Source organism: Eulemur rufifrons, chromosome 1, assembly GCF_041146395.1.
Source record: "Eulemur rufifrons isolate Redbay chromosome 1, OSU_ERuf_1, whole genome shotgun sequence".
Taxonomy (NCBI): Eukaryota; Metazoa; Chordata; class Mammalia; order Primates; family Lemuridae; genus Eulemur; species Eulemur rufifrons.
Window position 1 is genome coordinate 20,635,418 of NC_090983.1, and position 144,179 is coordinate 20,779,596.

Here is a 144,179-nt window from a genome sequence, read left to right on the forward strand (position 1 = left end):
TCAGCTCAAATAATCCTTATGCCAAAGGAGCATATTTTGGGGTGGTATATTCTGGGTACTACAATTTAAAGATTATAACTGCAGTTCAAATTATCTTAATTTATAGTTATTTTTTCCTACGTATACATACAGCAAATTTAAGGTCAAACCTAACAAATTGACTAATAATTTTTACTAAACTGCCATTAACAAAAGCAATTAAAATAGAGATTCTTGTTTATTTATTGAGAAATCACCAGCCATACTTAGACAATGGATACACAATTATTTTTTTCTGCTTTATTTTTTATAGTTAAAATTTTGAGATGAACAATTGACTTGCTAGGCACTAGGCATATTTTCCCAGAATTTGTTATTATGACCTAAGAATAGCATAACAAGATTTCCAGGAGTAAAATCATAACATGACTTCTCAAAGATTATATTTCTGTTATATAATTATCCAGGCATTTACAGGATGGTTGGTAAAACAGACCATTCTGGATTATTTAGAGATCAGAGTGGTCTTTCTTTTGAGTTTTCATAATCAAATTCCTGGATTTACAAAAGATTGTTTAGAGAAGCAAAATACAAAATATATACAAATACATAATACAAAACTAGCCACTTATAAAATTAGTCATCAATCAAATAACAGAATCCTCTCTGCCTAACATTAACCTCTACACTTCTCATTGCTTAAAACATCAGTATCTGGACAATGTGATATAAAATACAATGCAAATCAAATTAAAGTGAAAATGCAATTATTGCACAAGATAAAAACTTTCTTGAAGATATTGAAAGTGATAATGGAGAACTGTAAGAACCACACACAAATGAGAATTAAACGCCTCAACAACTGAAGAGAAAAGCAAGAGGCATGATGATTAGGTAGGAACTTCTAAAGAGAATAATTTAAATATGAAAGGATTAAAAGATGCCCTTGGGAAAATGTGGATTGAGAATGTCTTGTCTTACTATCGAAAACATTCTTTGTTAATGGAAAAAAAAGCCAAACCCTGTGAAATAATTTTAAAGAGATTTATTTAAGCCAAATTTGAGGACCATGACCCGGAGCCATGCCCAACAAGCCTTGAGCAAGTGGACTTGCTGTGGCTGGTTTACAGTTTGGTTTTATACGTTCCAGGGAGACAGGGGTTACAGGTAAAGTCATAAATCAATACGTGGGAATCATACATTGGTTTGGCCCAAAAAGGTGGGCCATCTCGAAGTTGGGGGGCTTACAGGTTGTAGGTGGGTTTAAAGATTCTTTGGCTTGTAATTGGCTAATGATATGAAGCTTTGTCTAAAGGCTTGAAATGTTTTAAGGCAAGGAGCTGGTAATCAGAGATAACCCACTGGATATATACTTGTTGTATAAATTGAGGACCTGCAGGTTTGTCTTACATATCCTTAGGCCTGTTGATGGATTACAAAGGATGTCTCCAAGAAGTGAGGGGCATAATGAGGCATGTCTGACCTCCCTCCTTGTGGCAGGCAATTTAGTTTTGGGATATCCCTTTGACCAAGAGGGGGTGCATTTCATTCAGTCAGCGTGTCGGGTGGGAGAGCCTGGAGATTTTATTTCAGTTCACATCTTGCAGTGTTATACTCCCAGACTCAGGGATTTTTCAACTTATTTTTCGTTCTTCTAAAAATCAACACATAATTGCAGTTGTAACCCAAATGTTATTAAATATAATTTATTAATATTTTCACAATTTTTATTTTCTTTTTCAAGCTAAAGATCCATCAAATATTTTCAATCTTCCTCTTCATCTTTTTTCCCCTCCTCTTCATTTTCCTTTTTCCATTCTCCCTCCTCAGTATTTATTATGAAATTTTGGCCTGAAGGTTAGGAAGATCCACCTTAAATGGGCTTTTCCCAGTACCACATAGTGTCAAATTATGAGGACCTTTTGTGCAAAAACAGAAAAAGGAATGAGCCTGTGCCATCTCAAATCTCAATATTCTGAAAACGACGAAAGAGCAGGCACCTCTGGGACAGAGGTAATAACAGCTGCCCTGTCATGCCATCATCTTTTTGGATGGGAATGTCTAACTTTTGTGGCCTTTTCTCCGTTCTCATCCCCTCAGCTCTCCTACCACTGGAGGAGGCCTTTCTTACTGTATTATCATTCTGCAGTGTGTGAAAAAAAAAATCTCTTTCATTCTGGATTTGAAGATAGATCTCTTCCCTAGTCAATGTATTTTTTTAAAATTCTAAGCATCAGAGAACCCCATTGCCTGAATACATTTTCAGTCCCTTCCTGGCTTGAGTAAATGGAAACGGGGATATGACTGAACAGCCTTGTTCATTATGATTCAGCCAAGGCCGTCCATACAAGTGAGGGATACGAAATATTGGTACATACCTTCCCAGTACATTCTGATGAACTAATAGGTAATTAGTATTCGATCTAGTATAGATGAATCGTAGAAGTGAGAATTGGGCATACATTTTAGGTTGAGTTGGAATCTTAAAGTGCCATATATATTTGCAAATTATATTCTTCAAACCTTACAGTTGATATTAACAGGCTATTTTAAAGAAAATTTCACCAGTGACATATCTTCAAATATAAAATGTGAAATGATTATTCTTTACAAAAACATGCTTTATAAAGGATTTTTTTACACTTCACTTAAACAGTTATAAGGTAAAATAGGTTTTGATTGTGATTAAAAGCTTTTCTAAAATATCTCATGATATTCTTCAATTATGCAGAATGAGTAATATATTATAGAAAGGAGCTGTTATCCTCTCTAATGTCATGTTGGAAAGAGATAAACAAAAGATTTATTGTTTTAAAAACAAATTCACAATTTTAAAGTTATTTTTCTTGTACTTTATCTCTGTGAGTTCAAATGTTGATTTTCACATTTTTAACTTTCATGATATTAAAAAACATACCAAACCTTGTAAAATAATGAGTACTATCTTTTCATTCAAAATTTCTTCTAGGCATTTTAATAAATAAACCATTTGTCCTAAGTAGTACATGAGGAAGAATATAACCTGTGGAGCTATTTTAAAATATAAAGGCTGTAGTGCAATTACTTGGAGTATGATTATACTTCCCTTTTGTCCCAAAAATCTTGGTGCCAGTTTTCACCTTAAGTTTTTCCCTTAAGAAGTGCATTGTCTGAAATTCTCAGTGCTCTCTTAGCAAGGTTGGGTTCTTTGTTGTCTTGACAGGATATGAAGGTCTTGATTCATGTTTACATGGAAGTGCACTACCACAGTTTATCATACCACTACTGAAACTATTTTACTGGCTTTCTGTCACATTACAAATTGGTTTTAAAATATGTTTGCCTTATATAAAGTCAAAAACTGCATTACTTGTGTTTAAATACTGCATAAACCAAATTTAGTGATCTATTTATTCTTTATGCTTGCATGGACCATGTTGTGTGCATTTCAGAATGTTCAATTATCTGATAATTTATGGCAGAGAAAAACCCTTTCCTATATTTCTCAAATCTGTGACTCTTTAACCTTATGAATTTAAGAATAATGAGTCAGTTTAATCTTATATCCTACAATAATATATTTGTATATATGTCCTATTATATTTATATACATGTGATCTTAGTTGTAATATATAGTGGTTTTGTTCTATGCTTACTTAGTTATAAATTTCAGTAAAGCACAAGAGAGATATACATACACATACTGATTTATTGACAAAAACTGCAAACATATTTCAGCTTGTAGGAAAAAAGATGACACATTTATCTATTTTATTGTCTTGTGAGGTCTGTATTGGTATTCTTTATTTTCAAAAGTTAATGGCAACTTTACTTAGAAGATCAATGAATCAAATACCCTTTAAAACTTGCATTACACCTATTTCAAAACTGGTATGTTTGTCAACAAGTAAAACTTGAAATACAAAATATAGTCATTTCAAGTAATACTTAACTTTTCAATAATTATAAGACACTTGACAGAACCAAGCTTGTTAAGATTGCTTGATCTGTGAACATGTTAGTGCTATAATTTAAAGAAACAGTATATAAATGAGACTAAATGGGAACATAGATCTATGATTCTGTTTGATTCAACATTAAATTTATCCTATGAGTGGGCAGATAAAATGGCTATTTTAATTCAATATCTTAAGAAATTATCCTTAGGTATGGATTTTTTACTATCTTGTGCTGATGTTGTATAATAAAAAATTACCTGAAGTCTGAGGATCTCTATTTAAATTACAAGGCTTTTTTGTCTATGGTTCACCTACTGGGACAGAATGAGTAAGATTTTGTGATTCTCGCCCAATGCTTCAACCATTTATTCTGGCACCCTATAATTCAAGAAAGGAAATTTAATTCCTACTTGGAAATGAAATATAGAGGAGAAATTTCAAAGCAAGCCACATTATCTATTGATCACAATGGGAGTCGCACAAAACCTTGGTAGGTTTTTTAAAGAAGGTATTTTTTTTCCCTACAGAGACAATTGTGTACTGATAATTGAAGTTAATAATTTTGTTTTAATTTTAACAAATGTGGGGTTGGCTGAGAACCTCTTATTTTGAGTTTGGAGAAAGAGAAGTATAATAATAATCTCTCACACGTATTGGTTACAAACTGCTTTTACCTAAGGTATTCTCATTTAATCCTCACAGCAACGCTATGAGAAGGCAGTTATTATTTTCCCCATTTTAGAGTAAAAAAAAAAGGATGTAAACTCTATGAGAAGAGGGTCAGGTCAGTCTTAGTAGTTCCTGTACTTCCAGTACGTAACATAGCAACTAGCAGACCATAAGCTCTCAGGAACCATTTGATGCATGAGATTGATTGGAAAGATTTAGCATTAAATGGCTTAACTTTTAATGCTAAAACTCCCCCCCATCAAGGTTGCTCTACCTAATAAAACTTGTAATTGCAAAAAAAAAAAAAAAATATAGCCAAATGAGAGGGCCAGAGCTTGAACATACATCTTATAACTCCAAGAACATTTCTGTCCTAGTTTTTTGGGTTTTTGGCTGTTCATTAGAGTTATCCCATCCCTGCTATTTTCCCTTTTGCCCCTGCCACAGATACTTATGAATTCTTTTAAAAATCTGTATACGTTTTAAAATGCATTTTTCCTTTTAGTTTTAAATACTTCTAACCATTAAAAAATAGTTGGAAAACAAAGTGTATTTTTCCTTTTTATGTTCTTTCTTGGTTTTGATAATTACTGCTATCACAGCATCCGTGTTCAACTAAAGCAATAAGACAGAAAGATGTGAAAATCTTTGACATCAAGTCACTGAGTGTGAAAATAGAACTCTATTGAGAAGATAATATGATCAAAAAAAAAATTCAGGTTATATGCTTTACCCATAAGGACTGTTATTTTTGCCTCTGGAAGATCAAGCCTGTATTTCATGGGCTGGTTGGACAGTTTTGGGAATGAGACAATAGAAACCTGCAACATCTAGCACTATAGCCTTTGTCCATCTTGTTCTGGTAGCAAAATGTTTCCCCTTGGGGGCAGGAAGAATTGTTTCTTTGATATAAAAAAATAGCAAAAAACAGAAGCCTTTCTTACCCAACCATACAGAGATAAAACAAAAGACTGGATTTCAAACCAAACTCTCCCAAATCTGAGCTTTTAGTAGGTACCATCTTTGCTGACAATTTCACTTTACTAATTATTCCCAGGTTTTGGATTGCTGAGCCCTCCCTCACACCTTTCTTCCTTTCTTTTGTCATATCATGATGATCTATAAATAATGTGTGCAGCTACTACACTTACACAAAAGGGTCCTGTTGGGACCTGAAACATCTTCATCTTTCTACTCAATTACATAGCTAACATGGCATTTTCCAGGGAGCCAGGACTTATAAATCCATAGTTTCAGATTTGTTTCCATAGCAATCCTATATTCTGCTAAAAATATTCTATGATGAAAGACTCTTGTTTTTTAAGTTTGCAGTCACCCAAATCCTGGGACTTTTCACTGGCTGCTTTTTCTTGATATAAGTCCAATCTTATGACATGCTAAATCCTCTCTCTGTCCCTTCTCCCTCTCTCCTCTCTTCCCCCTTCACAGGCCCCAAACATAATTTCTCTTTGTCTCATGGAAAGTAGTTAAGACATTGCCTGTTGCTACTTTGGGTTTTGCTAATACCCCTCTTAGCCAAGCATCTTATCAAGAATTTTCCTGAACCATCCCACAAAAAAAATCTGGTCTGAAATATTAAAATGCATTTTTAAAAGTTTTTTACACACTCCTAGGTTTTATTTTCCTTCAGACAGTGAGATTAAAATTGTTCCAGTTTACAACTTTATGTACAGTGGAGGGACAGTGTGAGGAGAAGTAGACTGAATCTGTTGGAGTACTGAAAACCATAACCCAAATATGGTGCTTTCGCAAGCTGAGTGCTTTGAATTAAAGAAGACTGCAAGGCAGGCTGGGTACAGTGGCTCATGCCTGTAAACTCAGCACTTTGGAAGACTGAGGCTGGAGGATGGCTTGATACCAGGATTTCAAGATCAGCCTGGTAAAGTCTCAAGGTTGGTAAAAAAAAAAAATAATAATAAAAATACATAAAAAAGACCAGCCTGGGCAACATAGCTAGACCCCATATCCCCAAAAAACAAAGACAAACCTGCAGGGCTTCAGAAATAGACTTCAGAACCAAGGTTTCTCTCTGAACCTTTTTCTTTCTCAAAGCACCAGAAGAGACTCTCTAAAATTTCCTTATCTGATGAGGGAAGCTTCTTTACAAAAGAAATGCAATTGTCTTAAGATCCCCTCTGCTCCCTAGGAATCTCCTCAAATAACCAGAAAGGATCAACCACTGGAGAAAAGACTTCGAGTTTTCATGCCCAGACAGACTTTTCATCTATTCTCTGAGGGAGAGCTTGGAGATGTTACCTGGGAGATTATCTGCAGAATAAGATAACCTTTGTTCAAAGGAAATCTCACCACTCATCTTCCTGCCACCTCCTCCAGAGCTCAGAGAAACTTGTCTCATTGTTCTTTGGGCTCATTCATTTCCCCTGAAAATCGTTTACTACCCTTCACAATCAACTGCACTCTACATTTCCTTCTCCCTTTTGAAGAGGGTATTTAAAGTGTCAACCATTTGGCCCTTCTTCCAGTCTCATGTTTTACATGGCTCCTAAGTTTATGCAAATCAAATAAATCTGTATGCCTTTTTCTCCTATTAATCTATTGTCAGTTATTTCTGTGACTCTTCAGTGGGCAGGGAGGAAGCTTTCCCTTCACTCTCACAAAACCAAGCAGCTTCCTCCAAGGAGCCAGAAGAATTTATAGTCATATTAGAGAACTTGTAGGGCACAACCGATCTAGGAATCTCTAGGGAGAAAAATTTACCCTATGTTAAAAAAAAAAAAAAAAAAACAGGGAGCAATTTTGGTCCAGAAATAACGCCCTAGCATCAAAGGACCAAGTTGATTTTGACTACATCATGGTGTCTTCACTTTGTTTTCACTCATTCATTCCGGTGAGTACATATTATGTCCCCAGTGCTGTTCTGGGTGTGTGCATGAATTCTATAACAGAATATAGATAATAAATTAGATAAATGAGTTAAATAAATATTGTGTTAGCTAGCCATATGTGCTAGAAACACATAAAGAAAGAAAAGTGGGGTAGGAAATATTTCTTCAAACCAGCCCCAGGTGGACTTGTGACATTGATGCTGAATGCAGGTTCGGCTGCCTGACACCTGAGAACCAAACACAAGAGGTGAGTGTTGGTGAAGGAAAGGTGATTTATTCAAGTTCCAGCAGCTTGAGGAGATGGCAGGCTATTGTCTCAAAGACCATTTCATCTCCTCTGCTCACTGAGCAACTTACAAAGGGAAGGAGTAAGGGAGGTTGGTGGCAGAAAGCAAGCTTTGTGCAAGTCATCGTGACTTGCTGGTTGGTTAACAGCAAATTATAGGTCACTAGGTCATCTAGTGGGTCTTGTCCTCAGCAGTCTGCAGTTGGCCTGTTCTATTCTTGATCTGTTTTTCCTCAAGGTCATTTTCTAATCTTGTGCCCAGCAGCTGTGTAAACCAGCAGCAGGTTAATTCTAAACTTTTAAGACAGAAGGAGCCAAAAGCATTCTGCAAACAAAATGGCTTCCCTTTAGCTAGCCTAGTGTTATAGTCTGAATGATCCTTGGGGTGCACTTACAATATGAATGTAAAAAAGCACAAAAAACCCAAAAAAGCCAATTTCACACAACACTTCTGAGAGATAATGAAGGCACAGGCAAGACTAAATTAGTGTAGAGTAGGCGCAAAATTAGGGAAAAGACATACTCCTTCTTTTCATAGAGCAGTGTGGCCATGGAGTACACTGCGAAGGAGCAGCTAGAGACAGTTTTGGAATAGAGGAGTTGTGGGGCCTGAAGGAGTGAGGAGCTCATGGCCTCAGAATATGCCAAGCTTCTGGGCCTAAGCAGCAAACATCACTGTGGGGCTCAGAGACAGAGCCTGAGAGGAGGGAAGATCTGGATGCATGTTGTGCTGATAGCACTGTGTCTGGGAGTAAATGTGAAACACAACGTGAGACTCTCACAGTGTGGTAGGTAGGGGAGACATGAGAGCTGACATAAGGGGTAGATGCACTGATGTGCTGCTAAATGTTGAACAAGTAGCTTTCTGAGTGTAATTCCAACATATGTGTTGGTTGACATTTGTGTTAAATTAATGAATAAGCTAGAAGAAGACATTGTTCAGCAGTGATATGAGTGATTTGTTTGCTGAGTTGAATACTGCAAAAATATATCATCCATTTTTGTGCCTATTCACAATACAACAGCTACAGCTATGATATATTTTAAGTGACATCTGCATTGACATTTTCATCATCTAAATCTAGAATAAACGATCAACAGAACAACATATCAGATCCTAATCCTTAGCATTGGTCAACATCCATGGTGGAAATGTTCTCACCATGGCTGACGTCAAGCTACCAAGGTGATGTCACTGAACATGGAGTCGGGAAGAGATGTGCATTATCTTATACTGTAATATTTCCACCATAGAGATAAAAAAAATGTAAATAACATCAAGAGCATAGATAACAAGAAAATGTAGCAAAATATTTAGAAAGTAAATTTTGAATATTTATTACTTTTGCTTTAAAAATCATCTAATAATTCTCAGTTCACATAATATAATTTTAAATAATGGCAATGTTTAACAAACAGCTGGTAAAATTCCTGAAAATTTAAGAAATGGCTGTTGTGAGCTCATACATGCCAGCTACCACTTACCACTGGTGAATGCCAAAGCTACATAAATGTGAGTTATTGATACTGTGATTTAATGTTTATCACATTAAATCGAATTGCCCTGAAAAGGGAGTTTTAAAAGATATATTTCAGTTCTTTAATTTTACTCTATTTGCTTTGATTGGAATGGGGTTTTTCTTTGAATATCTAAGCACTATATTTCCAAATCTCTCTTTGGGTGACATAAATGAGCAGATAATAATCTCAGCCATTATTTGTTGATTCCTGCTAGCTTCCTTCTCAGAAGGTGACTTTTCACTGATTCCTCCCCAAATTCTAGAAGTTCCTTACTGCATTTAGCTAACTAAAATCACTGCTATCTAATAGGTATTAGGTTAAGCCAGATGAAATTGCTGTTTTCTGACCATTTTTGACCCTCAAAAACAATAATTTTATATGCTTCAACCTGACATCTTTGTTCTAGTCAAACTGGCAGTGATGTTCCGCTGTCATTTGTCTGTGTTGTTATGATTTTGCCCATCTGAAATAATCTTCCTCTTCCCTTTTACTACTTCAAACTCCTTTATCTTCCAAGACTTAACTCCCACTTTTACCTCTCCCACAAAGCTATCCATGATTGCCAATCTTCATTAAGCAATTTTAAGTATTCTCTCCCTTGACCTTTTGTGATGCTTATATGTGGACTACAGAATTGAACACTTAATTATAATGTCTCATATTATTAGTATTGCTTCTTGTATAGTCTTGTCTGTAACTAGGCAGTAAATTCTCTGACAGACTAGAACTTCTTCTGTAACTTACAATGTATAATTGTGCTGAAAATTTGTATGCACTCTGGTATTTCAACTGATTTAGCTTTAAACGACATCCTTTGAAGTGGAACTTAATTAAAACTAGGTTATGTTGGTACTTAAATGCTTGGGCTTTGGAGGCAGGCAGACCTGGATCTACTTCCTTGCTCTGCTATTTGTAAGCTATGTATTTTTGAGAAAGTCACTAAAAAACTTTGAGCCCTTTTTCCTCTTTTATCAAGTAGGGTGGTAATGGTGTCTATACTATTGGGTGATTGTTAGGATTATATGATGAATCTGGATTATATAAACTCTTTTCTAGACACTTAAACCAATGGAATATATTTTTTCTCAATGTTTTAAGTAATTCAGGGAAGGAAAGATTGCCATTGTTTTTGTCTGGTTTAAGAATAAAGAGAAAACTGTTATTATAGTTATTTTTAAGATGATATTTTTTGGCTTGACTCAACTTCCCAATCTCCCAGATTAATACCTAAAAAATGGTGTGTATATATATGTTATACATATATAAATAGATATATACATACACACACATGTTTTGGGTGGAGGCACAGATATTTTTAAAAGTTGAAATATACTGGATTCTTGTTACTTGAGCATCCATGAGGATACTGTGGTTCTTATTACCTACCTAAAAATAAATTCTTATCATTTTATTATTCTTTTTTTTTTTTTTTTTTTTTTTTTTGAGACAGAGTCTCACTCTGTTGCCCAGGCTAGAGTGAGTGCCGTGGCGTTAGCCTAGCTCACAGCAACCTCAAATTCCTGAGCTCAAGCGATCCTCCTGTCTCAGCCTCCCGAGTAGCTGGGACTACAGGCATGCACCACCATGCCCGGCTAATTTTTTCTATATATATTTTTAGCTGTCCATATAATTTCTTTCTATTTTTAGTAGAGATGGGGTCTCACTCTTGCTCAGGCTGGTCTCGAACTCCTGAGCTCAAACGATCCGCCCACCTCGGCCTCCCAGAGTGCTAGGATTACAGGCGTGAGCCACCGCGCCCGGCCGCATTTTATTATTCTTGAACCTAGAGTTTTTTTGCACAGTAGTAGGTGCTAGCATTTATTAAGAACTTAGTATGCTCCAAGCACTTTTCTAAGTGTTAGCTTAGTTTATCCATACAACAATGAGGTATTTTCTATCATCCCTACTTCACAGATGAAAAAATATGTAAACTATCTTTTGAGTTACTGAGAAAAGTAAATAAATAAAGGCATGTGCAAAAATACTGAGAAATATTTTTAAACTATCTCTCACAGAAAGTGACTTTATAATTGTAACTAAATTTTAATATAGCCTTCTAAACTCCAAAATATATTGCTGAAGGGCAACTAAGAGTTATTATCAATACTAGTAAAATGAGTCCAATATGAACAAGGAATAATTTCCAAAACAGTATATATAAATAAAAAAATTACAGCTGAAATGCACTTTGTAGTTGATCATTGCTTTTATGGATAGTGGTATGCAGTCATTCATTTATTCCCATATTTATTGAAAACATATTGTGTATGAGGCATATTTAAATACATTAGTTACTTCTCACTTGTCCTTTGAAAGAAATTTAAATTATTGCATGAATTTTGATTAAACTGATTACAGAATTTTGAAACACAATGGAACCCCAACTAGGGCCAATGCTCATTTCCTAAATGAACATTTTATGTGCAAACAAACAGCTGTTAGAATCCAACAGAATTTAAAACAAGCTGTTTGTAAATTTTACTGACAGCTGTTTTTGGTGATTTTTGTCAACAGAATTTTCTTGCGTTTCATCACAGCATTCTTTTATTACAGTGTCCTCTCAAAGAATAACTTGCTTGCTTTAATCACGTTTACAGAGATTTATGACTTGATGCTTATTCAGTGGTAGAGCTTCTCAACACAAAATGTCAGTGAGCCTGTTATAAATTGCTTCTGGCATTCCTACTCTATCTTTTATTTGGCTGGGAGTATTTCCACCTGAAAGTGATAAATTCCTGTTATAACTGCTTTATGTGCCTCAGTAATTACACTGTACAGAAAAAGGGGGTTTCTACTGAGGTGTCTCCTTAAAAATAGCAAGCAATAAAAGGCAGTGGAATGGGCTGAACTCTCAAGCCTATTGAACAAAAAACAATGACCAGTGAAATATCTGTGTCAGACTGAATTTGATAAATGATCAGGAAGTACAAAAGATACCAAAACCTTTAAAACAATTGCTGTGGGGACATACTAATGTAAATATCCTTAGACTTTTGATCCTGTGACAGAAATTTGGCAGGTGACCACAAGAATGGAGTTAACATCCTTTCAAAAACCATTTCAAATATCTAGATGCTTCTAGAGAATTGAGTAATTTTTCACTAAATGCCAAGGTCTGCATGACATTGAGACTGAGTCTATATATGTTAGTCAAAGAGACTGTGGCCTGTCAAAACAGTTTAGTACAATCCATTGCAGCCAATAACTTGATCAATACATATAGGCACAACTGAACTGATCAAGAGGAGATTCACATTGATCATTACGATATCCATGGGTGGTGGGTACTGATTAGTTTTGGGCCTATTGGTTTCTTTGCTCCACATAAGTTGTCCATAGTACACGTGACAAAATGACGGTTTTTAATTGCTGAGGCTTTTTTGCTCTTAAAGGAGAAAAGAAAGGATGTAAATAAAAGATCAAGTTCATTAAACAAAAATTATAAAGATTTTCATTATCAGGTCCTAATATATGCCAAGGATGGTGTCAGGAATCTAGTGGACACTTTGAGATGATAGTAAAAGAGATTATGATCATTAAATAGGATTTATGCTTCCTTTCAAGGTTATTGCATCATATTTGCAAAGGAATTGCTACAGCAAGTATCTCTGTTCCAATAGTCACAGAATGAGTGGCTCCATCTTGCTTAGATTATGTGCTCTTTCATAACAGACTTTTAAAGCAAGTGTAGCTGGCTTAGTGCAACTTCCCAATGCTAAGACCAGACCTAAAAATGGGAAAATATATTGTGTACTTATTGTGAGTTAAGCTTTAAGATGTGTATTGAAGTTTAGGACAGTCCATTGTGAAGGGATTTCCATTGGTTGTGCTGCTCTGCTGGTTTAGGACAGTTTCATAAGCTGTAATTCCTTTCTCACAACAACGCTGTGAGTATGAGACTGGTATACATTAATCTTAAATTTACAAAAATGACACCAAGTTCCAAGATAGGTTACACAACGAGTCCATGGATACAATCCTGGGAAATGTGAGGGCTAGGTTTATAACCCAGTTCTGCTTGCCTCCAGATCTCTGTGTGCTTATTCATTATTCCACATTGGACTCCACAAAAAATAGCACAAAGCATATGACTTTAACGTAATAGCATTTTCACATATAAAGGCAAGCTCAGCCAAATGTGCAGAGCAGATACCACAGTCCTAGATGCTGAGGTGGTTTGTTCCATTCCTTCACTTACCATGTTTGGTTCTTCCTTATCAATTGTTTTCAAACTGCATTTTTTGAGGGGGAGACTCTAGATTTCATAGAGGTCCTTGCAAAGAAAATGTATATCTGACAAAGAGAATGTGCTCAAGAGTCAAAGTGATCAATCCCACTGCATAATACCATAATTAAAAGCCAGAGAAGAATAAGTGTAAAGGCCAGAATTTGTGAGCTGTATTCACACTCCATGGAGGGGAGAGTCTGAGTGTTATGGATATTCCATTTTGTTTGTTATATATGTTTATCCAAGTGTATATGAGGAAGATTTACTACTTTGTAAAACACTTCATCATACAACAGAAGAAAAAACATCAGCATTTAGATTTTTCAACAAACCAATATACTGACCTGAAGATCAGAAAAGAGATCCAGGCTGGTGATGCCTTTGTAGCACAGCACTGCAGAGAGTAATTGAAACGATGCGGGGGTGAGGGGTGGGAGGGCATATGGAGAGAGAAGGATGGGTAAATAGGCTAAAGCGAGCTAATCTGTATGCCTCAGAGTCCCCCTAGGACCAGAGTGTTACACTGCGGGAGGATGAATAATTTTGAAAGAATCTAAGGTACTTGGGAATACTGCTTAGTTGGAAGAGAACAGACTAGGAGTGAAATAGAGCAACAACTAAAGCCTAAACTTTTATGTACACAGGAGGTCCTTGAAGGGAAACTCTGAAAGGGAATAAGATACCATTTAGCCCTTCTGGAAGTGAGAAGAGGATATTGTTAATGCCCTAAACTAAGGCTTTACTAACCCTATGGATGGACTGACTTCCTCGCAGAACTTTTTCTCTGAAAGAATTACAGGATTTTACACATTGGTGGTGTACCTCATCCTGGAAAGGTTGCCCATCTTTTACTCACACACACACACACGAACATGAGAAAAGGAATTGGCTCTTTTTTTTTTTTTTTTGAGACAGAGTCTCACTCTGTTGCCTGGGCTAGAGTGAGTGCCGTGGCGTCAGCCTAGCTCACAGCAACCTCAGACTCCTGGGCTCAAGCGATCCTCCTGTCTCAGCCTCCCGAGTAGCTGGGACTACAGGCAAGCGCCACCATGCCCGGCTAATTTTTTGTATATATATATTTTAGTTGTCCATATAATTTCTTTCTATTTTTAGTAGAGACGGGAGTCTCACTCTTGCTCAGGCTAGTCTCGAACTCCTGACCTTGAGCGATCCACCCGCCTCGGCCTCCCAGAGTGCTAGGATTACAGGCGTGAGCCACCACGCCCGGCCGGAATTGGCTCTTGAAATTCAGGACCCAGGGTTGAGGGAGGGAGTTAATTCAAACACACACATCCTATCTCCACCAAAAACAAAGTGCCAGCAACTTGAGCTGTAGTAGAGCAAGGCTGGAAGGAAGGAAATGGAATGGGAAGTTGAAGATGGGGAAGTCACCTTGCTTATTCTTTACGAGTTTACTATGGCCACCATTAAACAGCTGCCAAGGACATCATGAGTCTTGGGGAGAGGGAATGGGGAAATGGCAGAGGAAAGGAAAAGAGGAAACTAACAGCAGAAAGAACTCATTGCACCTGCAACATAATTCATTTAATAACACTGTATAAATAGGCCAATTACAATTGTGTGGTCCCCAAAGCATTTTACTAAAATGTGAAATTTCCATTAACTCTGATCACAGTTAAATTGTGCCCTAATTAAAAAAGCACCTGATAAAAATGTTCGGTGTTATTACTTGGTAAATAAAGCATCAACAGTACTGGATATATATAAGCGTCTTCAATTTGTTGCCATTTTTTTGAGTACTTATGATGTAGGTGATTTTACATTTAATCTCACTTAATAATCCCAAATGTCTGTATGATAAATATTATCCCTATTTTGCAGAAAAAGGAAACTAATGCTCAGAGAGCTTAAGACTTGACTTAAATCGCACAATTATTTAGTGGAAGTGGGATTAGAAGTGGGACTGACTCTTGAAATCCTCAATTCACTCCATTAACACCATAGTGTCTCTCTAAGTTTTAACATTTTGTTTTCTAGAGTTTGATTTCTCTGAGGCTCAGCAAAGAGTAAGCTATGGTTTAACAGGGTTAATAATCAAGGACTAACTTCTTGAGTGCCTCTGAGTTTTTTAAAAAATTGTTAGTTTATGTGCTATCATATGTCTAGTTAAAACACCTGTTAAGACCTTATTTAATTGTACTCATTCTGCTTCTCTAACCAAGTATTTGATTTTGGCCAAGTCACTTAAACTCCTTGAGCCTTCATAATTTACTGGAGCCATTAAGAATTAAAAAGATCTGGGTTAAAACTCTGCTTCTCTCATTATCTGTGCCTCCACCCTGGGAAAGTAACTTAAGTTCTCTGAGCCACACCTGCCTCCTCTTTTAAAGAACACTCTCTTAGCTGCTATAATACAAAATACTATAGCCTGGGTGGCTTAAACAACAGAAATTTATTTCTCACAGTTCTGGAGGCTGGAAGTCCTGAAATAAGGCTGCCAGCATGGGTGGGTCCTGGTGAGGGCTCTCTTCTCCTGCCTTCTTGCTGTGTCTTTGCATGGCAGAGAAAGAGGGAACTCTTCCTCTGCTTATAAGGACAATAATCCCATCGTGGGGGATGGAACCCTCATAACCTCATTGAAACCTAATTACCTCCCAAAGGCTCCACCTCTAAATACCATTATGTTGGGGGTTAGGGCTTTAACAGGAACTTGGGGGTGACACAGACATTCAGTCCATAACAGATACTAATACCCATTTCATAGGGTTCCTATGAGGATTTAGGCAGGTAATAATATAGGGAAACGCTTACAACAGGGCCTGGCTTGGCTTGCAGGTAGTCCAATGATTCAACAAATGCGGAGCACCTGCTGGAGCCAAGCACTATATGTGCGACATGGCGCTACATTGGGGAATATGTCAGATGCAGCCAGTCTCTGGTTTTTTGGAGGTTTTGGACTAGATGGGGAAACACTAACATATATGTATATATATACAAACTGGTGATATGAAGTACCTGAAAGAATCTAGTCCAGGGACCAGGAAAACCTTCGAAAGAGTGATATTGAGCTGAGACCCCAGTGAGGAATGGGGAAGAGGACAATTTCAGGTTCCAAAGGGAATCTCTGTGCAAATGCCCTGAGGCAGCAAGGTGTAGGTGCTTTTAAAGACCTGATGTAAAGCCCTATTGGGGTGGGACAGCGATGGCTGGGGAATATTTTGACAAGAGGCTAAGAGGCTGATGTAGGCCTGGTTAGTCAAAGAGCAGTGCAGTGAAATACCTTTAAAGAGTTTTAAGAAATGGGTGGGCAAAGCTTTTTCAAGTTCAACAGTAATCTAAACAGCAGTCCTTATAGCTAACGTTCCATTAATAGTTTTTCGGTTTGTGGCTTTTCCAGCGGCTAAATTCGCCTGAGGGTCCCTAGAACCTAAACTCCGGGAAGCGGTGACTTTCCGTTAGTCCTAGGCGTAATGCCTTCAGGCGGCCCTGCCCTTCTCCCGCCAACCAGCGCGCTACTGTGGCCCCGCCCCTGGGGCCCGCGCGCCGCGGCTTCGGTAAGTTTCAGCTCCAAGCCCCGTCCCAGGCCCCGCCCCTCCGTCCCTAGCACCTAGACTTTGGCGAGTTCCAGCCGCCCCGCCCCGCCCCGCCCTCAGGCCCCGCTCCTGGGTCCCGCGCGCCGGGACTTTGGGCCAGTTTCAGCCGCCCGGCCCCGCCTGGTCCCGCGCGCCCCGCCTCCCGGCCCTCCCTCCAGAGACGCGGGAACCGCTGGGTAGGGGTCGGCTTGCTGGCCTGCGGCGTCTTCGTGGCTGTCCGAGTTCTCCCGGCCTCCCGCTCTTCGAGAAGTCTTTCCCGCGAAGGCGGGGCGATGCCGGGGAACCGGCAGCCGAGGGTCCGCTCCGGGAACGAGCCTCGTCCCGCGCCCGCCATGGAGCCCGCGGGCCGCGGGGCCTGGGCCCACAGCCGCGCCGCGCTCGGCCGCCTGGAGAAGCTGCTGCGCTGCTCGCGTTGGTAAAGATGGAGCGTCGAGGGGTTGCCGCGAGGGCAGTGCCCTGGGGCGGGGGTCGCCCCGGTCTCGGGGGGACCGGGGGATCTTTTCTAACCTCCCGTTTCCTCCTCTCACTGCCGCCCGGCAGTCGGGTCGGCGAGCAGAGTTGGTACCTGCTCAGGGATCCCATCCTTGGCCCCCATTCGCATTCTTTCTGGGCTGCTTCCCAGCCCCCCCTTGCACCGAGTCCAATTAAAACGGCAGTTTTTGAACTTGAGCGGGCTGAAGAACCGTCTGGGGGTGTGGCTAAAATGCGCACGCTGGCCCCGCCTCCGGAGTTTGAATCGTAGGGCGCCGGTGGGTCAAAGGCCTCCGCGCTTCCTACCCGGCCCCGGATCCTCGCGCTAGGGGCTGCGGGGTCGCCCCAGAGGCCCTCTAAGTTAGAAGCAGCTGTCCCTCTTTGCTGAGCTGGCTTTTTTGACATCTTCCCCGTAGCAGCTTTTTGGGGTGGGATGGAGTGTTGGGGACTCTTGTGAAGGGTAGATTGAAGATGGCGGTGTGGTGGACGCCGCCAGTTCTATTTCTCATTTTCTTGGTTTGGTCAAAAGACTGGCTAGGGGTCCCGGCTTTTCGAGATTCTGTTTATTATTATTTTTACCTATTTTCCTTCATGCCGTTACACTGTGGGAGTCCTCTTGAGGTTTTCATTTCATCCAAAGACATTTTCATGAGTGGTACTTCTTGCTCCTTTTCTTGTAGCTCTTTCTAGTATAGAAACCAAGGAAGTTTATAAAACCCAAGAAGGGCTTGTCTCACTTTTCATTTCTTCTAAAAGTATTTATTGCTGTGTGGGCAGCTCAGTATTTCTGCGTCAGGATCACTCTGTCGGGCTTTCTGTTTGTATCTGTCACAACCATATTTCTTTTTCTTTCTTTCTTTTCTTTTTTTTTTTTTTGTGACAGAGTCTCACTCTGTTGCCCAGGCTAGAGTGCCGTGGCGTCAGTCTAGCTCACAGCAACCTCAAACTCCTGGGCTCAAGCAATCCATTCCTGCCTGAGCCTCCCGAGTAGCTAGGACTACAGGCATGCACCACCATGCCCGGCTAATTTTTCTATATATATTTTTAGCTGTCCATATAATTTCTTTCTATTTTTAGTAGAGACAGGGTCTCGCTCTTGCTTAGGCAGGTCTCGAACTCCTGATCTCCAGCGATCCTCCGCCTCCCAGAGTGCTAGGATTACAGGCATGAGCCACCACGCCCAGCCTCAAGCATACTTCTTTTTGGACTTTGTTTTTTTCGCTCGGATTTCCTACTTGCAGAACTTAGTTACTCCTATGTTGCTTATACACAAAGTGTAAGTAACATAGCCACTTTTTCTTTAAAAATGAAAAAGCTTAACTGTCATAGTTTTGTACTTACATTTTGTTTTACAGAAACTTTTAACGTCCATGACAAAAATGACATCATTGCATTCTTTAGACAAGTGACACTTTTGCTAGAATGAGCACATGAAGACATTTTGAGTTGTGTGTGTATGTTTTCCCATGGCACATGGGTCATCTGAGAATAAGATTTAAGACTGGCTCTCCTGTAGTAACAGAAGCAATTAAGTTCATAGCTTAATAGTTCAACAAAAGTTAGACATTCACTTGGCACATTTATCCTGAGTTCAGGTTCCAGCTTTGATACTATCTAGTGGGCCAAGTCATTCAACTTCACTGTGCCTCATTTTCCCCATATGAGTAATAATGATTAGCTCTTTCTCCTGTAAGGATTTAATAATAAATTTATTGAGCACTTCCAAAGTACTGGACACTGCTCCAGGTATTGGGTATTTGTTAGTGAATAAAGCAGACAAAAATTCTTAAGGAACTTATACAGGAGGGAAGAAACTAAATGAAATTATACAGTGTTAAATGTGGTGGTTGTCATAGAATAAATGATAAATAATAGATATAAAAATACAAAAGAATGTGGTCTCTGCTTGCTAAGTGATTTAGAAAAGACAAAATAGGTATTCTGTATGAATAATCTATAGACTGTCCTGAAATCCAACAGAGCCAGTTTCAATTTTACCCCCCATCAAATATTTTTCCAGTTTCTTTCTTTTTCTCTTTTTTTTTTTATTTATTCCTTTGTGCTCTTTTTTTTTTTTTTTTTTGAGACAGTCTCACTCTGTTGCCTGGGCTAGAGTACCGTGGCGTCAGCCTAGCTCACAGCAACCTCAGACTCCCAGGCTCAAGCAATCCTACTGCCTCAGCCTCCCGAGTAGCTGGGACTAGAGGCATGCGCCACCATGCCCGGCTAATTTTTTCTATATATTTTTAGTTGTCCAGCCAATTTCTTTCTATTTTCAATAGAGATGGGGTCTCACCCTTGCTCAGGCTGGTCTTGAACTCCTGAGCTCAAACGATCCACCCACCTTGGCCACCAGGCCTGGCCTAGGCCCAGATTTTTTTTTTTTTTTTTTTTTTTGAGACAGAGTCTCACTTTGTTGCCCAGGCTAGAGTGAGTGCCGTGGCGTCAGCCTAGCTCACAGCAACCTCAAACTCCTGAGCTCAAGGGATCCTCCTGTCTCAGCCTCCCGAGTAGTTGGGACTACAGGCATGCACCACCATGCCCGGCTAATTTTTTTGATATATATATTTTTAGCTGTCCATATGATTTCTTTCTATTTTTTAGTAGAGATGGGGTCTCGCTCTTGCTCAGGCTGGTCTCGAACTCCTGAGCTCAAAGGATCCGCCCACCTCGGCCTCCCAGAGTGCTAAGATTACAGGCGTGAGCCACCGCGCCCGGCCATAGGCCCAGATTTTTAATATGGCTCATCCATTTGACCAGATGATATTGAATGCCATTGATAATTTTTTAAGTTAATAATTAGCATATGAACAACTGATGGATGAACTCAATCTTAACTCTTTCTTAGAATGCAGATTTTTCACATTGGGCTGTGTGTGTTTTTTTCTATCCGGGGTCAGATCGTAAATATTTTAGGCTTTGCTGGCCACAAACAGTTTCTGTGAATTTTGTTTTTTTACCTCCCTTAAAAATGGTCCACAGGCAATTGTTTGCCAAACTCTGTTTTAAAAGGTAAAATGTCTTAAGTTTAAAAATCCTTTTTTGCATAAAATTTTATATCGTGGGTTCTAAGATTTAGAAATGCTTTCCTTTCTTAGTGCTCTGCATTGGCACTGTCTGTAGTGAATGAAGCCTGGCCACCTTCACCTTACCCAGGAGAAAACATTCTTTCCACCTCTGCCTTTGCCCTCCTAGCTGCCTGACATCACTACTGGAAAGGAGCAACTCAGGATGGTGTGCCTCTCACTTTTGCTACTCACCATTCAAAGCAGTGTCATGTTATTTGAAATCGTGTCAGTATATCCTTTTACAGTTTCAAAGTTCTACCCAGTGGGCTAGTGATTACCCCGATTACCCTCTCATTCAGCTGCAGCTGTCATCTATCTCGTGTTCCCAGCTGTCATCTGTCTTGTGTAGTACATTGGATATATTTTGTAGCAAGCCTTACTTGCTGTGAGGGGGGACTGGCTACATAACAGGGCTTCCCTTCTTGACCTTTAACATAAGTACAGCTTCAAGGTGAAGCTGATCAAAGTGTTCAAGAGGCCAGATGTGACATTTGTGTTAGGGCCAAGCCTCACAATTTAAAGATTTGGAAAAGGGGACAGGAAGACCATATCATTTGAGAGGCTGGCAGAAAGCGCAGTGATAATGTGTTCCTAAAGGAAGCAGGAAATGATAAGAGGAGCTGCAGTGTAAAAGCCCCAGGTGTCATATGACACACTTTTGTGAATTAAAATAATGAGGTGCCTATTTTGGGGGGTGAGGGTGGGGTTTGGCATCTACGACAGTTGTGACTTGGGTCTTTTTAATCAACTTTTAATAAAAAGTTAAAAAATAACCCTGTAACTTTTAGGATGAGTGATTTTTTTTTCCCTTGAATTATCTCTTATCATTTAAAAGGTGATTAAGATTAATTTAGTATTCTTTCATATTTTGAGGAATGTAGCTTCTATAGCTTAGTGGTTAAGAGCATGGATTCTGGAGTCAGACTCTGGCTTCACATCCCAGTTCAATGGTTTTGGTCAAGTTATTTCATCTTTGTATGCTTCCTTTTCTTTATCTGCAAAATGAGTTAGTAGTAGTTTCTGCCTTACAAGGGGGATTAAATGAGTTGATATTTATAAGGTACTTAGAGCAGTGCCTGTTATGTACGAGGTATGTATGGATGTTTGTGAAATAAAGTACAGATTTCCTGACTCCAGCTTTCAGCTTTTGCCTTTCTTCATGAGTTTTGCGTCTTCCGAGGCATCCTTAAATGGGGTGATTGTTCCTTTCAGTTTGTCCTGATGCTGGTTAGTCATTAGAACAATAAGAAAGTACTGAGGCATTGCATTAGCAGAGGAGGGGATGCATTTTCTACTCTTAAGGAGCATATGCTTAATTTCAAGGGATAGAAGGTATATTTCAGGGTAAATTACAATGCGGGCCACCTTGGCCAAGGGGATGGTGATAAGAGTTCTTGGGTGGGGCCCACGACAGCTTCATGGACTTTTGAACTGGGCCTCAAGATATGGATAGATTTTTAGAAATGGAGCCAGGTAGGGGAATATTAGCAAATAACAGTATACTAAAAAGAATTGTTGAGTAAATGGGGAGTGGGCCCGGTATTAAGACAGGGTCACATCAGACAGTAATATTCATTTGGTTCACATAGTTAACTTTGTAAGGAGAGCAACTCGTGTAGCTTTCCTGGGACTCTGGTGTCCTCATCTGTAAAGTGAAGAAGATGGACTAGTTGATTTTTTTCTAAGGTTCCCTCCAGTTTGCAGATTTCATAATTATTAGTGTCCACTGGATGTAAAATATTGTTTAAAACTTTTATTGAAGTATACATACAGACAGAAAAAGGTGCAGATTGTTGGTATTCTGCTTGAATCATAACCTACCAATTAGAATCTATTTATTGTGGGATTTATTTACTTATGTGGTATTTTGATGGATTGATATCTGTCTCCTTCAGTTATACTACACATTTAGTAAAGAAACAGGTTCACTTTGTAGCCACAATGCCAGACACATAGTTTCTTAGTGTTAAAGGTTAAATTAATGTATGAAAGAATTTAGGTTAAGGTAAGATCACATTTGAAGGGCCTTTGCAAGTGGTAATACCAGAAGGACCTAGTTAATTTACCTGAATTGCCAAGCATCCACCATAGGTTTCTGAGGTTAATTGCCTGTAGTGAACAGTTACTGAGGCCTCAGGGCAGATGTAGAAGGTCCAGGTCTTTCCTCTGGGATTTAGAGCTAGAACTACAACATGCACAGTCCCAATACAGGCATACACACAGCTGGTGTTATGTAGGTCTTTGACTGCCAGAGTAACTTACTGGACATATTGAGCTCACTTTATACTGTCCCCCATAACAGAGGGGGTGGCTTTACAAGTGAAGTTGTTGGTATATACTTCTGGGCTCAGAAGGAAGTGTGGATGGGATGAGAGTGGAAATTTGAGAGTCACCTGCATATATATGGTAATTAAGGGCATACTTCTGGGGAATGCATAGGGGAGAAAGTGTAAAAAGAAATGCCTAGGTTTGAGCCTTGAGACTCAACATTTACATTTCAGGTGGAAGAGGAGGCTTTGAAGGACAGGAAGATCACCAGTTACTTACATATTGTTTTGCTTTGGAAGAAAGGAAATAGAAGACATAATAATCAACTCTGAGTTGTGTATACATGATATTCTCTGTGACTTATCTGTCTCTTATAGTAGGTTCTATTATAATTAGTAATTAATAGACAGTTCTGGCTGGGCGAGGTGGCTCACGCCTGTAATCCTAGCACTCTGGGAGGCCGAGGCAGGTGGATCCTTGAGCTCAGGAGTTTGAGACCAGCCTGAGCAAGAGCGAGACCCCGTCTCTACTAAAAATAGAAAGAAATTAGCTGGACAACTAAAAATATATAGAAAAAAATTAGCCGGGCATGGTGGCGCATGCCTGTATTCCCAGCTCCTGGGAAGGCTGAGGCAGAAGGATTGCTTGAGCCCAGGAGTTTGAGGTTGCTGTGAGCTAGGCTGACGCCACAGCACTCTAGTCCAGGCAACAAAGTGAAACTGTGTCTCAAAAGTAAAAAAATAAAAAAAAAGACAGTTCTATTGCCCATTTGACTTTTGGATTATTTGACTTATGCATTCAACATTTCTTGACACTAAACAGACATGATTTTTTATTTTTCCCATGTGATTTATTTGAATCTGGCATACAAAATAACTATACAAAATAAGATGCTTCCATGTCATCCATATACCGTATTTTTTAAACACTTATTTATTCTGAAGATAAACACAACAGGTTGTTTAACTGGCTTGGGAAGCCCATGCATTTTGATGTTAAACATGTTGGCCCACAACTTAAAAATGCTTTCTATTTTTAAGAGGTAAGAGCACTGTGGGAACTGTCCTTCCTAATATTGAATAGCAGTTGATATCTCATGGAAGCTTAGGAAAACCATTCAGTTAAGAAATAGATCTGCCTCAGTATTGTAATCTCAACTGAATTTGCTTTCCTTTTTTTCTTTGCAAAGAAAATTTTATATCAATGGGATTTTTTTTTTAAATTGTTTGTTCTCACTACATAGTTTTTCCCTAAGTTATGATTTTCTGACAGCACCAGTCTTTCCAAATCAACTACATGTCAGGTTAACAGAAGTATGACTACAGTCAGGGACAAAGTAGAGTAGCTGAATTTTCAAGGTACAGAAATCCTGTTACCATGCAAATGTCTTTTCTTATTCATCTGGATTTTTTTTCTTTCTAATATATATGTATAGCAAACAGAAAATAGGGTAAGGATAAAATGGAATTGTTAATGCAAATACATTTTTGTATATAGTCTTTCATTTGGTTCATTCATTGAGGATTTATTGAAATCCCATTGTTCATATAGCACCATGTTGGGTTAGTAATGGTAGGTTGGGGAGCTCAGAAAAAATGAAGGGCCAGATCTTTCATCTATAGAGTTATAGTCTATTTGGAAACAAGAAAAATAGAGAATCAGGCAGTTAAAATACAGACACTCCTCGACTTATGATGAAATTACATCGTGATAAACCCGTTGTAAGTTAAAAATATTATGTCAAAAATGCATTTAATACCCCTAACCTACTGACCATCATAGCATAGCCTAGCCTACCTTAAACGTGCTCAGAACATTACATTAACCTACAGTTGGGCCAAATCATCTAATACAAAGCCAATTTTATAATAAAGTGTTGAATATCTCATGATTTATTGAACACTGTACTGAAGGTGAAAAACAGGATGGCTTGCTGCTGTTGCCCAGCATCATACCGCATGTTTCGAGCCTGGGAAAAGATCAAAATTTGAAGTATGGTTTCTCTTGAATGTGTTAACATTTGTTGAAAAATTGTAAGTAGAACCATAGTAAGTTGAGGACCATCTGCACAAAATATAATATTTACCTTTCAACATTGAATTCTAGAGCCCCAAGTAGATGCCATCTCTCTTCTTTGGAACCTTAGACTATTTGGTATGTCTCTTGAGTCATATATTAATTTGGTTGATATAATTACTCTCCTAGATTATAAGCCCCTTAGGAAAGAGCAGAACGCAGTCAACTTTGTGTTCTTTTCATGTCTGGTGCAGAGTGTGGACTTGCATAAGTGATGGCATGGAGGCTAAAATCCAAGAATTCTTATGCTAATTTGTTTAGTATCATATTATACCACCTGGAACAGTATTTGGATAATATGCTGGGCTTGAGTAGTTGTTAGGGAAGGAGGAAGTATATTCCAGGCTGGGGAAAATAGTCTGAGCAAAGTCAATAGGGTCAGAGTTGGACATTGGCTTCTTGAGAATCTTTATGGGCACCAGCCTGACCAGAGCAGAGTTTTGTTGAGGAGCAATGAGACAAAAAGTTGCACGGCTTGGGGTTTACCAGATTGTAAAGAACTTTTTAATATTAAATTTTTAAAAACTGAAAGTAATACAGGCATACGTGAAAAGAATTAAAATATTAACATGGTATATGGTTATTAAATATTTGTTAAATGAACGACAGATAAGTCTGAATCCTCTTCCTGAAGAACTCATAATTATCAATTTCCTGTGTGTCCGTTAAGAGGTTCTCTATGTGGATGTAAGCGTTATGTACCTCAGATGAGAGGATACTATACATCATGTAAATATGTTATGATTTATTTAACCATTTCCTTATTGGTAGAGATTTAGGTTGTTTCCAGTCTTTTGCTGTAACAAGTAGTGCTGGAGTGAATATCCTTGTTAAATGTCTTCACATTTATTTACAATGGTTTTAAATTATTTAAAATAATTATATGTGAATATAGTTGACAAAATCAATAGGACAAAGACTATAATGAAAGCATTCTTTGCTTATCCCTCATCACCCCTGAGTTTTATGTTCTAGTTACAACCTCTTTCATCTTCTTTAGTTTTTCAAGCATTTACTTATATTTCCAAATAATATGTTTATATTGCCATTTCTTGATTTTTTTCCCATTCTAGAGATTATTTATTAACTTTCTTACTTCCTGCTCTTAAAAATGATTTTTCTTATTACCTATTACCTATTATCTATTAACTTTGAATTATGGAAGTTGAGTGGTTATAGAAATTCTACATACAAAATAATTTTCAGTTATTGAAGGCTTTGCTCAACAGTTCTGTAGCATCCCTTATTACCCTTGAGAAGTCTTATGCTGTTCTGATTGCTTTTTTAAAAATATATATGACATTTTAATTTTAGTCTCTGGAAGCTTTTAGAATCTTTGGTGTTTTGAAGTTTCATTTTCGCAAGTGTCTAGTGTATCTGAAGAATAAATTCCTGGCAGTGGAATAGTTGGATTAAAGTTGGGTCTCATTAAAAGTTTTTAGATATCTCTTAGTTATAATAAAAATTCTTTTTTTTAAACTATGGGGTCTTGCTGTGTTGCCCAGTCTGGAGCGTAGTGGCTATTTATAGTCTCAATCATAGTACACTGTGGCCTCAAACTCTTGGGCTCAAGTGATCCTACTGCCTCAGCCTCCCAAGTAGCTGGGACTGTAAGCACATGATACCACGCCCAGCTAAGAATTCTTTTGTTCCAGAGTATCTTTTCAGCTAAGCTCTGCCATTCGCAGAGAGTCTGGCTTTGGCACAGATCAGTGCCACCCTCTGTGCAATGTATTTGCCCTTTGAGCTCTTCCATTGAAATTTGAAGTTGGCACTACCCCCCCATCTTGGTTCACTTGCTCCCCTCCCTACACCCTCCCCCAGTACACACACATGCACATATTTCACATTTCTAGTGTCTTTTTTCACCTATGAATGACAACAAAAATATATTCTAGCTCATTCATTAGAATAATTAGTATAGCGGATCAATTATTCATAGATATTAAACTATTGCTAATTACATGATATTTAATAGCATCTTATTGCTAGGGTGAAAGTTAGGAACTATAGGTAGAGAGTGCAGAGCCATCTTAGAAAGGAAATTTAAAGTTTAGAAACTGAATCAAGGCATTGAGTCATGTATTGCCAGAGAAAGCCAGAAGGCTATGGGCTGCCTCCTGGAGGATACGCCTACACTGAAAGGTAGGAAAAGGAAAAACAGCTAAGGAGAGGCTGGAATAGGTAGATCCGTGTGCTATAAGAATATTACAACTCAGTGGAAAGAAAGGTTTTAGGAAAGAAGGTGAAGTCAGTGCTATTTCACAGAGCGGTCAGGGAAAATGAGAACCAAAAATGTTTTGGAGAGCAGTTTCAGCAGAGTGGTGGCAGTTAAAGCTGGGAAGGTAGGGAGATGGAGTTAACTGGTAGAGAGCACTTATTTAAGAACTTTTACCTGTTTAAGAAAGGCGAGAGACAGGGCAGAAGGTAGATTGGAAAGTAGGATCAAAAGAGTTTCTTTTAGGTTAAAGGCAAGATTACCTGTGCATGTATAGATGCAAATGGAAGAAGAAAGGCAAGAAAGGATGAGAATCGAGTACTTTAGGAGGCAGGGAAGATATGGGAGCTGGAGACAGAACAGCACATTCTTACGGAAGAATACTGAAGGAAATCTTTTCCTCTGAGACTGTAAGGAGGGGTAAGATTACAGGTGAAGAGGTAGGAATATATTTAGGTGATGAAAAGCTCATATCATTCAGCTCCAGTAAGGTAAATGAGATTTAGGAGCATGGAGATTGTTTTGAATAGCCATCTGTTCATTTGGTTGTTTGCTTAAGGAGCAACTAATGCATTACTTTGGTGGAGATATTAATACAAAGATGATGAAGCTACCAAATAAATTTAAGACACTAATTTGTACGTCTTTCTTGTTATAGTGGTGGTTCCCTGACCTGAGCAAGCAAGGGAGAAGTGGACCCTGGGGCCTGGATAGCATTATAGAGTGGCACCCATGAGTGTCTGAGAGGTCAGCTGAATTGGGGTGAAGATGGCTCTGAGGTACTTAACTCTGGCTGGATAGGGAATCCAAACAGAACTGAATGGGGCCCTCTCAAGGTGGAGAGCAACCTGAAGGAGGTTTGGCCAGGGGGATGCAATAAAAAAGAAAGAGGAAGGATACTGTGATGGGAGGAGGTGAGATAAGACCACTTTTGAGATCTTAGAGGCAGAGCTCGCAGTGAAGTAGAATTCAGTACACTTGATTGGGGAAGAGGAGGTTAGGTTTGGTAGGTCAAATAATGAACAAAAGTTATCAGACCAGCATGAATGTTAAGAGAGATCATCTTAATTGTCAGAATAAAAAGTTGTATTTTTATGAGTATGTTCTATGTAGTGTGATAGGAAAATCAAATGTGGTGAGTTTTTAGAAAGTAATGTGTTTTATAATGTCAGTGAGCACCATTTTCAGTATCTTGAGAATGACATTGTAGGTGTGTACTGTTTTTAGCACTCTTTCTGAAAAGCTCAATTTCACTTTAATGTTCATATCTATTAAAATGTGCAGTGTAATACTTTTGATCTTTCAAGAAATGTGGAGAACTGTTTTTATTGATATGTGGTATGTGTACAGAGGTAATTGGATAATAATGCTGTAAATTCCTAAAGGTCCTAGGGTTAGTGTAATAAACCAAGCACAAAAAATGTTCTTCCTTTATGAGACTTTACTTCTCTGCTTTCCTCTGGCTACATTATCCACTGAGTATGGTGACTTAATGTGTGCTTATGAGTAAGTACCATTATCTTCTTAGGACTATCAAATGTAGCAGGTATTTTGACGGACAACATTGGGCATATTTTGTTTATGTCTCTCTTCCTTCAGTGAATCTCATTCAGTCTGCAGACTGCCAGCTTGTTGATTTCTATTTGCAGTTGCTTAACGGACAAAACAGTCAACTTTCTGTGAACTGAAAGAATGGCTGTATTTTTGACAAAACATCTGTGGAAAATAGATGGCTACTTAACAATAGCAAGAAACATATGCTTTCTTATGGGAAACCATGGATTCTTATGGTCATGGTGACCATTTGTCCTCATTTGCCTGGGGTAGTGCTGGTTTACACCTGTGGTCCCAGTATCCCATTAAGCTATCACCCCCCTTCATTCTCCAAAGTGTTCTCAATTGGATAATACCTTATACGGTCATTCATCTTGTGGATCATATTTTGAGATATATGGTCTACACTTTGAATCATTGGGGTGGGGAACCTGCAACCTTGGAGCCACATGTGGCCTTCTGGATCCAAAAGTGTGACCTTTTGACTGAATTCAAATTTTGCAGAACAGATCCTTTTAATAAAGGGACTGAGTTGTTCCTTTTTCCAACTAACCAGCACCCAGCAAATACATTATAAAATGTGTTATAACTTGTACTGAGTTTGGTAGTTGCTATTTAAATTCAGCAGGTGTGTTATGATACAGTATTTAACCAAAGAGTAACAGCCTTTCAAATGAATACATCCTTGATATCTTCTGCTTTGAGAAAGAGAGAAATATGGTGTGTTGGGTCTTGGATTTGTGAAATGTTGGACATGAAATGTTTATCTAACAATGACCTAAGACTTTATTGTTTCCATTTTTTCAAACAGCACTAATATTCTGAGGGATCCTCTGTGCTTAGGAGGGTGTGAACACATCTTCTGTAGGTAAGTGGTTATGGATTGAGCTATACACACACACACACACACACACACACACACGCACACACATATAGTGCAGCTAAGTTTTTTACTTGATACCAACATATAATCATGTTGATAATAGTACTTCATATTTGTGTAACTTTCATAGTCTGCAAAGTAACTTACTGTACATTGTCTCATTTTTATTGTTATAACTGTCTTAATTTACAAATAAGAAAATCAAAACTTAAAGAGGATGACTTTTTCAGAGTTACAAAGCTTAGTAAGTAGCTTTGCTAAGTTTGGGGGGAAAGTTAATGTCTTTTATATATCAAATAATTCAAACATGTCTTTTTATTTTCCAGTTAAGTTTTGAATCTAGACTTTCAAAATTATGAAAATCTAGTTCTTACAGTTATCATACTAGTTTTCTAGGGCTGCCTTAGCAAAGAACTAAAAACTGGGTGGCTTGGAACAATGGAACTGTATTATCTCAAAGTTATGGAAACTAGAAGTCTGAGATCAAGAGGTTGGCAGGGTTGGTCCCTTCTGAGGGCTATGAGGCAGGATCTGCTCCATGTCTCCCTCCTAGCTTCTAGCGGGTTATTGCAATCTTTGCCCTCCTTGGCTTGTAGATGCATCTCTCTGATCTTTGCTTTCGTGTTCACATGGCATTCTCCTTTGTGGGCGTCTTTGTCTCTGTGTCCAAATTTCTCCATTTTATAATACCAGTTATACTGGTTTAGGCCTCACCCTAATGCTCTCATATTAACTCGATCATCTACAAAGACCCTGTTTCCAAATTAGGTCATATTCACAGGTACTGGGGGGTTAAGACTTCAACATCTTTTCAGGGGACACAGTTTAAGGTATTGTGAAATTATTTATTTATTTATTTATTTATTTTGAGACAACGTCTTGCTCTTTGGCGCTGGGTAGAGTGCAATGGTGTCGTTGTAGCTCACTGCAACCTCAAACTCCTGGGCTCAAGTGATCCTCTTGCCTCAGCCTCCTAAGTGTCTGGGACTACCGGCATGTGCCACCTAGCCTGGCTTATTTTTCTATTTTTTGTAGAGATGGGTCTTGGTCTTGCTCAGGCTGGTCTCAAACTCCTGAGCTCGAGCAATCCTCTCTCCTCAGCCTCGCAGAGTGCTAGGATTACAGGCATGAGCCACCATGCCCAGCAAGTTATTGTGAAATTAGATTCATGTGAAAGCCTTGTCTTACAGATTTGCATCTCATTCCATTTCTTGTTCAGGAGAAATCAATTGAGGGATTTGGTTTAATCGTCTATGAGACAGAGTTCATATAGCCTCCTTTGAATTGATCTTTTAATTATTTCAGGTTGTGAGTATGTGACTGACATGAGCAAACTGTGCTGAAATTTGAGCATATATGAAAATAATCTAGTGTATGACTTCAGAGGGCTGAGGAAGTGTGAGGCAGTTATGCTTGGGGTCCTAATTTTGTTTCTAGAAACATAGATCTGTTATAGGGGGCATATCCAGCAGAAGGATGGCATAGGAAGTTGTACTTGTTGCCTACCTGATATCCTTAGATGATGAAAAGGCATTTCATCATCACCATGATATGTTCAGAGCAGATCTCTTGATTATCCTCCTTTCAGCCTGTTCCTGCCTGGGTCATCTTCATCACAATGAATGGTACCACTGACTACTAAACTGCTTATCCCGCATCACTAAGTTCTGTCAGTTCCACCTCAGAATGTGCCCTGAATCATGAATTTTTCTCCTTTTTTTGTACTTGCTACTATTTATATTTTGGTCCAAGCCACCATTGTATTATTTGTCCTCAGATTCATAACTGGTTTCTCTTTTATGGCATTATCACCCCTTCCCCATTTTCTGCATTCTTAACGGTGTTCTTTTAAAAATATGAAGCATATCTGTATCATTACCCTGTTTAAAACCCTTCAGTGGCTTTCTGTTAGAATAAAATTCGTGTTCTGCACTCTGGTCCATAAGACTCTGTACAGGACCTAGATCCCTCTCGGTTGGGACCTCACTTCCTTCTGGCTCACACTGTTCAGCACCTTCTTATAGACCCCTAAACATACCAACTCACTCCTGCCCCAGGACTTTTGCACTTGCTAGTTCTTCCACGTAGAATGTTCTTTGCTAGATTTTTGTGAGGCTGATTTTTCATCAGTTCAATTTCAGCTGAGATGTCACTGCTTCCAAAATGCCTCCCATTCCCTTATGAAATGTTGCCCACTCCTCCACTCTGTAGCAAGCAGATGTGTTTCAGATGCATGATGGGTATGCTCATTGTATACAGTAGGTCATTGACAAAGCTGTTAGATCATAACCAACTCAATGAAATTGTGTACAGTTTGTGTGTTGGGGGGAATCCATACTTTTAATCAGATTCTAAAGGCCTCTGTGACTTAAAATGGCCAATAAAAGATTGAGAGGCGTGAGAACCTCTTGAAAGAGAAATCATCACGTTTATATGACATGAGGACAGGAGAGAATCCACTCAGTGCAGTTTTGATTCATTTTGATTATATGATGCCAAGAATTAGGGCAGTTTATATTTTAAAGTTTTATATAAATTAAAGTTTATATTCTTTGCTAGTTTTATATGAAACTGCTGAGCAATGAGGTTTTGAAAGTGATTTTGACATAGCTCAGTCCAATTGAAACGCAGAGGTGGGAGCAGGGTCGAGAGACACGGATTTTGACATCAGAGCCAGAGTTGTGGTGGTTTCCAGGTACTTTGATGCCAATCCCTGATAACAGTAGTCCATGTACTCTAATATATAATTTATTTAAGACATATGGCAGGGGTACTCAAATATTTTGATCTCAGACCACTTTAATCTCTTCAAAATTGAGCACCATAACACGTTTTTGTTTATGTGTATGTGTATATATTTACTATATAAAACTGAGACTTTTAAAAAATACTAATTCATTTAAAAATAATAAATCCATAGCCTACTAACATAAATAACACCTTTTTTAGGAAAATAACAATTTTACAAACCAAAGAAAAAATAGGAAGAGTGACACTGTTTTACATTTTTGCAAATCTCTTTAGTGTCTCACCAAATAGAAGACAACTAGTGTACTCCATCTGTTGTGATATGTTTTGATTGAAGTATGTGAAGAAAATCTGGCCTTATACATATTTGTAGTTGGAAAAAAAGAGTCTTTTAATAGCTTTTTTAGATAATTGTGGATATTCTTGATACTACACAAAAACTTGACAAGTGCTAGTTTCTTCAGTTCTTCACTGTGGAATCTGAAACTATATCAACACATTTTTATACTCTGTTGAATTCTATTGGTGTATCTATTAATAGCACTTTGGATTGATCTTTATTTCAGCATGATTTTATGACATCATGCATTGGTCATTTGGGAATACGGGCTCACTGAGTTATGCAGTTCTATTGAGAAATGACATATTTCTCCAGAATTCTGGATTAATGTGTATATAAAATATATATATTATATAAATTATATAAAATATACACATTACATAATGTGTACTTAGTTATAGAACTAACATTATAGAATGTATAAAATAGACTAATCTGAATACTAGTGGAGTGCTGGGCAAGTGACTTAACAAACTGGATCTCATTTTCTTCATCTGAAAATGAGGTGGTAGCTCTTGATAAGTAGATTTCAGATTGTATTTCACTAGTATTTCTCAAATAATTAAGTTTGCACAACAATTGGTGATTTAAATTGCCTGAGTAATCACTTTACCTACTTTTTGTGTGGGGGTTCCAAATTTGAGTTCCTTGGCTAAAGAAATTTGACATTTATTGAACTAGATGATCTCAAAGGTCTCTGCCAGCTGCAGTAGGGGTTACAGATTCATTTTACAACCCTTTTTGAGTTACTTTGTGTCAGGAATCATGCTAGGAGCCAAGGGTACAAAAGTTAGAAATGCCACAGGTTTTGTCTGAGGATGATTTATGTTGTAAGAATCCTCTGTGTCTATGAAGGAGTGGGTCACATGACAGAGAATGTAGTTCTTGAGGAAGATGTGGCTTTTATCGCTATTACGTTACCCAATCCTGCTAGAACCCATCTGGTGAGGCAAAGGAAGGAGTAGATTTATGGGATCCTTATTCTGAAATTCACAGATGAGATTCAGGGGGGATTGTGAACCCCTCTTTTTCATAGGAATATGTATATATTTTCATCAGATTTGCAAAGGGTTTGTAACCCTAAAAGTTAGGAAACCCTTTTTAAGTCCAAGACTTTAACACTTAGACAACCCAGGGTAATTGAGTCTACAGATTATAAAATTGTCCGAAAGAACCCAAGATTTTTTTCTCAAAAACTACTTTAAAACATTTAGACACTTGGCCAAAAGCTAAACAAAAGGTTTTTCTCAGTGTCTGTAGTAATTTTAGGTGAAGTGGAGTGTTAAGATTTAGGATAGAAAAGGTTGAGATGCGTGGCTGCTAAGCATTAGGTACTATCTCTGTTTATATCTCTCTGTACTCTGACCTCTTAGAAGCTATAGATTAATTTATTTGCAGGCAAAAATTTTGCACACTAATGTCAGACGAAGTAAAGTCTCTTCATAGCAAATTACATCAGCAACTTTAGATTTAGATTTTATATGTGTGTATCACACTCTGAATAAAACATACCATTTTAACAAGTATTTTATAATTGACCATTGTATGTTAAAACAACCTCTGCTCCATTTACTTCTGTTCAAACTCTTGTTTATTGTTCATTTTTTGGAATTCAGATTCTGCAGAATGGTTTGATATATATATTTTTTTATTTTTAAGTGATTGTGTAAGTGACTGCATTGGAACCAGATGTCCAGTGTGTCATACCCCAGCCTGGATACAAGACGTGAAGATAAATAGACAACTGGACAGCATGATCCAACTTTGTAGTAAGCTTCGAAATTTGCTACATGACAACAAACATTCAGGTGAGAAATACCACTGTCTCTCTTAGTTAAATAACTGATGAATTCATATTGATCACATAAAATATGTAAAAGATCTATCAGGAATTCTGAATAATGTATTTCAGATTTTAAGATCTGTAGTGTTTTGGGTTTTTTTTAAGAGATGAGGTCTTGCTATGTTGCCCGGGCTGGACTCAGACTCCTGGGCTCAAGGGATCTTCCTGCTTCAGCCTCGCGTGTGCCACCATGCCCAGCTGTTTTTTGGGGGGATCATTTTGAGAAATGACAGGAACTATAGAGATAATTAAATCAAAGCCCCTTATTTTATAGATAGGAAACTAATGTCCAGAGAGGGTAAGTGATCTTGCCTAGTCACACATGTAGTTAGTACCAGAAACTGGAAAAATAGACTCATTTCTTCTGATTGTAGATCCAGAGATTTTTTTTCACTACTTTACACTGTCTGCTTTTTACATTTATGATAATTTCTATAGAATATATAGGGAATAGTGATTTTGGCCTTAATAGTGCTTAACTCACTTAAATACACTTTCGCAAGATAGAAATACAGCGTTCTTCCATGGATCACTTTTCTAGACTGAATTAATTAGATGAGCACATTTTGAAAGAATGAAAATCTAGTATTCATTTTCTTTTCTATTCAAATGGGGTTAATGTTTCTCAAATTGTTCTTACACTCCATGTATTAACTATATATCTTCCCTTGTGCTTTCTGCTTAGAACTAATTAGCTGTGGAAAGAAAGTAAAGTGTTTTGAATCTTCATAATTGGATATTGGAATTGTCTTTTTATTGACCAGGTCATTTTAGTGTGTGTTTATAAGAGAGCCTTTTCTTGACTGGCAAGATGCCACGAATGATTGATAATGCTCACATGAAATTGTTGCATTTCTGTTTTTAAATCTTTTGTTCTTAGACTTCTGATGGGCTGTGTTACTGTCAGCTCTTAAAGATGAAGTTGATTGTACAAAATAAAGAAACTAGGCAAATACTTCGAGTCTTAATTGACCTTTTAAGAAGTAGAATTTAAACCATAATCTACCTGTTAAGTTTTCTTCATCTAGTTATCTGGATCATTGTATTAGACTTCATTCTTTTATGATAAAATGTGCTATAGTGCTAAAGTTTTACTTATTTTCTGATGTAATTATACACATTTTTTCCCCCAGCTTTTTTTTTTTTATTTCAGCTTATTATGGGGGTACAAAAGTTCAGATTATGTATATTGCCCATGCCCCCCCAGCCCCCCAAGTCAGAGCTTCAAGTGTGTCCATTCCCCAGACAGTGCTCATCGCACTCATTATGTAGGTATGCACCCATCCCCTCCCCCCACCCCCCACATCTGTCCGACACCCAATTGGTGTTATTCCCAAATGTGCACTTAGGTGATGATCGGGGAAACCAATTTGCTGGTGAGTGCATGTGGTGTTTATTTTTCCATTCTTGGAATACTTCACTTAATAGAATGGGTTCCAACTCTCTCCAGGAGAACAAAAGAGATTGTATATCACCGTTATTTCTTACAGCTGAGTAATACTCCATGGTATACATATGCCGCATTTTACTAATCCACTCATGTACACATTTTTAAAGGTGCTTACCTTTAAAAAATAATATTGTGGTTGTAAATCGCTTTAAGAAAAAAATGAGAAGTTTTGTCATTAGTGCATCTGAACTCTTCTTATTCAAAGGCAGCACTCACACTGTTTATTTTCTAGTTGGAAAGACTGATGTGTAAATACCGTGAATCCCATGTAGATACCATGAATTAATGCAGGGTTTCTTAATCAAGGGTCCATGTATCCTTGGCAGTGTTCAGAGTTGGAGTGAGGAAAGATCAGTGAGCCTCTGTGTATGAAAGTGCCTTTCCTTAGATTCTTAGAGGTGTGCTGGCTGCTAGGATTATTGGCCATGCATTGAAATTTGGGGTGCTGTTTGAAATTTGTGACTGTCATAGTATTTTTATTGAGTCCTCTCCAGTTGCTGTATAGTAATGTATTCATTTGGTAGAGCTGCTATAACAAAGTATCACAAATTGAGCGGTCCCCAACCTTTTTGGCACAAGGGATCGGTTTCATGGAAGATAGTTTTTCCAGGGACAGGGTATGGGGTGGGCTGGTGGGGGGAGGTGGGGCTCAGGTGGTGATGTGAGCAATGGAGAATGGCTGTAAATACAGATGGAGCTTCCCTTGCCCACACCACTCACCTCCTGCTGTGCTGCTTGGTTCCTAAGTGTCATGGAAGACAATTTTTCCACAAAGAGGATGGTGGGTGGGGGAGAGGCGGAGCCTGGTTCCTAACAGGCCGCAGACTGGTACCAGTTGGCAGCCTGGGGGTTGGGGACCACAGGCTTAAACAGCAGAATATAGTTTGACAGTTTGGAGAATAGAAGTCTGAGATCAAAGCGTGTGCAAGGTTAATTCCTTCTTGAGGTCTGTGAGAGAGTATTTGTTCCAGGCCTGTCTCCTTGGCTTGTAGATGGCCATCTTGATGTTCACATGGTGTTCTCCTTGTATTGTGTGTTTGTTTCAAATTTCTCCTTTTAAAAAAGGACACTAGTCATATTGCATTAGGGGCCCATATTATTCCAGTGTCACCTCATCTTAACAATTACATCTACAATGACCCTATTTCCAAATAAGGTCACATTCTGAGGGTACTGGGTGTTAGGACTTCAGCATATGAATTTGGGTGGGGGAGGGACACAATCTAACTCACAACAAGTAATGTGACATTTTTAATGGGGGTAAAAGGGGAACAGGGTAACTTGATGGGCTAACCAACCCTTGATGGGTTGACTGCCCTCAATTATGGCATACCATGGGGTTCAACAAAAGAAATATAAGATAAACTTCTCTTCCAGAAATTCTACTCTGATGTTTGAATTATTAGTATAGTTTTCATATTTTGGAGACCATGAAAATTTGAATTGCCTTCATATTTCATCATTAAAGAAGATATTTAGGAAAACTGAGTTTAGAACAAGTTTCTGGGTGGGACCTTAGGCCTTTTAGAATCCTATCTTTCTCGTAGAGTTGGAGATTGGAGAGAGAATTACGGCGATTCATTTTCCAAAGGCCATATTGCATTTGTTTTCCTTATTGCAATGAATAATAGTTATTAATACTTGTATCCTTCCCAGACTTAAGCAGTACTGCTTTCAACATGACTTATATTAAGATGAGTTGAAATTTCACTTTTAGATAACATATAATCAGAATTTTAGGAGCTAGAAGGTCATCTTTAATCCCCTTATTCTGTAAGTGAGGAAATTGAGGATCCAGGTTACATAGGACATCATGTTATAAGTTTCTTATTGTTTTTTTCATTTAGAACAATGTTTTCATTGGAACTGTAGGTATTCATTACATTTGTTGAATTGAGTTGGATAAAAATTGGCAGTGCTAAGACTAATTCACATCCTAGAAACTAAACTTAAAATAATTTTAAAACAAATTCTTAAAGTTTGGTTTAAATAATTTATTTTATAATGTTAACATCCTCCTTTGCTGCCTTGCTACAAAATGACAATAAATCTATATTGTAAATGTACTGAAATATAACTTCTACCCAGATCTATAATTTCCATGGTGCAAAGCTTTTTCTACTTTAAGTTATATTGTCACCAACTTTTTCTCCCGACTCCAAAACAAACTAGCCTTGAAGGGCACTTGGGAATTTTTCTTCTGGAGCTTTCCCTTTGTTTCTTTATAGTTTATTCAGTATATTTTATGCAATACTTTGTGTTAGTTTATTAACTAGTAAGTACTTCTAAAACTAAAATGGTATAAAGTGAACTATATAATAGGTAGAAGGAACCAATAGTTGGGTACAAATGATGGTTGATCCTCTTAATAATGAGGAGATTGGAAAATGATCTCATTATAAGATAAGGTCATTCAATTAAGTGATTCCCTAAAGTCAAGCTCCAAAATTGTATGATTCTGTTAAATGGTCATGTGTTGAAGATGATGAATTAAGTGGAATAGTTAAACATCGCCCACATTTTATCTATCTTTAAAAACTCTGTGGTTCACAATTTATCTTTCAAATGAACCTGTTACCTGCATTTACTATAAAATATATAATTACTGTAATTAAGGTGGGTAATTAGGAAGAACTTGTCAAATTGTGGACATGGTGTATGGTGTACTGGAGATAAAGAACCTGATTTATAGTAATACTTTCTAAAATGAGCTTCTAAATACTTGAACAGATTTTTCTCGGTTCAGTGTACTTTAAAGAGAAGAAATTTATCTGTCAAATTTTGCTGACAACCATTTATGGCTAATTTTACCTTATTCTTTATAACATAATCTTCTTTCTGCTAATAGAGTTAAATTTAAAAGTTTTTATGTTCTTTTAAACCCCATGATATTAAATCAGACCTTGCAGGTGCTGATCAGGTTCTGTGAAACATGCTGGTGTTGTTGACATTAAGAAAAATACTTTGATTACGTTTTTATAGGATCACAATTTCCCTTTCTGTTTTCTGGTTTAGAGAAAGATGCTGGTCTTTCTGTAATGATTACATAGTGTTTCATATAGGCTATGACTTTTTTATAATAGATGAAGATGAGTGTTTGAATAACTGTGTTGCTGTTCTTTTTTTAAATAGAACTAAATACTTCTTAATTTACAAAATAATCATTCTTCAGTGAAGGCGTTAATGTTGCACAGATGGTAGCAGAATACTTTCCTTTGATTTTTTAATAAGGGACTAGTTTGTCAAAGAGATTTCTCAACTTCTGTTGTGAAACCTATAATAGAGAATAATTTGAAAGGCACACAATGTACATCATTATAATCCTTTGATGTAGATTAATGATAGCTAAATCACATTTTCTAATTGTCTCTCTTTTCTATAGTTTATTATTAAATTTTGAGAAAAAACTTGGCTAAGCAGCTCCTTAGTAACATGTGCATCTCTGTTCCTTGATATTTTGTGGTATACTCTGAAATATTTAAATTCAGAGAATGGAATTTTTCTAAATGTTATCATTAAGAAATTTACTATGTAGAGGAAGGACCAATATTTTTCTTCATGAAATGAATATGATAATTTATCATGCTGAGAAGCATTCACCCATAAAATCTATTGTAGCTGTTAATAGTATGATTTATGTTCCAGCAGTAGAGTTGTTTTTCTTTTTACAGTTTTATCTTAGATATGCTGCATAAAATTCAGAATTTACAATCATGTTTGCTGTTGTGGTCCTTGCTTAGTTATGCCAAGATACATAATTAAAATTATCTTGAGTAAAGTTATTATTACTGGATGAATAGTAAAATTGTGTACATATCAATTATATGGGTATGCACTCTCTTCATTTACTTCTTTATAAGTTAGGAAAAAGGTACACCTGAGTATGAAATTTGTTGTCTTTTTAGATTTAGGTTTTTTAGTTGATTGAGTGTGTTGCTAATACATATAAGCCTTAATTTTCCTTTAAATGCCCAATTCTACATTTTTCAAGTTTTATAAACACGGGCAACTTCAGGATTTGACTTGATTTTAATTGAAAATGTCATCATCTGTGTTTAAAATAAATCTTTAAAAAATCAAATACAAGTTTTTACAGACTACTGGAGGATTAACCTTTAAATCTTTGTAATCCTGAGTCTTTCTTAAGAAGTAATCCTGGTAACATTTCATTTTGACCTTTCCTCTAGACTTGAGATTTTATCAAAAATGACTTAGTTTTGAAATCTACTTATCGCTGCAAAGAAAAGGCCTTGTTGAATTTAGATGTAAAGTTTCTGTGTGAGTGGATACCTCATTCTGATTGTTTTGATTTCTAAGATCCTGCCTTAATAGCACTTTGTGGACCAGGTGATATTCAGCTATGACATAAAAAGGGTATGTGTAGGCAGGTCTGCTCTTATTGCTGGGATTATCGGTACTGCCTTTTCAGTGTAATGGTTCTGTTTCACCAGGAGGAAGTGATACCTCTTTGGAGTACAGTATGGTTGGAATTCTTTTGCTAGGCAGGGATCATTTCTGAAATTTCTAAAGCTAAATACTAATTAATTATTTTTCAAAACCTACTATTTCCATTTCTTCTTACCTGTTTAAGGTGTTGTTTTTTTTTTTTTTTTTTACCTGGTAAACATGTTTATAAAGATAGGACTTTTGTACTCAAGAAATATGAGGTGAAAGAATAGGCAAAAATGATTATTAACTTTAGAGAATTGAGATCTTTGTTAACAATCTTTTGTTGTATTGATAATTCCATGTAAATTTTATACTTGTCTGTTTTTACAAAAAAGCCTATGGAATTTGCATTGGGATTTTGTTATATCTATAGATCGATCTGAGACAACTGAGATCTTTTTTTTTTAAGCTTCTTTGTAATATTCAACAGTCAAGTCATCTGTGAATAGATCCAATTTTATGTCTTCCTTTCTATACTTTTTATGTCTTTTTCTTACCTTGTTGTGCTGGCTAGCACAACATACTTCTAGTATGATATTGAATAGGAGAGGTGAGAGCAGACATTTTTGCCTTGTTCCTGATAAGAGGAACAAGATAATAGTTCCAGTTTTCCACCAGTAAGCGTGATACTAGCTGTATTAATTTTTGTAGATGCCCTTCATTGGGTTGAGAAAATTCCCTTCTCCTAATTTGTTGAGTCTTATTAAAAAAAAAAAAAAAGAATGGATGTTGGATTTTGTCAAATTTTTTTTCTGTATCTATTGAGAAGATTGCCTAGTTTTCATTTAGTTGGTTGATTATAGTGAATTATATTGATTTTAAAATGTCTTTTTTAAAATTAAATACAGTTAATGTCTACTGCTTATTAAATCCCACATCTGCCTTTTTCTTTTCTTTTTTTATTTTCTGAGTATTTTTTTTTTCACCATAGCTCTTATCGCCATTTGGCATACTGTATATTTTACTTGTTTATTTGCATATTTTGCCTACTCTCTGGAATATAAGTTCCGTATTTTGTTCTCGGCTGTATCTCCAGTCTCTAGAACAGTGTCTGGCACAAAGTAGTGTTTAGTAAACATTTGTTGAATGAGTCTCTGTCTGCTCTCAAAGAGTTCATACTGTATGTAGGAGCTGAGAAAGAGGTACACAAATAAAGGTGATACACTTTAGGAGAGCTATAAACAAAATTCTTTGGGAGCTTGAGATGGGAGAGATTAAGTTCATGTAACATTTCTTTTCCTTTTTTCTATCAGATTTGAAAGAAGATACATCTAGGAAAAGTTTATTTAATGATGCAGAAAATAAGAAGAATTCAATAAAAATGTGGTTCAGTCCTCGAAGTAAGAAGGTCAGATATGTTGTAAGTAAAGTTTCAGTGCAAACTCACCCTCAAGTGATGAAAGATGTAAATGCTCAGCAAGCCTCAATGTATGAATTTGTTTCCACAACTCCTCCTGTAGCTGTTTCTGAGAGGGCTAAAAAGACTTCTAAAAGATCTAAGAGAAAACAAAAAAAGAAAACTGCAGCTGAAATCAACCAAAAATGGAATTTAGAAGCAATAAAAGAAGATGGTGAACTTGACTCCAAAGAGGAGTTTAAGGAAAAGCTGGTATCCTGTCGCCCACTCTCCGTTATTGCTAGTCACCATCAGGTGAATGGTGAAATAGACTTACTAGCAAGTGGCTCTGTGATAGAGTCTCAATGTCTTGGAAATTTAACTGAAGTCTCTTTACCATTGGCTGAGCAAATAGAGTCTCCAGACACTGAGAGTAGGAATGAAGTAGGGACTCCTGAGGAGAAGGTCTGTGAAGATTATCTTACACCTAAGAAATCTTTGCCATTAGGTCCTAATGGAAAACGTGGGTGTCGCAACAGACTTTCCAGTCCCATTTCTAAGAGATGTAGAAGCCACGTTCCGAGCACCAGTCAAGATTTTGTTAAGCAAACAGTGCTCTTAGAAAACAAACCGTCAAGCAAACGTAAAGTTGGTGATACACTGAGGAGGAAAAACGGAACTATATTAGATGAGTCCGTCACTAGCCTTTCACCAGGTACCCCACCCTCTACATTGAATACTTCAAGTTACAGAAGAATGATGTCTAGTTCCTCAGCAATGAAGCTGTTGCCCAGTAGCCTCATGGCTGTGAAGAGAAATCATAGAGGAGAGACTTTGCTGCATATTGCTTCTATTAAGGTAAGATGCTTCCTCTGAAATGTAATCTTGGGATGAGGCCAACTGTAAAGCAATTTCTTTGGGGTTTGTGAAAAATGGCATAAGATGATTAGGATAATTAATCTACCGTAGATATTATACTTCCCCTGAACCAAAGAAGCCAAATTCACAGGGACTGTATCTCCATCTCAGTTACAGTAGTGGCCACTGAGTCTGGGAAGCATGATCTTGTGGGAGAAAACCAATATTTGAATCTTTCATCTCCTACTTTGCCAAGTGCTTTTGCTTTTGTCTATTTTGTTTCGTTTTCATCATTTTGCCTCCCCATTCTTCCCGTGCTTTATCAATGTAGAGAATTGGTAAGTTACTGCTGGCAACATATTTTTATCTAGCGAAAGAGCTAAGAAGCCTTTGAAGAGGGGACAGGCTTCTGGCTTGACTCTCCCAGTGGGCACTGCTAAAATTTGGAAGGTTGAAAGATGTGGTCTCTACATTTCTCCAATGACCTGGACATTTGACTTACCAGAAATGGCTCCTTTCGGTCACCACAAGGGAGCTGCTCTGGCCCCATAGTCAGCCATTCCTTGTACTGGCCTGTTCATTGAAGTTAGTCTCTTTAATTATTGCCTCAACACCTGGGATTGCCTCAACACCTGGGATGTGGCAGTGTTGTTTTGTGGAACCTGGTCCATTTTCTGAACACTTGCAGTGGTTAATCTTTGAAATTGACTCGAGTCCTACATATGAAACAAATCAGTAAGCACCATAACTTTATAGACTTTGTGATCTCATGCAAGTGTTGTGAAAATATGATACGGTAGACCTTAGTACTAAATTAAGATAGCTTTTGTGTTCCCTCAGTGACTTTACAAGGCAAATTCAACCAGGAAATCCTTGGGTCCTTTGGATGGATAGAAAACTTTGGGAAGTCTGGAAGGAACCCCTTGGAGGCCCCCAAACATGAGGCTGATGGGCAACATAAAATATCTGGGAAGATCATAGAGTAGACATTGAGGATGATCCAAGGATTCCTGTATTTTTGTGTGGCGAAAGGGAAAAGCACAAAACAAGCTTCTCCCAACTGTTAATGTTTTTTTTTTTTCCTTGCCTTTCTTCCAAGCTAATGTAGAATAGAGTTGGCCCTCTGTGTCCACAGGTTCTACATTTATGGATTCAATGAATAACAGATTGAAAATATTTAGGAAAAGTAATAAAAATAACAATACAACAAGAAAAAATAATGCAAATAAAAATACAGCATAACAACTATTTACCTAGCATTTATATTGCATTAGGTATTATATAGATGATTTAAAGTGTACAGGAGGATGTGTGTAGGTTATATGCAAATATGTCATTTTATATAGTGACTTGAGCATCTGTGGATTTTGGTATTTGCTGGGAACCAATTACCCGTGGATACCGAGGGAGAACTACTATATTTCTGATGCCATTAAGAGGGGAACCTGCAACATGACTACGTGCTAGGGATCACATATCTGTTTGACAACTCGAATTTTTGGAATTGATTCAGGTTACATTTTAGTTTGATTTCTGCAAAGCATGACTTTTAGAAAATCAGACTTTTTGTTTTGGTCATCTTTGTTATCTATGTATATATGCATATTATATATGCACATAAGATATTGTAGTCTTAATGTTACAATGTTATTAATGTTTCTTGGATATAAATAGCTAGTATAATTATTTTTTGTTCATTTTTCTGACTAATACTTAAGACTTTTTTACATTCTTCTAACCGTAAGAATAATTTATCTTTATTAATGAGGATCCCTAGGGCCTAGAGTCTAGGCCAGGGTTTGGGAAACTCTTTCTTAAAGGGGCAGTTAGAGTACATGTTTTCAAGCTTTGCAGGCCAGAGAGTCTTTATCACAGCTGTTCAGCTCTGTCCTGGTAGTGCAAAAGCAGCCACGGACAATATGTAAGCCAGTAAAACTTTACATAGGAAATTAAGTAGCTGGCCTGCAGGCCATAGTTTGCCTATTCTTGGTGTAGGCTTGGAGAAAACCTATAATAAAACATAAAGATGGGAAAATGTGGTGGCATGATGCTGTCTTGGTGAATCTTCTTCATTGACATGTTCAAGATTGCTTCATACAGGTCTTGTCACATTGCCAGTATACTTAGAGTCTTGCCAGAGTTAGAATTATTCATTTTGATTCCCTGGAACTTAATTATTAAATACTGTTATTGTCATCCATTGTCATATACTGTTATAGTATATTTAAGAAAAGTTAATTGATTTTTATCATTTTTCAAATCATGAATTAACGATAGTGTTCTTTTAAAAATTTATTATGAGTTGAATGGATGCCCCCCACCTCAGCTTGATTTTAATAGTCAGACAAATGCTTGGAAAAAAGTCAGTGGATTTCTCAGTATATTTATCCTTAAAAAATACTTTTCATCTCATTCCTATCTTAATTTTCTCATTTGCAGCCCAGGACGAGTAATCTATGTGTACTAGAAAACCACATATTGCAGTTCTGTTTATTTATATTTTGTACCCACCTACTCGAGAAAAGGATTTGAAGTGGCTGTAAACCTGAAGCTGCTATAAAACGGAGGAAGGAGCAGGGAAAGAGGAAAGAGTTACTGCTACTGAATAATGAATTTAGATTGGTGACCTTTAAGACAGCCAGAGCCAACAAGGGGAAGTACCAGGTTTTATGCTGTCAAAGATATGTTTTTTGGGGGTTGTTGCAGTTGTTATTTTCCCCTAAAAAAGCATGTTGGTAGACTTGCAGTTTCCACAGATGAAACTGTGAAACAATGACATTGTTTCTATCAGGTTTTAGGAACACATTGCCCTATGCACCCCTGATATATATGCACTAAGGGCAGAGAACCCAGTAGTATTAACAGTTTGTTCTCTTAGGCTACTTTTCCCCAGTGCAGGTAGAGCTTTATCTCTGAACTTGGGAATGTTATTAATAACATTTTTAACGTCTTGCCCATAACGTACCTGTGGGCATTGTCAAAGGCCATAACCTTTCCATAGCTACCACTCTAGTGGCAGCTACTTCTCTTTTCTTGCCCTCCCCACTTGCAGTTGTTTCCTGTTGCATCCTAAACAAATTACCACAAAGTTAGTGACTTAAAACAATGCAAATTAATTTTTTTACAGTTCTGTAGATCTAAAGTCTGGTATGGGCCTCATCAGACTAAAATCAGTTTGTTAACTTTGACTTTCTGGAGGTTCTAGGAGAGGATCCATTTCCTTGTTCATTTTGATTGTTGGCAGAAACTGCATTGTTCTTGTGCGAAGACTGAGATACAGTTTTCTTGTTGGCTTTCAGCTGAGGGCTGTTCCTAAGTTCTGGAGACTGTCCTATTGCTTAGTTCATGGCCCTCTTCCTCTGTCTTCAAATCCAGCGACAACAGATTGAGTCCTTCTCAAATCTCCTCTTTCTGACATAGCCCAGAAAAGTTCTCTGCTTTTAAGGACTCACATGATTAAATTGGGCCACCCGGGCAATGCAGAGTACTCCCCATTCGAGGTATTGACCCTTTTGCGGTGGAAGCTGACACATTCACAGGTCCTGGGGATTAGGTGCTGGATGTTTCTGGGGTTCATTATCCTTCTGACCACACCATTGAAGTAGCCTCCCGATTTTTTGCCCTGTTTTCCTTTGTATTTCCATTAGTTAGTTCTCTACGTGACAGCCAGAGTAATCTGATACAAGTCAAAACTTATTGCTCTGCTCCCTTATCAATAACTTTCTATATGCTTCTTCCTATTTAAATAGCTTTGTGATTCATGTTCCTATTTGAGTATCTGTGTCTCCTATGGTTAAAATGTTACTGAGAACATTGTGTTGTAAATGAAGTTTTATGAGAAAGCATTGTGCCTAAGTGAAAACTAAAACACGATTCTTCTGATTAAATAAAAAGCAAAATATTAAGGACATAGAGAAAATTTGCTGTTTTATAGTATGTCACCTTTGCTTTAGAATTTGTGGGTGCTGTAATAACCCTCTCCCCCTATTCCCTGGTTCTCTAGCACAGATTCTAAAAATGGCAGTGATTACTTATAATTTAGGCCACACAGACATAATAGATAATATTTTGGAGGCAATTTACAAGGCATGGTACACTTAGAACATAACAAGGGTGGTGAAGATCCCCTGGGTAGAGAAAATCCTTCCTGAGGAGTCTTGTTTCTGAGGGTTTGGTTTTGTAATTAATTCTACTTTAATGCAGTCATGTTATATTGGGTGTGAAGTCATGTTATTATTATGTGTCCTTCGTACTAGCTTCATGAGAAGGTGGCAGAGGACACCAAAGCAAACTGACATCTGTGATACTGTCAAGATTTTAATTTCTAGGACACTTCTGGGAGTCAGTATTTATTTTTCCCTCTGTCACCCACCACCTATGTACAAGTCTCCTTTTGTAATACTAGTAACTTTCTGTTCTGTTGACTGGGTTGTCAGAATCATCTGTCAAATTTCAGACATACCTCGTTTTATCGTGCTCCACTTTCTTGCACTTTGCAGAAATTAAGTTTTTTACAAATTAAAGGTTTGTGGCAACCGTGCATCAAGCAAGTTTATTGGCAACATTTTTCCAACAGCGTGCGTTCACTTATGTCTCTATTGTGTTATATTTTGGTAATTCTCACAATATTTCAAACTTTTTCATTATTATTATATCTCTTAGAGTGATCTGTGATTAATGAACTTTGGTGTTACTATTACAATTGTTTTGGGGTGCCGTGAACTGCACCCATATAAGACAGCGAACTTAATTGGTAAATGTATATGTTCTGACTGCTCCACTGTCTGGCCATTCCCTTGCCTCTCTCCCCTTCCTTGGGCCTCCCTATTCCCTGAGACACAACAATATTGAAATTAGGCTGATTAATAACCCTACAATGGCCTCTGAGTGTTCAAGTAAAAGGAAAAGTCACACAGGTCTCTCACTTTGAATCAAAAGCTAGAAATGACTAAACTTCATCAGGAGGGCATGTGGAAAGTTGAAGTGGGCTGAAAGCTAGGCCTCTTGTGATAAACAGCCCAGTTGTGAATGCAAAGGAAAAGTTCTAGAAGGAAATTAAAAGTGCTATTTCAGTGAATACACAGATGATAAGAGTGAAACAATCTTTACTGCTGATGTGGAGAAAGTTCAAGTAGTCTTAATAGAAGAACAGAACAGCCACAGCATTTCCTTAAGCCAAAACTTAATCCAGAGCAAGGTTCTAACTCTCTTTAATTCTTTGAAGGCTGAGAGAGGTGAGGAAGCTGCAGAAGAAAAGTTTGAAGGTAGCAGAGTTTGGTTCATGAGGTTTAAGGGAAGACGCCATCTCCCTGACACAAAAGGGCAAGGTGAAGCAGCAAGTTTTTCCCAAGATCTACCTAAGATAATTGATGAAGGTGGCACACCAAACAACAAATTTCAGTATAAGTAAAACAGCCTTTCATAGCTAGAGAGAAGTTGATGCCTGGCTTAAAACTTCAAAGAACAGGTTGACTCTCTTGTGAGGAGCTGATGTAGCCAGTGCCTTTAAGTGGAAGCCAGTGCTCATTTGCTATTCTAAAAACCCCAGGGCTCTTAAGAATTATGCTAAATCTACCCTGCTTGTGTTCTATAAATGAAACAGCAAAACCAGGATGACAGCATATCTGTTGGCAGCATGGTTTACTGAATATTTTAAGCCCATTGATTGAGACCTGCTGCTCCAGAAACAAGATCCCTTTCATAATACTATTGCTCACTAACAGTGCACCTAGAGACCGAAGAGCTTTGATGAAGATGCGCAAGGAAAATAATGGTGTTTCAGGCCTGCCAACTCAGTGTCTATTCTGCAGCCCATGGATCAAGGAGTAATTTTGACTTTCAAATTGTCTTTTTTTTTTTTTTTTAAAATGTCTTTTTTTAATTGTAAAACTAACATACTGTCCAGTTACATTTCTCCCAAAAAACCACAAACTGGGTAGTAACTAAATCTCTAGGCAATATATTCAAAGCTAAGAGAATTCAAAAATTAAAAAAACAAAACAAGTCCTCAGATCCAGTGGTGGAAGCCCTGCCACCTACAGGCTGGTCAGTACAGTGGTACTCCTGGACTCCAGGAGGCCGGAAGACATCTAATAACCCCACTCAGAACATTTACTTCAAGTAGCCTTTTTCCAGTTTCCATCTCATGAATTAAGGTAATATTTTGTTAACTCTACTTCAGAAAACTTTTTACAAGTTTTTTTATGACAACTTTTAAAAGGTCACTAAAGTTAACTGGGCAGTAAACTAGATAGAAACCGCTTTACAAAAAAGACGGAAAGCCCAAAATGCCTCTTTGTATGGAGAACCCACAGTTCAGTTTTATTTAGAGCAAAGAAAAAAGAAACTTTCAATCATACTAGAAGAAAGTCAGCCATAGCTTTGGAGTCTGTACTCAAACTATGTGTGCAATGAGGACCATATTCTGCTAATACAGTGGATTGATGCTGCATTTGTCTTACTGTTTGTCTAATATTAACAATTATAAACAGAGCAGTGCAACTATTAATAGTATTTGGAGCAATCCTTATAGTGTTACACAGTGTCAGGCACAACGTTTCACTTCTCTTCACACCTCTGATTCTCTCTGTGTATCCTGGGCTTCCTCCTCTTCTGTACAGTCATTTTTGCTATTGAAGGTCTTGAGAATCTCCTCAGGAGCTTTCCCCTTGATCATACTGGCAACAGTCTTGCATGTAACATCAAGCAAATCTTTGATGTCTGAGTACTTTGCAGCCAGTGTTCCTTGGTCAGCTTTCAAGAATTCTTGGCCCCAAACAGGGATATGGTCTGTTCACTTTTCTTCATTCTCATCATCCTCAGGAAGAGGAGGATCATCCTTGTGGCGGGTGCACCACTGAATGACCTTTTTCAATATTGCTGCATTAACATTTGGTAGAGGAACTGGGTCATCATCTTCTTCATCATCCATTCCCAGATCTTCCAACATGAGTCTTCATAGTCACAGCTGTTTGGCAGTTTCCACATGAACTTCAAATCTCTCTCCATCAGAACTCCGTAGCTTAACTGAAGGCCTGGTGTTCGGTCTCAGAGATGGCTGGCAGAAGGCTGATGGGAGCTGGGTGATGTCTGCACAAGAAGAGAAAGGTGGAGGACAATGTTAATCCAGGTCTTCTTATTTAAGAAATATGTTTTATAAGGCTATATCGCTGCCATAGATAGTGATTCCTCTGATGGATCTGGACAAAGTAAATTGAAAACCTCCGGAAAAGATTCACCATTCTGATGTCATTAACATCATTTGTGATTCACGGGAGGAGTTCAAAATAGCAACATTAACAGGAATTTAGAAGAAGTTGATTCCAGTTTTCATGGATGACTTGGAGGAGTTTAAGACTTAAGTGGAGGAAGTAACTGCAGGTGTGGTGAAAATGGCAAGAGAACTAGAATCAGAAGTGGAGCCTGAAGATGTGATTCGGTTGCTGTAAGCTCACGATAAAGCTTTGAACAGATGAGTTGTTTCTTATGGATGAACAGAGAAGTGGTTTCTTGAGATGGAATCTACTCCCGGTGAACTGTTGAAATGACAACTGAGGGTTTAGAATATTACGTAGACTTAAAGGCAGCAGCCTTTGAGTCCAGTCTTGAGAGAAATCCTACTCTCAAGATAGTACCAAACAGCGCCACATTCTACAGAGAAATCTTTTGTGAAAGGAAGAGTCAAAGGATACGGCAAACTTCAGGCAAACTTCATTGTTGTCTTTTTTTTTTTTAATTTCAAAATATTAAGGGGGTACAAATGTTTTAGGTTACACGCATTACTTTGGTAATGCTTGAGTCCTGGCTATAAGTGTGCCCATCACCGAAATAGTGTTCACTATACCCATCAGGTAGGTTTTTAATCCTTCGCCTCCTTCCCCGCCGCGTGTCCCCCCCCCCCCCCCCCCCCCGTTGATTTCCTCTGAGTTTTACTTACCTCTGTGTACATGTGTATTCGTCAATTAGTTCCAATTTAATAGTACATGTGGTGTTTATTTTTCCATTCTTGAGATACTTCAGTTAGGAGAATGGTCTCCAGTTCCGTCCAGATGTTGCAAAAGGTATTTTTTTTATTTTTATTTTTATTTATTTATTTATTTATTTTTGAGACAGAGTCTCACTCTGTTGCCCGGGCTAGAGTGAGTACCGTGGCTTCAGCCTAGCTCACAGCAACCTCAAACTCTTGGGCTCAAGCGATCCTCCTGCCTCAGCCTCCCGAGTAGCTGGGACTACAGGCATGCACCACCATGCCCGGCTAATTTTTTGTATATACATATTTTAGTTGTCCATATAATTTCTTTCTATTTTTAGTAGAGACGGGGTCTCACTCTTGCTCAGGCTGGTCTCGAACTCCTGACCTCGAGCGATCCACCCACCTCGGCCTCCCAGAGTGCTAGGATTACAGGCGTGAACCACCACGCCCGGCCTGCAAAAGGTATTAATTCATCTTTTGTTATGGTGGAGTACTATTATTTTAAGAAATAGCCACAGCCACTCAACATTCAGCAGCCACCTACCCTGATCAGTCAGCAGCCATCGACATTGAGGCAAGACCCTCCATCAGCAAAAAGATATGACTCGCTGAAGGTTCAGATGATTGTTAGCACTTTTTAGCAATAAAGTATTTTTTAATTAAGGTATATACATTTTTAGATGTAATGCTATTGCACACTTAATAGACTACAGTATAATGCTAACATAACTTGTATATGCACTGGAAAACAAAAAATTTGGTGAATATTGCGATATTTACTTTATTTCAGTGGTCTGGAACCAAACCTGCAATATCTCTGAGATGTACTTATATTTTATTCAGTAAATTCTAAGAAGCCAGAGAATGTTTAACATATTTTGAGCTTCATTCCAGATGGCTAATTATTTTTGTTTTAACAACATCTAATTGCTAAAAGGGAAGGTTGTAGGTACCTGGTCAATTCATTTATGTGGAAAATCTTAACCACGCTGGGTAAGTCATTTTTATTGTACTTAATTGTAACATCAGTTTTATTTTTATGAAGATGTTTATTATTAATGGTATTTTAAAAGACTAACCTTTATAATAAAGAAAAAGTTTTGTTTTTGTGAGTGTGTTTTTAGAAAGTTAATTTCTATTGCTGGAATATGCACATATCTGTAAAATGAACAAATGTTTGGAGAATATTTCCTTTGTTGAAAAGTTAACAATAAACCAATTCAGTGGAATGCATACACACACTCCCTTATTTTCAGCCTATAATGTATTAATTGAAAATTTCAAATCCATTTAACATTTCTTATAAACCTTGGTAAATACTGTGCTTAATTTTTCTTTTTTGCTGTGGTTTAAGAAAACTTTAGTATCCCTTTAAGTTGAAAGCCTAAAAGTGAGTACTTATTACCCAGAAAATACCATTAGAGAAGAAAGTAAAGAAATGAGAATCAGAAGCTAGTTTATTTCGTAGAAACTTCGCATCAGTTCAAGCTTATCCAGTTACTGTGGGTCCTATCTAATTATCATAATTTTATTTATGTGCATGACATTAAATTAACATAAAGTAGAAAGGTGAAAATATGACAAACTTTAGAGTACTAGGGAGGAGAAAGCAAGCAGTTTGCTAATCAGCAATATGTTTCAGAGTGTGGAATGTTAACAGAAGACACTTTGATCATTTGAAGAGGTGACATGAAAGAAAAATAGCAACTGTTTAGCAACCTAAAAAGAGATTCTGCTTTTTTTTCTCCAGATTGTCCCTCTATCTCTATTTGACTGTTCTCATGTGACTCTTCCATTCCACAATTGTCTTTATGTTATTTTATGAGCTTTTTTCGTTTAATGTATTTTTGTAATTACCATGTAGAATTAGAATGGGGGAATTTTTAGAAGGTTTTTATGTGGATACTTTGTTGCTGATGGCAGGGAAATGTGTGTGTTTCTGTTTGCCCACTTTTCAGGTGATTGTTTAAAAAAATTCACATTTGTATCTTGGTAGATGCTCCTGAGTTCATTTGGAACTGATTTTAATATAGAGCCAAAGTTGCCAAATGTATGTTAGCTTGCTCTAGAAATGTAATATTTGCACTGTTAGGAACCCTGGGAAAATGTTTTTTATTGGAATTGGGCAATTGATTTGCAACATTATAATGCTTGCTTTTAAGCCCATTGAACATTTAAAGTCATTTTTGTTAATTTAGGAACATAAAAATGTATGTTGCATGTGGATTTAATTTTTAAGAAAACTTTACGGTAAGTTATTGTATTTGTGAAATAGCCCAAAACATGGGAAAAGAAATATATAGAAATAAAACGCGAAAAAGAAATCTAGCATTATTATATTTAGGGGACTTAGTGATTTCTATATTGTCAAACCAATAGAGGAAAAAATTCATTTCAGAGAAGAATATTGGGGCTAGGGGTGGAAGGATAGAGATTTCTTTTTCCCTAAAGAAGCACGTCACAAAACTAATTGAACACAGCACTGTATATGTAACTTAGTTATTTTTGGTTTGTTTTCTCTTCATGAGCTTAGGTACTGTACCCCTGCTCTCTATTTCAGTGCCTAGTAATAGTGGTGTAATTTCAAGAGAATTTTACTTTCATCCCACTGCATTAATAGTATCCTTCGTAAAGCCTGACATTGTTTTACAAAGGAGTGATATCTTTTATTTTATAGCTAGAGATTTTACAAAAGACTTTAAGAGTTAACTGATACTTAAATGCAATATGTAATCAAATATGAAAGATGAATGTCAGATCTTTCCACACTAGATTAAGCTGAAGAGACTATAGCATTAAGTAGTTTGAGGATGATATTTCTCACCTTCTGGGAAAAGAAACAAAAAGAAGACTGAGGGATGGGACACTTGAGACCAGTTTCCCAGACCTAACTCCTTTGTCAGGGCTCACTTTCATTGGGAGCTGGCCACAGAGAAGCATACTTCCAAAGCTATTTTATTTCTTCCTTCAAAAGACAGCCTGTAAGGTCCACTCACCCATATTAGGATTTATTAGGTTATGATGCAGAAGACACAGAAAGTTCAAAATGGGAAGGGAATTTTAATTTTAATGTTATTTAATAATTGTGTCTTAATAGGAAAGTAAAATTAATATTGTCTGCCTTTAGTTTGTTTCCCTTGCCTTGTGCCCTATTTTAATTCACTTTTTCCCCCACATCTTCTTGTTCATCTTCAAAAACAGGTTGTAAAGTCTAAAATAAAGTTACAGTATTTCTTTCTTCTTTTTCCTCACGTTTCTTCTCCCTTCACTATAGCAGTGAGCCACAGTTATAAAATTATTGCATATATCTGCAGAGTGTTGAAATAAGGAAGACAGTGAAAGAGAAAGATTGAAAACCCTTTGTGATTTGTCAGGATATATCATTTTTAAATGGAAGCTCCATTTCCTATAGTTAAGTTGCTAATGAGTGGTGATTACAGTCTTGAACCAGGGCATAAGAATTAAATGCTGATTCTGTGGGTTGTTTTGAATAGGCTGCTACTGACCCCTTTTCTGCCATTTTAAACAGATTCCTTTGAGCAAATAAGGTGAATGTAAGCTAAATGTGTCAGGATAGAGTAACTGCCAATAAGATAACAGTTTTTGGCAGTTTACATGGTTTCACTGGGTAGTCTTTGGCTTTAAACAATTTTGTTTGTTTCAAACAATGCCCAAAAACCATTTTCATGTTTTCAAAAAGGGTTTTTTCACAAATGAAATGATTACTTTAAAAACTTTGTTATGATCAGGTGATCTTTAGCCAGTGTTCTTTATTTGATATCTTGAAGTGAATTTTGAATATGGGTTGCTAATAGAGCCTTTGTTGTCTGTATTCAAGAATGACCATATTTTTTGATAGCTCAGAACAATTCGTACATATGTAATTTATTAGCTCATGAGCAACAACTGCAAGGGAAAAAGATTTAAGTTTTACCTTATCTTGAAGACAGAATTTAAAACGTCTGTATCTTCCCTTCTTTCCTTGATGCTTTTTAATTTTTTCTTTTTTTCCCCATTGTTTTACTAGGGTGACATACCTTCTGTTGAATACCTTTTACAAAATGGAAGTGACCCAAATGTTAAAGACCATGCTGGATGGACACCATTGGTAGTTCTCTGTTTGTTTTCTATTCTCATTCTCTTTATGTTTATAGTTCTTGTAGTTTATAGTTTTGTAGTTGTTCATGTATCATCCTCTGCCATACATTTTTTAGTCAGAAGAATTTATGTTTTCACCAAGTATGAGAAAATGATTACTTCCCATCTAGCTTTTCATTTGTGACAGGCAAAAAATTGGCTACCTTTTGACTGACTACCTTTAGATTTAGGAATCCAGTGACTGCAGAGTTTAGCTAATGTGTGGAGGTAACTGCTACAACTGACATCAGGCTCCATTCTGCAGCATTGCATGTCAGATTTCTTGCAACAAAGAGAGATCCGAGGAACTGGCATAGAAGTGTGATCACAAGGCAGGGATTCCTACTGAGGGTCTGCCTTAGCCTCACTGATAACCTATCCAATTGCAAATATATAGAGGCAGTAGAATTCTTGGCTCACATTGAACATTTTTAAAAGGCTTATTATTACTAAAAATGCAGTGTGAAGAATACTCTGTATAAAAAATGGCACAAATACTTGGAAACAATTGCTATATGGGCTAATTACAGTAGGACAATAAACATGAGATTTGAATGCAGCCACAGAAGTGTAAACAAATGAGTGGATGCCTTTATCCTCTAAACTAGAAAAGCAGCACAGACATTAGGAGACTCTCAATAGGCCAGGTGCAAAAAAGGTTTAAACTTATGTATCATGACTTCTTGCCAAATTTTTAAGCTGTGAAGGTTTAGTTTGGATCAGAATCACTTGTTGTTTGGACTCTACAGGCTGGCTAACCTTTTCAAAGAAAGGGTAATATATAAACATAAATATATACATATATATATATTTTCAAAGAAAGGGGATTGATTGATTGATTGCCAGTATGGCAAATTATAGTAAACATTGGTGCATATTTTAGAGCAGTGGTCCCCAACCTTTTTGGCACCAGGGACTGGTTTCATGGAAGATAATTTTCCATGGACCGGGGTGGGGGTGGGTAGGTGGGCATGGTTTCAGGATGATTCAAGCACATTACATTTATTGTGCACTTTATTACTATTATTATTACATTGTAATATATGATGTAATAGTTATACAGTTCACCATAATACACAATCTAATGCCACTACTGATCTGACAGGAGGCGGAGCTCACGCAGTGGTGCAAGTGAAGGGAAGGGGCTGTAAATACAGAAGAACCTTGGCTTGTGCCCACTGCTCACTTCCTGCTGTGTGGCCCTGGGTTCCTGACAGGCCACGAACTGGTACCGGTCCGTGGCCTGGGGGTTGGGGGCCACAGATTTAAAGGGTGTGATGCTTACTTTGGATTCCTTTCTAGAAGTAGACCTACAGATGTTGAGTGTAGTATCCGTGATTATGAATTGAAATAGACATACTTAAAAAGTGCAGTATGTGAGAGATTTATTAGAATACAACACAGAAGCATTTTTAGCAGCAGTTCATAAGGACGTAAGGAAAGATTTGAACTTAAGGCATCTTTGAACATTTCATTGTTATCAATTTTGTCATTCATTCAATAAACTTTTTTAGAATTCCTACTCCATGTTATCTGTTATCAGTGACACTAGCCATTCAGTAATCTGTAGCTTCAGCAAATAGCTTGGCTTGTAAATACTTCTAGGATATTCACTTTGTTGAGTGGTTATGTGGATGTGCTGGTGCACCACAGGTATATGACTAAACACCTGATTTAGTGAATTCTCTGCAGCCTTGGAGAATTGATTTTATGCCTTGATCTGTTTGTTAAATACTAAGTCTTTTTTTTTCTTAATGTTTTAAAGTTATTGTAGGAAAATTTAGGAGCTATATAGGTGGTTTCAAGCTATATTTTCTTCTTTAAAAAAGAGCTCTTTGGCCTCTTTGACCCAAGGCTCAAATGAATAAACTTTTCTTTGTCCGTGAGTTGCACAGATCTTGATCACCATGTATTGTATCACAAAGATTATTTAATAGTGGCTTTTACTCTTTGAACAATTGGTCTGTATGAGTAAGAATAAATTTACTGACTGAGGTTCACATTTATTTTTCTATAGTATGATGTTGTTATAATATCATCCATTGTTCTTTCTCATCACTTCTCTCACTCTTTTTTGTTAAACAAATATAATTAGCATGAAGCCTGCAATCATGGGCACCTGAAGGTAGTGGAACTATTGCTCCAGCATAAAGCATTAGTAAACTCTACCGGGTATCAGAACGACTCACCGCTTCATGATGCAGCTAAGAATGGGCATGTGGATATAGTCAAACTGTTACTTTCCTATGGAGCCTCCAGAAATGCTGTGTAAGTAGTTCAATTTAAATTGACTCGAATTCCTGAATCAAGGCATGTGATGAAGCAGAGACTAATACTCAAAATTGATGGCTTTTTCTCTTTACATTCATAATGAAAATTAGATGTCATCATCAGGTTCTGTATTTAAAATCAGCATGCATGCCCTTTTCCCTCATGATACAATTGGTGCTCTGTATCTGTGGGTTCTGTATCCAAGTATTCAACCAGCCGTGGATCAAAAATACTCGGGGGGGGGGGGACCCAATAAAAAACAATAGAACAACTAAAAAACTACAAATAAAACAATACAATATGTCAAATATTTACACAGCATTTAGATTGTATTAAGTATTATAAGTAATCTAAAGATTAAGTATATGGAAGGATGTGTGTAGGTTATGTGCAAATACTACATCACTTTACATAGGAGACTTGAGCATCTGTAGATTTTGGTATCCACAAGGGTCCTGGAACCAATTCCCCATGGATATGGAGGGACAACTGTGCCTTTATATTTGACATATTTGAGGGAGATTTGCTGTCTTAATTCAGAAACAATTGTCAAATTAATTTTGGAAGCTTTCATTTTATGGACAAATTCTCTTGGTGTTTATATTCTGTAGTTTGATTCATACTTATTAATAAGAATGATTATTATCGAAGTAATTATTTCACATGCTTCCTAACACTTCAGAATTATTTTAAATATTCCATTCCTTTCATACATTTTCTGCGTACTTCATATAACAACAGTTAAAGTACATAAGAATTCTGATATTGGACAAGGGCAGTTGAATTATTTCTTAGACTTTTCATATCATTCAAATGAGGCTCTGGGTAAATTGTTTTTCAGTGTCAGGACACAGAGATGCATTAGTGAATGCCGGCAGCTGCATTTTAAAATTGCTATTCAAGAGTGTCAAGCAAATGCCATATGTAGATATTTTTATCTTTAATCTGTAACTTGGTTCATGTCTCCCTATATATTTTATTCTTTTCAGTTAATCAGATAGTTGAAATGAAAATGGAACAATTGCCTCTCTGTGTCCCAGTTGCTTCTATAGGTTTGAAAAGAGCACACAAAAGTCAGACTTACCCTAGTTACAGAGGAAAATAAGAATTACAAAATGCAGAACTGACAAGTTGTCATTTTTTCTTGGTAACCACTTAACATAATTGTAAAACAAATTAATAACACAGAAATGTACCATACTTTGGTGCTGTTAGTGTTAGTAAATGTGTCTAATTTCTTTTATTTCTCATCATAAGTTGTACCTGGGGCAAACTCAGGTGATGTATGTGTTCTTCTTTTTTATTTTTCTGTCTGTGTGTGTGTGTGTGTGTGTGTGTGTGTGTGTATATCTGTATACGTGTACTTAACAGAGATATCTATCACCTATACAAGGACCTAACAGATATGACCCTCCTATGGGTGTAGCAAGCCATTTGGTAAAGCAAGTCGTTGCTTGGGTCAGGTGAAACTGAATAGTTTCCATCCCAGGGTTCTTAAATCAGCCATGACTACTTTAATGAATGGAGCACTGGTCAGGGCGTTAGGGAATCCAGCTTTTATTTGTGACTCCATTATTGACTTTATAGCTTCAGGCAGGTTAATTTCTGTGCCTTGGTGTCCTCACCTATAAAACATGGGTGATGCCTGCTGCGTTTCTATTTCTTCAGAGCACAGTGAGGATTAATGAGCCAAAACACAGAACCTGTCTTGTGGTTTGTACACCATGATTCTTCACTGCTCTGTGAGAGCTTATTAATATACAAGGAGTGGGCAGGAGACAGTGAGTCTGCCTTCACAGGTGGCTTTGCTGTTGTTTTAGATAGGCTTACCTAGTGAAGTGGCTATCTCTAGCCCCACAATGTCCAGTAGACCTTTCTGTGGTGACAGGAATGTTTATGCTGCACATTCAGTAGCCACTAACCACCCGTAGCTATTGAACACTTGGAAATTGGCTAGTACTACTGAGGCACTAAATTTTAATATGCATTTAATAGGCACGTGTGTCAGTGACTACTGTGTTAGACAGCCATTCCATACAGTTAGGATTGCTGGGCAGGAGGGATTGCTGTTGGGTGAAGGACAGAAGGGCAGATGCAGGTGTAGGTTTAGTCCTAGGGTATAACGGTGTGGTGGCTGTTCCTAAGCATTACAGTTTCTTATCCAGACTATTGGTCATCATACTTAAGTATTTTCCTGTGTTTTTTGTTTTTTGTTTTATTTTGTAGTAAGTGTTGTTCGCCTGATTGGCTTTACACATTTCCTAAGTGATCTCCTTCTTTTCAGATTACCTTTCTTTAATTCATTTCCCGTACCACAGCCTGAGTGCTTTCAAAAAACGCAAGTCTGGCCAAATTGCTTATTTGCGTAAAACCCTTCAATGACTTTGTCTTAAAGCCTAATGTTTTTAAAATAAAGGGGGAACTCTATGTTCTCCCAGACCCTTCCAAGTGCCTAGCATAGTCTATGCTCACAATTGTTTGTAGAGTGAATTAGTAAGTGTTTGAATGAATGAAGATACTGGGTATTTTTTCCTCTCTTTTGATAAAAGGTGAGATGAGATGAAAATAGGAATTGCCTCTTTCTGCCCCCAACTTCACTAAGTGTGACAAGTTTTTGTGAGCTGCACCTTTTCTAGGGCTGTAGAATTGGTTCCTGGGAGCTGTTAAAATAAATTTTGTGTGCTTCCTGAACAGAATTCTTAGCCTTGTGCCCAACTGGCATCCCTAGCATGTTACTTTTTGTGGGATTTTGGCTACCCAGAGTAATTCCTATATACAGCCTTGACACTTTTTTTTTTTTTTTTTTTTTTTTGAGACAGAGTCTCACTCTGTTGCCCAGGCTAGAGTGAGTGCCGTGGTGTCAGCCTAGCTTACAGCAACCTCAAACTCCTGAGCTCAAGCAATCCTCCTGTCTCAGCCTCCCGAGTAGCTGGGACTACAGGCATGCGCCACCATGCCCGGCTAATTTTTTTTTTTTTCTATATATATTTTTAGCTGTCCATATAATTTCTTTCTATTTTTTAGTAGAGGTGGGGTCTCGCTCTTGCTCAGGCTGGTCTCGAACTCCTGAGCTCAAACGATCCGCCCACCTCGGCCTCCCAAAGTGCTAGGATTACAGGCGTGAGCCACCGCGCCCGGCCGCCTTGACACTTTTAAGGCCTCCCCGCACCACACACATCTACCACCCCCTCAATGTCCTAGATATGGTCCTTCTAGAATTAAGTAGTGACAGGTAATAGTAGATGAAGTTCATTCCTGTCCCTTCCTCCATTTCTTAAGGAGATTATGGGATGGGGATGGGGCATGGAGACTGTGGGGTTTTCATTGCTCTTCTTTTTTTGCCGGAAGCTCTTACTCCTTATAAGCCATTAATATCTTAGATTCTGGAATCTGAGCTGGCAAGCATATTTTCTTTTCCTTTCTCTGCTTATATTAATATCTCTTTAATTCTTAATGGAACTCTTTTCTCAATAACTAGGGATAGACTCTTCCCATACCTAGAGGAAGGGTAAGAACCAGAAAGGGCAAGAGCCATTCTTCTTTCCGTCTCTGGTTAGGGCTTGCTACTTTGACTAATTGAAGAAGCAGCTTCCTTTTGCTTATTCCAGATTTCTAAATGGCCTCCTTTCGCCTTGAACGGACATTTTGGCTGTCTCCTTCATTACCTCAAGACTGGTGTCTTCTCCTAGATGCCTTTCTCACTGGTTTTGTCACACTCCCTCCATCGCTCCTCACTTTATCGTCTCCCTGGTTCTGTCTGGCTGCTTATGTTCTAGTAGGAGTGAACAGATGGTTAAATCACTGATTATAGAACAGTGTGATGCATGTGTTTATAGCATAGTTTCCAAAATTCTGTGAAAATCTAGAGTAGGGGCTGCAAGTAAGACTAGAAGAAGTTATGAAAGGGTTTCTGGAGGAAGCAGCACTCCAACTGAGTTGTTGAAGAAGAAAAAGAATGGGGATATGGGCTTTTCAGGAAGGTAAGATGCCAGGTGCTAAGGTATTCTAAGGCTAGACTGTTTGTTCATTCATTCTAGGAACTTGGTAATGATATAAGCCAGGAAGGAAAGGGAGGAGGAGGAGGAGGAGGAGGAGGAGGAGGAGGAGGAGGAAGATGAGATAGATAAGAGGCCAGAAAAGGTGGGCAGGGACTGTGAAACACTGTGTGGTTAAGGGATTCCAATTTTAAATTAAAAACTTCTTCCTCCATGCTAGGCAGGGAGCTCAGTTAAGAGATGTGTCCAGGGATCCAGGGGAGGAGTTATGAGAGCCTGAATTAAAGTAGTGACAGTAGCAGTGGGAGGGGGAGGGAGGAGAAATCAGCTCCGTTAACGCATTCTTTTGGATTAAGTTTGATTTACTGTGTCAAGTTTTAAAAATACCACATTGATTGGTGTTGATTGAATGTTGATTGAAATTAGGAAGGTATATAGATTACAGTGGATTAATGAAGTTGGTTTCTCACTCAGGACCATGTTTCTCCATTTATTTAAGCATTCTGTTATTTATATCTTAAAGTCTTTAATATGTGTGTGAGTATACACATGCATGTAACTATTAATATTTATTGAGGTTATTCTAAGTACAGGTTGAGTATCCCTTATCCAAAATACTTGAGATTAGAAACGTTTCTGATTTTGGATTGTTTCAGATTTTGGAATATTTGCATATACACAATGAGATATTTTGGGGGTGGGGTCCAAGTTTAAACATAAAATTCATTTGTTTCATATACACCTCATACACATAGCCTGAAGGTAATTTTATACAATGTTTTAAAAATAATTTTGTGCATGAAAAAAAGTTTTTGTTAAGTACTTATATGTGGAATTTTGTACTTTCGGTATCATGTCAATGCTCAAGAAGTTTTGAATTTTGGAGCATTTTGAATTTCACATTTTTGGATTAGAGATGCTCAGCTTATATAGTATTTGAGTCTTCTGTTGCCCTAGTGAACTGAATGTTCTATTAATACAATTTGTTATTCCTGACATATAGAAAAGCTGTTGATTTTGGTACATTTCTATCCAGCCAACACCTAATTCTAAGGTTCTAATTATTATTTATTAACTTTCATCTATTCATTTGTCAAAGCTTCCAGGACAATATTATAAATAATGGTGGTAGTTGGCTTATTTCTTTAGTTCTGTAGCTTTACAGTCAATATTAATATCAGTGTTAAAAATAAAGGTTTCTGTCCTGTGGAAGCTTTCTTCTATGTATTTAAAAAATTTTTTTAACAAGACTATATTTTATTTTATTAAATTATTTTTAGCTTATACTTAGATGACCTTACACTTGTTACTGGTTGATGTCATTAGTATATTTTTAAATATTAAACCATTCTTCCTTTCCTGGGATAAACTTGACTTTGTGTTATTCTTTAAAGAAATATTTTACATCCGTTTTCTAGGGTTTTGTTTAGGAATTCTGGATTCATGTTTATAAGTTAGAATGATTCATGATTTTATCTTTCATTTTTTGCCCTCAGATTTTGACATCAAAGTTATATTCATAGCTTCAAGTAATCAGATTGCTTTCCACTTTTTCTGTTCTCTGGACTGTGAATAGGGTATCTTACAGAAATAAGCCCCGTCCCCCCTTGACACATGTTATCTATTTTGATAACTTACATATTATATAATTTTAAGAGATATCACCAATTTTATTTAGTTATCACTGTGAAATACTAATGTATTAATAGTAGAATACGGGCACTAAGGAGAAGATGGACTTTTTTTATCCCGTTAAGTTTATCCTTAACATATTAACTGCCATATGAGTTGTATTTAACAACGGGTTAAATAGTTTTGAGCCTGGGGCCTCATGAAGCATGTGTAACTCATGTCCGTCTATTCACCTTGGGAGCCGTGAGAACTGTTTTTTGAGTTGCATGTAACTCACAGAAAACAAGAAAAATAACAGTTTTTTTTTTTTTTCATTAAATTAGAAAGGATCATTTTGTTTCTGAAGTTTTTATTCTATTTTTTTAATAAAACACTGTGGCCCCAAGGGAAAATTTTTTTTCTAGTGTGGCAGTCAATGTGTTAAGTAGTGCCTGTGGACTCAAAAAAGTTTGCCTATTTTGCGGTTTTATCTGAGGCCATGATTTTTAGGAAGATTCCCGTGAAGACCATCTTACTGATGCTTAACATGGGCCACACCAGTGAGCCAGAGTCTGTGAGGAAATACTGTCCCTGCTGTGTTCCCCACGTGCCTATCAAACCTATAAACCCTGAAGTCTTCCTTTGTGTATTTGTTTAGTCAAGTGTTGTGGTAGTCTTTGCGTCCTGAATGCTAAACAGTACTCTCCTTGTTTTCACATACTTCAAGGCCCTGGGAGTTGAAGTAGGCCTGTAGACCAGCGTGTCCATCCGTGTTCATTGCACTCTAGACATGAGGAGGTGTGGTTAATGGAGTTATTGGAAACATGTTTGATAAAAGACCTGTGTCCTCAACCAAATGCAGATTCTTCTTACTCAGTATTTGGTATATTTTGATCGGCTTTATAACTTTCCTGCTACTATAAGAATTTTAGTTTGAATTATTTCAGTTGGGAGTGAAGCAAACTAAAAGAGAGGACCATAAAGAGTTTTGGAATATGGTCCTGGGGGAGAGAGAAAAACTAAGGTAAAATCCAGCCTCAGAGTTAGTCCTGGTTGTTTTCAGGAGAGAGAAAAGTTTGTATGAGACAGTTAAGGGATCCAGGTTGCATTCTGATACGTTCTGCTATAAGCTGTCATGAAGGGTACTAAGTCCACATGACCTTAAAGATTGGGAAGGCTCAAGAACTATCTTTTCAGTAATGATTTATAAAATGTAAAGATAATCAAGAACCTTTTTGTAGCCCAGGAAGTGCGGAGAGTAAACAACTCGGTCATATAATTAGGCATTAAATGTTTATTGAAGAATAGACACAGGAAAAAGAAAGAATGGAATATTATCTACTGCAAAGCCAAGTGAATTTAAAAGTATCTTATTGAATATTGGTGGAGGGAAACTTTAAAACCTTATAAGCCAAGGCATGATAGCTAGGAATCAATCATATACGGTACTAATTTGAAATATCACTGATACTCTTTATTTGCCATCTTCATTATTTCATTAAAAAATAAAGGGGCCATCCTGGGCAACATAGCAAGACCTCATCTACAAAAAATTAAAAAAAAATAAAAGTTAGCTGATGTGGTGGTGCGCATCTATAGTTGCAGCTCAGGAGGCTGAGGCAGGAGTTTGGTTTGAGCCTAAAAAGTTTGGAGCTGCAGTGAGCTATGATTGTACCACTGAACTCCAGCTTGGGCGACAAGCAAGACCCTGTTGCAAATAACAACAAAAAAGTAAATAAAGGGGCTTTCATAGTATACCAGTGAAATCTCCAAACCTATTTTTTCCCAAAGAAGATATGTTCTTCAACTATGAATTTTCCCACTGCAGAGTTTTTGGGCCCTAAATCTTTATGATTATGGAGGATTCAAATATACAATAGAAAGTCATACATCTACTTCAGACTTTGTCTTTTGATTTAGTTTTAATATTTTGGCAACTTACCATTTTTATTTATTTTTTATTTTATTGTTTATTTTTGTTGGTGGGTTTTTTTTTTTTCTTTGAGAGGGAGTCCTGGCTATTTTTGCCTTCAACTTGTGATCCTCCTCACAAGTAGTTGGCACTATAGGCATGTGCCATCGTACCTGGCTATTACTGTTTTTTAAAAGTCACATTGTAGTTAGATTACTTTATAATGTACATTGAGCTTTTGCTATGTAAACTTCTGCATTTTTAAATGTCTTATATTTAAATACAGTATTAATTCACCTAACTCTGAATAATTTTTTGTATAAAAATTTACCTCTTGTGAACTAAGAGTCTGTTATCTAAGAGGGAAAATTGGTTCTATTTTGGCCTCAGATAGTGAGAGAAAGGTTTATATCTTTTGTAATCCTTGTTGTCTGGGAAAAGTTATGTTGATAATTGTTCAGAAAGTCATTGGTTTATCCACCTTCCCCGCTGCCTTCTGTACATCCCAGTGTGAACCTAGGATCTAAAGCTGTTATGGGAGTGCGTGGAGAATAGCATGTGTTTTTTTATGGATATATAGGATTTAGAATTTGGTACTACGTCTGCCATTAACAGTTTTCCTTGGAAGGATGTTGAATTCTTAAGTAGAAGATATTATATGGACCACTGGACCTATTAATTGTCCCACTGCCCTAGGTTAATTTTTAAAAAATTAATTGCCTACAACAGAGATATTAGTAGTATACGTTTTATAGCTTTAAAAAACTCTCATGGTCTTTTGAATTACTGTGCTGCTTTTTCCTGCTTCACAGCAAGCAGAGTGACTTGAAAAATTAAATCTGTATGTTTGCAATTTTATAGTTCATAGAGGATTTCATTCATGGACTGTCTTGGTATCTTGTCATGCGTGATAGGTTAGCATTAGTAAAAATGCCTTTTTGCATATGTTTTTGCAGATTGGATGATATGTGTGTACAAGTTTAAATTTGCCCATCTCTTATCCCCTTTTACTAGTGGTGCAACTAATTCAGGGCATAGTTGTAGGCAAGTGTCTATCATATCATTTCTGAGGGGAAAAGGACTGTATTCTGAACTGTGCCTTTGGGACAAAGCTGAAACATTAAGCACCACAGTTTAACCCTTTGATAAGTAATTGCTTTTCGTCAGTCTTCACTATCAGAAGGAATCATAGTTAGGAAAATGATTTTTCAAAGTTATCTAGTTCATACTCGTTTTCTTTAGATTGTGCTATACAGGAAAATGAAAATCTCTTAATGTTAAGAGTGCATGCTTCTATACTTTCCCTTAGTAAACATCCAAATTGTCATTACAAAGCATACATATAGAGTGTATCATAAAATTGGGGAAAATGAAGATGAGAGATTAACATTCGGACATAACTTATTATGTTTCCTTATCTTCATTCTGTATCTTCCAAAAATACAAATCTAATACATTAATATTAATAGCAGTTATTAAGTTGTTACTATATACCAGGCACTGTTTTAAGAACTTTTGCTGTATTAATTCATTTCATCTTTGCGATAGTACTATAAAGTAGGTTGTGTTATTATCTACATTTTACAGATAAGGAAACAGAAGCACAAGTGGTTTAAGTAATTCCTCTAAAGTCACATGACTTTTGAGTGGCAGAACTGAAATTTAAATTCAGGCAATCTGATTCTGTAACCCTATCTCTTAACTACCGTGCTATACTGATGCCATCTCTCCTGCTTACAGCTGTTTAAGGATGTGTTCAAGGTTTCTGATTGACCAAGTCCAACTCTTTGATACCTCCCTTTCATTCTTATGTAATCTGACCACAGTTTACATACAGTTCCAGAACACTCCATACTCCTGTGGTGTACTCCCTATCCCTCTCCCTCCCTGGGACTCTCTCCCCACTTCTTTTTCTGTCTTTCTTTTCTTTCTTTTTTTCTTGGTGTTTCTGATTTGCCATGCTATCTCACCTAAAGTCCTTCAAACACTTTTCTCTCTGCTGGGGTATTCTTACTCTATTACTGTTTTCTCTCTCTCTCTTTTTTTTTTTTTTTTTTTTTACCCATTCAGGTCTAGGAAGCTTTACCAGACTTCAAAATCCTCTCTATGTATTTCTCTCTGCTTTCCCCCACTGAGTTCTGTGAGGACAGAAACTACCTTTTATCTCATTGGTTCCTTTGTGCCTAAAAGAGTTCTTGGTACATAAAAAGAAAAATAAACAAAATGTATTGAATGAAGGAATATTTTCCAAACTGATTATAAGCTGTGTTTGTAACTTCCCCCTACATGTGTATATATCACTCATTCCATGTGTGTTAAATAAATGATTATTGCTAGTTTTGATAAATATGTAAAGTAATACATGTATCCATTTCCATATAGAATCCACTGTCAGTGTATATAAGTAGCAGTGATCATTATCCTCCAGCATTTCTTAGTTTTTATATAGCAAAAAGCAATGACTTATGAACACTTAATCTTCTGTCAAGGTTTTAAAATTTAAAATCTTCAGTCATATCTTTAAGGATCTTATATGAAACATTTTTCAAATAATAATTTACAATCACAGGTTAAAGGAATAGGGCAGGAATACATTAGAGGAAAAGAACTGGTAAAATCTGCCAATGTGCTTACTGTATTATGAAGGAACAGAAAAAAAATTTAGGGAAAAAAGATATCCTCTTGGTCCAAGATTATGTAAAATGTTTCAATAACCCCCCTCCCCCAAATTATAATTTTTAGGATTTATTGTAGATAAAGTATATTATCTATATATAATCATTTGAAATTCACGTAATTGGAGAGTTTCTTTGAGAGGCACTAAAAATGGTACATATAAAAGGTATTAATATATTGTCATACAGTACATGTAAATTCAGCAGTTTAGATGTTAACTTTTCCTATATTCTGTAAATAGCTTTAATTACATAGGCGTCACATTAACCCATATAATTTAATTAGTAGACATGTGCCTTTCCATTTTCACAGCTACATACTTTCTTTGTCTCTCATGTCCATTGCTTTATACCTGATTATTTCATCAATTTTTCATTTTGTATTTGGCCTTACACATGAGCACACTGTGGGTAGATTCTTCAGCTTGCTAGAAGGCTTTCTTTCACCAGTTCCATACCTTTCAGCAATCATGTTACTTATTTTTTGCTTGGGCTCTTCACATTCAGCCAACATAATCCAGTTTCTAGTCCTGGGCTCAAGGCCATTTTGTTTGCCAGTGTGTATTCTTGACCTCCTTAGAAATCCATTTCATATATCACCTTATTACTTAAGATTTGGCTTACACTTTATCAGTTTGATACTTACTTGTTGAATGACTGCTTGTCCTCAGTAGGATTATAGGCAAGGACAGTGTTTTCTAAGTCTTACATATTCCCCCAAAATACCTAGTTTGAATTTTAAGGCTTGGGTTAAATTATGCTAGAAAACAGAGAACATACTACATTTAAGTATATTTAGACAAAATCGTTCTATAAGCTCTTTTGGTAACCTATTATAATAAAATAGCAAATTAAATTGATATCTATCTTGAGTCTATGATATTGCACTAAATCTAAAAAAAAAAATATCTTCCCTATATAGTGATGGAGAATAACTGATTTATCACTGTCTTCAGTTAGTAATCAGTCACACTAATAGTCCCTGTTACATGTGACAACATGTGACTTTTCCTCCATGTAGTACCTTTTATTTTAAATAAAGGGAATAAATCTATTTACGTGCATTTTGAATTGATTTTTCACAGTAAATCTCTAATCAAAGTGTCAGTCCATTCAAATATATCATTGCGGGAAGAAATCACACTTTTTTGTGCCCAAATAATAAAGAAGAAACCTTACCCCATCTTGTCTTGCTATGGTTTTTGAAGGTACCACATATAAACTTGTATCTAATTCTAAATATCAGTGGTTGGTTCATGACAAAGCAGAAACAGCATGACAGGATTTAATAGGCTCTGTCTCCCATGATGCAGGACTGATGTTTTACTGATTATCTTTCCATCTATAGCACTTACAATGTGCCGCTCAGTTCATTAGCAGTACAGGAGGGCTAAGAGTTTAGTGATTGTGTATAAGCTGAAGACATTCATAATCCAGGTGAAGAAACCACATGTTTTAAGACCATATAAGATAGTAAGCTTTGTGTAGTAAGGACCCTAAAGTAAATTGGGATCCTGCTAGTCATTTTATAAAGCAGTTCTTTAGAAGGCAAAATCATCTTGCTAATTCGGACCATTATTTAATTGGTTATTTTTGGTTTAAAGTCCTCACTAGCTGGTGGTGGTAGTTTGAGAACTATTTCACTTAGCATGTTTTCATGTTGTCATAGTGGACATTTATTTGTATTTGTGTAAAATAACTAGGCTATTGTCATCCAGTTACTATGCATTAGTAAACTGCACTTGGTTGGGCTCTATATTTTATATCTTTGGAGCGTAAAATCTACATTTGTCTTCGTTAAGAAGTCCTTGTGTGTGCAGTGATTTTTTGATAGTATATAGTATGACATATTTTTTGTTGTTCATTCATTTTTGTACTTCGTGGCTTAAGACCTAGAATACTGGTTTTTCAACTCAGATTTTCACTTTTGTATTTATAGCATATGTGTGTGGGGAGATTGTGTAGTTGGTATGGGAGCATAATAATTTAGAGAATGAAATTAGGAAGTATCAAGTATAGCAGATGAGAGCCTTTTGAAATACCCTGAGACTGTCTCCTCTAAATGTAAACAGTGACTTGTGTCACTTTGTTTTAAACCAGAAAGCCGAAGTACAATTGATTGCATTATACCTTGGCTGGAGAAAGATGTTGCCAGAGGAAGGTTACACAGTGTTAGACCTAGCCATGAAGGGGAGTCTGAGAATACAAACTTGTCAGTATTTATCCAGCACTGTGCAAAGAAGAAAGAGTGACGGAACCTGATAGTCACGAATGGCAGTCATTGGAGAAACATTTGCTGTGGTTCATTTCTTGTCCTAATCTGCTAGTTTTCCTTCTCCACTCTGCCAGCAGAACAGCTTTCACCAAGGTCATTAAGGACCTTGTGTCTGAACTCGGTACATGCTTATATCATCTGTGTGACCTCTGTGCAGCGTCAGACAGAGCTGATGCCTTCCTCCTTCTGTCCCCTTAATGTTTCACTCTGTTCCTTCCAGATCTTTTTCTATACATTCAATACAGTTTTCAAAATTGATATTATATACCGTGTTTATAATTTTATATTCTAACACACTGCATTTTCACATGAACTCTAGTGGCCATTATATGTATATACCTTAATCTTAAAAACAAAAGATTATAAAAGAAATGCTCATTTTGAAAACCTATTGCCATAGTATAGTATACTTAAATCATATTTTGGAACCATATGTAAGGAAGCAAAATAGTAGACAGAAGTCCTATAGTTTTAACAAGTTACTTGTAATTGAAAGACTAAGGATAGGCAATATTTAATTTTAGTGTAATTGAACAAGGGGAACATGACCTTAGTCAAAGTCATTGGAACCTGTTCCTCTCTCTTTGTTTTCTCGTCTATAAAATAATAGGATCATCCTGTGATCTCTAAAGTCTTTTCCAGTGTAACATTCTATGATTTGTAAATTAGTGCATGCTGAGAAATTTGTATGAAATTGTTCTTGGAACCATACTAGTTTGTTCTGTGATAGCTGTGATCATTATTTAGTATACATATATGTTAAAATTAATTTTTAAAATACCCTGTTCACTACTTTATTAAATTGTTTGTCATGTGGCTTAATTTTCCTTCTAGTAGATCTAAATGCCTGTCCTGTGAATTTATCTAATTTTGTACTTTGTTTATATAGACTATAGAGCCTATAATAGCCTTAGTAAATGATTTTTATTTGCATTTGAAAGCCTCTTACCCATAGTGATTCATGGTTATGAAGCCATATTTTAAAATATGAATACAGAAGAATACAGAGTTGTGAAAAAATTCGTATGTAAGTAACAGTATATTCAATGAAAAATAATCCTTATAATGATCTGGTATCAATGAAATTTTATCTCTTTGGTCCTTTGAATTCAGCAGTTTTTAATACTAGATCCTTATGCCTAATGTGAGTTCTGAGTCATTATTTTAGTTAAACTTGTATATTATTAAGGACGTTGAAGAAATTGTTCTGCCAGTGTATCTATTTAGTTAAGAATCAAGCCACATGTTTTATTTACTTAAACCCATCTGCACTTATTTTACCAGTAACATATTTGGTCTTCGGCCTGTGGATTATGCAGACAATGAAAATATGAAGTCCCTATTGCTGCTACCAGAGAAGAATGAATCATCCTCAACAAGCCGTTGCTTGGTGGTAAGCATGGATTTAGCTTTGGGACATTTATATGTTTTATTGAAATTGGTTATGAAGGGAACATAATGGAAAAATTTCCAGTTAGCAAATTACTTTCATTCACCAAACAATTATTGAGCACTTCCTGAGTATTAGCTACTGTGCATTCAAAGACATAATCAGAATAAGACCATCCAGAAATATTTACTGAGCCCCCTCTGTATTTTAGGTGGCATTCATGCAACAATGAGTATGACTGATGGGACTCTTATTCTCAAGGAGCTTACCATCTGGGGAGACATAGGAGAGAGACAGACTGTAAATACGTAAATTAATATAAATAAAATAGTTTCAGGCATTTAGAAATGAGTGCTTTGAAGAAGATGATGTAGTGTCACGAGATGGAGGTAGTGGGCTCCTGTGAGGGAGGGGGGTTGTCGAGGAGGGAGGGCCTTTTAGGCGTTGATTTGAATTGAAACCTGACTGCTGAGGTGGGGCTGAAGTTCATTATTGCTGGAGACTAGTGAGGGTCTAAATGGAACTTTCTGATGGGTTATATATGAGATGTGGGAAAAGAATGAAATTAGTATGATCATAGCAGTGGAGTAGACGGAGGTGCCATTTGCTGCCATGGGGAAGGAAATCAAGTTCTGTGTGCCGATTTTATGTTTATAATACATCAAATGGAGATGTTGAGTGATCATTGGATATGTAAATCTGGAGCTTGGGAGAGAGATACAAGCTAAAGTGGAAAGAATGCCTATTCCTTAGGAACGCATAGCTTAGTGGGGAATACAGCTGTAAAAAATTTTACTACAGATTATAATGAATTTATAGTAGAAGCCATTAAAATGTACAGTAGAATCAAATGGAAGAAGCTGCCTTCAGAAGGGATCAGGGAGAACGTCACAGAGAAGGTGCCTTAAGTTGTTAAAAGTTCTGCCTTCTTCAGTTTGGCGGCTTTGTCTTCACTAATCTCCCCTTAATGGTTATAGGAAGATTGCCACAATTCCAGATGAGACAGTGGCCAGCTGAAAAAGAGGCATTAAAGCCTTTACCAGAAGCCTTGCTGTGGACTTCCTCTTGTCTTACTGGTCAGAAGTAGTCAGAAATTGGTTTGACATACCCTGGGGCTAGAAACAGGGTCAGCCTTCAAAGGGTGGATACCTGAACAAAATTGGGCTTCTGTTAGTGGGGAGGAAGTGAGAAATGGATTTCGAGTGGACATTCAGCAATGCCCATTGCAATCAGGTATTCAGGGTGGGGATGATACTCCACATCTAAGGAATAGCTGCTCAGAGACAGCTTTCTAAAGAACCTTAGAAATTTGAGAAACTATGGAGTTAGTGTGAGAGGAACATAAAGTATGTTAAAGAGGAATTCAAGGTGAAAGGTCTTGAATGCCCTGATAAAGAGTTTAGACTTAATGGGCACTTTCAGTGTGTTTTTAACTGGAATGGGACTGTCTGCAGGACAGCTGGGAGTGGGAAGAGACTGAGGACTGATTGGGAGGCTGCGGAAGTAGAGTCCAGGTGCGAAATGCTGAGGACTGAGAGTATAGGTGGGGGTAGTGATGGTGTAGAGAGAAGAAGGGTTTGAGAGAGAGAGACATGGTGGTGGACTTAGCGTATAGTAACTGCTCAGATGGGGGAAGATAAGACAAAGTGGTGTGCTGAGGTCTAGGACCATTCTAGGACAGAGGAGCCTCTTGTCAAGTAAGGGCAGTGGAGTAGTAATTGATGCCATTGTTTAAGATAAGGGGGTAGCCTAGGGTCATAGGTGCTTTCCTGGGCTAGTTACCTTGATATCCCCCAAACCCTTTATCTCCTGCTTTAGACTTCAGCCTTATAAATATGCTCCAAATTATAGTTTTGGTAATGAACTGGAAGAGAACCTAGAAGTCAGCAGTTTAATTTCCTCATTTCACAAATGAGAAAACTGAGACCTAGAGAGGTTGTGATTTGCCCCAGGGTTAACCTGCCAGAAAGAAAGTTTGTTTTTTTAAGAGACCAGTTAGAATTCATTTCTTAAATCTTAGGTCAGTACTCAATTCAGTCTCATCGTACCTAACAGCTATAAGTTGGTACTTATTTTGTTCATTTGTACTGACAAGTCTCCTGGCAGAACATAGCATAACCAAGTTGTCATTTGCCAGTGTTCTTTTATGTAAAAGCTGGAGAAGGATTATTTTAAATGTGTCAAGAATAAAGATATCTTTATAGTATTCTTGGAGTCCGAGGATGGCTATGCCTTTCAGAAAAAAAGGGTTATTATTAAATGTCAGAAACCTGTACTTTCCGCATGTCATGTGGACGTGGTCTGGAAGTGGCATTATTTACTATCTTAGTGACAGATACTTTGCTAAGGAAAAGATAGTGAATGGTATCAAGTCCTTCTAAGTTGAAAGGGTAGTTTCTTCATGTGCAGTCCTTCAGGTGTAACCTCTGAGATCTGCCTCCCCCCAGCCACCACCGGTTCTTCACTCACTGTTTTTCAGCTCCATGGGCTGCCTTGATGATCTTGAGCCTACCAAATGGGCTCCCATTTCTGGTCCTCAGCATTAGCTGCTTTCTCTGCCAGGAAGCATTGTGGGAGCCAGATGTTGCCCTGGCCTGCTTGCTCATGCCCTTCTGCTCCGACTCCAGCGTGGGCTTAGCAGAGAGGCCTCTGTGTCACTGTATATTAAATAGCCGCCTCCCAGTGCTGCTCAACCCCCATCCCCTGCTTGGTTCTGTCATACCACTTACCTGATAATACATTTTTATTTTACTGTTTTTTTTGCTCTCAACTAGAATATAAACTCTGTGAGGGCAGCAACTGACTTTTGTCTACCATAGTAGCCCTGGCTTCCAGATGGTTTCTGGCAAATACTGAGCACTCAATAAGTATATGTTGAATGCACGAATGAGCACTGGAATGTCCTTTATGATACATGTTTGTCCCTGAAACAAGCACAAGTATTTGGTAGCTGAGTCTGGAATTCTTTCTTTCTTTATTTATTTATTTGGGACAGAGTCCCACTCTGTTGCCCAGGCTAGAGTGCCATGGCGTCAGCCTAGCTTACAGCAACCTCAAACTCCCGGGCTCAAGCAATCCTCCTGCCTCAGTCTCCCGAGTAGCTGGGACTACAGGCATGTGCCACTATGCCCGGCTAATTTTTTCTATATATATTTTTAGTTGTCCAGCTAATTTCTTTCTATTTTTAGTAGAGATGGGGTCTCGCTCTTGCTCAGGCTGGTCTCAAACTCCTGAGCTCGAGTGATCCTCCTAGAGTGCTAGGATTACAGGCGTGAGCCACCGCGCCCGGCCTGGAATCTTTTAAATCGGTGATTTCCAAGCTATTCTGAGGAGCTTCTCTAGGGAACATCATGTAGAAGGGAAAAGATTTGAATTCCTCTACTTCCCATTTAGAATTTTTTGTTTGTTTCAAGTAAAGATGAATGGCTTTCAGAAAACTGCTTTATTTATTAATTGATTGATTGATTGAGATGGAGTCTGGCTCTGTCACCTGTGCTAGAGTGCCGTGGCATCAGTCTAGCTCCCAGCAACCTCAAACTCCTGGGCCCAAGCCATTCTCCTGCCTCAGCCTCCTGAGTAGCTGGGACTACAGGCGCACTCCATGATGCCCAGCTAATTTTTCTATTTTTAGTAGAGACAGGGTCTTACTCTTACTCAGGCTGGTCTTGAACTCCTGAGCTCAAGTGATCCTCTCTCCTCAGCCTCCCAGAGTGCTAGGATTACAGGCCACGGTGAGCCACGGTGCCCAGCCTCAGAAAAGCGCTTTAAATTTGAGAAGCAACCATTAATCTTAAAGACTTGAAAAGCTGCTTGCCATGTTCATTTTGGGACTTCTCTGCCCATGATCCTTTTTGAACAGCATGGTTCTTCTTTTTACATTTTTTCTGATTTTTTTCAACTTTATCTTTTATAAACTCAATTAAGAATAATCATTTTATCTAAGAAAAAGTATCCTATCGAATTGTTCTTTAAGAGTTTATTTAATGCTAATGAACATAATGTCTAATTTCTATAAAATTCCAGTGTTGAATCCTTGGGATGTTTTTGAACCTCTTTTGAGCCTTGTGGTTCTGAGACCTCTGCTTATTCAAATCAAACCCCCAGCCCCCACCCCAGCCCCCACCCCAGCCCAAATCAGACATGTGGCTCTGGCAGCTGTTTGCTTTATGTTTTATTATAGCATTCCTTAACTATGAGAAATTAGTGCCAGTTTCTATTTTTTATGCAAATTAAAAAAACTATGATAGGAAAGTGCTTGACCCACTTTGGTGCTTTCCTTGGGTTGGTGGAAATAGTATCATGTGCTATATTTAGAAATGATATCTTTTCACTCTTGTATTTTGTGCAGCAAACTAATTTAGCTGAAGTGGAGTTATATAAATTGAGAAGTAATGTGTTCTATTTAGAGCTATTTTTATGGCTTTTATTTGTATAACTGACAAGAATTTTTGAAATACTATACTGTTTTTTAATATTATCATTATGTTGTAATTGAACAATCCATAAAGTACTCTAAACTATTTTCATGTTATGGAGTGTTTATACCATTTAGGTTAGACTTGGTTACATCATCTTACAATTTAGTGACTAGGAAAGATGCATACACAGAAATGTTGTAAATTTGTCTGTGGCTTATGTAGTGTGTACAGTAAAACCTTTGCTACTAGAACCTTAGAGGAATAGGTTATTCAGGTAGCTGAACTTTTAAGTGCTGAATTCTGTCATTTAAAAACACTTTTTATGGAAGTACTTTTAAGAAATGTCCTGTATGCTTGCTTAATACATAGTGGGCTCTCAACATATTTTGAATGAATGAATTATTGAGATCAATCTCTTCATGGGTGTAGCCAGCGATTTAAGTGTTGTAGAGCATCGGACTGATTAAATTATCACTACTCTGATAGGTGGAGTGAATATTTAAGTACCAACTCTCTCCCATCTGGTTAGTGAATTGAAGGTGGCCATCCCTTCAGCATTTCCCTCATGTTCTTCGGAGGTTTGGAAAGCTCAAATGTCTAGTGTACATTATGTACTCATACACATGTGAGAGCTCTATGTCTTGTGTTTAAAAATGACAGTATTATGGCCGGGCGCGGTGGCTCATGCCTGTAATCCTAGCACTCTGGGAGGCCGAGGCGGGAGGATCGTTTGAGCTCAGGAGTTCGAGACCAGCCTGAGCAAAAGCGAGACCTCTTCTCTTAAAAAAAAAAAAAAAAAAAAGACAGTATTGTGTTTGGTTTTTTATCCTTTAATACAAAAATACTGATTAACTTTTTCTTTCTTCTTTGCGGGATCCTTGCTTCAATTTTCTTAGGTAGCGTTCAGCTAGCTCTCATTCCAGTTCCATTTGTTAAATTTCTGTTGGCTGCTATTGGAGCCACTATCCCATTGTTTTCTTTGAATCTTTTACTTATAATCTTTAATACTATCCATTGTTGCCTTCTCTTTATTTTTATCTCCTGGAAATTCTAAGTCTGAATATTAAAGTGAAAATAGTTGTATTAGTCAAAGCACTTCTTTTGTTTTCATGAGCTCCATGGACTTCTTACTATTTGTGGACCTGATAATTTTCTTGTCTGTTTTCATCTTTTGTTGGTTTTGAGAGATTACTGTTTTGAAAATAAAATTTTTTTTTCTATCTTTGAGGTCAGTGCTGTTCTATTAATAGAAGCCTTGGTGTTTTCAGATAATCTCAGTTTAAACTAAACAGACCAAGTTGAGTTTAACACTATTGGGATAAGTTAGTGGTGGACATAAGGAATTGATCATTTTAAGTGGGTTTTTTGGGTTACTTGGGAGGAAAGGTGACAGAATGAAGTTGTAGAACCCCCGAGAGACCCAATTTAAAATCAAGGAAGCAAGATGCCTTGGGTACAGAGAGCTATCCCAACTAATGTTTTCTTGAAGGTAAAATTAGGAAATAGAAAAATATGTTTAAATGCATTGAGCATCAATGTTCTGAGAATAGATTCAGTGGAAATTATTAAGAATTATTAGAGTAAGCTAAGTAATGAAATTCAAGCTTACATCAAATGAAGGTCTGTTTAACATCTTTCTCTAGTCTTCAGATATTTTTAATGCTGATGTCTCCTTTTTTGTTAACAGAACACTGGGCAGCGTAGAGATCGACCTCTTGTGCTTATAGGCAGTGGGCTTTCTTCAGAACAACAGAACATGCTCAGTGAGCTTGCTGCAATTCTTAAGGCTAAAAAGTGTGCTGAGTTTGACAGTACAGGTGAGGATTTTGACATTTTTTTGGTAGGAAAAAATGTTTAAATAGATAATCCTTTTGAAGAACTACCTTTGATAGCTGATACATGTTTTAGCCACTGGGAGGTAACTGTATACATATACTTTGCATCTTGTAATAAATCTAAAATATTTTTATAGTAATAAACTACTTAAAACTTTTTTTTTTTTTTTTTTAAGAGAGATAGAGTCTTGCTCTGTCACCCAGGCTGGAGTGCAGTAGCACAATTATAGCTCACTGCAACACCAGACTCCTGGATGGAAGTGATTCTCCAGCCTCAGCCTCCAGAGTAGCTAGGACTGTAGGTGCACACCACTGTGCCTGGCTAATTTTTTTGTTTTTTGTAGAGACTGGGGTCTCGCTATGTTGCCCAGGCTACTTATAGTCTCAATGTAGTTAGGAAATGTAAAGGTTAAAGCTTTGTATATATTTTAGGACAGAACAGTACATTGGAAAAGCAAATTTATGACTTTGCTAATGACAAATAAATTGTAATACAATGCAATGCCGTAATTGCTTAGTTATAAGTTGAAAATAAAAGAAAAATTATTTGTCTGCTAATATGGCTTTAAGATTTTAATATGGTTTTCTAATTTGATTTTTTATGTTGATGGGCAGGTTAGAAAGTGATACTAAATATTAATAAAAGAAGTCTTATGCTTAAGTGTAAAAATTGTTGTCTTTGAAGAAAATTCAGATAGAAGTTTATAAAATATAGGCTGGGCGTGGTGGCTCACGCCTGTAATCCTAGCACTCTGGGAGGCCGAGGCGGGTGGATCGTTTGAGCTCAGGAGTTCCAGACCAGCCTGAGCAAGATCGAGACTCCATCTCTAATAAAAAAAATAGAAGGAAATTAGCTGGACAACTAAAAATATATAGAAAAAATTAGCCGGGGATGGTGGTGCATGCCTGTAGTCCCAGCTACTCGGGAGGCTGAGGCAGGAGGATTGCTTGAGCCCAGGAGTTTGAGGTTGCTGTGAGCTAGGCTGACGCCACGGCACTCTAGCCCAAGCAACAGAGTGAGACTCTGTTAAAAAAAAAAAAAAAAAAGTTTATAAAATATAGACTTAACTAGTTACAAAAAGTAGGCTGATTAAAGAATTATTTTGGTTTATATCTCTATTTCTCTTACTGCTTTTTTTGTATTCTAGTAACTCATGTTATTGTTCCTGGTGATGAAGTTCAAAGTACCCTGAAGTGTATGCTTGGGATTCTCAGTGGATGCTGGATTGTGAAATTTGAATGTAAGTATTGGATTTGGCGGAATTAAAAAATGAATTATCGGCTGGGCGCGGTGGCTCACGCCTGTAATCCTAGCACTCTGGGGGGCCGAGGTGGGTGGATCGTTTGAGCTCAGGAGTTCGAGACCAGCCTCAGCAAGAGCAAGACCCCGTCTCTACTAAACATAGAAAGAAATTATATGGACAGCTAAAAATATATATAGAAAAAATTAGCCGGGCATGGTGGTGCATGCCTGTAGTCCCAGCTACTCGGGAGGCTGAGGCAGGAGGATCCCTTGAGCTCAGGAGTTTGAGGTTGCTGTGAGCTAGGCTAACGCCACAGCACTCACTCTAGCCTGGGCAACAGAGTGAGACTCTGTCTCAAAAAAAAAAAAAAAAAAATGAATTATCAAGACTAGTTTCATTTTTCACAGTTATTACTGCCCATAATTATTTAAGGAACTTATGTTAACTTTGTTACCTCTGGTTAGTCACTGCATTTTGAAAAATCTTCTCATATTAATCGTATCATTTAGGTGGTGTTAGTAGACACTTACAAATATTTTCTGATTTTATAGTTCTTTTTTCCTACAATACCAGCTATTTTAATAAAGAGTAAATGGAGTACCTAGTGTACTTTTAAGCGTAAGCAATCCATATTAATGTTAAATGATATTTCATTTAATGAACACGTTTTAAATATACTATGTGACAGGTCTATGAAATGAAAGTAGTTTATTGCTTTCCCTTTATGATTTCTAAAATATTACCTGTATAACACCCTTTTGGTCTCTTAGTTAATCCAGTGTTTTTTGGAAGATGTTGGAAAATTTAGACTGCCTTGTGCTATCTGATTCCAGCTCTTTCAACCTCCACCGAAAATGTGTCCCTGCTGCCCTCTTCTTGCCAGTAGTCAAACCCCACCACCTTCAGTGCTGCCTTTTGCCTTCCCCACTGTCCCTTGTTTCTTTTCTTATCCTTGGATTCACTTAGGACTTGAGACAAACTAAAAAGAAAGCTTATACATGGTTATTTTCTACTCCTCAATAGCTAAAATATCTACTTTTGATAACATGGCTAAAATAGGACACTGGATTAACTTTTTTTGTTAACTAATTGTTGAGGAAAGATTAGTGGCTACAAAAGAGTGACAGGGAGTCTTGAAATGATTCAGTTGAGTAATTTTATCTTATTTCATTTCAGAGTATCATGGGGGTACAAATGTTTTGGTTACATAAATTGCTTTTGTACAGTTTGAGTCGAAGTTATAAGTGTACCCATCATCCAGATAGTGTGCATCGTACCTGTTAGATGTGAATTTACTCATTCTCTCCTCTCCTCTCCCATCTGTTTGATTTCTGATGAATTTTATTTCCATATGTGCACATAAGTGTTGATTGGTAAGTTCCAATTTAATGGTGAATATATATGGTGTTTGTTTTTCCATTCTTGTGACTTCACTTAGAAGAATGGTCTCCAGTTCCATCCATGTTAATACAAGAGGTATTAGTTCATCATTTTTTTTATGGCTGAGTAGTACTTCATGGTATACATATACCAGATTTTATTAATCCACTCATGTATTGATGGGCACTTGGGTTGTTTCCACATCCTTGCAATTGTGAATTGTGCTGCTGTAAACATTCGGGTACAGGTATCTTTTTTATAAAATATTCTTTTTTCCTTTGGGTCAATACCCAGTAGTGAGATTGATGGATCAAATGGTAGGTCTACTTTTAGTTCTTTGACGTATTTCCCCACTACTTTCCATAGAGGTGGTACCAGTGTGTAGTCCCGCCAACAGTGTATAAGTGTTCGTTTCTCTTCATATCTTCACCAGCATTTGTTGTTTTGGGATTTTTTGATAAAAGCCATTCTCACTGGAGTTAGGTTATAGTTCATTGTGGTTCTGATTCTCATTTCCCTCATGATTAGAGACATTGAGCATTTTTTCATATGTTTGTTGGCCATTAGTCTATCTTCTTTTGAAAAGTTTCTTTCATGTCTTTTGCCCACTTTTTAATGGGGTTGTTTGATTTTTTTTTTTTCTTGGTGATTTGCTTGAGTTCTTTGTAGATTCTGGTTACCAGTCCTTTATTGGATGTATAGCATGCAAATATTTTCTCTCATCCTGTAGGTTGTCTGTTCACTCTATTGATTATTTCTGTGGCTATACAGAGAGTATCCCGATCATAGTAGTGGTTACCTTACACTAGGCTACACATGCTAAAATTACGTAGATCTGCATGCACGCATGCACACACATATACACACAAGTGTGTGTGTAGTGAATTCCAAATAAGCTCTGTGGATTATATCAATGTCAGTTTGTTGGTATTTTTATAATTGTGTAAGATGTTAACATTGGACACTGGGGAAATGGTGTATGGGGCTTCTTTTTATATTTCCTTGCAACATCCTGTGACTATAATTAAGATAAAAAGTTAAAAAATAGTGGATATATTTAATGAAACTTTCTTTTTAAGAAGCAAATGATGGATTAAAATTAGTTTTAAATAATGGCTTTGTGCTTTGAAGGTTTTATGGTAAAATGTTTGATTTTTCAAGATCTTAATTATTAATTTAATCTGTAGTTGGACGTCGATTTAGTTTGTAAAACTGTTTCCTTTCAGCCATCGGTATCATGTCCTTTTTAAATACACTACCACTTCTTTTCTTGTGATGCTGGCCTCCGCTGGTGCAGTCTGATCCAGCTAAGTGGCCATGGCTAGTGGTGGCACTCCGTCTGTTCTCCTGTCCCTGTTAGTAGTCCTCCTGATTACAACCAGTTTGAGAAGTATGATAAGTAATCAGACTGATTGACCATTTACATAGGAAAAAAACAGTTTCTCTCTATATCTCACTGATTTTTGAACTTTCTTTTTCCTTTCAAATGTATGATAAGTCTTATTGAGCCTCCACGTTGAAAAAACTCATTTAAAATGGTTTCATGTTATGGATGCTTTTGTAAACCTGCGCCAGAAACCTTGCCAGTGGTGATAGGAAGAGGAAGATTTTCATAATAAGGTCTCAGTAATAAAGAAGCCATATGAAATTTTGAAAGTGCTAAGACTTGTACTTAACTTTGAGTCTAGTTCTTGGGAATATGCTAAACTGGAATTTGGTTACACGTACTGGCTATGTGATTCCTTTCCATAAAATCTGCCTTCTTTGGGAAATTCAAGTTTTGTCACTTTAGTGGCTTGGCCATGTCATTTTTATGTGATAGAATTACTGATGGACTCAAGCTAATTTAATAGTGTGCTAATTAGTGATTCTCACAGTGGTGAATAATATCTTCTAATATCAATGGTTCTTTTAGGATAAAGGATGGATGGAATCTCTTATTGAAGTTCATATCCTTGTATGTTCTAGTATAGGGTCCAAAGAGAAATATGTACAGAGTTTGAGGCAATCCCTTTAAATAGTTACTGGGTTTGTCAAAAGAAGGCAAGAACTTTCAAATACCTTCTTTCCTAATATATATTTCTCACAGTTTCTATATTGTTCTCAGTGTCGAGCATCTCAGGTTTTTTTTTGTTTGCTTTTATTTTTTAAAGAGATGGGGTTTCGCGAGGTTGCCGAGGCTGGACTTGAACTCCTGGGCTCAAGCCATCCTCCTACCTCAGCCTCCTGTGTAGCTGGGAATATAGGCATGTGCCACTGTGCTTGGCTCGGTTTGATTTTAAAAATCATTTCAGAGCCATTCAAAACTATTTGAAACCATTTATATTATAAAAAGATGAGGTAAACCAAAGCTTTCAAAATTATGTGTAAAGATTTATGACTTTATGTTTGAGTCTGTCCATGGGCTTGCTAGTAGACAAAATCTTTACTGGATTAACTATTAAGAAACTTTAAACTTTTTGTGAGAATTTTGATAAACCAAATAGATTCAAGAGGAATTTTATTCTAAATTTTCTCTGTAGATAATTGACTTATTTTACAAATTTAACAAAAAGAATTTGGATCCAGTGGAAGTTTTCTGTTCAAAAGCATTTTATCTTAATTGTTTGATATCTCTTATTTTCCTACACTGTATATGTAGAGTATCTTACAATGCCCCAATTAATGGACTTAGTATGAAGATTCTGAGAATAGGCCATGATTGTACAGACCAGCCACTCTGTCTCATCATATTTATTTTATAAATATTTTACAGAATGGTATTTGTCTTATATTTTATAGAAATAAGGGTTATAGATGGGAAAAGTTTCTTCTTCAAGATCAAATTTGTGGCTCAGACTCAGCTTTAGTCCTAGTTTTGGTGCTCATTCCACACAGGCAATTAATAACCACTCTCATTACAAGGGTAAATTTTGGTAATTAAAGAGGAGACTAGAATGAAAGAGTAGAAGATGTACAAATAAGTCATTTTATTAATGTCTTAGAGTATGAAAAAGATGAAACTGCATCTTAAAGATGCATACTAGCCTTCGATAAGAAAATATTTTTTACTGACCTGTTCTTTTAGTACACTGCTTTCAAAATATTTCCTACTCTAACTTCTTTATAAGAAAATTTAATTCTGTATCCTCATTTCTCACTTCATCGTGAAGGGGAGAGCAGATGGCTGTCATCTTTTCTTTAATAATCTCTCCCTCTTTCCTACTCTCATTTAAGTTTAAATAAAATTGCAGCTATAGAAGTTTTAGAAGTCCTCAGCTCCTAAGGGAATTGCTGGAGGATTGTGCCAAGATTTTACATTGAACTTGTGTCTGTGAAATGGGGAAGGGACAAATAGGGTGTTTTTTTGTCTTTTGTTTTCATTGAGGAGAGGTAGACCCTAAAAGGCAATTATTGTATCATCAGTTTATAAATAACCTTATAATCAGGCTAACAAATTCATCCTTAAAATATGCTTCTTTAAATGGATATTGACAGTGCTGTGGAATTTCGAAAATAAATGCAGTTTTTATTCTATTCAAACTTTGCTAATCATCAAAAAAAACGTATATACCAAAGCATTTCTGTAAACTAACATCGATTAGGCAACTTCATGCTTATAGAAGTCCTTCAGGGAAGATTGTGCAAGGAAAAAAAAACAACAACATCCTGTGATCCAGGAGGATTTACTGTGAGGATTTACCCTAAGCAAGTAAGACAGATGAGAGACAAAAGTATTGGCATTGTTATTTCTAGTAGCAAGAATAGGGAGAATAACCTAAATATGAGAGAATTAAGAAAATTCTGGAATGCTTGAAGATATTCTCTGAAAAATTTGTTTTTATATGAGAAATATTAAGACAAAAATATGAAAAACAGAATTGTTTAAATTTCTTTTTATTTTTCTTTTCTTTTTTTCGAGACAGGATCTCACTGTGTTGCCCAGGCTAAAGTGCAGTGGTGTCATCATAGCTTACTGCAACCTTGAACTTCTGGGCTTGAGCAATCCCCCTGCTTTAGCCTCCCAAGTAGCTGGGACTACAGGCACGTGCCACGACGCCCAGCTAATTTTTTAATTGTTGTAGAGATGGAGGTCTCACCATGTTGCTCAGGCTGGTCTCGAACTCCTGGCCTCAGATGATCCTCCCACCTGGACTTCCCAAAATGTTGGGATTACAGGCATGAGCCACCACACCCAGCCAGGATTGTTTAAGTTTTTAAAAAGCATAAAACAATTATATCTTCACTTTAAACAATATATAAATGTGTGAATGCGTATGAGTAAAATATAATCAAAAGAAACCAAAGCAGTGGTGGATTGTTGGGTTACTGAAGAGGCCTATAGGTTTGTAATGGTTTTAAAGGCAATGTGTTCTTGTTAGTCAAATTCAAATTCCGTAGGAATAAATACAGATTTTCAAGTTCTAATAACAATTAGAAAATATATTTTTATTTTAGTGTTTTCCAAAGATTAATTGGATAGGGTTTGATCTTAATCAGGGGAATTAGAACCTGCATGTGTGTATTTCTCCTACCTGAGACAGCAGTTATACAGATTTAGCAAATACGTTTTAATATGGTTATTGTCCTAATGAGAACAGAAGTTTTTACATAAGTATTTGAACTTCTAATATATTACTAAGAAAGCTCTGAGCATGAGTTTTCCATTTTTTTGTGAGAATTTTTGGACAGTAGACTGAGTTTGATCTTTATACCTATACCAAGGTGGAGTATTTTAATATTATTATTCATAATACATGGTCTTAGAGTTGATGCTCAATTTTTGCCTAAGAAAATTTTATGATATAGTCATATATTTTTGTGATAGAATTTGACCTTCTCAATATGCATTAAATGAAATAAATTTAGCATATTATCATGTGAAGAAATGTGTTTTTATATATAGATATGCTTATGACTACAATATTAGCTTAAAAAGTAGCCCCAAATAAATAATTTATATATGGTATTTATATAGAATCATACAATCTAATCATCTGTGACAGTATTTCCTGGGATATTCCAAATCTGGATGGGAACATTTAGCATGAAAATTTTATATTTGCAGCCTTTATTTCATTGTCTTTTCACTCTTTGCCATGGAATTTCTTATGCTGGGCTGGCTTCTCTATTCTTCTGCTTGCTACCTGATTTTCAAAAATTTCAGTGATAGAATAAGTTAATTATGTTTCCATTTTGGTCATTGTTGTAGAGGGTTTTCTATTTCTCTTTTTTGTAAAGTTTAGTGCTATCATATTTTCTACTTGATTAAAAAGCCTAATATAAAAGCATTTGCAAAAAAATTATTTTCCTTTTAAAACTTGGGTTTTAATAGAATCAGAAGAGAAATTCCTCAATAAATATTTATTTTAGTTATATGCTGTTATCTTGAGTGACATAAATTCCTAGTTTGGATCTAATGACATATTAGGATTTTTGTTTTGACATACAATAGTGATGTTTGATTCTGTATTTTAAAGACATTTGGTGTTGAGTAAGAGTGATACTTAATTCTGATTTTTAGTGTAATTTCGGTTACAAATGGCAAGTAGCTCCAGAAGAATTATGGATTTATTTATGGCTGTGGCTTTTGAAGAGGGTGAGGAAATTCTATGAATGGCCTTCCATGCAGAGTTAATTTTCTCTCCCTCCCACCCCTTTGGACATTAAACAGATCTCCATTTTAAAGCTTTCTTCCATCTTCATCATATTCTCTAATCATTTGTATGTAGCTATTTATGAATCCCTTTTTTCCTACCCCCTCTCATTTGTATGATCCTTTTTTTCTTTCTAAAACTAGGAAAAGTGACTAAATTTAATATGAATCTACGAACACCATCAGTGGTTCCTGGAGCTAAAATGAAAGTATACATCCCTTGATGTATATGCTGTTATGAGGTTGGAGGCAATAGTGGTGTTACTGATGATTTAGAATAAAGGAATATCTTTCAGTATAGTGCAAGTCTCTTTATAAAAAATTGTTGTAGCCCAGGAATTCATAAGCTGCATTAGTATGCAAAAATTCCAGGCTTTGCTAAGGTAGCTTAATGACTTTGAGTTAATGACTTTGGATTCAGTAGTACTTTGGGAATTGGGCTACTTACCTATATATAAAAAGTAATAAGATCTCAGGGCAAAAGGAAAGCTTGCATGAAATGGTAGGAATGATCAGGAATACTCCTGGACTAAAAGAATCCCTTTGTTTAATGGATAGGTAGGCCATCCATTTATTTTTGCAAAGTGAGAGCTTCAGTCAAAATTTTAAACTGTAATAGAATATGTAAAAAGATGAGATAAAGCATACATTTTATAAGGATAGCATTTTGACACATTTTCAAGTATGTATCATTCTAGCATACGCAGAAATCTTTGTTTACATAAATAACTTATTCATGTACAGTCATTTCAGTTTAGAGATTATTAGTTAAGAAAGCTAACTGAAATATGGTCTTATAGTTGCTTTTTTTTCCTTCAAAAGAGAGAATAAGAGTCTATCTTTCTATTGAATTGTCTTAGTGACAGATGATGGAATAGTTATGGGCTTTATTAACGATTTTATTACAAATATAAAAGTTTGGTTGAATTTTAAGAATAATCTTTAAATTGGTGCAAGATGACCTACGTTGAAATCTTCATGTATGTATAAAGACTAAGGATTACAGTATATATTGTACTTCAGATGAGTTAATGACTCGGAATGTTATGAAAGTTCTCATATTTTGTTTTAAATGGAAAATAGGTTAAGAATTCTTGCTGTAGTTTGCTTAACTTTTATTGAGTAAATAAAACCTTAAACTACCATAAGTTATTTAGGCTTATTAATTAGGCAGTGTTTGGCTGGTAGATTCCTCCATTTCATTGATGATGTTAATGTATCACCATTTAAATTGCTGAAAGTTTGTTTTATTTCTTTGTTTTTAAGATTTTTTATTTTTATATATTCAACAGGTACAAGTGCAATTTTGCTACATTGATGCATTGCAGTGTAGTGAAATCAGGGTCTTCAGTGCGTCCCTCACTGGAACAACACACATTGTATCCACCAAAAACCTCCTATCATCCACCTTGCTCTTTGAAAGTTTAAAGTTATTTCATTCTTATTGTTTTACTTTTCAGTAAATCAATTCAGTTGGTTTATCTCAAGAGGTTCCCTAGGAAGTTGATATGAATTTGTATTTATGGTAAATGTCTACAAAGAAGTATGTCTTCATTCTGAAACTTATGGTACAAGTTAGAGAGTAGCAGCTTTGGCATCAGTTAGATCAAATAAACTCACCGATACACTGAAGACAAAACCAAATGCATTGTTTTCCCCCACAGTCTCTCCCCACTCCAGGGTAGTCATTAGATTTTGCCATACTTTTTGGCTAATCTCTTAAAACTATCCTCCTACTTAATTGTCTATTAAGTAATAATGTGATTTATTAAGGGAAGTATAATATATTAAATCTCAATAGAGATGCTTTTTTTTTTTTTTTTTACAACTTAAGAATAAAGATTAACAACAACAACAACAAAAAAAACTGATCTAGGAGTTGGAGGATATCTTAGGACTTCAGTTCCCTTATCTATAAAATGAAGAGATTGATTAGCCGAAGCATCAAGAGTTTCAGGTTGGCAGTCCGAGGGCTGTTATGATTTATGTGGTTTTGTCTAACATAACCATGTAATTTATATGTCTTTAGGTATAATGTACATTTTCCTGTTTGTTACAGTCTCTGCAACCTCCTACCATTTCATACTAGGTTCCTCAAATATTTATATAATCTATTTGGCCCTTTTATGCATTTGAGTCACAACCCTTGGTGTAGATGTCACTCGCTTTCAAAAAATTCTTGAGCTGTTTTATGCTATGACAGCAACTTTAACGAAACACTTTGTCATATTCAAACATGCTATTATAGACCTGAAACTAAGGAATAGTTTTCAGGGAGAAAAAAAAGCACTGTTTTTTTCCACTTTGTTTCATTGATATTAGGTGGCATAAGGAGTTGGCACATTGTTACTTGGAATAAGAGAATATCAGAGGAATGTATTTGCTAAGCTTAATAATTGTAATTAGAGCATTCGATTTTTCTGCCTTACTTTACAGAAATTTACTGAACAACTGCTATGGAGCTGAAAATGTTATGAATTGAAACATATACTATAAATGCAGTAGTTCCTTCCCATGGAAGTGCCATGCTGCCCCTTGGGTGTTTGCCATCTCATTTCTCTTGAACTTCCATATCTATTAAGGCTAGACTCTTGATTGACTTGACTAATGCCAGCACATTGTCGAGGAGCAACAGATACCCGTTTAGTATGTTTCTTTTGAAAGTTTAAATAATCAGTCAAACAAGCCCATAAAATGGACAAGCAGCCAGCATAGGCACAGCCCATTTACTTACTTCAGTAATTAATTGGTCATTAGCAACTCACTGATACATACAGTAGATATCATAGGAGTGTTCAGTGTTCGATTCTCGGCTTTATATACTGACATATCCATTCATCTAAAGATAAACTGTTATGAATGTTCTGCAAATATCATTAGGAAAGAGATTTAGGAAGGGAATTATTATACATGCTTAAGTGATTAAAAAAAGTAGGAAGAATAATTTACATGTAAAGTAATGAGTTTAAGTCAGTGATTTTACTGGGTTGCTAATGCTGTTTTTTGGGTTGATGTATAATATGGAAATAGCATGTGACATAGTGCCAGCACACTGTCAATGTTTCTAATATGGTATTTTGATCTAGTCAAAAATTTTATTTTGAGTCTCATTTTCAATATACAGTAAAGTTAATATTAACTTCATTAGAAAGATAGTCTTTTCCTCAGTGAGCACTTATTAAAATTTATGGTATTTCTAAAATATTTTTATTACATGCTAAGAACAACAGTTTTGATAGAACATTTATGATAAGTTGGTGAGAATAACTGGTTTCAGAAATTCAGCTTAGAAACTGGGCTGAATATGATTTTTGTATTAAAAACAATGGCGGAGAGAGAGACAAGCACCAAAGCACAGGCAAAACTAACAAATTAAAAATCACACGATAGGGAATTGGGCTGTCCCCAGCTTGAGTGTTGAATTTGAATATACATTAACAGTCCCAAGTTCAGAAAGACTCAGTCTCCTGATGAGCCCCTGCTTTTGGAGAGATGGAGTGGTCGTTAAAATTTTCTGACTTTTATGTATTAAGCAACATCTTGGAACACTCAGTCAAAGCAGCTTTAAAGCATTTGACATATTCACATCATGCCTTTTAGAATCCACGGTTTATCTTGTGTACCAGAAAGTTATATTTTAGTGTCAAATACGCAGGCTTTAGAAAACTAAGCTGACTTGGGTTCACATTCCCATTCTGCCACTTAATAGCTGAATGGCTTTAAGCAGGTTAAGTTCTTTGCATATCAGTTCCCTCCCTGAATGGAAATAACATACAGTAAATCTTCATTATTTGTGCATTCTGTATTTGTGAATGTGCTTACTTGCTAAATTTCTTTTCTTTTTCTTTTTTTTTTTTGTCACTCCCAAATCAATATTCAACAACACTTTTGTAGACATGTGCAGAGTAGCGAAGACTTTGAGTTACCTGATGAGCATTGTTCCCAGCTGAGGTCAAACAAGGTGGTGGTTTGTCTCCTCTTTTTGGCTCTCATACTATAAACAAATATTTGCCTTTCACGGTCTATTAGTTCCATGTTTTTTTTTTTTTTTTTTTTTGCATTTTTGTGTTTTTTGTTATTGGTTTCACTTGTTTAAAATGGCTTCTAAATATTGTGCTGAAGTGTTGGGTAGTTTTCCTAAGCTCAAGAAAACTGTAATGCACCTTTCAGAGAAAATACTTGTGGTAGATAAGTTTTGTTAAGGCCTGGAGTGCAGTGCTTTTGGCCCCAAGTTTAATGTTAATCAACAATGCATAATAAATAAGGTGTCTTTAAACAGAAATATATATAAAACAAGGTTAAGTATTGATCAACTGATGAAAATGTTGGGAACAGGGGCTCACAGGAACCTAAGCCTGTATTTTCTTCAGGAGCAATGGTTCATTATTGACTAATTCAGTGTTCACACATCTTTTTAGAAACTAACGACTCAAATAATGAACATTAACTGTACCAGTCTTGCTGGACTTGGGGAAGAATACAAGTACTTACTACATAGATAGTAGCTGTTAACACCGTAATTTTTAGCAGGATCTTAGAACAAACAATTGTATCTTTGGTCATTTTAAAGTTAGAAAAGGAAAATGGAATAAAATAAATTGGGCTTTAAAGATTTTGTTTTTCTTTTTTCTCCTTTAGCCAGAAAATAATGGTGTGTGATTTTAGCATTGGTTTGGTTTTAGAGGACCTGAGATTATTTTAAAATACAGAAAATTAAAGTTTTCGGAGCACTGGACACATGCAGCTTATGATGATGTATTCTGCTCATAGGATGAATATTAGCTAACATAGTATTCACAGTTTTAATAAAATGATACTGCTATCATTCTCCACTAATGACCATTTATGAGAAGAGAGTTTTGTCTTAGAGGATATATAGGTGTGAGAAAAATAAGCTTACTAAAACCAAACAAATTCTCCTCAGATTCTACTTATTTGTGCCCAGGGAAGCAACAATAAAACATGTTGATATTCTATGTTTTCTTAACGATATTCTACTTTTCATTTTAATATTTAATAATTCTATTTTAGTTTTGTTCAATACCAGGAATATAAAGAACTAAAAACTTGGTTTTGTACTATTTCTTGCCTTACTAATATTTTTAATCTCACTTCACTGATACATCTAAATCATTTCTTCCAGAACATTTGATTGCCAGGTTTTTTTAGATTTAACATAAGATTGAGCCAACATTGTTTTCAAAAACAACTTTGCATTCAGATATTTTTACTCAAAAACCAGTTATTTTTTGCTTTTAACATATTTGAAAAAATGTGGAATGTAAAAGAATATTTTTCTTCTTTATGTTTCTGACAAACCTGCTCCCATATTTGTTATTCTTCAAAAGGTTACCATTTCCAGTTGAAAGAAGGGGAAAAGCTGAATCTGGAAACATGAATCTTCTCTTGCTGTCTGTAGCTCTTGTTCCTTAATTGACTTTGTAACAGAAATTTAAGTCATAGCAAGTTCTTCAAATGTCTCGACAAGAGTAGGGAGTTTTTATATATGCCATGACTTGAGATCGTCTCAGTGGCATCCTTAATATCTTTAAAACATGAGTATAATTACAAACATGCTTGAATAATTAAATTTGGTAACGAATCATTTATTGATAGAGAAAAATAAAGCAATAAAATTTTATTTGAAATTAAGCACTCAGTGATAAAATAAAGCCTTCTAATTTTAATAAAAGTTTAGGATTAGATTATTGACGTAAAGTTGGCAGGAAACAGTAGGAATTTCCTTCTTTGGGGCAGAGATTATGACTCTTTTTGTACATAATAGGTGCTTAATACAAGTCGAGCATTCTTAATCCAAAATCCTAAATCTGAAATGCTCCAAAATCCAAAACTCTTTGAGCACCAACATGACACAAGTGGATGGTTCTACATACGATCTCATGTGATGAGCCGCAATTAAGACACAGTCAAAACTTTGTTTCTTGCACAAAATCATTGAAAGTGTTAGATTACCTTCAGGCTATGTGTATAAGGTCTATGTGAAACATAAATGAGTTTCCTGTTTAGACTTGGGTCTCCAAGTTATCTCATTGCATATATGTATATGCAAATGTTCTAAAATTCAAAAAAGTTCAAACTCTGAAACACTTCCAGTCTCAAGCATTTTTGGTAAGGGATACTCAACCTGTGAATATGATTCAGGACGAGCACTGAATGGAAGGCTGTTGTGTGAGGAAGTGGTTAGCTTTAACTTTGGTGTTATTGACTTTCTAAATCTGTATAACAAGAAAGTTGGACTAGCTCTTCAGGGTCTTTTCTACCTCTTAAATTCTAAATAGTTTTCAAAATCCAAGCATTATAGGATTACTTATAGAATAAATATATTTAATAAATATGTAAATAAATATATAAAATATATATTTGTTCCTCAAAAGGTACCCATATTTTTAGTTATGTCTCTTACTTGAAGTTCTGCAGATTGACTCGTAAGCCAGAGATGAGGTTTTATTAATTATGTCAGTTGGGGGTAACAGAGAAGAAAGTTTAAAAATAGTTATGTCATAGAGTCTGGATTAGTCTAAAGCAGACCATCACCAACTCTTGGAAAGTATTGAGTTTTTTGCTCTCAAGCTAATTATTACTGGTCCAGAGGCCTTTTACTTATACACAAATGAATCTTAGTTTATATCAAATGCAATCCTGAGACAGTTCTGGTATTTGTAGCAGATTATTGGTTTGGGGCCACCCTTTTTACAGGCTTATGCGTAGTTTAACGGCAAGTAGTGGTTTTTCTCCTGTATTGGGGTCATTCTGCTGTTGAATTAAGTAGGGATCAGCTAGACAGAATTTTGTGACTGGCATTTTTTAAGAGTTTTCCAAAATACTGTTAAATTAGTGTATTTCCAACATAGATATCTAGTTTTTAATCAAAAGTACATGTTTATGCAGCCATAAATTCTTTCTGGTTAAGTTTTAAGCCATTAGATATCAAATGATAATAGGATATAACATTTTGATATTCAAAATTACTTTAAAATAATTAAGAATTTGAAATGTAATTGAACTCTTACAGGTACTGTATAGTTTTTTATTTGCGTAGAGAGAATCCTTTAATGTTTATGTCTTTAGTGAATTTTATAAGAACTTTTTTCCTTTGTATTAGCAATACTAGACAGTAGGTAAAGGAACTTGAGTTATTGTCCCAACTTTGCCAATAACCTCTGTTATTAAGCTCCTGTTCCACGGGAAGAGTATATTAAATGCTGAGGAATGCATAAGTGAATAATGTCCGATTTCTAATCTCAGTGATAAAACTGAGGTTATTGAGCAAAATAATCTCAAAGACAAATGGCAAATTGTGTGAAGGGTTTGTCTTTACAATGAAGATAATTTATTATGCTATCCAGTTTCTGGAATGCTTTTTGCATTTTATCCAGAGAAGTCCTGTGAAATAGGTAGTATTGTTATTTTCTTTTTTCCTTTCTGTAGGCAAGGAAGCTGAGGCTCAAGGAGTTTAACTAATTATCCCAATGGAAATAATTGGGATATCTAAGTCATTTGACGCCAAATTTCAAATTTAGTTTAGTTATATGTTGTCAAAACAGGAGCATGTTAAATATACATATGTGCCATCAATTCCCTCCCTTGATGATGACAGGCAGTATCCTAAGGTGTGGCTTCTGGTTTAAGCTGACCATGTCCTCCCATCTGTGATTGGTCCTGGGCATTCCTGAAGGCTCATGTCATTTCTAGAGCTCAGCCTGACAGTTGGTGCTGGCTGCCAGGCAATGGCCCTGCTCAGGGCTTCCCCACCCAGGAGCCACTTAGTGGAATGACTGTAAACAGTGCCAGGCTGGGCTATCTCTATTGCTCTTGCTTTTTAACTGGAAACTGAACACACTTATCCAAGCCATGAAAAGAATGCCTTTTCTTCCTGTGAAGCCCAACCAAATCATCTTATACTGGCAGCTTCAGTGTGTACCTATCAAATACCAAATATGTTCCAGACTCTGCTTATTGTTTATTTTAACAAGTACTGTTGATCCCCTGTTGTACAGCCAGCTGAGACAGGTGCTGTGGACTGAAGCACTTTCCTTGCTGTCAGATCATTTATAGCCTAACAGGAGATTAGACATATGACTGCCAAAACGAGCAGTGCAGATCATACGTGTTAAGTTTAGATTATTGTGGGCTGGACTCATGATGGACTTTTTATTCACCTTCATTTTGGTAATTGCTATACGTGGAAATGTAAATTTTTATTGTTATATTTGAAATAGTATATTTGTTTAGGTTTTTCAGAAAGATTAAAATTACAGTTAATGTTCAGTACTAATTGCTTAATCCTCTGAAGGAAAGATTTCTTATAATTACTCTAAATGGAAAAAACTAGTTTCAGTATATTTTCTTTTGGCATAAGTAAGGTTTCTATTTCAAAATAATACCTAAACATGGAGAGGAGAAACAGCTACTAAGTATATTGCTTAATTTTAATGAGAGAGAAATAATGCTCACTTCATATTTATTTTGCTTTTATCCTTGTTTTTTGTCAGGGGTGAAAGTATGTCTAAAAAGAAAAGTATGTGCACAGGAAGAAAAGTATGAAATTCCCGAAGGTCCGCAGAGAAGCAGGCTCAACAGAGAACAGCTGGTATTTTTTCTGATACTACTTTCGTTGTTCTTATTATGACTTAATGTTATTATCACCATCAGGAAAAACTCTTTCTGCCCTTTCAACAAGTACAGGTGACTGATTAAAATTTTAATTGTGCTTATTTCAAGCACTTGATTCTGAAAGATGATCACAATGAGCAGTAAAATCCAGAAGGTAATAATTTCATACTGTTAATGGGTTTTTGGCATCTTGAACATTCCCATAAACCTTTCAGAATCTGAGGTAAATCTCAGATACAGGAAGTAGCTTGAAAGAAGACTTCCAGCTGCTGCTCGGATTTAGTTACCATATGTCTTTATGGCCACATATTGCAGTTTTAATGGAGAATATTCCATTATCCTGTTGAGATATATATATATATAAGTATATTAGAAATGACAGAATTTTCATAGAAGGGAATTGTGAAACTTTTCTTTTTCCATAGAGCAGCACACAGAAGTGTGTTTCATAGCTAATTGGATCCCTAGCCATGGCTTCCTAATCTCTTGTGCCCAGTGAATACATCTCTGGAACCCTGGAGGCCACACTCCCACCGTGGCTTTCCTGGAGACCTTAGGTTGGTAATATGTAGCTAGGTAGAGACCTGAATGCGTACGGGCAGACCTGGATAAAGGTCTGTGGAAAAGATGTTACTCTTACCATTTAATAACGTTCAACCTGGTGTCCCTGAAGCATATTTCAGATACCCTAGGAATTCTTGGGGCTTTAAGTCCCACCAAATATGCATAAGCAGCCTGATCAAAGAAGGTTGATATGTAGTTTTTGGGTTTTTTTGTTTGTTTTGTTAGAGTGAAAAGGAACCAGGTTGGTAACTGAATCTTAGGGAAAAAATTATAAACGCAAAGCCTTTATTTGCATAAGTATTTTTCTTGATCCAATTAGTTTGCTTGAAATACAACTTGTCCTAGCACCCCATTAAGTGGCTTCTTTACTGATCATGACTATTATAGGTTGAGCATCCCTAATCTGAAAATCCCAAATCAGAAAGTTTTTGAGCACCCACACCACAAATGGAAAATTCCATACATAAGCTCACGTGATAGGCCACAGTCAGAACTTTGTTTCAAATCTTCAAGCTATGGGTACATGAAACATAAATGAATTTTGTGTTTAGAATTGGGTCCCATCCCCAAGATAGCTCATTATGTGGATGCAAATATTCCAAAATCTGAAAAAATTTGCAATCTGAAACATTTTTGGTCCCAAGCATTTTGGATAAGAGATACTTAACCTATGTTTTTATTTCCTTCATTCATATGCAGTGGTTTTTATTTAAAACTTATTTTTATCTGCCTTTAACAAGTTGTTTCTTGTTATTTCAGTTGCCAAGGCTGTTTGATGGATGCTACTTCTATTTTGGAGGATCCTTCATACACCACCCAAAGGACAATCTTATTAAGCTTGTCACTGTAGCGGGGGGCCAGGTCCTCAACAGAAAGCCCAAGCCAGACAGCGATGTGACTCAGACCATCAATACAATCGCGTACCATGCCAGACCTGATTCTGATCAGTGCTTCTGCACACAGTATATCATCTATGAGGATTTATCTAAGTATCGCCCAGAGAGGGTTCGGCAGGGCAAAGTCTGGATGGCTCCTTCAAGCTGGATTATAGACTGTGTGATGTCCTTTGAATTGCTCCCTCTTGACAGCTGAATATTACACCAGATGAACATTTCAAATTGAACTTGCATAGTCTGTGAGAACCCAGCCATTGTGCTGTTTTTGATCATTCACATTTTTACAAATAGGTAGAGTTATTTATATTTTTTTTCTTTAAATTGAAAAAAAACTCTTATGCTAGATTAGGAATTTACTTTGTGTTTATCATTTAGATGCTGGGATTGCATTTATGGGTTTTTCTTTTTAAAATTGGCATGTTTTTTGATTCATCATGTGGTTCTATTCAAATTATCAGCTACCAAAGATGATTAATGAGATAGTATCCGACTGTTGGTTAAATATACAAGGGGTATCATTACTGTTTCAGCCTTTTACTATTCTTTGATGAAAAAAATTGACACCTGCCACCAGCAAAAATACTTGCCATTCTTTAGTAAACGGAGAATATTATCAAATAATTTATTCTAGATTTATTGCAATGAAAAGAGCGTACCTGGTTGCCACCATACACATTAAATTCTATTCTTCTCCCATCTGCATTTGTTAACTTACATTGTTTTTGTTTTTTATAATTTACTTGAGTGTCTGTTCCTACATTTTTATCCTTGTTTGTTATCTTGTGTATTAATCAGGAAATCATGCTTTAAACCTTAACATAGTTTTTGGTGGTGAAAATCAACGTTGGGCTCACGGTACATATTTTTGTTGTATACATTTGCTTATTGTTAACTATTAATTTATAACTGTGTTTACTATATATGTATGTATACTTACTACATTTTCTCTAACACATTTTAATATCAGTATTTCTTAGAAGGTCTTAACACTCTAGCAAATTGTCAATCAAATGTCAGTACATTAGATTAAGAAGCAGTTCTTCTAGTAAACCTTGCTAGGTATTTTTAAAATAATTTTTTTGAAGGTCTTAATTTCTTCCTTTGTAAAGTTTTTAGGTTGATGTGAGGGCAGAAGTTGGAGATTACTGGATTTAGAACCAATTTTTGCCAGATCATACAAAAGGCCATAACGGTTAAGTGTCAAGGAAGGGCTTACTCCTTACACCAAACAGTCAAGGCTGTGAGTAGTAGGCAGGACACCACCTGAGAATAGCTAGGCCTGGGAGCTTACTCTGGTCTGAGTCCTCTCACTTGTGAATTGACAAGGATTAGATCATTTTAAAACATTTTTTTTTAAGAACCAGAATTCTTTATTAAGTCCTTCCTAGAAGTTGAATATACTTACAGTATCAAAGGCTTGGGGAAGGAGATACTGTGAGACCTTCCAGTTTGGCAGAGAGGACAAGCTGGATTACCACTGGAATAGAATATTCCTAATTTTAAAATACCAAGAATCTGTGAAGTGTGAAGTTAATCAACATTTTAAGAAACACCTATTTGAAAGTTTGAGATTCTGTTTATCATTTGAAAATACATTTTATTTTAATTCCTTCTTTGGCATCTTACTTTTTCCTATGAAGAAATATATTGTGTGAACGAAATAATATACTTTTGACCCTGACCTTCCAGGGTGAATTAGCGCTGAAACACTCTCTACAACTGGTAATGTGTTTGTCCCCCATTTCCTTCTGATGGAGAATGATCAACACCATAACACCAAACAAATCTGAGGGGTTAGATAATGTCTGGATTAAATAATTTAAGGTTCTCTGGGATTTTGGTTGTCATTTTTTATTTATAACTGACTCCTAAGTCACTATCTATTGCCTCGTAGGTCGTACTCCTAGACCCAGTTTGTATCTGTTTCTTGCATCTGAATTCCTGTTTGCAAAACACCTTTTGGGTTTCTTGCTCACTTTTCTTCGTTCATTTTCTTGGTTTATCCCTTTACCTCTTTGTGATTATTCCCCCTCACTACTAAGCAGTTTCATTTGGATTTCTTTAAATATTTATTTTGGTAGCACTTCGTTTATGTTAAGCTTTTAAAACTTACAATTGTACTACTTTCTGTGTAGATGTACTTGTAATTATTTTCACTTTTCGATGATCAATAGATTCAAAATTCGTTTTTATTTAGCATACATCATTAAAGTTATTCGTGTTTCCATATATCTTTATCTGCTGTAAAATTGGCTTATTCTGTGCTGTTGAAGAATGAGACTCAACATGACTTGCAAAGAAATCCTTATCAGTTAACACAAGCATATCTTTTTGAACACTAACACTTTTTAATTAATTCTGAATAGAAATATTTCTAAAGTACATTAGATACTTTATTACCTTAAATAAATTATTCTGAATAGAGTGTAACTTTGATAGTTTGGACTCATTGAGAGCATCAGTTACACAGTGATTCCTTCCTGGTCCTGTTAAAGTCAGAGGGTTGGGAGCTTTTCCAGATTATTTCTCATGGCTGTTTTCTAGCTGCGTTTGCATATATCCCATTTTTCGTTTTTCCCTTGACAATTGCTACTTTGTAGCTATTTATCTATCTCTAGTAATACTTTATTGTTTCTTAATTTTTTTCTTTTGACTTGCTGAAAAATGGAAACCAGATAGGAAGTATATTAGACTTATGAGTGAAATAAGGATAAGTGAGCGATATATGTGGGTTTTGGTGATTCACTGAAGAGTTAGACACTTGAATTTTAGTAGATAGAATTTGCCATTTATTTTATGTCTCAATTTCTTCTGAGCCCATTTTGTGAATTTGATAAGTTACCTCTGCATAGATGAAGATTATGTTTTGGGAGGTTTGATGTTTACTGTGGGAATAAGAAGATTCAGAGGTGGGGGTGAGGTCACATTAGCTGGCATTGCTTCCATGGGTCAGTATAGAAAAAGTTAATTGTGTTCTAAAGGTTCATGGACCTCACAAATGTCTATTCTGTTTGCTAACCAGAACACATTAAAGTGCCAGGAAATAATGCTTATTTTATTTAATAACTAAAAGACACTTGTTTGAAGATGGATGGAACTACAAATTGTGAATTTAATGTTTGTCTTTATAAGTCAACTCTTTTCAAAGATACGCATGTTAAACTACCTAATAAATGAAGACTGAGCAGTTCAGTTGTAATTGTTTTTAGTCAACTAAAAGTCTTATGTCTGGCTAATTAAGCTGCATGCTCTTTTATGAATTAGGGATTGTTGATTATTTGTGTAGCTTTCCAAGGCACAAGGGTGCACTATTTGACTCCTGTAACTTTCTATTGGAAGGGTGATGTGGGAGAAATGGGGAAAGCACTGGAGTCTGGACTGTTCTGACTTTGAGTTGGCTTAAACAGTTAATGACTAACAGCCCAGTGTCTGAGGAGGATCCTCCGCCGGCTTTGAAGGTAGTCACACCTGGCTTTCTTTGCCAACCTATTACTAGTTTAACCTGTGTCATCAGTTATGAAGTGGGGAAAATATCCGTCTCACCTGGATGTGAACATGTATGAAAGCACTCAGCACACTGTAGGTATTCACAGGGTCACCTTCCAGGACCATACAGAGGGGAATCTAAAAGCAGCTGGTGAGAAGGCAGCACAGCTCGAGTCAGTCCTGAAATCCTGGCTGTTGTCTCCCACACAGGCCCGCTGCTGGCCGGCCTCCTGTGTTCCTTTCACTGGTAGTAGCTGAACAACAACCAGAGCCAGGCCTGTCTGTATAATTTCTTCTGACTTTGCCATTCCATTTGCACCGTTGGAGTTTCCCCATCTATGCAGCCCCTCCTGCCCATCCATCTAAAACTTAGTTTTGCTTTCATCCCCTGACTATATTTACTGTGATATCCAAGTGCTTGGGCCTCCACAGGTAAGTCATGTACCTTAGAAAGTACTGGGCAGACTTTTGTCAGCATGGTGTCCCAAACCCTTTTGCCACCCCTGCTTGAGCCCTTAAAAAAAAAGGTGGTTGATTTTTTCTATTTTTAGTTCATAATTTGTGAGACTCATATTTTCATTAATACTATGAGTTTGTCAAACCCACCCCCCTCATTTGCCGGCTGCCTAAAATAATGTTATCTAAATATTCTACCATGAATGAAATAAAAAGGTCTTTTTTTGAATGTTACTAATGTAAACATTGGAGTTTTGAAACAACTCTACTTTAAAAGCATTACATAGTTACTGTAGAAACCTTGCAAAGTACAAAAACAAGGAAGAAAACAAGTCCCTATATCCAAGCACCATGAAGTGACAAATGGTTTGTTTGGTGTGGCCCAACGTTGAAAGGGCACGTGTGCGTCGTTCAGCACAGTCTCTCTTACCCCTTCCATTTGCTTTTTTAGTTGGGTCTGGGAAACATTGACTTAGTCCACGACTCAAGAATAACAGTTACTAACATTCATGTCTTTTTTTAAATTTAAGCACACACATTATGTAGCTTTTGTAAACTAAGGGATTAAACCTTGTATATACTTTGACTTCCTGTATTTTCCCATGTAATTGTTCTTATACATAATTTCACAAAGCTGCATATCAACAAGATGTATCATAATTTATTTGACTCCTTGCTATTGAATATGTGGATTGTTTCTATTATAGATAAATCTATACAAACATATTTATAATAAGTTTTGGTGGAGGGGGCAGTTTCTTTAAAACGCCAAGCTAAGTCAGCATCTGTCATTACCATCTCTAAAGAATGCCGGCCTGCCCTACACATTAAAATTAAGACTCATAGACTCCCGGCCCCTCCCCTCCGGAACCCGGAAGCTTGAGCTCCCGGGGAGCAGCTGGCATGGGCCAGAGCAGCTGGAGCTGTGGCGGGCGGGGATCCTGCCCGCGGTGGCCGAGGCCCAGGTGAGTTCAAAGTGGCCACGGCTTGGGGATTCGAGCTCCAAGGGCGCATTTGGGGGCTGCAGAGAAGTCAGGGACGGAGCCCTGAAGGTAACCCCAACGCGACGGCAGGGTCCAGGGCGCGGGAAGGAGCCTGGGGGTCATGGGGGAGATTGCAGGGGACAAAGTGGAAGCAAGATGTACAAGAGGAAAGTTGGTTGGGATGGGGGCTGTTGAGAGAGTTTGCGGGTGTGGGAGGGGTGAGTCCTGTGGCTCTGAGCTGCTTGCGTGAAGAGCACATGGCTTAAGTGGTAATTTGGGGATTGCAGGAAATGGGGTTTGAGGAGGCAAGGAGGCGAGGTTGAGCGGCCCAGGCTGGGAGTGGGGCCTGGGCTGATGGGGGAACAGCTGGGGAGCGGTGGCGGGAAGGGGTATAGGACCGGTCAGGGGGCTTCTACCCCTGTCGATTGAAGCACCAGAGGAAGGGCTCCTGGCACCCAGTGGGAGCTCAATAAATCAAGAGGTTCTGAACGCAAAAAAAAAAAAAAAAAAAAAAAAAGACTCATAGTTATGCTTAAAATATAAAAGTTAGAAAATGAGCCTTAACTGATTGCTGTGATCTTCATGAGTTGATGAGACTTCACCTATGAGATTGAAAACTCTATACTTCTTATGGGTTAAAAACTAAGCAGCAAAAGAAAAAAAGAAGCAGGCCGTTTGGTAGAGGCCTTAGAAATGATCTTACTTGTGAGGAGCTCTTGTGTTAAGATGAGGAAACAGGCCCAGAGAACTCTGGTGACTTGCCCACGATCATTTCACTTAGTAGTGGGGCCTACAGCAAACACCTGTGTTCTTTCCCTCTGCCACACCAACTCCCAGGGCACCTTGCGTGTTTGCGTCTGTTAAAGTGTTTGCCATTACAGGAGCCTGTGATCTGACGTCACCTTGAATGAACTTACTGGGCTGGTCTAGGACAATGAGAAAGGGAGACAGCATCTATCCCACATTTGATATAACCCCCCACCTCTATCTCAGCAGACATTACTAATCATTGTTCTTTGGTTTTGAGACCCCAAAGGATCTTAAAATCTTTCTCAACTCTTGTTTCAGATGGCCACAACTAATTTGCCAAGTTGGTTTATCTGCTGGAATGTACTTTTACCGTCATTAAACTAGGCCATGCTTAAAAACTCAAGTAGTTTTTAAGCTTAGGTGTTTGTTGCCTTCCTCTTGAGCACACTAGAAGTACAGGACGTACTGCACTCAATGACTGTGGCTCAGCACAGAAGTGATTTTCAACTGGGAGGCCATGCTCTCCTCGTTGGGGGTAGAAGGGATAAAAACAAACCTCATAGGCTGAGAGAATGTGGAAAGGAGGAATGTGGTTTGAAAAAGCTTTCCAGGTGATTTTTTTTACGCCTGCACTTCCCACAGTTATTGTTGGAATTTACCTATGATGTGGTCAGATCATTTAGAAATCGTATTTGTGATTCAAGTACCTATTGCAATGCAAAATGTGTGTGTGTATGTGTTTGACAGAATGTAACCATATATTATGTATGTAATGTGTCTGATTCCCTTGACACACATTTCTAAAGCTAAGGTATGTGAAGTTTGCTGTAGAATATCATCATGTCCCTTAAAATCATCACCATTCTCATTGTAATCATTTCCTTTTTTCTATGAGTGCTGGAGTTCTGACATCTGGTGGTAAATTCAGATTGCTTTTCTGGGCTGTGGAAGTAACGATTAACATATATGACGTTTAATTTATATTAAAAGGGAATTAATACATTCTGAAAAGCAAATGAAGTCTGTAGAGACTTTTTTCTATTGACCTTTCCTTTGCGACAGAAAGCACAAAGAGTAGGCAATTGACTTTTTCAGTAAGTACCCTCTTATTTAAAGTGCTATGCAAAGATTCACTTGTAGTTATATATGTACATTTTATCATTTTCCTTCTTAAAAGTATAGATCTGGTTTTACATTTTAAAAGGAGATTTGAAGAAGAGTCTGGTACTGATTAACCAAGTAATTTGTACTACATTAATTCATTGAATATTTATTGAGAAGCTACAGGGTATCAGACTGTGTTACACATTTAGAGCAACCAAGGTAAGACGTGGCCACAGTCCTCGATGGGCTTACTATACTCTAGTAGAAGAGCCAAAGGAATAAATAGATGATTGCACAGGTATTGTTTTGGCAAGCCAGCCCCCTGTTATCCCATCTAAGAGGAACGCCTTGTTGGAGACCTGCACACTAGTGAGCATTGTTGTACTTCAAAGAAGGCTACCTTGCTACAAATGACTCAGTTGGTGAAAGAACCAGTGTTTGGACATAATCAGGTATTTTTTGCAAAAAATCTAGGATTTATCTTAGGATCAGGTGAATGAATATTCACCATGCTTAATACATTTATCCAAATGTAATAAACATTTTTGATTCCCCTTGAGTGATACCTACTAGTCTTTTGCAGAAGAGAATGACATTTTATCAATATTTTATTAGAGGATTTTTAAAAATTAGGTATTCAAGTCAGAAATAGGAAGTGCAGCTTGCTGAAACCATGAATGGGAAATGAGTTTTTTGCTATCCATGTTTAATTTGCCAAGTTAGCAAATTTAATCTGAAGATAATTTAAACAGTAGTTAAATCTATCCAGATTTATTTCATCACCTTTTTAAGAAATGCATCTTTTTTATATTCATGCTGGTTTTCTATGAATTCAGATGTAGTCATTAGAAGGAAGGGTTGTTTTTTTAATATCAGAAGGTTTTTAAACTGAATTGTTGGCATTTAAAAAATTTTATTTTGTAGCAAAGTAATTTGTGTACATAGTTTAAAAAGTCAAATAGTGCTAAAAGAGTTAGAATAAAATGTATGTCTCCTGTACCCCTCTCGACCTCTGCGTAGAAACAATCACTTTGTACTCTTTAGTAGTTTATTTTGGTATTTACCTTCTACAGAGTATGTGTGTACTGCATTTTCTTGATTCATCCATTTTAAACATCTATTCACTTCCTATTGTGGTATATGATGATTTGGACACTCAGATTCCTTCTCTCCCCCTTTCCACATCTTCCCAACAGGTAATTTAAATCTCTTTCCAGGGATTTCTCTTCCAAACTATTTGCAATGATGGAATTTTTTTGGTAAACCTTTTGTTTTTCTTGAATTTTTTAGTAGTTTTTAAAATCTGTGTCTAAATTTTTGAACCTATGTCTACATCTTCTATTACTTTCTGACATCTCTAAAAGGTCTCACAATATAATTTTTTCTCCTAGACAAACCTATTCAGATAATAGACTAGTTTCAGCTTTTCCTGGAAATAACCCTCCCGAAGCCCCCCACCTTCCCACTCCCATCTGGACTGGTTGCCAGTGAGATCTGTCCCCTCATTTTCGTCCTGGGACTCACTGTCCTGCCCAGTTCCTGGGAGCCCCGCAGCTTCTCTTCTCTGTTGGATTCCCTGTTTTCTGCTTTACGTCTACATTTTGATGGAGCATATCCTCCAGTAGCTTCGTAAGAAAGAACACAATCAGTAAATATTTTGTCTGAAAAAGGTTTTCATTCTGCCATCACATCTGACCGTTCAGCTTGGCAATTAATAATTCTAAGGTGGCAATTGTTTTCCCTCGGGGATTTTGAGGGATGCATCAGCTTCTTCCTTCTTGTCGGTGTCTTCCCTTTTGCCACTTGTATTTGACCTTGCCCCCATCAAAGTCATTTTCATCCACCATATATTACATTGAGAGTTACATCGAGTTTTTCATTAAATTTTAGTGTGGTTTTCAGGCAGAGAAAGGGGTGATCAATGGAGCAACTCCATTAGCATCCATACCCATACTTCTGAAAACCAGAAATTCTTACCTTTTACATATATTTAATAAAATGATGCATTGAATTTCTTCTGCCATTTGGAAATAATTGCCATAGTCTTGTTTAAAATGGTGTAGCCTGGCCCTTTGAAAGTAATATTTGACAAAATAAGGCAAGTTAGTCATGTAGGGCCTGGGACAACTTGCTAACAAAACTTAGTAAACATTTTCTTTTCCAAATGAGATTTGGGCCCTTGAATGATGATTATAAATGACTAATCATCTCCTGCCCAAAAAAAGGCTACTAATTCTGTCTGTAGTATTCTATACAAAAAACATCTGTACATTCATAGTTAATCTTTTTAGCAGTAAGCATTTCTATCTAATGTTCCCTGAACAGGCCCTTTCCTTTAGGTAATAATATAGAGAAGTATAAAATCTTGTAATTATAACCCAAAAGTAAAGGCAGTATTCACAGGAGATCTGCTAAAATGCAAATGTAAGCCATCTAGATGCAGAGGAGGTGATGGAAATTTTTAAAAGGCGTAAGAAAAGAAAGAGCTATCAGTTAATTATGACAAAAAGATAAGGCTATCAATTGAGGATGACCAATCAGACATTTTGGGGGGCAGGGGAATATCAAGGAGAAAGCCAACCAGGCTTTCATAACCTTGGTTGAGGAAAGAGGATGAAAGAACAAACAAGTTGAAGTATATATAATTGCTTTATGTCTTTTTATGTTACACTGTAATTTCTGCAGAATTGGCAGGTACGCTATTCTTCTTCAATGGAAGATAAGCTTGTGGTTTTGTGGTTTCTCATCTGTAAGAAAATACAGTCATTCAATTTTCATTATATCTATACATTGTGGGAATTAGAGTCAATAAACCACTTATCCTGCTTTGGGTAGTAAATAATCCACAGAAATATTGTTTTCAGATGGTTACCTCCGGGGAATATTCTAAACATCATGTAATAATTTTTAAAGGAAATGAATCCCTATAACAAAAAAGAGGAATTTAAGAGAGTTGAACACATCCTTGATGGGATCATTCCTACTAAAATTGTCAGCATGTGCTTAGTGTCAGGAAACTGTGAATTAAAATCTTGATCCAGAGCCATTTCCTTCTCTTGTTTTGAAGCTTTTCCAACATTTTGTTCCTTTACAAATCTTTTTTTCATTTGTAGGTGAGCGTCAGTATAACTAAAAATAGGATACTATTTCAGTTGTCTTGTTTAAAATATTACATCACATGTAAGCTAAAAGGCTATGGAATTGGAGCTCAAAGTTTTTTCTCCCTTGATTATTAGATTTGCCTTTTTTCTTCATCTAATACTTGAGTGTTTTTTTCTTGCCAATTCTGCCACTGGACATTTTTAATAGGATCTTCCTGAATAGGAAGGTTTCTGCCTTCATCCTTGTCTTAACATCTTGAACAGAAGACTGATTGCATTGTCCTGGGCTTAGCATTACTATTATTATTTTCACTTCTGCTGGAATTTCCTTCACCCCGATACTCCCATTCTCCTGCTTTGTTCTGTATTTTTACAGCTTGTTGACTACTCAATGGCATTTAGTCCCCAAAACTCTGAGCTCAGAGATTCTCTGATTATTTTCTAGCTTTGTCATCCCAGAGGGAAAAAAATGTTCCACAGGATTCTTGGAATTGCCCAGTTTTATAAAGCCATCAGAAGTTCACCCACTTCAATGAATGGAACGCTATTTTTTTTCAATTTGGCTTTCCAATTATTAGTTTTCTTTTTCTCTCTTCCCGCCTCCTACCCTGCCCTCAGAATTTGGCTTTCACTTCAACATTCACTCAGTGTAGCTATGAAAAAGTTACCGAAATTTTTATTTCCAGTTACTGGAAAGAGTCATTGGCCCTTTGGCTCTCATTAGGAAAGCAACTGTAACCTAAACTCCTTAAAGCCAGGACTATGTAGTAGTAGTAGCATTGAATGCTTCATTGTTGCATGTCTACCATGATCAGATACTGTTTTCATTGTTTTACATGTATCAAAAAATTCTCACAAGAACCTTCGTTTCCTCAGGACTGTTTTTGTCCCATTTTAAAGATGAGAAAACAGGCTCTGAGAGTTTAAATAACTTGAGCAAGGTCATGCAGGTATTCTTAATCTTGCTGAGAGTTGAGCCTAGATTCTCTGACTTAAGAGCCCAAACTATTAACTGTTAACTACTTTAGCCTTCCACAACATTTTTTAACCTAGGTATGGCTACAAAAGAGTCAGCCCCTGAGCTCAATGAAGTACCAGCTAACGAGAATGAAGTCTGAAAGGCAGTGTAAAAGAGGTAACGTACAATAATGGTTAATAATGAGCTGACTTTAAGTTGGAAAAGTTAACTTGCATGATGGTGGCAAGTAACTTCACATCTCACACTCAGTTTCCTCCTCTGTGAAATGGGGATGATGATATCTTGAAGGGCCATGAATATTAAACGGGAACCTATAAAGCAGTTGGATAAAGGAGGCAATAAATACATGGTCTGTCTCGGTTAGGAGTAGATCGGCCACCTGGATCTGAAAGGCAGTGGCCTAAAGCAGGTAGGGAGTTATTTTTTTCTTATGTAACATGAACTCTGGAGGCAAGTGGTCCAAGGCTGGTACGGTGGCTCACATTCTCTACCTTGCATCATTGTCACAGGGTAGTCACTAAAACTCTGACCATCGCATCTGCATTTTAGACGGAAAGAAGGAGGAGATGGCAAAAGAGCCTACAAGCTCTGTCAGCCACACCCAAAAACTGCTGTGTTGTTTTGGCCAGAAAGTCACATGGTCACTGTAACGAAATTTTGACTCTAACAACAACAATGGAGCTGTTAGCAAAAAAGAAGGGGCTATTATGTGTGTGTGTTTACATCATGATTGTATGTGTATATTATATACTAGAAGCAGCAGCACAGAGGACAAACACAAAGCCGGGGCTAAAGAGAAGGACCTATCACCAGTAGCAAAAGCCAAACGTGGAGGCTGGAGGGAATGAGTTGGAGACAGAATGAAATGATGTTGCTGCTACATACATTGATTTATGATTAAGACAGAAAAAATGAACTTCCCCTTTCAAAAGAATGGCATGTAAATATATTTTAAAAAGTCACATTTAGGTGCTAAGAAGTTACCTTAATTGGTTAGACAGAGTGACAACAAACCCTCTGTTTTGGGCTTGGGCTCGACAGGGATTAACTTCCTGCTCCCTTACCCTTTGTCCTTGGCCAACCTTATAAATGAGTATAGTCTAGATAACAATGTCAGGGTTGTTTTTTTTTTTCAACCTATTCCCGCTCCCAAGGGAAAAGCAAACCAAAACCACAGAACACTCACTTAACAGAAAATGGCTGATAGCATCACTTTTGCTCTAAGAGACTAGTCTACGGCGCTGGACCAACATAGCTGGCTTGGGGTATGGGAGCTGTCAGAAGGGCCCCATTTGTCATCAGCCCACTGCACACTGGATCCTTTTCTGGAGTGACCCTTCTACTTCAGAGGTCTCTGTAACCCTGAGATGATCCAGTGAATTATTAATACTTGGCATTTGCTCTGCAAGTGGTTGATTTCATTAGCCTTATTGATCTGTAGTGGAAAATAAAGACTTTCAATGCCCAGGCTCCATTGTTCAAACCAAGTATATAACCAAAGGTTAATTTAACCTTGAATACACGATCAGATCACATTTAGATGGTATTTTGGTGTCATGTTGTTTTACAAAGTTGAATTCATGTGAGGACAAATGCAGATACAGTTATTCTAAGCACAATTCTAAGGTTTAGATAAAACAAGGAAATGGCCACTCTATAGAACAAGGTAAATTTTTTATTTTTGGCTTCCAATGCTACGTTATATAGAACAAGGTAATTTTAATGATAATGAGTTTCACTCAAAAAATCCAGTTGTCAATATGGAATAGCTAAGAGGATAAACAACAGAAAAATAAGGTTTTAAATAACCATATGATTAATAGATCCAATAAAAGAAGCTTCAAGAGTTCTTATGGAGGATGGATGAAAGAGAGAGAAAACACAACCGATGAAGGATAGTGTCCAGGTTCACTGCTAATGGTAAATATTTTATAATGCAGGAAAATGGACTGGATATAAAAGATAATTACGATTTTCCCCCATCTGCTTTAAAATATGAAGGTGATATTATTTTAATACGCCCGAGTTTAAGAGAGGACAGTGGCCTATGTACAGATTTTTTTGCCTCTGGGCTGATAAAGTTCATTTTTACCATTTCACAAGATATGCCACTTCACAGAGGATTCTTGCTTATTAAGTTAAATGTACTAGTAACAAAAGAATGTAGAAAGGAGGAAAAATTTTGTTCTATCTGGTGAAAAAGGAACATTTCAAAATTTGGAAAAATATTTAAATGTTGGACTGCCTTTGGATTATACCACAAGTTCAGAACTGAGCTTTAACGTTGCAGGCTTAGGAGTCGTCATCATCCTTGAAGGAAGATAGGCATGTTTGTGTCCTGCAGTTAAGAGCTGAGCCAGTTTCACTGTGGCATTGATTGAGTTTGCTGGCTTCAGCTGCTGGGGTTTTGCCATTATAAAGATAAGAGCTGATGCAATCATACAGAGGCTCCTGATATTTATGTAGATACACTTACTCTCCGTGGGTTGAAGAATTCTGCTTTACCTACTTTCAAATCACTGCTAGGAATGATTGGGCCAGTACAATGTTTCTCAGCTTCTTGGAGATTTGCTACATATTTCTGCCACATAAAAGTCAAGAATTTATTAAATTAAATCTCTGTCTCCTGATAATGAGATCTGTGATTGCCACTCATATCCGAGCACACTCCCATATTCATGACTTGAGATGTTAAGCATTTTTGTCTCTATCAGAATAAATTCAAGTATTTCTGGGGCAGGGTTAAAATAGAGCATTTTGCCAAATATTGATGTTTATTTTATATATCAAGAACATACCATTGAAAGCATTGTTTTTTTGTGTGGGTGTGTTTTTTTTAACAAAGAAGTGTTCCTCTTGCCTTGTGTATCATTGCCAACAATGGTGACTCTGCAATCAGAATTTAGTCAGCAATATTTTTGATTCATGAGGCAGAATAGCATGCATTTTGCTCTTCTGTAGCAATACTGGTTCTGCAGGGGAGGTGGTAGTAAAACATTTATTTTTCTAGGTAAACCTAAGTAGACATGAATCAGAAGACACATGGGAAGGAAATATATGTTCTGAGATGCTGTTTTTGCAAAGGTTCTTTTTGACAATAACCACACTTTATATCTCTGTCCTTTACAATATTCTGTAATTTCTAATACAACATAAACTAAATTTATACTTTCCTTTGAAAGACAGAAGTTGTAGGTTCTGCTATCAATCCCTCAAGTTAAAGTATATTATGTGGTCTGAAGCAGAATGATATGTCAGCAAGTGCATTAGACTAGGTTTCGGAAGTCCCGGATTGAATCCCCACTGGCTCATTTACTAACTGTTGACTTGGACAAGGCCTTTTGGAGTCTCATTTTCTTGATTTATATTACAAAAACAATAATCTTAACCCATTTCATGGGGTTGCTTTGAACATCAAGTGAGATAATCCATGTATAAATTGTTAGGTCCTCCAAAGATAAACAGAATTATAATTAAGTAGGCTTTTGACACCAATATAAATTCAGAGCTTATTCTACTTAAGGAAAAAAGATAGCTGATAGATGTATATGACCAAGGCAGACAAAGGTTTTGGCTGTCATGGGAAGTGGGAAGAGTGACATCAAACAAGTCTGATGTCTTGGAGATGAGCATCTCCAGAGCTCCCTACTTCAAAAATACAGACTTGCAATAATTATAATATTAATGTCAGAATATTTACAACCTATCTAAATTTTTTATATTCTAACACTTTTTTATTGTTATGTAATAACTGTACAGATTTATGGGGTACATGTGACATTTTGATACATGCATACAACGTATAGTGATCAAATCAGGATAGTTAGGATATCCATCATCTCGAACATTTATCATTTCTGTGTGTTGACAACATTTCAAATTTCTCTTCTAGCTATTTTGAAATAAATATACACTAAATTATTGTTAACTATGGTCACCCTACTGTGGTATCGAACACTAGAACCTATTCCTTCTATAACTTTATGTTTGTACCTATTAATCAATCTCTCTTCACCTCCATCCCTCTCCAGCCTCTGGTAACAATCATTCTACTCTCTACCTCCCTGAGATCCACTTTTATAGTTCCCAAATATGAGTGAGAACATGCAATATTTGTCTTTCTGTGGCTTATTTCACTTAACATAATGACCTCCAGTTTCATCCATGTTGCTGAAAATGACAGGATTTCATTCTTTTTCTGGCTGAATAGTATTCTATTCTGCACATATGCTACATTTTCTTTATCCATTTACTTGTTGATGGACACTTTGGTTGATTCCATATCTTGGCCATTGTGAATAGTGCTGCAATATGCATGGGTGGACATGGGGGGATACCAGTGGGTCTCCAGCGATGGGGAGATGCAGGAGCTGTTGGACCCCAGGCAGGATGTAGTCTGGGGGGCTGCACTCTCAAAATGGCACTGCGCTGCAGCTGCCTGGGTCTCTGGTGGTGGGTGGGACCCAGGGCAAGGTCGCTCTTGGGAACCATACTATTGCACAGACTCCAGGAAGCTCCCTGCACTAGTCTCAGGGCCCCTGAGGGCTGAGGGCTCTCCAGTGGCTAGGATTAGAGAATTTCGCAGGGGAGCATAAACTGCAGGAGATCTCTCACTTACCTTTTCCCCTCAGTGAGGAATTCCTCCTGGCTTCAAGCCGATCCTGGCTGCTTAGATTCCCTATCCTTCCATGGCTCTCCCTGCTGCCTTCCAGTGTTCTCTCTTAGAAGGTCTATTCGAGGTGTTATCTACTCATTCTTTTACTGCAGTCCCCAACCCCTGGAGGCAGGCTGGTACCTGTCAGTGGCCTGTTAGGAACCTGGCCGCACAGCAGGAGGTGAGCAGCGGCAAAAAGCTTCATGTGAATTTACAGCTGCTCCCCATTGCTCGCATCACTGCATAAGCTCCACCTCCTGTCAGACTAGTGGGGGCATTAGATTCTCATAGGAGCATGAACCCTACTGTAAACTGCACATGCGAGGGATCTAGGTTGTGTGTTCCTCATGAAAATCTAATGCCCGATGATCTGAGGCAGTGATTCTAGCGCTGGGGAGCGGCTGCAAATACAGGTTGTCATTAGCAGAGAGGTTTGACTGCACAATAAATATAATGAGCTTGAATCATCCCAAAACCAACTCCTAGCCACCCCCCTCCACTGACCATGGAGAAATTGTCTTCCATGAAACCCGTCCCTGGTGCCAAAAAGGTTGGGGACTGCTGTTCTTTTGGTCCACTTTGTGGAGATGGTGAGTGCTGGGCACCTTCAGTCAGCTATTTTGAAGGTACCTAAATTTGTAACGTTTCATAGATGCCATGTAGTCGAAGGTAAAAAAAAAAAATCGATGATATCTTTAATAACTGCCTTAAACTCTATTAAAATCAAGGTACAACTATTATGTAGTTCCGGTAACAGTTCATTTTGTTTATTTTTCCTTCATATGATTTCTTGAAAGGAATTATTTATGTTCTTAAGGAGATGTTCTTAAGTGAAAAGTCTTTATTTCTAAGCCTCCTGATGTTTTTAACTTCACAGAATACAAAGAATATTTTCTTGAGCTGTTCTTCACAATTACATACTGTCTGTGGTATAGGAGAATTATACATTACAATCAAGAATAATCTTTACATTGAATTCTTAGGCATGCATAGATTCCCTGTCACCTTTCAGAATTAAAAAGGGGGATTTTAAATGGCAGAGACTATTAAATTTACAAAGTAATCATATGAGAGAGATCTAAAAAATGTCTGTAGTCTACGGTCTTGTTTGTTACAATGTAGTAAAAGTATATGGAATCCAAATTTGACTCTGAACTTTAAACTTGCAAAACTCTACAAACAGCACAGGAAATACATTTTGAAAAGTAGCCAGACATCAAAGGTCAATTCAATATGACTTCCAAAATGAGAGCTTACCAAAGTGCTTTTCTTTTTTTCCTTCATGTTTTTGATTTTTTTTTTTTTTTTTTTACTGCAGGAAAGCATTCTATCTGTAAATGTCATTCTCCTTAAAATGCTCAAAATAATTTCTGAAAGAATAATTCTTTCATTGAGATTTTTACACTGCTTATCAAAAAGTCTTCATTCTTTATATCTCACTTATTTTTGACATTATAAATGTATATCTCTTCAAAAGCATCATTTCTTAAATAAATATTGACATAATGACTAGGTCTACTACTCATCCAGGCAGTATGGACTTAAAGATGAGAGGACATAGTCTTGATTCATGAGGAGAAATTGACATTTCCTGATGATTTAACAAGTTTAAGAATTATTATTTTACAAAGACAACAAATATTTTAAGTCATATGAAAACAAATTGTATTTTATCAATGATCTGAAATGAGAAGTTGTGTGCGTATCAGTCACATGTGTGCGTCAATTGTATATTACTGTATAACAAAACTTAGTGGCCTGAGAAATGTACCATACATATGCCATGAATCTGTGGCTTGACAGGCTCACCTAGATGATTTTACTCTATTTGGTGTCAGCTGGGGCTGCAGACATCTGTAGGTTTGACTGGGTCTGGTCATCCAATGTCGTTCACACATGTGACTGGTAGTTGGTATTGGCTGCACGACCCTCTCATATCTTGGTTTGTCTTCCCATGGCTTTTCAAGTTGTCTTAGACGTCTAAGAATATGGAAACTGGGTTCCAAAAAAAAAAAAAAAGTATTTCAAACGGTGAAGGAAGACACTCCAAATCCCTTGAGACCTAGCCTCAGAAGTTATATAGTATTGTTTGTACTTCATTCTATTAATTGAAACGTCACAGGGCCAGCTAGGTTCCTGGGAGGAGAAATGGAATCCAGTCTCAATATAAGGAGGGGTAAGAGAATTACAGCCATCTTCAACCAACTACAGGGGAAAAAGTATCCATATCTGGTGAAAAATTGACGTGATATCCTATAAATTGTTTCAGACTCTGCCATTACTTAGATGATTACTTCCTTTTTCTAAATATCTCTCCATATTGTTTAGTGATTCAAAACAGAGTTCATTGTATACATAGAACATTATGTATGACACGCAGCTTTGGAAAAATATATGTAGGTAAAATGGCTGCAGAATAATTACCATTGGTACATAAAAGTAGAAGAAAAAACTTTCAAAAATTTTCTTGAATTTATAGAAGCTCTTCATAAATTTCTAAATTGTTCATGGTCATTGGTTAGATTTGGTGGAATGACAGAAATGTTGATGATTGTAACATATATTCTTCATAGCAGAGATTTCTAGATGTTGCCTCTTATTTTTATTTTCTCCTTCTTCCTTAGTATAGATTTATATATTTTTGGCTTAACTAAAGGATTACATTTCTGAGTGTCTATTACAATCAGTTGTGTGGCTAAGCATCAATGATCCCTCATATGAAGTGTTGGTTGAACTCTTCTTGTCTGTCTTTCATTTTACCTTTCAAAGTGAATAATATTGCTAGACAAGGATCACATCCAGATATCATGGAGTGGGAAGCTGGGAAGAATCTGGTTCCCTGATGACACTGTGGAGCACTTATACCAGCCCTTGACTGTTGTCAGCCTTGGGTTTCATGTGAGAGAAGTAAACTTCTGTCTTGTATAAGCTACTTTTATTTTGGTTTTTGTTGTTGTTGTTGTTGTTGTTATAAGAGCCAAGCCTAATCCAGATTGAGTCACCTGATAAACAAGTTCTCCATCCTGTACTTAAACTTAATGAAAATATAGTTAATGTTGGTAGTTACCGTTTTTATGGGTGATGTGTTAAACATGATTCTTTCTCCCTTCCTCCCTCCCTCCCTTCCTTCCTGTCTTCCTTCCTTCCTTCCCTCCTTTCTTCCTTTCCTTCCCCCTTTCTTTCTTTCTCTCTCCCTTCCCTTCCCTTTTCTTTCTTGCTGGCCTGACATTTATTTGGTGACGTTAATGCAAGAAATATTGTATGTGTGCACATGGGCTCATTTACATGCAAGGAAAATTAAGGAAACATTAAAGCTGACCTCAGGTAATATTCTGGTTGTTGTTTGTCAAGTTGTAATTGGCCAAAGACTACACCAAACAAAGTGAATTTTTTTCATGTTTGTTTTGATTATCAGAGTACTACTCAGGGTCACAAGCAGGAAATGAGTAAATCTAATTAAAATCAAATAGAAAGTTAAATATTTTAACATCAGTATTATACCGTATAGTCAATGATTGATACAAAGAAAATTTTGCAACATTTTATGTAAATAGAAATATTTTAAAATAGCTCTAAAATTTTATGTTCTTCATTTAAATTGTATTTTTATGCTCATGATGCCACTATCTTTTAATAACAGATTTTTTGAGATACAATTCACATACCATAAAATTCAGGCTTTTGAAGTATACAATTCACTGTGTTTTAGTATATCTACAGAACTGTGCACCCATCACCACCATCTAATTTCGGAACATTTTTCATTACCCTACAAAGGATCTTTGTATCCATTAGCAGTCATTTCCCATTTAACCCTACCCCTTCCGTACCAAACTAGGAACTAATCTACTTTCCATTTCTATGGATTTGCTATTCTGACCATTTCATGTAAGTGGAATCACACAATATGTAGCCTTTTGCTATTGGCTGCTTTCACTTAGCATAATGCTTTCAAGGTTCTTCTATTACCATAAAATGTCTAAAATCAATTGACTGTCAATGTAAAGCTTTATTTGTGGACTCTCAATTCTATTTCTTAATCAATATGACTAGTTTTATGCCAGTACTACACTCTCTCGATTACTGTAGGTTTGTGTAAGTTTTGGAACTGGGATATATGAATTTTCCAATTTTGTTCTCCTTTTTAAAGATTATTTTAGCTATTTTATGTCTTTTGAATTTCAATATGAATTTTAGGATCAGCTTTCCATTCTTGCAAAAAAAAAAAAAAAAGGCATCTAGAATTTTGGTAGGGATTGCATTGAATCTGTAGATCAATGTGGAAGTATTGCCATCTTACCAATTTTAAGTTTTCCAGTTCATAAACATGGGATGTGTTTTTCATTTATTTAGTTTTGTTTTTACTTATTTCTAAGACTTTTTGTAGTTTTTTCAGTGTAGAATCCTTATACATCTTTATATTTATTCCTAAATATTTTATTCTTTTTGATGCTATTATAAATTGAATTATTTTATTAACCTCATTTTCTGATTTTTTTTTTATTGTTAGCATATAGAAATATAGTTTTGGTAGTTTGTGGTTTTCTAGGAATTTATCCATTTCATTTAAGTCATCTATTTTTTTGTCATACAACTGTTCCTAGTATTTCCTTATAATCCTTTTCCATTTTCTAAACTCTGTAGTAATGTCTCCTCTTTCATTCCTGGTTTTAATAATTTTCATCTCTCTTTTCATCTTGTCAATCTAAGCAAAGGATTTGCCAATTTTTTTGATCCTTTCAAAGAACCAACTTTTGGTTTCATTGATTTTCTCTCTTGTTTTTCTATTCTCTGTTTCACTTATATTCACTCTCATCTTTATTATTTCCTTTCTCTGCTTGCTTTTGGTTGAGTTTGATTTTTCTACTTCTAGTTTCTTAGGTGTAAGCTTAGCTTATCGATTTGAGATTTATCTTTTTTTTTTAAAACATAGGAATTGAAAGGTATAAATTTCCCTCTAAGTACTGATTTAGTTGCATCCTGTAAGTTTTGGTACATTATGTTTTTATTTTCATTGATAGCAAATCATTTTCTTATTTCTGTTGTGGTTTCTTCTTTGATCCATTGCTCATTTGGGAGTGTACCTACTATTGATGTCAAATTATGGGATATAGGGGAAAAAAGAAATACTGAAAGGAAAATTTAATGATTTATAGTATGAAGTAGGTCCTACTCTAAAAACAAATTACTTGCATTAATAGAACATGCCATTGATCATTTTCATCTTACACCTGTGTTTCTTTATCATTACATACTCCAACATGGTAGAGGTAGATTTTCTCAAGGTTTTCATCATGTTTTTACCACTTATAATATTCTGTATTTTTCCTGATTTGATTCCAATTTCCCTGATTATTCAGCAATCAGGGCAACATAGCAGTTTTCTCCTTCTCCATCTTGAGGAGGCAATGTAGTCAGCAAATAAAGTCAAATATGTATTATATTTTCTATTTTCAGCAGAAGAGTTCCAGCAGAATAGAAGTGACATTTAGTGGCCCTGTTATGTTTTTTATGTGTTATTTTAATTAATTATTTCAACACCATATGGCAAGGAAAATTGTTCTCATTTTTCATATGAGACTTAGGAAAATTAAGTAATTTTGCAAAAAGTCACAGTGATAAATAATATACCTAGGATTTAAATGCATTTCCGTGCCATGTCACTGCATTTTCTCCCTGACAGGCAGAGGGAATGGCCCATCATGACTGGATTTTGGAAGTTTTATAATAAGCATTAGGAATATTCACGTAGTGTCAGGCTGTACAATCTTTCTCCACTTTCTAAAGTTTTTACATTTACTTATTTATTTATTTGTTTATTTATTTATTTATTTTTGAGACAGAGTCTTACTCTGTCAACCTGAGTAAAGTGCCCTAGTGTCACCGTAGCTCACTGCAACCTCAAACTCCTGGGCTGAAGCGATTCTCCTGCCTTAGCCTCCCGAGTGGCTGGGACTACAGTTGTTTGCCACCATGCCCAGCCAATTTTTTTCTATTTTTAGTAGAGACAGGGACTCACTCTTGCTCAGGCTGGTCTTGAACTCTTGAGCTCAAGCAAGCAATCTTCCCACCTCATCCTCCCAGAGTGTTAGGATTACAGCCATGAGCCACCATGCCCGGCCCTAAAGTTTTTATTTTTAAATTTTCTGTTAATTTTCACCTAAATATTCTCCACCAGATGATACACTTTCAAATGTGTCGATTTTCCAAGTGTTTGATACCATTTTTACATATAATTCTTTTCTCTTTCAATCATTTCTGTTTGCTGCATTATCAAATTCTAGACATGATTTACATGCCGCCAAATCTTGGAGGTGCTTAAGATAGCATCTGCAATTTTGCTGTAAAATTTTAGGCCCGTTTTTTTTCCAGGTTGTGTTCCACTACATTTGAAGTTAAGAGTGTTATTTCTATCATTTTACCCTGTTTTTTAAAATTCTTACTCTTTTTGTCATAGCTATTGACCTCCGCACCATCTTGTTGTCATATTGTAATGGTGTTTTCCCCCAGTCCATTCTCAGCTTGCAGCTTACAAGTTTAGTGGTAAAGAGGATGGATTCTGAAGCCAGACCATAGATTCAAATTCTTGCTCTGCCACTTATCCCAACTGTGAGAACCTGGGACTGTTCATCTCTTAAAACCTACCTTGTAGATTAAATAAGCTTAAATAAGTAGACACATGCAAAGTGCTTAGTCAGAGCTCACCATGAAGTGTTTGACAACTTCACTATTATCTTAGTTATTAATATTATTTATTGTCAGCCCCAATATTCAAATATAGGCATATATATATAATTTTTTCAGTAAGAGCATAAGCTGGAACCTAGTATTCTAATATTTAAAAAAATAATTTCGGCCGGGCGCGGTGGCTCACGCCTGTAATCCTAGCACTCTGGGAGGCCGAGGTGGGCGGATCGTTTGAGCTCAGGAGTTCAAGACCAGCCTGAGCAAGAGCGAGACCCCACCTCTACCAAAAATAGAAAGAAATTATATGGACAGCTAAAAATATATATAGAAAAAATTAGCCGGGCATGGTGGCGCATGCCTGTAGTCCCAGCTACTCGGGAGGCTGAGACAGGAGGATCGCTTGAGCTCAGGAGTTTGAGGTTGCTGTGAGCTAGGCTGACGCCACGGCACTCACTCTAGCCTGGGCAACAGAGTGAGACTCTGTCTCAAAAAAAAAAAAAAATAATTTCTACATGATTGGCTATTATCTTCCCATAATCCCCTTACTTTTTCACTATCTGATCACATGCATAACTTTTCTTGAAGAAATTTTAATAAATTCTGGGTTTCTTGCAGCAACATGCCATGGTGGAAAAAGCTAGCATAAACTCTGCAAGATATTGGATCACCTCTGTTCAGCCTTGAGGTGAAATATAAGCTTTTTTGTTTCCCCATGGATACAACTTTTATAGGGTATAAGCATGGAGGATCAGAGGAGAAATGCTTTTGAGAAAAATACCCATTAGCGTTTCTGATTTACCAGTTTCCTTCTGTTCTCTATACTTTCTTTCACCCAACCTTCTGATTAAAGGTAATTCCAAGTAGCAACAGCTTTCTTCAGCAGTTGTAGTAGAATCAAAATCATATGAGGTACTTGTAAAATTATAGTTACCAGGGTCTGATCTTGATCTCTGAAATCAAAATGTCTGAGTTTGAGGTTGTACAAATTTGTATTAAAAAATGGTATCCAGGGTATACACATTTTCTTATTCTTTTTTTATTCTTCATATGCCTGACAGTAAATATTTGAACTGCTGGGATTTTTATTAAAATTTTTTCTTAAAATTTTCACACTTTTATCTTTTATTCTACCTTCTGGGATATTTTCTTGCCTTATTTCTAACTTATTTGTTGAAAAGTATATTTCAAAAACATATTAATTTCTAGATACTCTTTTTGTTTTCTGAACGTTACAAATTTCTGTTATTGTGTTAGGCATGCAGTATCCTCTTTAATATCTTTGAAGACACAAAATAGCTTCAGTTTCATCTGGGATCAGTTTTCCTATTTATCTTGATTTTCACCTTTATTGTTATCTATTTTTCTCAGCTACTACTGACCTTGAAATATTGACTCAAACGCAATATCCAGGAGGGATTATTTTTCCAGAGTGAGTGTTGAGGGAGCTGTCTGTCTATTATTGTCAGGTGTCAGAAACAGGAGGGCTACACTCAAGGACACTAAGGTGCTCAGAGGCTATCCTAGTTATCCGCAGATTTTAAAAGAAATGTCTAGCAATGATATCTTTATTTTTTCATTTTTCCCTTGGAGGGAAATACCAGCTACCTATGTTCTGTATGCAAGAGTGAAGAATTGGGGTGAGCTGAAATGGAATCAATTTTTCTGTACTGTACACAAATCTCTAATCAATTTCCCTATTTTCTGCCTCCCTTCTCACTCTTGTCCTTTATCTTACCTGTTCTTCATCTCAGGTCTGGGGCCTTGATTGACTTTCTACTACACTGAATCCAGTTTTGTCTAAACTCTGGGCCACAGCTTCCACAATTTTGTCTCATTCATCAGCACTATTTCATCTGCTTTTTCTCTTCTAGAAATATGTTGAAATAACTCATTTGCTGAAGCCTCCATCCAGTGGTATGGGCCGCTTATCCTTTGCTGTCATTGGGATGGGGATCAGCACAGACGGGAGACAAAGCATGCGTACAATGGAGCCACCATTGGGGACGTCAGATCTAGGGTTGCTCTGTGGTGACAAAGTTATTCCGAATGGATGCTTTCCATTTCTCCCAAGGCTCAACCTTGAACTCAGCTCTGCCTCCTCAAAATTAGTTTGATAATGTGATTCCCGGAGATCCTTTCTACTTATTGAGATGTTCTCTCACTGGTAAGAAGCATCTTCTTATCAAAGGAAGCATCTTCCTTTGCTCTGACCCACATGTACTGTGTCTGCCCCAAGTTTCCAACATACCCACACATTTTTTCCACTTTAGATCATTTTTGAATTGGAATCTTTGCCAAGTGGAGTTAAATGCCCATCTTAGTTGCCGCCAAACTTGGAAATCCTTTCCAAGCTGTTAGGGGCTGAATTGTGTCTTCCTCTGACCCCTAATTCATGTATTGAAATCCCAATCTCCAGTACCTCAGAATGTGGCTGCATTGCTGTTGTAAATAGGTCCTTAAGTTAAAATGAGGTCATTAGAGTGGGCCCTAATCCAATATAACTATCGTCCTTATAAGAAGAGATTAGGACACAAACAGGCAGGCAGAGTACAGACCACATGAAGACATAGAAGGTGGCCACCTGTAAGCCAAGGAGAGAGGCCTCAGAAGAAACCAACCCTGTTGACACCTCGATCTCAGACTTTTAGCCTCCAGAGCTGTGAGACAATAAATTTCTGTTGTTTAAGCTACACAGTCTGTTGGTACTTTGTTATGACAGTCCTGGCAAACTAATAAACAAGCTCTTAATTTAGACAAACTTTTGTCTTAATTAGACAAGGACATTATGGTACAGCTAGTAACATGGATAATGAATGGGAAAGGCAGATTTATACTTAGGATTTCTGACTCTCTTCCTGTCTTGCTACTAACTGGTGCCTGGAGCGTGCATTATTCCAGGGTCACTAGTACCGTGGACTACAAGTCCTGTATCAATTATTCATTCCATGTATTTTTCTATCTTACATTCTGATTGTTGAATTGTTCTTGTTTATGTAGAGCTGAAATTCACAGCTCAGCTGCTAACACTGCTTGATGCTGGATTTTTCTTAAAGTCACGACAATAAAGATATTATCTTTCATGTAGTGACTCCTTATTAACATACTTGTCCTCTTTCTTCTTCTTCTGTGCCATGATTCTTTCTCTTTTCGTGATTAAATACTCTTGGTTCCTTCAGCAGCTTCTTTTTTAAACAAAATTTTAAATTTTAAATTATGATAAAATGCACTTAACAGAAATGGTTGCCATCTTAATCATTAAGTGTACAATTCAGTCATATTAAGTACAATCACATTGTTGTACAACCATCACCAACATCCATCTTCAGAAATCTTATCTTGTAAAGCTAAAACTCTATATCTATTAAACAACAACTCTCCATTTCCTCTTCCCCCCAGCCTTTGGCAACCACTGTTCTACTTTCTGTCTCTGTGATTTTGATTTCTCTAAGTACCTCATATAAGTGGAATCATGCAGAATTTCTTTGTGACTTGCTTATTTCACTTTGCATAATGTCCTCAAGCAGTTTCTTTTATAACAGGATTTCCAGCTCCCTTCCGCCCCAGTTATTCTTCTGAATTTTATTTGCTTGTATCCCACTCAAGAAACTGGGGTCCAGAACTGCACATATTAATCCAAGCATAGTCTGAGAGGCGGAGAAGAAAACTCATTTGGATATTATTAATACATGTGAGGTTTTTTTCATTGTCTCCTGCCATGGTTGGCTCAGAGTGAACTTTACTTTCAACTCAAACGCCTAAGTCCTTAAAATACTTCTTCCCCACTGCTCTGCCCATCCCCATTGTGTATCAACAGGCACAAGGAACATTAGAAATTGCCGATTAAGGTCATAATGATATTGAAAAAAGGATCTGCATAAAAAATGAATGAAAATGCAGTTTCTGCTATAGTAACATTTCATATTTCCATTAAATCCTGGTCCATAGGTAGAATCAATGCAATGACTTTGGGAGATAGAAAATAATAAAAATTGTTAATATTCACTGACCCTACTCTCCAAATGCATGTTCTATAATGACCCAGAATTACTATGCTGAGCACTTTTTTTCACAGAAGTCACAAACATATGAAAGTGAATATTTTTTCTTTTGCAAACACACACTAGTTTGTATTTAATAGGCTAGCAGTTCTCCAAAATGATATCAGGCCACACTTATGTGTGTGTGATAAAATACGTTGTGAACCCAGGTGCAAGTCATTTAACACAAGGGTACTAAAGTTTTATATTAATAAATGGAGTATCTTTTGCTAAAAATTAAGGTAGACCTAAGGATGTCCTTCTCATTTGTTTTCCAGTATAGGAAGAAAATGGTTGAGTTATAATTAGTTAGCTAGGTGGAAATTGTGGGTAATTTACAGCCTTCTCCTTGGAATGCAACTGTTATTAATGTACTGATAATAGTTCAGGGATTATGAATCATTTAAATTCTTGTAAGTTGCAATTTTAATTATTTTTTTCTTTTTAATTTTACCAAGTGGATAAATTTATTATAAGGAAGAAATTAAGTACGAGGAAAGTATGAATAGGAATGTGAATCTTCTACGTTACATCCATGGGACTATTTAAAAATGCTTTAGGTCCCAGCTATTTCTTTGTTTCAGCAAGATTTGTGTACCCATGGGAATGTGAACTTGTGAACATCATTCATCCCATATATTAAAGCCAAATATATATAATTAATATATAAACACACATACATATATGCATACACACACATATATTGAGAACCACTAATGAAGACAATTAGGATAATATATAAGTACATATCTGAAAATACAAATATAATGTAATTTTTTACATTGCAAAAACTTTATACATCTAAAGACATCTGCACCCGAATGTTTATGGCAGCACAATTCAAGTGCCTGTCGATTCATGAGTGGATTATTAAAATTTGGTATATGTGTACAATGGAATATTACTCAATTATAAGAAACGATGGTGATCTAGCACCTCTTATATTTTCCTGGATTGAGCTTGAGCCCATTATCCGAAGTGAGGTATCACAGGATCGGAAGAATAGGCTCCCATGCACTCGCCATCAAACTGGCACTGACTGATCAACACTATGGTGCTCACACAGTAGTAATATTCTCCAGGGATTAGGGGGTTGGGGGCCGGTAAACTCACAACTAATGGATGCGGTGAGCATTGTAGAGGGGAAGGGCATGCCTCTAATCCTTGCTTGGGTGAGGCAAAGGCATAAAATGTAACCGAAATGTTTGTACCCTCATGATATCCTGAAAAAAAAACAACTTTATACATGTATAAAATTGTATTTTATGAGACACCTGAAACATTGGTATTTAGGCAAATGACCAACCTTATGCTAGTCAAATCCCCTAAGAATGTAATTCCCTGGTCCCTGTTGGGTATCATTTTGGTAAAGCAGTCATTAAAATAGATTACATTTTGGCCTGTGAAATGAATAGACTATATAATATTAAGTTTATCTTTGAAGTTGGAAAATTGTTTAGTAGTGTCATAGTTTGCTAATAGTTTCCCCCTAAATACTGATAGCTTCTTAAAACGACTTTCAGACAAAATCAGCATCTTCAGAAAATAATCTGCTACTCAGGAAAAATACATTTTCTGATACAAATAATTTACATATTCATTTATCAATAAATAGGTTCTGAGAGTTATTCTATACCTTTTGCTGAGAATCACGTGTAAAAGAGATAGTCAGGTGCTCAAATTTGTTTCTAATAGAACATTTCTTATTAGCTTTACTTGGCCATAATTTTCAGTTTGATTGGCATTTTTCCCCCTGATATTTATGTCATATTTCAATGAAAGCATATTTTTTTTTTTTTCAAAAAGTGAATAAATTTTTATTGACTCTTTAGGTTATAATGTACTGTTTTTTTTTTTTTTTGCTTTTTTTTTTTTATTCATGATAAATTATTAAGTGAACAGTGCAAGTTAAAAAGAATAGTTACATATTTTTTCCCCACCCCCCCTTTCCCGAGTCAGCACCTTCAAGTGTTACCACTCCCCAAACAGTGCGCAATGCACTCATTGTGTAGGCATACCCCCATCCCCTCCCCCACCCCCCACCTCAGTCTGATGTCCAATTGGTGTCGTTCCCAGATTTGTATTTAGGTGATGATCAGGGAAACCAATTTTCTGGTGAGTACATGTGATGCATGTTTTTCCATTCTTGGGATACTTCACTTAATATAATGGGTTCCAACTCTCTCCAGGAGAACCATAGAGATGTCGTATCTTCATCATTCCTTATAGCTGAGTAATATTCCATGGTATACATATACCACAGTTTACTAATCCAATCATGTATTGATGGGGATTTGGGTTGTTTCCACATCTTTGCTATTGTGAATTGTGCTGCTATAAACATTCGGGTACATGTGTCTTTGTTACAGAATGACCTTTTTTCCTTTGGGTATATGCCCAATAATGGGATTGCTGGGTCAAATGGCAGGTCTACTTGAATCTGTTTAAGATACCTCCATAATGCTTTCCACAGGGGTTGCACTAGTTTGCAGTCCCACCAGCAGTGTATTAGTGTTCCTGTCTCTCCACACCCACGCCAACATGTGTTGTTTTGGGTTTTTTTGATAAAGGCCATTCTCACTGGGGTTAAGTGATATCTCATTGTGGTTTTGATTTGCATTTCCCTGATGATTAGAGATGTTGAACACTTTTTCATATGTTTGTTAGCCATTTTTATATCTTCTTTTGAAAAATTTCTATTCATGTCCTTTGCCCACTTTTTGATAGGGTTGCTTGATTTTTTCTTGCTGATTTTCCTGAGTTCTAAATAGATTCTTGTTATCAGTCCTTTATCTGATGTGTAGTATGCAAAAATTTTTTCCCATTCTGTAGGTGGTCTGTTTATTCTCTGGACTGTTTCTTTGGCTGTGCAGAAGCTTTTTAATTTAATCATGTCCCATTCATTTATTTTTGTTGCTGCTGTGATTGCCTTGGGGTCTTCTTCATAAATTCTTTGCCTAGGCCAATGTCTGTAAGAGTCTTTCCTACATTTTCTTCTAGAATTCTGATTGTATCACGCCTAAGGTTTAAGTCTGTTATCCACCGTGATTTGATTTTTGTGAGAGGTGAAAGCTGTGGGTCCTGTTTCAGTCTTCTACAAGTGGCTAACCAATTCTCCCAGCACCATTTGTTGAATAGGGATTCTTGTCCCCAGGGTATATTCTTTCCCGCTTTGTCAAAAATTAGGTGACTATATGAGGATGGTTCTATATTTGGATTTTCTGTTGTGTTCCACTGGTCTGTGTCCCTGCACTTGTGCCAATACCAGGCTGTTTTAAGAACCACGGCCTTGTAGTATTGTTTGAGGTCTGGCAAATTAATACCTCCCATTTTGTTTTTGTTGCTTAAAATTGAAAGCATATTTTTTTTAATCAATGCTTTTCCTAATTAAATTACAATCATGTGCCACATAGCAACGTTTCAGTCAACAATAGCATATACCATAGGGTCATCCAGTAAGCTAAGGTTAACTTATTGAAGAAGAATAACAGTTTTTATAAATTTAGTGTACCCTAAGTGTGCAGTGTTTACAAAGTCTACACTACTGCACAGTAATGTGCTAGGTCTTCTCATATACTCACTACTCACTCACTGACTCACCCAGAGCAACCTCTAGGCCAGTAAGCTCCATTTATGGTAAGTGCCCTATACAGGTGTATCATTTTTTATCTTTTTTTTTTTTTGGAGGCAGAGTCCTGCTCTGTCACCCTGGCTAGAGTGCCATGGCATCAGCCTAGCTCACAGCAACCTCAAACTCCTGGGCTCAAGCGATCCTCCTGCCTCAGCCTTCTGAGTAGCTGGGACTATAGGCATGTGCCACCATGCCCGGCTAATTTTGTCTATGTATTTTTAGTTGTCCAGCTAATTTCTTTCTATTTTTTTAGTAGAGACAGGGTCTCGCTCTTACTCAGGCTGGTCTCAAACTCCTGAGCTCAAACGATCCGCCCGCCTCAGCCTCCCAAGTGCTAGGATTGCAGGGGTGAGCCACCGCGCCTGGCCCATTTTTTAAATCTTTTATATGGTATTTTTATTGTACCCTCTCTGTTTGCATATGTTGAGATACACAGATACATGCCATTGTGTTACAGTTGCCTACAGTGTTGCGTACAGTAACATGCTGTACAGGTTTATAGCCCTGCCACTATACCCTCATAACCTAGGTGTGTAGTAAGCTATACCATCTAGGTTTGTGTAAGGACACTCTATGATGTTTGCACAATGACAGAATCTCCTAAGGATGCATTTCTCAGAACATAGCCCCATCATTAAGCGACGCATAACTGTATTCCATTTACATTGCATAAAAAGCTCAACTTTCTCTTTTAAGATGAATATAGCTTTTACTGCTTCTCCTTGTCTTTGTACTTTTGCTTTGTGCATCCACTTGTGGACCCAGTTGTTTTACCCCACTGTATTATCATTTACCTTATCACTGCACGTGCCCTCTTTAGCAGCTATAATCTTAGTTATTTCAAAGTTTGAGTTGATAGAATTTAGCTTGCTACTAAATGACTAAAAATTAACTTTCCCATTCACTAAATGTCCCCAGATTTTGCTACTAGGTAGCACAAGTTTCAGGGTGACACTATTTGAGGTTCTCTAGGTAGTTAATGAAGTTTTTTTTTAAAAAAAATCTTTTCCTTTTCACTCAGCACCCTCCAGATTGCTGGGCTGGTTGGACTAGTGTGCTCTTAGCGATGTCCTCACGGCCTGAAGCAGGTGCAGCCGGCCCCTCTCCTGTGCTGCTGTGGTTGGTCTCCTCCTGCTGCTGCTGGACCTGCTGCCACTATTACTGCCTCAAGCCTCTGCAGTCAGTTCCTGTTTTAATTGCTCCCTTGACACTTCACCACACTCATCTGTTCTCTTCTTTCTTACTTTTCTTGCTGTTCTTACCATCAATCTGGCTTTGGTGCTGAGAGGCCTGACTTTTATAGTCATTGCTATAAAAGGCAGTGTATTTCCTTCATTATGATTGTTAAAACAATCAACCACATGTCATGTTCGTACATTCCCGTGTTGACTTTTGGCAGCTAACATCACCGCTGACACAGGTGCATGCCATCTGTTGGCCAAGCGGTTTTCAGCATGTTGGTTCTCCTTCTCATGCTCGTCCCAGCACGGACACAAGATGGCTGCAGCAACACCGAACATCACACAGCAACATCCAGTGTCTGAAAGAGTGTCTGTCCCTTGATAAGAGGCTAGAACGCTCCCTGTAAGTCACCCCACAGACGTGCTTTCCCATTTCAATGGTCAGAAAAGCATTGTTGGGCCTGAAACCAGTCACTGGAGAGGGGAATGGAATTGCCATGATTGTTTTACACCACACAAGATTTACCCCCAGAGGTGGGAGGGCTCAGCTTCTGAAACACATGGGTACACATCCTTGCGCAAAATAGGTTCCGTTAGTAAGAAAAAGCCAGGGATGGGATTGGCTATAGAGTAGCCCACAGCCACATCTGCTGCAATAATGAAGTGCTTTGATTGAATATGTAAGAACTGGGCCCCAAAACCTGAGATCAGCCTCGGGGAAGTATGTATCCAAAAAGCTTTCTGCCAGGCCAAACTATCAAAGTATACTTTTGATTCTTGTAGCAATCGTTAATGAAACACTCATTGACATTAGCATATCTGACCTTTTCGGGCCAATTATCCTCTCATGCCAATGTTCTGTTTCCCCAGCTAGACGATAGATGAGTATTTCGGCAGGTAGAAATCTGCAAAGGGGCAGTTTAGGGATTAGGTCTTTAACGGTATTTCAGTAACACTTCCACATGCAGAGCAAAGACTGTCCCTGAGTATTGGGTGACGTCTGCTGACTGGTCTTGCCTTCCCCTAATCCAGAAGCTGCACACTGCCAGTTGCGAGCTGTGTTGGGTTCACAGACATTGTGTTTTCAATGTTAAAATGTTTTTTTTTTTTACAAGAAAAACTAAATAGTTATTAATATTAATATTTAAAATCTCAAAGATGTTATATAAAATCCTGATTTCTCATTTCTTTTGAAAAATCAGGTGCTTTGACACCACTGAGTCCACATCCTTTGGGCAGCAAGTGGCTTGGGCTGCCTGTGCCGGCCTTTTTAGAATGGAAGCTGTGCTTTCCCGTCCTCCACGCTGGTGCCAGGACTGTGTTCTCCTCACACTAAGCATTTCACTCATTTAAGGTACCCGTTGGGCCTCTGTAACATTTACTTTTGAGATGCCTATTGCAAATCATTCTGTATATTGCTGCCATGTTAATTTTTAAAATCAGTCTTCCACTCCACACTTTTAATTGCTTCCAGTTGTCTTTAAATACAGTCTTTAGCTCCCTTAGCAGCATTTTGCCCTATCACAGGCTTGAAGATTCCCTCTCTCCGTTGTACACGCCCTTCACCTTGCTATTCCTCAAGGGTGGGATCTTCACCTGTTTCCATGACTTTGATCAGTTCTTCCTGGGTCTGGAACACCTCTGTGGTACGCTGAATAATACACCCGCCCCCGGCCCCCAAAGATGTCCATGTCCTAATCCCTGGAATCTGTGTGTGTGTTACTGTATGTGGCAAATGAAGATTTTGCAGGTGTGATTTAGTTAAGGATCTTGGGATGGGGAGATTATTTTGCATTCCTCAGGTGGGCCTGATGTAATCACAAGTCTCCTTTTAACAAGAGACCAGATTAGGAGAAGGTGTGATGGTAGAAGCAGAGATTTCAGAGTGAGGTGGTTATAAGTTAAGGATTGCCAAGGCAGCCTTTAGAAGCTGTAAGAAGCAAGAGTTGGCCTCAAGCAGAAACCGGACCTGCCCTCATTTTGATTTTAGCTCCCTAAAGTAGATTTTAGACTTTTGCCCTCCGTGAGGAGCAATTGTAGGTAAGTGTAATAGTATGCTTAAATAACAATAGTTTATATGTCTTGGTATTTTGGAACTTTAGTGCATTTAAATTACTTGCACTGGCCTAATGAACCTGCAGGAAGGGATAAGAGAGCAGAGATGAGAAGAGAGGAGAGAAGAACTTGATTTTTTTTTTTTTTTTTTTTTTTTGAGACAGAGTCTCACTTTGTTGCCCAGGCTAGAGTGAGTGCCGTGGCGTCAGCTTAGCTCACAGCAACCTCAGACTCCTGGGCTTAAGCGATCCTACTGCCTCAGCCTCCCGAGTAGCTGGGACTACAGGCATGCGCCACTATGCCCGGCTAATTTTTTCTATATATATTTTTAGTTGTCCATATAATTTCTTTCTATTTTTAGTAGAGACGGGGTCTCGCTCTTGCTCAGGCTGGTCTCGAACTCCTGACCTTGAGCGATCCACCCGCCTCGGCCTCCCAGAGTGCTAGGATTACAGGCGTGAGCCACCGCGCCCGGCCCCAGAACTTGATTAAAATAGGAAGATTGACCTATTCTTTCCCAATTTAGATACCCTTTATTTCTTTCTTTTGCTTGATTGCTCTGGGTAGGACTTCTAGTACTATGTTGAGTAGAAGTGGTAACAGTGGGCACCCTTGTGTTGTTTCAGTTCTCAGGGGAAAAGATTTCAACTTCTCACCATTCACTATGATGCTGGCTGTGGGTTTGTCATATATGGCTATTATAGTATTGAGGCAAGTTCCTTCTATGACTAGTTTGTTGAGGGTTTTTATTATGAAAGGGATTTTATCCAATGCTTTTTCTGCATCTATTGAGATGATCATATGGTCTTCGTTTTTGCTTCTGTTTACGTGATGAATCGCATTTATTGATCTGCATACGTTAAACTGTTAAACTATCCTTGCATTCCCTGGGATGAAACCCATTTGATCATGGGGAATTAGCTTTTTTTAAATTTTGATGTGCTGTTGAATTTAGTTTGCTAGTATTTTGTTGAGGAGTTTTGAATCTATGTTTATAAGGGATATTGGTCTGTAGTTTTCTATTTTTATTGTGTCCTTTCCTGGCTTTGGTATCAAGGTGATACTGGCTTCATAGGATGAGTTAGGGAGGATTCCCTCCATCTTGTTGTTATGGAATAATTTCTGTACAATATGTACCACTTAGTCTTTACAGGTCTGGTAAAATTCAGCTGTGAATCTGTCTGGTCTGGGACTTTTTTTTGTTGGGAGTTTTTTTTATTGCTTCAACCTCACTGCTTGTTATTAGTCTGATCAGGATTTCTATTTCTTCTTGATTGAGGCTTAGGAGGTTGTGTGTTTCCAGGAATTTATCCATTTCCTCTACATTTTCTAGTTTGTGTACATAGAGATTTTCATAGCATTCACAGGTGGTATTTCATATTTCTGTGGTATCAATTGTAATGTCTCTTTCTTAATTTCTGATTGAGCTTATTTGAGTCCTTTCTTTTCTATTTCTGGTTAATCTGGCTAATGGTCTATCAATTTTGTTTATCTTTTCAAAGAACCAATTTTTTGTTTCCTTAATCCTTTGTATTTGTTTTTGTTTATTTCCATTTTGTTTAGTTCTATGAGCTTTGTTATTTATTTTCTTCTGCTGGCTTTGGGTTTAGTTTGCTCTTCTTTTTCTAGTTCCTTGAGATGTGCCATTAGGTTGTTAATTTATGATTATGATTTTTCTATCTTTTTGAGGTAGGCATTTAAGGCTATAAACTTTCCCCTTAGGACTACTTTTGCTGCATCTCATAGATTTTGATAGCTTGTGTCCCCGTTATCATTCAGTTTGAGGATCTTTTGATTTCTATCTTAATTTCATCATTGACCCAAGGATCATTCAGCAGCAGGTTGTTTAATTCCATGGCTTTGTACAGATTTGAGTGTTTCCCTTCGAATTGATTTCTAGTTTTATTCTATTGTGGTCTGAGGAGATACATAGTATGATTTTGATTTTTTTTTTTTTGCCTTTTTTAGACTTCTTTTGTGGCCAAAGATATGATCAGTTTTGGAGAATGTCCCATGTGCTAATAAGAAAAATGTATATTCAGTAGTTTGAGGGTAGAATGTTCTATAAGTGTCTGTTAGGTCCATTTGTTGTTGAGTTACATTTAAATCCAGTGTTTTTTTTAAAATAGATTTTCTGCTTTTATGATCTGTCCAGCTCTGTCAGCAGGGTGTTAAAGTCTCTGGCAATTATGATGCTACTGTTTATTTTTATTTTTTTGCTTAAATCTAGTATAATTTGTTTTATGAATCTGGGAGCTCCTATGTTAGGTGCACATATATTTACCGTTATTATGTCTTCTTGTTGAATTGCTCTCTTTACAATAATATAATGATCATCTTTGTCTTTTCTATCCCTGTTTGCTGGCAATATGATATTGTATCTAGAAAACCCTAAAGACTCCACCAAAAGACTCCTAGAATTGATAAATAAGCTCAGCAAAGTGCCAGATTACAAAAATCAATGTACACAAATTAGTAGCCTTTCTATATACTAGTAATAGTCAAGCTTAGACTCAGATCAAGGATTCAATACCATTTAAAATAGCTACAAAGAAAATGAAATGACTAAGAATATACTTAACCAAGGAAGTGAAAGATCTCTACAAGGGGATCTACAAAACATTGATGAAAGAAATCATAGATGACACAAACAAATAGAAAAACATCCCATGCTCATGGATTGGTAGAATCAACATCGTTAAAATGTCCATACTGACCAAAGTGATTTACAGATTCAGTGCAATCTCCAACAAAATAGCAACATTATACTTCACAGATCTAGAAAAAATAATTCTATGCTTAATTTGGAACCAAAAAGGAGCTGAAATAGCCAAAGCAATCTTAAGCAAAGAGAACAAATCTGAGGGGTCACGTTACCTGATTTCAGATTAAAATGGGAAGAGCAGACTTCCTCTGCTTGCTGTCGCGGCCCAATTACAGAACGGGGGATGAACACATAAACATAAACAAACAAACAGACACACAAAAAACAGACACAGAAGCGCGAAGACAGTTCAAGGCTGCAACACTGTAATGTACCAGTCATTTTATTTTTATACTCTCACTTTGATGCCTTGATGTAACCTGTTCCATTCATTAAGAGTGATTGCCTAAGGGAGGTGAATGTTTGTATCGCAATCTCTTGACCTCATCACTGTGTGTAGACAATGAGACGCCTTGGTTTGTTTGTAAGACTATAGGCCCTTGGCTATCAGTCATAGGGAATAGGTTATATGATCATCAGGCCGTGTGCGGACCTATTAATCATCAACAGACCGTGTGCAGGACCTGTTGATCTCTGGCCTCAAGAAGCACGTCCAGTTTCGCTGACTCTGGGCAAAAACCAATTTCCTGCCAAGGGGCGAGGGGCTCCTACAGCTTGCCCTTCAGTTGGGGAGTGGTATGGATCATGGCAAACCTATATTGTCTGTTGGAACACTAGGAGAGAGAATTTTCCTCACTGATTTTTAAATTTTACTTCTGTTGAGGGCTCCTTCTAGATAGTATGGATTATAGAATTCCAAAGGCATTTTTTCTTGTGGGATCTTTGGTTGAGAATGCCACTCCACTATAGAAATTGCAGATTCTCTTAGCAAATGAGGCCAAGATTATTTTCATTTGTTTTTGTGACACATATTAGAGTAGGTTACAGCTGTCTAAGTGGGCACTGCACTATTTCAAGCAACTTAGACCTTGGCATTTGGGCAGAAAGTCTCCAAGGAAGGTTACATATTTGCATTATGTCACTGAAGGTTTGTATTCCTGTATTAACTGACAGAGACGGGCAATGACAGGATGCCAGGCAGTGGGGTTGGTGACAGAACCTCTGAAAACAGACAGTGCATATTCTTTCAAGATGACATCAGCCTTCAATTATGAGAAGGTGGGAGGACACCCAAAAGAAGAACGGAGAAAGGTGGGAAAAGAGCAGCTGAGGTGTTGGGATGATAGAGGGCAGAGTGTGATCACTGAAGGAAGAAGGGAAGCAAATGTTTTAGTTATGTTAGACTTTGATAAACAGAATTTGAGACTTCTGTTTAAATGCTTAACACAAATGTATTAAGCATTTTATTTAACTAACAGATTAATGAAAGAGGAGAACAAATAGATTTAGATTAGGCTAATATTATTACTGTTATTTTTCCATTCTGCCTTGTGGATTACTACATAAAGTCTTATCTTTCATATGTGTGACCACAGGGAGTTGTGATCTTACCCTCTGTCCCTGTGTAGGTCCACAAGAGCAAGCTGTTTGATGCTTCTTGCCCCTCCTACTGAAGAACTTAGCACTTGGTCCAATTCTTCAAAGGAATCTTCTTGGCATGTCAACAGCTTAGAATGTGACATAGACATTATTTATTATTTCATAGAAGATATGATTTGTATGTGTGTGGGGGGGTGGTTATAGCACAAAATCACCAGCTCTGCCTCAGAAACTACTATGGAATTTATATTCTCAAACCCACTGGGGAAAAAAGGTCCTCCAATCAATAGGACTTGCCAATTTTAGAAGACAGATAGTCATTATCTTTTGTTACTTATGCATCCCTTTGAGGTTGCAGCCAACACCTACATGGCTCATTGTCTTAGGTTGGGTTCCCCAAAAGCAAATGCTGAGATGAGGATTCAGTGCAAGTGATTTATGTAAGGTGCTCCCAGGAGAAACTGGAAAGGAAGTGAGGGAAGCAGAACACACAAGGGGGAGAAGACAAGCAAAGGTGCAGCCTCAGGTGAAGTCCTAGACTTGCCCTGATCTGGTGTAGTATAAATCATACCTCATAGTTTGTGACTTGAGGCAAGAAATCTGGGCTTCCTTGCTCTGGAACCATCAATCCTTGGCCACGGACCAACTTAATGGGTTATAAAGTCTCATGCAGTTGAGGCTTTCCCTAGGTACAGGCAGAGGGTCCAGCTGCCTGAGGGAAGTCCCCCGAAGAAGAGGTACTGCAGCGGACCCTGAAAGGCAAGTGCACATTGAAGCTGGGGAGAAGGGACACAAAGCAACTGGCAGAAGGATCTAAGAGGACCTCTGCTAAACACTGACGATGTCTGCTACAGTAATCAAAGTATGCTTTCCAATTAGTGAATCCCATCTTCAAGAGGAATTTTCGATGACAGTATCTCTCTCTTCCATTTTATTTTTTATTGCCCTTTACCAAAAGATTTCCCTGGCCCTGATTATTATAATGGGTATAATCAAGGCAAATTGCCCTTTAAAAATGGTATAAAAAATGAGATAGGCTATGCAGTTCAAAATTTGCTATCTACCTGAGCTCATCATCTTCTTGACTTCCTATGAGTATTTTGGCTTAACTGACTTCTTGGATTCTGGTCTTGTGCCCCAGGTGACTTAGTTATGGTATTTCTGGGATTTTTCTAGTTAATCTATAACCTTACTGGTTTTGAAGTGACATGTGGAGAAAAAGCTTTTTTTCCATGATCTCTCTAGGTTTTAACCCTGTTCTGCATTACTGAGATTTATTCCTACCTTTTTAATGATAATGACGATAGTAAAAGTGACAGCTACCATTTATTGAGTGCTTCTGTGTGCCAGGCAATTTAGAAATAAATTCTCACATTGGCCATGAGAATTGGGCATTATGATTTTCCTTTTAGGTTTGAATAAACTGAGGCTAAGCAGGGAAAAAAAAAAAACCACATTTCCCAAGGACCTCTGCATTTTTTCCACATGGTATGCTGGGGCCAGCAATTCTAAAATCTCCACACTCCTTCTCCCCTCTCATCACCACTCACTGCTCTCTCCTGGGCAACTTGAAGTTTACAAAATTGGGGTAAATTAAAGGCAAATACATGTTTTTTTTTAAATGTCACTGTAGGTTGTCTTCTTCAGTGAGGCCTGCTGGTGAATGATGATCTGTTCTTCAACCCCTGTGTGTAGACTGTCAACTAACAGCAAAAGAGATAGCTCTTCTTTTTGCAACTTAATGCTATTTTGAATTGATGGTTTCTGTCCTCATTAGGGGCTCTTAGCATATCAAAAAGGTGTTTTAAAAATCACTCTGAGAATCCAAAGAGCAAACCCAAGCACATTTTGATGTATTCATAATGAGGCTGGCTACTTCAGCTAATAAACAGGCCATAGCACTGTGACCGGAAGAAGTGCCCCCCAAATGATCCACGCAGATGAGTCTGGAGGTGTCAAAGGCCCCTGGAAGCTTGGCATTTCTCTGATGTTGTGACTCCTGTGATGCTGTTGACAGGTAAGAGTGGAGTTTTTATTTTTTATTTTTTCAAAGTCTGGATTAAACCAGTTTTAGGCTATTTTTATTTTCTTTTCAAAATCTAGATTGGGATTTGTTTCACCTGCTTCTGAATGTAGGCACTTTATTACTACTATCTTATAATGATCTGGTTATCAATTGCTGTGTAACAAACTATGTCAAACATTGTGGCATCATTAAGAAAAAAATGTATAATGTCAAACAACTTTGTGGGTTAGGGATTCTGGAAGACTTCACCTGGGTGCTTGTTTTACACCATGTGGTATCAGTTAGGGTCACTCAGTGGTCTTCAGTGAATGCCTCGGCTGTTGGAGTAAGAACTCAATGGATGGTTAGAACCCAAAAGCAGTGTATAGTAAAAAAAAAAAAAAAGTAAGAAAAAAAAGATTGAAATCCAATATCATTTATGAAGTTTTATAAAACTCAAAACATATTTCAAAGATACATATTTATCTAAATACACATAAGAATTGTGATTGAGAGTGAATATTTTAAATATAATAAAGTAAATGACTAGACATGGGGAAGAAAATGAGAGTGGGGACAGAGAGACAAAACAGAATAATGAAATAAAAGAGAATAAAGTGTATAAACTAGGGATGCTGTTATGCCATGAGCAGAGTGCCGTTAACTTATTTCTGTGCACCTAGGATAAAGCAAATAAAGAAAGACCAAGAAAAAAAAAAAAAAGAGGAGCAAAACAGAGAGTGAAGCAGCATGAAGGGACTCTCTGGCATGGAGGCCTGAGGCGCTGACCCACAGAGCAAATCCTCAGTTTAGAATTCCCTGAACTTCGATAGTCCTTCCATTCATTCATTCATTCAACCCACAGACAATTTCCCTTCAGAGTTGTTGCTGATGATGATAATAGGGATGTGAACATGACTGTGCTTGGTAGAAATAACATTAAAAATATTAATAAAACAGGAAATAAACCCAATACCCTTTTCACTAAAGCCTCCAAAAAGATCACATAATTCTGTTGACTGCATTCCAACTTCTATTAAAAGCAAACTGCTTTCGAATTATTCTTTTTCATTGCAGTCATAGAATCTACTTTTAAAAAAATTGTTCTGAGTATAAATGTTAATTTCATCATGGACACTAAGGGACTGAGCAGTTTTGTCTTCTCCGTGTTGCACATCTTCACCCTTCACTGCCTTTCAATGTGAAGCCATTCAAATGGGAAGTCACACCTAGTCTGTATTTTCTACTAATGACTCTGCTGTCACCTCGCATTTGGAAACTTGGATGCTGACTGACACACGTGCCCAGAGCCTCTTCTGATGAAAGGCCATTTGTGACTGTTTTGAGAAATGTGAGGTAATAGATTTCTTTCCAAATAGGAAATAGACTCAGAGAAGCAGTCAGTAATATTTGAGATTTTCAAACACAAACTACATGCCAAAATTCTGATGATTTTATGATAATTGTTTGGCTTCAAATTTTAGATTCTGAGGAAATCATACCAAAATAGAAGATAGTGAGAATTCTAGTCATATTTACTCATTTCGTGGAATTATAATGAAGCAAATTTCATATGGTTCCTGAAACGTATTTCTTTTGGGGATTGTTACATATAAAGAGGGAGATTAGGGAATTGGCTACGTAGAGAACAGACATCCAGAAAGTAGCTCCTGTTTTCAGGGCTCGCTTATCTGCCTTGACAGAGTTTTGGGAAAGCATTGAGGTCTGCGTTTTCCTGTTGTGCCAAATAATAGAAAACTGGAATACATATTGAAGATAAATAACACAGGTAACAGAATTATCCTACCTTAAAGAAAGTCTCTCGTTTTGTTCTTGGGGGCTTGTGTCTTTTGAGAAGGAAGTGATGCTAAAAACGCATCTTCAGTTGTTCCAATGAAGACTACATATCTGAAAGGATTATCAAGTTATTTAAATATCAGTAGCAGATTTTATTTTGATTTTTGAAAAATTAATGTATATATAAACATATGTGTATGTATATACATAAAAGAGTTTGTAATAGTTTGTATTGATATATGTATTGAAGGAGTTAAAATATGCTATCCTAGCATATCAACTATTAAGTTAGAGACACTTGAAAAACAGCAGGTGCAAAAAGATCACTTTGACCTTCATGCTGTTTTATAAGAGCAAAAGATGAAACTCCTGTGTGAGAGACACTCTCCCTGCACTTGAAGGAAAGGCAGCATCCTTATCTTCAAGGATGAGAAGTTGAGACTGAGAGAATACTGTACAGATCTTGTTAGGATAACTCTTATCTTTTAAGCTTCCCAGTATAATTTAGTCACATTTTCACAGTTTACTATTCTTTACCCAATTCAGTATATAAGTAACTGACTCTGCTTCCTTTTGTTTTCATTTCTTTATGAGGGCTCCTGTGCCACATAAAGCATATATTAAATAAATATATATGCTCCTTTCCTATTAATATATTTCATATCAATTTAGTTATTGGACCCAGTTGAGACCCTAAGAGGATAGAAGTGGAATTTTCCACCCTTATGGTATATATATATATATATATATAAAAACGTACACATGTACAGACTACATAAAAGACTTGTAACTGTTAGAATTTGTGTGTGTGTGTGTATATATATATGTATGTATGTACACATGCACACACATTTATGTGCATATACATACATATGTATACACACTTATGTATGTATACATATGTATGTGTATATATACATATGTAAATTCCAGCTATTGCAAACTGACCTAAGCCAATTTGGTATGTCAAAAATTCTTTCTTGGAAACTACCTGTAGTGTCCAGTAGTTAGAGATACGTGAGGAGCTATTAGTTCAGTTTGCCTGGACCAAATTTGTGCCTGTTATGCTGGTGTCCCTTTCCATGTAGCAGTTTAGCACTCTTCAAAGTGTCCTGGTTTGACTGATAAATTATATGGTTACCTTGCTTTGGTTTCCTCCCTTACATGCTCCTTACTGGATAGCATATTACAGGGGTGGGGAACATTTGCATGTTGGAAAGCTGTATTAATTTAGCTGTAATCAAATCAGGCCACATTTAAGAAAGTTGCATTAGATATACTTAAAAATGTACATTATTTTGTAAAAATATAGCTATTATGTAGCTAATAATTTCATAAAATTAATACTAGTTGTTGATTTTAAAGTTAACTAACCTTTTAATGGCTTTGTTGTGTTTGTTTTTTTGTTGGAAAGCATTTGAATATTTGGTTGCAGCATGGAGGTCCGCAGTTTCAGTTGATCCTCTAGATGGGTATCAGTCACTTGTGACCTTAAGGGAGTCCTGATTTGGGTTAAGTAGGAGAATGTAGATTTGCAGCAATAAATGGTTGAAAAGCAAGAAAGCATTTTTTGGGCATGTTGCCGAAGGCTTGGATATTCTGCTGCATTTTTCCACATTTCAACTGGATCTTTCTTAGCATCAAACACTGACTTTAAAATGTCATCTACTGAGAGCTGAATCAATTCCATCTGTAGTTCTTTAGGTGCCTTGCTGGTGTCAACTAGGTGAGGCTGAAATGCTAATTTGGGTGTGAGGTCATGATTCTCAATGTCAGTGAAACTTTCATTGTATTCTCCAATTGATAGGTCTATAAAAGTTATGTATTCTTCAAATGATTTGCACATATCATCCTGCTCATCAGTGACCTTTGCTAACTGGGGAAAACATTCATCCAAAATTTCTTTTTGAAGAAGAAGCATTTTGAAAAAAAGATATCCTTTTTGGAAATGCTTGGATTTTTTTTTTTTTTGCCACATATCATATATAGACTTAGTTTTACCTTGCAAAGAAATATTCAAGTCATTTTGATTCGACATGATATCACACAGAAATGCTGCTTTCCTATAGAAATCTTTCAATAATTCACATTGCTGATTCTGTTCTTTATAAAATTTAACTATCTGTTCTTGAAGAGATAAAATTTTGGCTAATACCTGTCCTTGTGATAGCCAACACACTTTAGAATGATATAGCAAATCCACACTGAATACCTCATCCTTCAACTTTAGCAAGTTATGAAACCGATGATGCTGTGTTGCATTTGTCCTGTGTCTATTGACCAATCTTGGCTGCTTAATCGCAAGCATCCTCATCATTTTGTCCACTTGGTTGCAGCAGACCTCCACTGTAATAGATTGACCAGGTTTCATGAAGCTGTAGTGGATAATACCAGCACTGGACCACCAAACAGACACCATTAGTTTTTTCTGATGAATATTCGGTTTTGGACTGTGTTTCGGCACTTCATCTTTATCCAACCATTGTGCTGAACTCTTGCGATTGTCAAAGAGAATGTATTTTTCATCACATGTAATAATATGGTGTAGAAATGCTTCGCCTTTATGTCATGACAGCAGAGAAAGGCAAGCTTTTAGACAATTTCTCTTCTGATGCTTGTTTAATTCATGTGGAACCCATCTAACCAGCTTCTTTACCTTGCCAATTTGTTTCAAATGGTCCAATATTGTTGGAATAGTAATGTCAAAACTTGCTGCTAATCCACATGTAGTTTGAAATGGATTCACTTCCACTACAGCTTTCAGCTCATCATTATCCACCTTGGTCTCAGGGTGCCCATGTGGCTCATTTTTAAGATTAAAATCACCAGAATGGAACTTCTCAAACCATTGACATACTGTGCGTTCATTAGCCATATCCTTCCCAAGCACTTCATTGATATTTTAAGCTATCTGTGCTGCATTGGTTCCACGACGGAACTCATATTTGAAAATAACACAAATTTTTGCCTTTCCGTGATTTCACAAAAATTGCTGTAAAGGAATTTGAAAGATGATCACAAGCCGAAACATGTGTTTGAAAGACTGGGGATGTACCTTCGCAATAAAAATAAAGTCAAAGTGAAATGTCAGAGATATCAACTGTCAAACTTAGTACTTAAGGAAATTGAACATTTCATGCTTAATATCCATTGTGTATATGTACCACTTTGTCTTTATCCACCCATCCATTGGTGGACACTTGGGTTGATTCCATATTTTGGCTATTGGAATAGTGCTAGTGACAATTTTGTCTCTGTTTTTGTTTGCCTGAAAAAGCCTTTATTTTCCCTTCATCTTTAAAGTTGATTTCACTAGATGTAGAATTCAAGGTTGATAGTTTCTTTTTCTTCATCCCTTTAAAGATTTCATTCTATTGTCTTTTGGTTTAAATTATTTCTGATTAGAAAACAATGTTGTTCTCCTTTTACTTTCTTCTACATCAGTGGTCCCCAACCTTTTTGGCACCAGGGACCATTTTCATGGACCAGGGTGAGGGGTGGGGATGGTTTCAAGATGATTCAAGTGCATTACATTTATTGTGCAATCAAACCTCTCTGCTAATGATAATCTGTATTTTGCATCACCACCTCAGCTCCACATCTGATCATCAGGCATTAGATTCTCATAAGGAGTGAGCAACCTAGCTAGATCCCTTGCCCGCGCAGTTGAGTAGATTGCTGTGAGAATCTAACGCTGCCGCTGATCTGCCAGGAGGTGGAGCTAAGGTGGTGATGCAAGAGATGGGGAGCATCTGTAAATATAGATGAAGCTTTGCTCACTGGCTGCTGCCCGCTCACCTCCTGCTGTGCGGCTTGGTTCATAACAGGTCATGGACCAGTACTGTTCTGGGGCCCAGGGGTTGGGGACAGCAGCTCTAAATGATGTGTCTTTTTCCTCTGGTTGCTTTTAAGATTGTCTTTTTATCATTGGTTTTCAGCAATTTGAGTATGATATGTCTGCTTAAGATTGGTTGAACATATTGGATTTCAGTGAGTTTATAGTTGTAATTAAATTTAAGAATTTGGGGTTATTTATTAAATTCCTCTTCCTTCACTCCTTTCTGATTCTTGAATTTCAAACTTTGAATTTCATATATGTTAGAATAGTTGATATTGTTCGATTAGTCACTAAGTGCCTGCTCATTTTTTTTCTTTCTGTGATTTAGTTTGGATGGTTCCTTTCATTATATCTTCACATCAGTGTAGTGCCTAATCTGATGTTAAGCACATACAGCAAATTTCTCATTTCTGACACTGTGCTTTTCATTTCTAGAAGTTTTATTTAGTTCTTTTTTATAGATTCTATTTCTTTCTTTATTGTGTTCATGTTTTTCTTTGTATCCTACTGTGACATTTTCTTTGATTAATTTTTTTTCTTGGACATCAGTGCCATTTTTCTGCTCCTTTGCATGTCTTTGTAATTTTTGATCGAATGGCAGATATTATCAAGAATCAAGATTTTGTTGTTTTTAAAAAAGAATGTTGCACGTTATTTTGTCAAGCAGTTGAGATATTGTGATACTTTTGAGGCTTGTTCTTAATCTTTTCTGGTCTGGGTCTTGAGTAGCCCTTACTGTGGGCCTAGTTTAGCCATATTGCTAAGACCAGACCCTTCTGGAGTCTCTGTTGAATGTGCCAGCGTTTTAATGATGTCTCCACGATAGCTGGTTGGGACTTGGATATCTCTGAGTCCTGTGTGAGCCCTGAAATTACTCAGTTTACAGTTGCCTGTAGTCTTTCTGACTCAAGAGGATGCCTATGCAGATTTCTTGAGCTTTTCCTCTGTATATCACTCTCCTCTTCAATCTTCTACCCTACAAATTTCAGCAGCCTCCACGAACTCTGAGCTTTGTCGTCTCCAGCCAGCAAGACCACTATGGTCTGCTTGGGTTTTCTCCATTTCTGTGCTACTGCCTGGAAATTCTCTCTATGAAGAAAGCCAGGGCAATGGTAGGGACTACTTTGTTACTTTACCTTCTTGCAGGGCTCGCTGTCCTGGGCTCCTTGTTTTTCAGTGTCTGTAAACTCTTATTTCATATTATGTTTAGTTTTCTAATTGTTTATGTTTGGATGGAAGTCATGTACTATTTTATTCATCATGGCAAGAAGCAAAAGTCATACCTTCTAACTTTGTCCATTAAAAAATCTTTAAAAAATATATTAGATTACTGCAAGAGTGAGAATATTTGTTTTGTTCACTGGTATAGGCCTAGTGCTAAAATGACTATAATCATGTAGTTTCTCAATAAATGTTTGTTAAATACATGAATAAGTGAATAGAATCTATTTTTAAAACTAACTTGACCTCTGTTATTGACCAGAAAACAAGATAATATTAGCCTGTTGCTGGAATGTGGACTTTTTTTTTTTGAGACAAGGTCTTGTTCTATCACCCAGGCTGGTGTATAGTGGTGTAATCACAGCTTACTGCAGCCTCAAATTCCTGGGCTCAAGTTATCCTCCCACTTCAGTCTCCCAAGTAGCTGGGACTATAGGTGCACAACACCACACCCAGAATGTGTATTTTTGATCAGCACTTTTAAATGCTAATTATTATTAATAATTATTTAGGTACCTAGTCATGATTAGGACACTTCCAATATTAACTGATCCCCCCCAGGATACAGAAATAAGCTAAAATATTGAATGTGCACATATATACCACACTATTTATGTTGAAGTATTTTAAATAAAAGTACAGAAAGCATACAACACAGTACAAAAAGGCAATAAGTAAAAATTCTCCTTCTTGCCCCTGATTCTCACTCTCTCAATCCCCTTCTTTACAATTGCTGTTGTTGTTTAAAATTGGCCTTTGCACATATACAAGTTATATAAATATGTCTAATTCCCCTTTTGTCCCACAAATGATTGCATATTGTATATACTAAACTACATCCTTCTACTTTCATATAACTACATCTGTTAAGGAGAATTTCAAAAACTACCTCATTGTTTAAAAAGTTGTCTAGTATTTCATTGAACAGATGTATCATAGTTTATTTAAAACATTTCTTGTTGATGGATGTCTTGTTTCTTCCACAGTTATTTGCAGTTATGAACAGTGCTGCAATTAACAGCTTTGTATATATCATTGTGCTTTTCATGTATGACAAGTTCCATCATACAATTGTGCAAAGTAGCAATAAAAACATACCCCAAACCAAGTAAGGAACAAGTGATCCTTCAATACAACAGTCCTTATTGCTGCATAATAATTGCATCTCCCCAGTTAGAATTATTATAATAAGAAACTTCAGGCACACAAAATTACCCCAAGACATTAACACTGCTTTGTAATAAACCCCTGCCTCTTCTTAACGGGCTCTGTATAATAATATGTAATATTGCTGTGGTAAAAGTCCTTTTTATTAAGGAAAGAAATCACATCCTTGCACTTCTTTGATCTTTGGATTAGAAAAAGGAAACTTGAAACTTTGAGGCTTTTTGTGTGTGCAAAAATAAATAAATAGCCAGAATCTTGTTTTCATATTCTTTACCTTTTAAAATCTACTGTGCAATTTATTAAATTAACTGTTTGCATTCATGAGAGAATTACATTTCTTTTGCTTTTATTTTCTCATTAAGTTGTCTTGGGACTCTACCTCTAACAGAGGGAACTCCTGTTTGGAATTCTAAAATGCATCATAGCCCTGTGCTGATAGAATTATGGCCAAAACAAGTTATTTTGGAAAAGACGAGGTACAAGTATTCTTTCATCTGTTAAAAACAATCCAACTTTCTCAAAGAATAGTCGTGGGTCATGAAGTCCTTCAAATACTTTTCTTGTTCTCCAATTAACATCTTTGTGTGTTGAAGAAATTCCCAGTGGAAGTCTAAAGATGTTATTAAAGTAAAAGCCTGGATTGTGTAACATAAAGACTCTTGATAGACACACGAGAGCCTGGACATGGAATATTTCTTAATTTCTCACAATTAAAGGTCATATTGTATGACATTGAAAGTGTAATTTTCTTAAGGCTTTGATTCTTAATTGTTTTTCCCTTATCAACACCTGAGGGTTTCCAAGACCCTGCATACTTCACAGTGTTCTTTTTGTAACAACTGCCCAAAACATTCAGAACAGGTGATCTTAGAAATGTCTCATTAAGAGGGAGAAAAGCCAGATGACCAGTTCTCTGGGAGACAGTCTGCTGAATTTGGGGTTCAGCCATAGCACATCTTAGCAATGGGGAGGCTATAGGACGGCTACAAGATTAAGGGGGAGAGATAGAGCCCCAGGTGTGTGGAAAGCTAACCGTTCACACAGCTGTGGGAAGAATTAGAAGGTCGCACTCCAACAACTGCTTCTGTTGACACCTCCCTTGTACCATCACTGCCCTAGAGTCTGTGTAGATTCAGACTCTGATTTGACCTGCAACTGTAATGTCCAAATAATTGGAACTTGCAGAACAAAAACCTCTCCCCTGATAGCCAGCTCTATAGTAATGACAGCTATAAAGACGTAACTGACAGCAAACCATTGTTATTATCTAACATTTATAGGATGTCAACAGCATGCTTGGTGCTGTGAAAAATGAGAACTACACTACTGAAATAGCTTGATGAGTTTATGTTGTCAAGGAAACAGTGGCAGCTAGAACATTAGGCTGTCCTCGTG

At 37.0% G+C, this 144,179-nt stretch overlaps 1 protein-coding gene and 1 pseudogene across 1 annotated transcript; one reads left to right on the top strand and one right to left on the bottom strand.

Moving 5' to 3' along the window:
- Positions 1–17,359: 17,359 nt before the first annotated feature.
- BARD1 (BRCA1 associated RING domain 1) lies at positions 17,360–95,644 on the top strand. Its single transcript, XM_069467495.1, has 11 exons — positions 17,360–17,457; positions 34,328–34,476; positions 41,664–42,604; positions 54,604–54,684; positions 56,809–56,981; positions 70,737–70,845; positions 73,678–73,680; positions 76,948–77,077; positions 78,244–78,336; positions 93,868–93,965; positions 95,312–95,644. The coding sequence occupies exons 1-11, from the start codon at positions 17,375–17,377 to the stop codon at positions 95,642–95,644; spliced, it is 2,193 nt and encodes a 730-aa protein (XP_069323596.1). The 5' UTR covers positions 17,360–17,374.
- Positions 49,163–53,576, bottom strand: LOC138380765 (S-phase kinase-associated protein 1 pseudogene; annotated as a pseudogene).
- Positions 95,645–144,179: the final 48,535 nt, after the last annotated feature.

What these genes read in the sequence shown, in the direction of transcription:
- BARD1 (XM_069467495.1), top strand. Translation starts at nt 17,375, where the DNA reads ATGGAGCCCGCGGGCCGCGGGGCCTGGGCCCACAGCCGCGCCGCGCTC. An exon ending in TGCATATTGCTTCTATTAAG is followed by an intron (nt 42,605 to 54,603) that starts GTAAGATGCTTC and finishes TTGTTTTACTAG; the next exon opens with GGTGACATACCTTCTGTTGA. An exon ending in CTGGATTGTGAAATTTGAAT is followed by an intron (nt 78,337 to 93,867) that starts GTAAGTATTGGA and finishes GTTTTTTGTCAG; the next exon opens with GGGTGAAAGTATGTCTAAAA.